Below are 144179 nucleotides of genomic sequence, written 5' to 3' on the forward strand. Positions count from 1 at the left end.
CTTAACCTCAGCAATGCAGCCCCTAACATTCCTCGTGTTGTCAATACTTACTTAAACATTTATTCCCTATTTTTTTTTCTCCCAAAGAAACCCGAAGTGGTTTACAACGAAAGAAACACATTTAAATAAAACAAGGAAAAACAACAACGACCAACTATACCTTGGACTCGACCTTGGCGCGATACTGGATACAACTGGGCAGCTTGCCCAAGGCCACAGGGCATGAGCTATGAGCTAAAAGCCAAGAGCCCTTTGGCTCTTACCCGTCAGTTCGCACCCAAGGGCTTGTGCCTCTGGCCACACTCAAGCTTTGTGCCTTTAAACAGGAAGGGAAAACAAAAGCTCTGCTCAGATGCTTCATCGGGCAGCAATGTCCCTCCTTTTCCTCCCTCTCTGCTCTCCCCGATTGGCTCCCAGTCTTAGATACCCAGCCTGGTCCCCCATTTGCAATGAGAGGAAGTGGCCCTTTCAGGAGGGCTGATGGTTTTGCAGTAAAGCATGATTAGGATTGCCAACCTCCAGGTACTAGATGGAGATCTCCTGCTATTACAACTGATCTCCGGCCGATAGTGTTAGTCCTTAAGATGCTACTGGACTCTTGCTCTTTTCTGCTGGTATTTACAGACTAACACAGCTACCCATCATGATATTATATTAACATAAGTTAAATACAGACTAGGGATGCTGCACATTTCTCTGCAAACGTGTTCGATGGTTCAGCTTACTGGGTTCGAAGGCAGCAATCAGATCAGAGCTAATCGCCCACTCTGTTCATGCTGAACGGCTGTGTATGCCTGCCAAACCAGTTTGCAAAGGGTTTTCCCCAAAGCTGCGCATATCTATTCAAACTGTTCCGTGGTGTCACTAAGTACTACTTAGATGAACACCAAAGAGCGGGAATTTGTGTGTGTGAAAACACAGCATTTATTGATGACGGATTCGTGAGTGATCGAATTGTCAAATTAAACAATTGCTTGCTGAGCTGAGCAGTTATGCAGCCAGGATGCCGGGGAGGGGGGTAGCAGAACTGAACTGGGCTGTGTGAGAAAGAGCATGGGCCAAAAGACAATGGCGCTGTAAGCATGGAACACAGTGAAACGCCCTTCTGAACACCCACAAACAGACCGATGAACTATCAAGCTGCTGGCCAAAAACTCCGGTCTTCATTCATAAGCTGAACCAGTGAGTGTTTGTGTATCCCTAATACTGACACGTCTTTGATTTGCATGATTACTGCCATATACAGAAGCAGCAGCAGCAGCAGCAGCAGCAGCAGCAGCAGAACAGTTGGTTTTTATATGGCGACTTTATCATTTAAGGATGAATCAAACTGGCTTACAATCACCTTCCCCTCCCCTCCCCACAACAGACACCCTGTGAGGTAGATGGGGCTGAGAGCTCTAAGAGCTGTGACTAGCCCAAGGTCACCCAGCTGGCTTCATGTGGAGGAGTGGGGAAAACAACCTGGTTCACCAGATGAGCCTCCGCCGCTCATGTGGCGCAGTGGGGAATCAAACCCGGTTCTCCAGGTCAGAGTCCACCACTCCAAACCACTGCTCCTAACCACTACACCACGCTGGCTCTCAGTGTGGTAGTCCCGCTGTAGCATGGATGCAGCAAGGATGGGGAGGGATGAGGAACAACAGGGTCGCTGGTGCTTGTGGTCCGTGGGGGGCATTGTATGTGCAAATGAAGGGCTTCCATTTGCCGGCGAAACCTTCACTCACATGTGCCTCAAGAGAGCCCCCCCCCCCATAAAGTACTCAGCGGTGTTACCATCTTGAAGCCTTGCAAACTTCCTTCGCAATAAACAGGGGATATTTTTTTTTTTTTGCATTCCGGATGAAAGGAATGTAATTTTAAAAACCGAGGCACCATGGGGTGGGAAGCTATAGTGATACAGCTTACTGAGGCGTAAAGAGCTCAGCCTTGGCAGGGCGGGAGCCTGCACTTGGCAGATGGCGTGTCCTTGTTCGGAAATAGAATTGGAGGTTTATGCTGCGGTTGTAAATAAATAGGCCCTCCTAAATAGTGCTGTGAAAAAAGGAGCAAAAATGTTATTACACAGAATGAATAAGAATATGGAAATGGGATGATAACATCTCTTTTTATGTGTACATACACATGCAGAGCGGAGAATCTGGCCACTGCTGAGCTCAGAGAGAGGGACTCCTTGGTATAGAGGCACTGTAGGGTTTCTTGGTTGCATTGTGTGTGTGTGTGTGTGCGCGTGTGTGTGTGAGTGAGTGCTGGAAGAACATTTGCCTTTCATATTATACCCCTTCTTCTGCAGGCCTAGCATAGTAGTTAAGTAGAGTTGCCAGGTCCCTCTTTGCCACCAGCGGGAGATTTTTTGGGGGGAGCCTTAGGAGGGCGGGGTTTGGGGAGGGGAGGGACTTCAATGCCATAGAGTTCAATTGCCAAAGCGGCCATTTTTCTCCAGGTGATCTGATCTCTATTGGCTGGAAATCAGTTGAATTAGCAGGAGATCTCCTGCTACAACCTGGCAGTTGGCAACCCTATAGTTAAGGGCCAAATGGACACACGGCATCTGAATTCAGTGCTTGGAAATCTTGTTGGGAATTCTGGCCCAAAACAGCAGCGTGTGGGTAGAATGTGGATCAGGGCCTGGGACTGGGGAATGAGGGGTTAAATTAGGGTTGCCAACCTCCAGGTACTAGCTGGAAAGCTCCTGCTATTACAACTGATCTCCAGCCGATAGAGATCAGTTCACCTGGAGAAAATGGCTGCTTCAGCAATTGGACTCTATGGCATTGAAGTGCCTCCCCTCCAGTGGTAAAGAAGGACCTGACAATCCTAGGTTAAATCTCCCTCCACCCCATCTTTTGCACTGAAAGTGACCCCTCTCTATGTTGCTTCAAACTCTGCCAGGGTACCTTGTGCTTATGTTTTTCCGCGATTGGGAAGAAAGCAGTCAAGGAGAGCCTTTTTTAAATATTTGGAAATGGTGGAAAAGTAAGGTAGCCCACTTCCAGGCTGGACATCTCTTGCTATTACAATTGTTCTCCAGCCGATAAGAGATCAGTTCACCTGGAGAAAATGGCCTCTTTGGCAATTGGACTCTGTGGCATTGAAGTCCCTCCCCTCCCCAAACCCCGCCCTCCTCAGACTCTGCCCCAAAAATCTCCGGGTATTTCCCAACCCATGGAAACCCTATGGAGAAGGGAAGAGTTAACTCCCTTTCCTAGTGCTGTTTCCCAGTCCAGAGCGACTGCGGTTGCCCATTACCTGGTGAGAATGTTCTGTCTCTTTAATTGAGGCTTAGCAGTGGAAAATGGCATCAAGTCACAGATGACAGGCGACCCCATAAAGTTTTCAAGGCATGAGATGTTCAGAGGTGGTTTGCCATTGCTTGCCTCCGTGTGGGCTGAGAGAGTTCTGAGAGAACTGTGACTGGTCACCCAGCAGGCTTCATGTGGAGGAGTGGGGAATCAAACCCGGCTCTCCAGATTACAGTCCACTGTTTTTAACCACTCCACCATGCTGGCTCCCTAACTGAGAGTTACTGGGATATTATTTACCAGTGCGGTTGCCAACCTGCAGGTACTAGCTGGAGATCGCTTGATATTACAACTGATCTCCAGCCAATAGAGATCAGTTCCCCTGGAGAAAATGGCCGCTTTGGCAATTGGACTCTATGGCATTGAAGTCCCTCCCCTCCCCAAACCTCGCCCTCCTCAGGCTCGACCCCAGAAACCTCCCACCGATGGCGAAGAGAGACCTGGCAACCCTATTTACCAGGTGATGTTATTTAGCTTGATGCCATGAAAAACTTCAATTGTCCATGTTCACACATGAAGCTTCTGTTAAGGGAATGGAACATTTTTTTCTCCAGCTTGTTGGCAAGCCTGATAGCGACACTTTTACTGCTCCTGTGTAGGGCCAAAGGACATCTCTGGATTGGGTTTCCAGTCACTGAACTCCAGCATCCTTTGTAGCTTAATTGGAAGACAACAACCTCTGGGACAGGAAGTCCCAGGTTCAAGTCTCATCCCAGAAAGTGCTGAAGCCACAACCGGCAGACGGAAGTTGAATGTAAAATGCCAGATGCACTTAAGCGTTGTTCCTCAGGGGATGTTTAAAAAAAAAAAAAAAAACAGGTACACGGTCATTATGTAAAGAGATACAGCTCTTCTGTTTCACCAGAAGGGAAAGTTAAATGTGTCTGTTTTGAAAATTCCCCCGAGGAAGAATCTCGAAACATGTGGAATTTTAAATTAAGCTTCTAACTCTTTTTTGTTTTTTTTTTTGGTTTTGCTTCTGGCTTTTCCCCTGGGGTTTGATATGCCCCCCCTTTCAGTTCAAACCTCATCTAGCTCACAAAGGGAAATTCCTGGAGCTTCAAGCCCTCCCCCCATTTGAACATGATAATATTGTCCTGCCTTGCGGGGCAACTGGGAAGATTGATCTTTGTGCGTGTTTCCACATGGTTTTTGGTTAACCTGCTAACTCGGCTCTCCCTGAGCATAGGCTTTAGCCTGCCTACTACCAATATTATTATTATTATTTTTAAAAAAAATCTTGCCAGGTGTGATGGATTTCTTGCTTGGCTGATAACAGAACTGCTGCTAATGTGGAGGAGTATTCCATTTCACAAGAGAACAGGCATGCACCGAACCAGTAAAAATGGGAACACCTGGAAGAATGCATCGGGTATTGAATAGAGGTGCCACTGAATATTTCACCTAAAGAAAAACAAACAAACAAACACACAAAAAGTGACCTATTTCTTTCTTTATTATTCAAAACATTTTTATGCCCCCATTCCACCCAAATAGGGTCCCCCAAGGCGGCCAACATCAAAACTTTAAAACCGCCCAACATTAAAACATCTGAAACATTAAAAGAGCATTTAAAACAAAGTATATATACATATGTATTCAGCAGCCTGAATAACCTAGACTATCCCAAGTTGGTTAGAGTTTGGAAGCTAAGCTGGGTCAACCATGGGTAGTTGGATGGGAGACCCCTGGATAGGGTTACCAGGTCCCTCTTTGCCACCAGCGGGAGGTTTTTGGGGCGGAGCCTGAGGAGGGCAGGGTTTTGGGAGGGGAGGGACTTAAATGCCGTAGAGTCCAATTGCCAGAGCAGCCATTTTCTCCAGGTGAACTCATCTCTATCAGCTGGAGATCAGTTGTAATAACAGGAAATCTCCTGCCATTACCTAGAGGTTACTGTACAAAGAGGCAGCACGTGGCTCAAAATAATAAACATCAATATCAAAAAACAACAATTGTGTTTGTCTTACTGTCAAATGTATTGAAAATAGACCACCAAAACAAATGAAAAGTGTGTCAAAAACACACACACACAATAGCCTCGCAGGGCTTAAGGCAGTGCCAATAGGCTGAGAATATAGGAAAGCCGAATAGCTAAACAAAAATAAAGCCTCCCGGGCTGAATATAAACCAAAAAAGATATGGTTATAAGCAATACACAACAATAGTGGTGGTTGTAAGCAATACACAACAATGGTGGTATTACAATCACAATAGTAACAAAACAAAACAACAATGCGGTCCAAGGTGGGTCCATCGCAAAGATGCGTTTCGAATCTTCTTCAGTTTGCCGACCCTGAGGATTTAAAGGGACCATGCCTTTCTTAGGAAACAGACATTTCATGCAATGTTATGAAACAACACTATTAACAACAATGTTTATCTAAGCAATTTTAAGAAATTAAAGGCTTTAAAGGCTTACCAACCACTTTTAGAGAAGGAATTAGAACTTAGTAGAATAGTTCATCACATGTATAACCTGCAATACAATATTGCCATTTAAGAATGAAAAATAAATGGGAAGAAGCTATCTTAAAAATTTATAAGAATGGTGGATGTTAAAAAGGGAAGAAAGGTAATACATCTTACCCCATCTGATACTACAAGATGTTAAGGTTTTTTCAGGAAAATTTTCAATCCGGCCTCGGCCTTTGCTGCTTGTGGAGTGATAGAGAAAGAACAATTCCTAAAGTATCCACAGCTGAGGCTTGAGATAAGGATGTTAAAACCTAGTTAAAGGGACAGCTGCTTACAAAAACCACCTATATATGGTGCAGTTTGAAAAAGAACATCTTTTTCCTCCAACCTCTCCCTTTCATATTTATGTAGTTTTTTACCATAGATATGTTGATGATTTATATCTAATATGCAAATCTCAGGAATAATTTCATTTCATTCTTGAAACTCCTTAGCACTCAAAGGAAACTTATATACTACTAAACCAACTATATATAAATGAATTTACATAAACAAGGCATTACTGCATGCCTGCACCAACATCATCAATAAGGCATTAATAATGTGCATACAAAAACACAGTTGGTAACACACAACGTCACACACAGACCATTGCACCTGATGATTGCTGTGTAAAGAGTCCCCTGTTCAAAGACTCTCCTGAGTCACAACTCCTGAGTAGTTCGAGTAAGAGAAAGAGAATGACATACTATAATACGGAGCCTTCGTGCTGCTAGTGTCTTCTCAACTACCTGGAGGTTGGCAACCCAAACCCTGGGTTGCTATGCAGAGGAAAGCAATAGCAATCCACCTCTGCCTTGAAAACCCCAAGAGGAGTTGCCATGAGTGAGTTATGACTTGGCAGTGCTTAATTATTAATTATTATACATAAAATATTTAAACAATTCAATCAAACGTACACACAAACATACAAAACAGAACAACCAAGGAGGAGGGCCAGAAACAGTTATTAGGGGTACACCAAAAAAAAAAAAAAGTCTTCACCTGCTTATGGAAGACAATGATAAAAAGAGGCAGATGTATTTCCCTGGGGAAGGAGTTCCAAAGGTAGGGGTTGGTTTCTGTTTGGGACATATGAGAGATTCAAAACAGAGAAAATGAAGTATTTCTTCACACAACGCCTAGTTAAATTGTGGACCTCCCTGCCCCAGGATGTGGTGATGGCTGCTAACTTGGAAGACATTAAGAGGGGAGTGGACATGTTCATGGAGAGCAGGGCTATTCATGGCTACTAGTCAAAATGAATACTAGTCATGATGCATACCTGTTCTCTCCAGGATCAGAGGAGCATGCCTATTCTATTAGGTGCCGTGGAACACAGGCAGGATAATGCTGCTGCAGTCGTCTTGTTTGTGGGCTTCCTAGAGACACCTGGTTTGGCCACTGTGTGAACAGACTGCTGGACTTGATGGACCTTGGTCTGATCCAGCAGGGCCTTTCTTATGTTCTTATATACCTGACAATTTAAAAGAGATGATTCAGTCACCACAGGATTTTACCTAAAAGCTAAATTGAAGGGAATTTGGACGTTCTTTGAATGTTATGTTTGTGACTTTATTTTGTGAATGGCCAAAGGAGTTTTGGTAAGGTAAGTCTCGAAGGTCAGGGACTGAGTGGGACTGCTTATGGCTGCTTTTGGTACTTCTGAAGCAGAAGAAGTTGACCTGATGGGGAGACAAAAGTGAAGAGATGGACGAGAGGGCATTAGAAGGATGCACCATGCTAGTGCGGAATGCCATAGAGTCCCATGAGTCATTACACGTGTTTCTTTACATTATGATCTTAGCAGTGGTTTCGATGGCCGTGACTCTTTGTGTACCATCTCATTTAGATGGACATTTTTAAAGGTTGTACCCTTCTCCCAAAGGATCATCTCTGACTCACCTTACGAAGACTGGAGAAAAGGCCCCGGTTTTATATATAATTAAAATGAAGGTCTTGTGAACTTAAGGACATTGTAGCACCTAGAAAACGTATGGATCCAGTGTGGTGTAGTGGCTAAGAGCGGTGGACTCTCCTGACCTCTGGAGAACCGGGTTTCATTCCCCACTCCTCCACATGAGTGGTGGAGGCTAATCGGGTGAACTGGATTTATTTTCCCTCTCCTACACACGAAGCCAGCAGGGTGACCTTGGGCAAGTCACACTCGGCCCCACCTATCTCACAGGGTGTCTGTTGCGGGGAGGGGAAGGGAAGGCGATTGTAGGCTGGTTTGATTCTCCTTAAAAAAGGTAGAGAAAGTTGGCATATAAAAACCAACTCTTCTTCTTCTTCTTCTTATCTTAATTTTAATTCTAATTCTTCGTTGATTGCCTTAGCATTTTGCCTTTCTTCTTCTCTGCAACCAATTCAGCAATACCTGCCTAAACTGATCTGCTTGGTTGGATGGTCATGGCTTCAAAAAACGACATCGCCCAGCTTGGGGGTGATTTGCAGAAGAGGTGCTAATTGGACACAGCATGGGAGGCAGACTGCAGATGGTTGGAACCATCCTTAATAGAGAGATTCTGCGCTGACTCTATGCGCCATAAAGGAAAGAAATGAGAACATTTGAGAGGCTGGAGACAGATGGCTGTTTACCAGAATGGGTATGACATCAGTGCTCATGGCATACACCCACATTTATTTCAACTCAGTACTGCCTCTCTGGTCAAACAGAGTGGAGGTTTTCAAAATAATGCACCCCATCCTGCTGCTCCATAAAAGTCCAGCTGGATCAGACCAAAGGTCAATCAGTTGATAATTATGTTTCCCACAAGGGCCAAAATAGGGGCACCAGGCCTGGCCAGGCAACCAGGGGGAAACCAGGTGAAGTGAGGATATGGGGGATGGCCATCATTTACAGTGTGACGTCACTTCTGAGATTTTCCTGGTAGTGACTTCAGTCCTCTCTAGGAATCACCATAGAGTTTCCAGTCACTCCTAGAGAGCCATGAGGTCGCTTCCAGGTTTCAGGATTCCCTGGAAGTGAAACCATGCCATCGCTGCTGGAGTGTTAATGAACAAAAATTCTTTCTCCTGCCAGCTGTTGGAGTGCTGGTGGGCAAAGCCTGCTGGGGGCAGGAGATCTCCTGCTGGTAATGGTCACAAGCAACCCTAGGCTCCAGAAGGTCCATTAGCCAGGACTAGATCCAGTTGCTGCCAAAGGATGTACTGATGGCCTCAAGCACAGATGGCTTAAAAGGGGGATTAGATACATTCATGGAAGAAAGGAAGATAGGGGAGGGGCTGTGGCTCAGTGGTAGAGCCTTTGCTTGGCATGTAGAAGGTCCCAGGTTCAATCCCCGGCATCTCCAGTTAAAGGGACTAGGAAAGTAGGTGATGTGAAAAACCTCTGCCTGAGACCCTGGAGAGCTGCTGCCAGTCAGAGTAGACAATACTGACTTTGATGGCCCAAGGGTCTTATTCAGTATAAGGCAGCTTCATGTGTTCATGTGAGCAGCTACAAGCCATGATAACTAAAGGGAATTTCCATGGATAATGCCCCTCTCATCCCACCATCAATGGTATGAAAAACTTGTCCCCCCATACCACTTTGTGCTGCTTTCCAAAGGCATTGCATGAAAAGATATGGTTTGAAACAGGCATTTACTACATACATGAACCAACCACTTGGGGCTATTCCTCTGATAACCGTTGGGAACTGAGAATGAAAAGTGGGTGTGTTGTAAACATGATCTGGAATCCAGCTATGCTAACCACTATACCACCAATACACATGCTCTTTTTGTGATTGCATCATGTTATACTTTGTGAGATGCCTCAAGCAGACCCCTAGAGAGGCAGCATACACAATGACCTCTTTTATACTGTTTTAAAGAATGGCATAAACCACCCTGGGGTTTGGAGCCATAGCAAAAAATGCCTTATGGAATAAATAAACCTGGAGTGATATAAAGCCACTATGGTGGGCCCGCCTTTACACCTTGTAATAAAGTTTCCTGAGAGGTGGATATTGTTGACTGTGACCTTTCTCCCTTTTGAGAGCCAGTGGGGTGTAGTGGTTAAGAGCAGTGGTTTGGAGCGGTGGACTCTGATCTGGAGAACCGGGTTTGATTCCCCACTCCTTCACATGAACGGCGGACGCTCTGGTGAACTGGATTTATTTCCCCGCTCCTCCACATGAAGCTAGCTGGGTGATCATGGGCGGTGGACTGTAATCTGGAGAACCGGGTTTGATTCCTCACTCCTTCACATGGGCAGTGGATTCTAATCTGATGAACCTAATCTGGTGAACTGGGTTGGTTTCCCCTATCCTCCACATGAAGCCAGCTGGGTGACCTTGGGCTAGACATAGCTCTTTAGAGCTCTCTCAGCCCCACCTACCTCACAGGGTGTCTGTTGTGGGGAGGGGAAGGTGATTATAAGCTTGTTTGAGTCTCCCTTATTTGGTAGAGAAAGTCGGCAAATAAAAACCAACTCCTACTCCTCTCTTTGCTCAGCAATTTCCCCAATGGTCTGGGGACTGAGCGCCCTGCATTACCCATTGATGTGTAGACAATATTAAGAATTCAGATTTGTGCCTTTTGATTCCAGCCTCTTTCCCTCAGTGAGCAAACTCCAAAGGGCCAGGAGCTTCCGTCAGATGCATTGTGTGAGGTAGGTGGGCAGATGAAGGGAGACAACGGCACAACGTGCATGGGGTAGAGGAAGACGTTAAAGGACAGAGAGAGCTGATCCCCTTTCTAGTTCTCTTCAGGAAGGGTGTTTCATGTGCGCACCTGCTGTGGCTGGTCCTCTTTGTTTTGCAAAGTCTGCACCAAGGAGAACTGGGAAGAAAGTTTCCTTCGAGCGGGCAAGCCACTGATGTCTGTGGAAACAGAGGAAGAGGAGGTTTTCTTTTTATGGAGGGAAAAAACGGCGTGTGTGTGTTTTTATATTATGTACAGTGTTTTTTCCCCAGGAGGAGATAGTGATCTTTCCTGAGGCCATAAAGACAGGCGATATGTCTACACGGGGGCCTGTAAAATCTCACACGAGGGGCTCTGGAGGATTCTGCTAGGCGTACCATCTGAGAGCAGATTTACACCTTCGTGGTTGTCTCCTTTTAGATGTGATGGAGTCAGCTCGAGTTGTCCGACGTGCTAGGCAGGCATTCGGTTCTCAGGAGGGACGCTTTTGCAAGCTTGCTGATTCAATTTGGCTTGTACGTTTTGATTTTGCTCGCACTCAGAGGTTTTCTTTTCATACCGTTTTCTGTTCTTTCTGCTGAATTGTTCCCGCAAGGAAATGTTGGCATTCTTTTCAGTGTTATTTGTGCATCAGTTACATATAGATGGCATAAACTTACTGTAGATTGCAGTAAGCGAAACAAACAAAAATAATGACACAATTGAGGTAGACCACAACCAATGGCAAGATATGGAATTAAAAAGGTAATATCAAGTAGCTTGGGGCCAAAGGGTTGGCTCTTGAGGCCTTCTGGAAAGAAGAAGAAGAAGAGTTGGTTTTTATATGCTGACTTTCTCTACCACTTAAGGAAGAATCAAACCAGCTTACAATCACCTTCTCTTCCCCTCCCCACAACAGATACCTTGTGATGTAGGTGAGGCTGAGAGAGCTGTAAGAGAGCTGTGACTAGCCCAAGGTCACCCAGATGGCTTCATGTGGAGGAGTAGGGCATCGAACCCCATTCTCCAGATTACAGTGTTCTTAACCACTACACCATGCTGGCTCCTTTAAGAGGGGAGGGGGAGTTGTTTTTTGGGGGTGCTCTTTTATTTCGGTTTTTACTGAAAACGTTTTTCATTAAACTATTGCTGTAAGCCTTCTTGAACCACAAGGAAAGGCGGGATATAAATGTTTTAATAAATAAATGGATGAATAATTCCCCAACACCAAAGGAGAGGATGTCTCTGAAGAGGAGTCTGGGACTTCCTCCCCTTTCCGTATAAGTAGGGTTGCCAGCCTCCAGGTAGTATTCAAAAATCACAGATGTAGGCTAATGATTCACTTATATCAATATTTATAAATATAATTTCCTCAGATTGCACTATTGCTTCATAGCACCTTTTCAATCAACAAAATTAAATGTACAGTTTTATATATACAACAAGGCAAAATTAATAAAAAATCAAATTCAACAGAAATTAGCAATTGACTTGTGGTGTCTTTCTTTCATGAATTATGCATATATTGTCCATAAATGTCCTTGAGTCCAGTTGGGTAGAACAGGATTCCGGTATCTTTGCCTGTTTCAATATTTCTTCAGCTACCCTGAAGGACATATATTTATGACGTCTGGATCCTCTCTCAGAACGTCCCTTGTATCCTCAGCATTTGTTTGTAATATCAGAATGCTGGTCTGTTGATAAATTATTTAAATAGAACTATAAATTAACATTCTAAGCATTGCAATATTAATTATTTTACACATATATAATATAATTACAATTATACTTACAATCATAAATGAATTTTCATACACAGTGACTTGTGTGGTGTCAACCTGACAAGAATCCTTTCTTGTTTCCAGTCAATTAATTCCATACAGGCAGTATACTTAAATGCTTACTGCATTACTCATTAGGATCGATCCCAGGTGCAGGTGTTAATTTACAAGAAGGAGGTAAGATCATTGGCCATATTTAACCCCTTAGGGGATATGCAGTGAAAGAGTTGCACAAAGCGTGCTTCCTGCTGACTTAAAATTCGTTCTATGTTAGATCTCTGGAACTTCTTAGGTGTTGCTTGCCAAACTGCAAAGAACTGAAAGTCACTATCTGTATGTTTGCACTTCAACCAATGCTCCACTAGGGGCGCTTCTAATATTTGATTTTTTATTCTGGACCTGTGCTCCCCAATTCTTAATTTAAGGGGGCGTGTGGTTTTTCCAACATAAATTAATTTGCACATACAAATGACTAAATAAATAACATTTGCAGAGGAGCAATTTGTAAATTGACGCAGTACGTATGTGAAGCCAGTGTCTTCCCTTGTGAAACTCTTTACTGGGAGGGAGAACCGGCAGACTGCGCATGATCCACAGCGATGATGTCCAACAGCCCCTGTGGTGGGAGGTGCTACATTGAGATCTGTATGTATTAGTGCATCTCTTAAAGAGCCCGTTCTTTTAAAACCAATCAAGGGTGGTATTGCACATCCTGCAATGCTCTGTACTATGTGCCAGTGTTTATAAATGATTCGTTTTATCTTAGTTGCCAAATGTGTAAATTGTAAAGAAGCTGTTAAATTCTGTTTATCACGTTTCTTGCAAGTAAAAAGAGTAGACCTATCTATCCCATCAGCTCGAAGGCGTGCACTATTGATGATATGTGGTGGATAACCTCTGCTCAAAAGGATGTCTTCCAATTCTGATGCTGCTTTTATATAGTCCTCTGTGCGTGTTGCATTCCTTTTTAACCTTAAAAACTGGCCATAAGGTAAATTGTTCCTCATAAAGGAGGGGTGATGAGACTTATAATGTAACAGAGCTCCCTTATCTGTGGGCTTTTTATAGGGAGCTACCCAAAGCTTTCCCACTGAGTCAACATTAACAATTACATCAAGAAATGGTAGACTGTCATGATCCGTCTGAAAATCAAACTGAATATGCTCATTGTATTGGTTAAGCTGTTCCAAAAACACATTACAATTCTCTTGATTGTCAAATAACACGATCAGATCATCCACAAAACGGCGAAAGAATAGAACATGTTTTTTAAATACCTCATTACAAAAAATAAACCTCTTTTCAAAAGAAATCATAAAGATATTTGCCACCGATGGAGCCGCTGCTGACCCCATCGCTACTCCCTTGATCTGCTGATACATCTCTTCACCAAACCTAAAATAATTGTTCTCCAGGAGTAGGTCCAGCAGATCCATTAAATAATGGGTCGGAGGTGTTTGGTCTGCTCTACTCACGAGTAGTCTTTCTATAATTTCACGGGTCTCTTCTAAGGGAACATTAGTATAAAGAGCCCTTACATCCATGGTGGCTATTATTATATTAGGCATATTAGGAAGATTTTCAATATCCTTAATAAAATGCGTGGAATCCAAAATATAAGATGGTGTATCTGTAGAAAATTTATGCAAATGACTTTCCAAATATTTGGAGATGTGGTCAAGTGGTCCATTTATGCCCGAAACTATGGGGCGTCCTGGAGGGGGTATTCTCCCTTTATGTATCTTAGGCAAAACATAGAATATAGGAATTCTAACAAACTTATTATATAGAAAATCAGCTTCTTTCTTTGTTATATAGTCCAATGAGAGACCTTCAAAAATTACAGTTTTGATACGATTCAATACTATGGAAGTAGGATCACCTCGCAATTTTTTATAGAACTCTTCATTACTAAGTTGCCTATGACATTCTGAATCATAATCCGTTTTCCTAAGCAGGACAATAGCCCCGCCCTTGTCGGCTTGTTTGATAATTAGATTGGGAATTTTTTTCAGCTTGTTAATAATTTCCCTTTCTTCTTTAGTAATGTTCTGCTGATATGGAATCTTCTTCTGTTCTATTCTTTCTACATCCTTTAGTACTAATTCTTGAAATGTAGATATCAAATGGTTTTGCACTGGAGGTATGAAAGTTGATTTTATTCTAAAGCCTGTGGGTTGTGGGGTGCTCTGCTTAAAAAAATCCCTTAATTTAAGCTGTCTAACCAATTTAAAGATATCAATGCGGGTCTGCATAGCAGAATATTTAGGAGTGGGAGTGAAACCTAAACCTTAATTTAAAACTCGAAGTTCCTCATTAGTTGGAGTATAGTCTGAAAGATTTACAACTAAGTTTTCCGTCCTCTGCGGGGCCGCCTTGGATAATAGCCTCCGCGGGCGTAATTGTCTACTCACAGCAGCAGCAGCCCTCCAGGGTCTTAGGTCTTTCACATCACCTACCTGCCTAGTCCCTTTAACCGGAGATGCCAGGGATTGAACCTGGGACCTTCTGCATGCCAGGCAGATGCTGTACCACTGAGCCACGCCCCCTCCAGGGGTCCGTTCTCAGAGTGGCCAACTAGGTGCTTCTAGAAAGCCTTCCAAGTTGGCAGCCATCACCACATAAGAACATAAGAAAAGCCATGCTGGATCAGACCAAGGCCCATCAAGTCCAGAAGTCTGTTCACACAGTGGCCAACCAAATGCCTCTAGGAAGCCCCACAAACTAGATGACTGCAGCAGCACCATCCTGCCTGTGTTCCACGGCACCTAATATAATAGGCATGCTCCTCTGATCCTAGAGGGAACAGGTATGCATCATGACTAGTATCCATTTTTACTAGTAGCCATTAATAGCCCTCTCCTCCATGAACATGTCCACTCCCCTATTAAAGTCCTCCCTGTGCATCGTTCAGAAGCTGCTCTTCACAGTCCAGCAAATGCACACAAGATGCCGTTTCTGAGTCAGCAGATACTGGGGAGACCAGAGACAGCTGGTGGTCTGGATGCTGCTCATAGGCCACTAGGTGGCCATCCTTCTTGACCTAAAGAACATCTTAATAAGGAGAGCACGATGCCTTTAACGCTTCTGCTGTGAATTATTTGCCCCAGTCTTGTCTGGAGCCACAGAAACATTATTAAAACGTCATCTTTTCATTGACTTCTATCGATGCTGTCTTTGTAATTATTATCTCTAGGAGGAGTGGTTAAAACACCGAGGGCTGTTTCGCTTGGAAAGAAAGTGGTTAAAGGGAGGCATGATAGAGGTGTATAAAATTACGCATGACGTGGAGAGAGTGGGCAGGGAAAAGCTCTTCTCCCTCTCTCATAATACTAGAAGGCAGGGTCATTTGCTGAAGCTGGAGGGTGAGAGATTCAAAACAGATTAAAGGAAGTATTTCTTCACACAGCACAAAGTTAAATTGTGGAACTCCCTGCCCCAGATGTGGTGATGGCTGCCAACTTGGAAGGCTTGAAGAGGGGAGTGGGCATGTTCATGGAGGAGAGGGCTATCCATGGCTACTAGTAAAAATGGCTACTAGTCATGATACATACCTATTCTCTCCAGGATCAGAGGAGCGTGCCTATAATATTAGGTGCTTTGGGACACAGGCAGGACGATGCTGCTGCAGTCGTCTTGTATGAACAGACTGCTGGGCTTGATGGCCCTTGGTCTGATCCAGCATGGCCCTTCTTATGTTCTTATCCAACTAATTTGACACCTTTAATACTCTGGATAATAATTACCAAGTGGGCACCTACATAAGGAGGGGAGCAACAAATATGGATGAAGTTTGGGCTCTTCTTCTGCATGACAGCCATGCAGTGCATGAATACAAGGGCTTTTTTTTTTTTTGCTCAAAAAATAAATAAATATTAAAAAGACCAACAAAAGTCAGCCAAGCAACTAAATCCATTGTTCATCTTCCTGACAATCCATCTTGGAACATAAATACTTTGGGTGAGTAATACTTTCGCGGAGCGACGGGGCTTGGCCATCACTCATTCATGAATGCCACACAGGCTGCCGTCCTGGCTTTCCGCAAGAGGTGGCGGAGGCAACTTGTGTGAAATGGAGAAATCTCATTTGGCAAATCTATTTTGGCAGGGCGATGCAGCACAAAGTTGCAGGAGTGTGTTCCAAAGCTGCCGGGAGGAAAGCAGCTTAAAAGTTTGGCTCTTTGTTCCATTATGGCATGGCTGACCTAAACTCCCCCATCAACTGCCTCGCAAGGCAAGACATGGGCCACCAACAACCGGCCTAAAGGTGTGTGCGTGTGCATGTTAAGTGCTGTCAAGTCGCTTCCACCTCATGGCAACCCTATTAGGGTTGCCAGGTCCCTCTTCCCCACCAGCGGGAGGTTTTTGGGGTGGAGCCTGAGGAGGGCGGGATTTGAGGAGGGGAGGGACTTCAATGCCATAGAGTCCAGGTGCAAAAGCGGCCATTTTCTCCAGGGGAACTGATCTCTTCTCCAGGTGAACTGATCAGTGCTAGAGTAAAGTGTCACATAGTGTAGGGCTGCCAGGTCCCTCTTCACCACCGGCGGGAGGTTTGGGGGACAGAGCCTGAGGAAGGAGGGGTTTGGGGAGGGGAGGGAGTTCAATGCCATACAGTCCAATGGCCAAAGCGACCATTTTTTCCAGGTGAACTGATCTCTATCGGCTGGAGATTAGTTGTAATAGCAGGAGCTCTCCAGCTAGTACCTGGCAGTTGGCAACCCTATATATTGAGCCTATCATCTCACGTTAAAATTAGGCATTGCCACTGATGTGTCCTATGGAGGTCTGCTCATGAATGGAAGTCGGCAGCCTTATCAGCTGTCTTGCCCTGCTTGGGGAGGTTTCTTTTACTATCTCCTCTCTTCCGGTCATGCAAGTGATTGGGAGGGAGCCCTCTGTGATGGAGGACGGCCCTTGATCCTTTTCACCGGGCTCAAGCTGGTCCTCCCTTTGAAGGCTTCGAGTCCAGCTGACCCCCCTGTGAAAGATCTCTGCATTAACGCTCACGCTCTCCTTTTGGCTTTTGTTTGGAACGTCTCTCTCCTGCTTGACAAAGTCCATACGTGGGCCAAAAAGGATGAAAGATATTTGGATAAGGCCGAACACCAGGATGTCCTTCACGTTTCCCACCTTGCAGTTTGAGGAAAGTCCATCCTTGGCAATTTGGTGCACTGAAAAGCAGCATGAGAAGGGATGAAAGAGCTGAGAAATGTCCCCCTCTCTCTCACAGCTGAAATGTTTCATTCTTCTAACTCCCATGCATTGTAGGCTTGGAAGTGCAGGGTTATGCATGAGCCAGAGTTCCAGGTTGTGAGGGGCCTTGGGCTTGCCAATAGGGTTGCCAAATGCCCGGTGGTGGCGGGTAAAATCCCACCAATCCACTGGGCTTCCTGCCCACCAGCTGAGGGTTGGCGGGCACCGTGTGCACGCGCGCACGCACAACGAGCCAGGAGGCTGAAGTTGGTTCCTTATTCCCAGTTTGTTCCCTATTCCCAGTTCCTTATTCAGATTTTTTAGTTCCTGAATGATTTTGAGGACATTTCAAAAGCTCTGCACCCCAACATATGGATTGGACCACCACATATCATACACCCCCACATTCAGGGAACTGTGTCCTTCGAGATGGCACTTGCTGGGTCCTGGTCCAAAGTCCGGTTCTTGTGCCAGCGGCTCCCAAGTGGGGTGCCCCCAGGACCAAGGAACATGCAGACACTGCACCCCAAAATAATCTTTGGACCACCCCAAATGACACATCCCCACACTCCAGAGACTGTCCCCTCCAAGAAGACATACAGCGGTGCCCGGTCCAAACACCGGTTCTGGTGCCATTGGCTTCTTTTTGGGTCCCCCCCGAAACCTGTATTGCAAAGAGGTTTTGAATAAGGACCAGGACCCAGCATGTAATTGATTGTAAGTGATTGAATTACAACCTAGTTACATGAAGTCATGGCTCAGTGGTAGAGCATCTGCTTGGCATGCAGAAGGTCCCAGGTTCAATCCCCGGCATCTCCAGTTAAAGGGACAAGGCAAGTAGGTGATGTGAAAGACCTCTGTCTGAGACCCTGGAGAGCCGCTGCCGGTCAGAGTAGACAATACTGACTTTGATGGACCAAGGATCTGATTCAGTATAAGGCAGATTCATGTGTTCATGTGTTCAAGTCATCTGAAGGAAAGATGCAGTATGTACCACGTATAGAGTTTAAATGGACATTGTAACACTGGGAAGACACTAAAAAGAACTGATGAAGAATTGAAGAATCAAAACGGCCGTCTGGCTTAATGATTCATCGGAGTTGAGGTCGGATGACCTACTGATCTCCGTGTGGAAAGAAATTTATATTTCATAAATATGTCTTAAGTACATTGGCCAGGAAAACGGGACTGGATAAAATTTACATTTAAGTATTCAAAACAAGCATATGAGAAATTGTGATATTATACTTACCTTACACTGTGATCCTTGCAATATTTACGCAGATGCCTGCATGCAACTAGGTTGTAATTACAACTAGGTTGTAATTCAGTTACTAGAATTACAGTTGTTAGTCATATTGATGGATAAATGACTACATTTTGAAATTATTTGTGCTGAACCAATTTTTGTGTGGCTGCTGTGTCGGCTTCCCCCAACCTCCAGGGGGTGGCTGGAGATCTCCCGCTATTAGAACTGATCTCCAGGCGACAGAGATCAGTTCCCCTGGAGAAAATGGCTGCTTTGGCCATTGGACTCTATGGCATTGAAGTCCCTGTCCCTCCCCAAATCCCACCCTTCTCAGGCTCTGCCCCCCAAAATCTCCAGGTATTTCCTAACCTGGAGCTGGCAACCCTACTCTGGGCAGATAAGGCTGCCAGCTCTGGGTTGAGGAATTCCTGGAGATTTTGAGAGGTGGACCTTGGGGAGGGCAGGGTTTGGGGAGAGAAAGGACCTCATCAGAGTATAATGCTATATAATCCACCTCCAAAGCAGCCATTTTTGCCAAGGGAACTGATTAGTTGTAATACCAGGAGATCTCCAGGACCCAACTGGAGCAGATGGGGCCCAGAGGCCCCATCTGCCCACCACCAGTCCCCACTCATACCTTTTCACCCCCGACCTGTGTACCCCTTCCTTCTCCCCCCACCGCCCATGCTCAGTTGCCCCCACCACCTGCCCACCCCCAAAAGCAGCGCTATTGCCATGGTCACCAGCAGCATCACCACTGCGCATGACTTGCTTTCCTCCAAATGACGCTGGCTAACTGGGAGCATGGACTGGCCCAAGGTCACCCAGCAGGCTTCATATGGAGGAGTGGGGACTCGAACCCTTTTCTCCAGATTAGAGTCTGCTGCTCTTAACCACTACACCACATTGGCTCTCAGTGTATATCCTGAAGGAAATGGAGTTTTTCTTAAGAATGATCCTGAGTCTGATTAAGGACTAAACAAAGTGAGTTTATTCAGAAACCACAAACTTGGTAAACGACTGAGAGACGGGCTTATTTCTAACTAGGGTCCATAAGTAACAGGGTAACATGCGGCCTGTTACTCCTCTCTTTCACTGTAACAAGACAGGAAGAGGAGGAGGAAGGATCACAACCTTTCTATCTATCTAACTCTCACACTTGCTGACCCCTGCTGATCTTCCTTTCTTTAATCAATCTTTGTGCACTAGACATTGTATTTCCAACATATCCTACCACTCCCACAAACAGAAAATGGAGGTTCCTGCACTCCTCTCAGTTCCTTCAGCCCCTTCAGGCCCTAGAAAGGTTAGTCCCAGGGTTGCAGGACCCATGTAGAGGAAGAGCAACATGGGTTGGCGAGGCTGGAAAAATGAAGGGAAAGAGGTGAAATCACAGCTCTTTCCTTTTTTGTAAGGTTAGACCCACGGAGAAAAAGTGGATTTCATCTTGTCCTCCTTCTCTCCTGCCCACTGACTTGTGTGGCTAGGGTTGCCAGCTCCAAGTTGGGTAATACAGCTATCTCCAGCTAACAGAGATCAGTTCACCTGGAGAAAATGTCCGCTTTGGCAATTGGACTCTATGGCATTGAAGTCCATCCCCTCTTTAAACCCCACCCTCCTCAGGCCCCACCCCCAAAATCTCCAGGTATTTCCCAAGCCGGAGCTGGCAACCCTCTCTGGACTGACAAGCAGGCCTGGTATAATTATTTGAAGCCAGGCCTTCTGCCCTTCCTAGAAGGGTTGCCAGGTCCCTTTTTGGTGGGAGGTTTTTGGGGTGGAGACTGAGGAGGGTGGGGTTTGGGGAGGGGAGGACTTCAATGCCATAGAGTCCAATGGCCAAAGTGGCCATTTTCTCCCAGGGAACTGATCTCTGTCGCCTGGAGATCAGTCGTAATAGCTGGAGATCTCCAGCCACCACCCAGAGGGTGGAAGCCCTACATGTGGCTATTCCTCTCTGTGGATCTTGTAACCCCAGATATGATCTTTCTTGGGGCTGGAACCAGCTGCAGGGATGGAAAGGAACGTGGGGAAACCTCTCTGCCAGGGCCTACCATGGTGTCTGATCTAACCCACTTTCCCTCGGTGGAGCTCAAAGAAATCGTTGGCTGTTGTTTCTAATAGAATCTCATTACAGCGGGGCTCTCGAGCAATCGTACTGAAGTCAGCCAAGTCTACACCGGAGTTACTGATTTGAATACTGCGGACCATGTGTTTGTTTGCCAGGCCTTTATCGGAGAGAAAATGATCAAAGCATCTCTGCGTTGGGAGGGAGCGATATTTTTTTGTCACCTGCAAAGAACCGACTGTTCTTTTGTTGTCAAAAGCTACCTGGGTGTCTTGTCCCCCTCTCTGAAGATGCTTACAAACATTTGCACAACGTCAGAAATAATTAGACAATAATGGTTACCGGGAATCCCGGTAGAAATATTGCCTGCAAAGTACAGATCAAAGAACCCCTGTTCCCATCATGTACGCTTGAGTAAATTTGCTTTGAAAGGAAAGATACCAGCGTGAATAATATTTTCAAAAACTAAAAAAACAAACAAAAAAACCCCACAGCTTTCTCGGGTGATAGAAAATAGTTCATTCTAGATCATATCACCAAAAAGGTGGGAAAAAATGTATGCATTTTTAGCACATTTTCTCCCCTGCTGTTCTTTCAAGAAGCCCGGCTTGCTGGGAATGGGTCCCTCTTCGCCCTGGCAGGAGGTTTGGGGGGCAGAGCCTGAGGAGGGCGGGGTTTGGGGACAGGAGGGACTTCAATGCCATAGAGTCCAATTGCCAAAGCAGCCATTTTCTCCAGGTGAACTGATCTCTATCGGCTGGAGGCCAGTTGTAATAGCAGGAGATCTCCAGCTAGTACTTGGAGGTTTGCAACCCTATGTGTGTGTGTGTGTGTGTGTGTGTGTTAAGTGCTGTTAAGTCGCTTCCGACTCATGGTGACCCTATATAGTATACCCTCCACAAACCCTGCCCTCCTCAGGCTTCACCCCAAAATCTCCAGGTATTTCCCAACCCAGAGCTAGCAATCCTATTTTGGGATCAAATGTGAACTATGAATACTGTGGCCTGAGGTTATAATGCCATAGAATCCACCTTCTAAAGCAGCCATTTTCTCCAGGTGAACTGATATCTATTGCCTGGAGATCAGTTGTAATAGCGGGAGATCTCCAGCTGCCACCTGGAGATTGGCAACTCTATCCCTAAACTATCAATTCTTTGATTTTGCTGTGAAACTCAAGTACATTAATAAACTAAGCACCGTCAGCAAGAAGTTGACCTCTTTGTCCAGTAAAATACAAACCTCCCGGATTTCATTGGTTGAAAACTTGTGCATAGATAAGCATACATAAGTCGTGCTGATCCCAACTGGGGAAAAAAGCTGTGTAAATCCTGCAGATTTGCATAAACTTATTTTACATGGTATGTTTTGCATACCATTTTCAAAAGATTTTTGAACTTCTTGTCAAGGAACTGAGGGATGGAAGGAAAGTATATACGTATATACTGCAGAACTGGAATGGAGGCTATGTATACAGTCTTCAGTTTCTATACTTCCTCTCCGCGGTCACTGGAAGCCACACGCAAATCTGTTTCCATGCCAATCTAACAGGAACTGCCTCTTTCAAAATCTTTAGCCTAAATCATGAGGACTGGAACTTTGTCTTAAAAATGAAAGAGCCACGTGCTGCCTTCTCCAACAGTACCTGGAGGTTGGCAACCCTATGGTGGTGGGGGGGGGATGCTCTAGCACAATCTTCCCAAAACTCTATGGTTTCATTGGGCCAGTCACAGTTCTCCCACCTTAACTGTCAAGCCCAGACTCAGCCCCCGCTGCTCACCTTCCAGCACGACGCATGAGCAGACAATGCTTTTTTAAAAAAACTAGGGGCCATTTATGCAGGGGAGGTTTTGCCTTGTATTTGCCGGTCTCTAGATGCACATTTTCCCTATCCAGATTCTCAAAACTCAAAAATAACCCCCCATGCATTTTTAATTTTCAGATTTTTCTCCAGACCCATGGGTTCCCCCACGTTCGTAGAAACTTCTGTTAGGTGTAATTGTGCCCCCTATCTGCAGATTTATCTATCTGCAGATAGGGGGCACACATAGGAATTAAATATAGAGATAGAATATAAGATAGGAGGAGTGCTGGGGCAGACCAGGTCTAGTTGGCATTTTTAACCTCTTCAGCATCAGGCATACCATGGAATCTGTGGAAGATTATGCTGGCAGCAACCTTGGTATAGCTTTAAAATTCCCAGTATAACACACATACAGAGGAAAAAATGCTCCCCCAATGACTCCCACCACATCCACAAGCCCTAGCACAGCTTTGGCTGAAGACTTAGTTGGTATCCTATCCTCTCAGGGCTGCCAAGCCCCCAGTCATTCAGTTACTAGCTCTATGAATCACCAGCAACACTATGGAAGGTTGACTCTATGGCATCATACCACATTGAAGTCCCTCCCCTCCCCAAACCCCATCCTCCTCAGGCTCCACCCCCCAAAAAATATATCAGTATTTCACAACCCATGGCTGGCAACCCTAGCCCAGGTCAAGTCGCCTCCTTTCTACTTCCTGTATTTCTTTACACAACTCATAGTTAAATTGGGGAACTTCCTGCCCCAAGATGTGGTGATGGCTGCCAAGCTGGAAGGCTTGAAGAGGGGAGTAGACATGTTCATGGAAGAGATGGGTATCCATGGCTACTAGTCAAAATGAATTCTAGTCATGATACATACCTATTTTCTGCAGTATCAGTGGAGCATGCCTATTATATTAGGTGCTGTGGAACACAGGCAGGATGGTGCTGCTGCAGTCGTCTTGTTTGTGGGCTTCCTAGAGGCACCTGGTTGGCCACTGTGGGAACAGACTGCTGGACTCGATGGACCTTGGTCTGATCCAGCGTGGCCTTTCTTATGTTCTTATGCTCTTATGTTTCCTGTCCTATGATACCAATCTCCTGACAGTCAATGCTTCCAATGCTGTTACAGGCACTAATACACCTAAGAACAGAGCACCCTTGCTGGCAGCACACTACTTGAGTGGTTGATCTGATCTAGCCAGGCAAATCTCAAACTACCAGTTCCTGAATACTTTTAAACAGAAAGGAATGTCTCTACATTATAGTTTCTACCACTACCCTTACTTCTGCTGGCAGCTCACTGCAGAGTTTTTCAGCTAAAAATAACTTGGAATAGGCAGCTGCAGAAAATTCACTGCCAGGAAAAATGGGGTTTGTGCTAGGGCTGCCAGCCCAGTTGGGCAGGAGGAGGGGGAGTCTTGACAACTGGTTTTGTGTTAGGGCCACAATGTCATTTCCAGTGTGAACGAGAACATGACATCACTGTGTCAGGACGACACTCTAGGATTCATTTGAAACACTAAGGTTTTATGGGGTTGCCAACCTCCAGGTACTAGCTGGACGCCTCTATGGCATTGAAGTCCCTCCCCTCCCCAAACCCCGCCCCCTCCTCAGGCTCTGCCCCCAAAATCTCCCATTGGTGGTGAGAGGGACCTGGGCAACCCTAGTTATGGAGGGTGTTTTCAGAATTGAGAATATTCCCTTCCTGGCTGTTTTTCCTGTTGTGTTGCCAGCCTCCTGGTGGGGGCTGGAGATCTCCCAGAATTACAACTGATCTCCAGAGAACACAAATAGCTTATTATTTATTTATTCAAACATTTATTCACTTCTCCTGGAGAAAATGGCTGCTTTAGAAGATGGGCTGCATGGCATTTTACTTCCTCCGTAAAGTCCACTCTCCCAGGTTCCACCCTCAAATATTCAAGTATTTCTGAACCCAGAGTTGGTAACCCTATTTTCCTGCCTCTCAGAAATGGGAGCTAGAAATCTTTGCCCCTCCAAACAAGGATTCTGAGATGACCATCAAGGGCAGGCATGCTAGTCAGACCCATGCTGAGGATTGTGAACCTCACAGTAGCCTAGGGTTGGCAGGTCCCTCTTTGCCACCGGCAAAAGATTTTTGGGGTGGAGTTTGAGGAGGGCAGGGTTTGGGGAGGGGCTTAAATGCCTTACAGTCCAATTGCCAAAGTTTTCTCCAGGGGAACTGATCTCTTTCGCCTGGAGATCAGTTGTAATAGCGGGAGATCTCCAGCTACTACCTGGAGGTTGGCAACCCTACAGTAGCCCCTTGGACTCTCCTCCTCAGCTCTAAGCTGCCTACAGTGCCAATCTGTATCCCCCCATTTTTTTTGGGGGGGGGGATAAATTAAACACCTTCCCAGCCTTGTTAGGCTTCCAGTTTAAATAACATCATCCTAAGGGACTTCGGCTCTGTCAATCTTTCAAGGCATTGGCAAACTAGACCTGTAATATTTGCAGAGTTTTATTAACAGTCACTCTCATAGACCATAAACCTCTTATTAATTCTCATGCAATAACTGCTTAGTAAAACCCAGCCTGGCAAATCATATTGGAGGTGATTAATTCCGTGAGCAAGAGGGCTTAAATATACCAGAATAAATCTATAAATTTATTGCAGGCTGATCTTGGAACATCCCTTTAATGAAGGTATTAAGTAAATACGTATCATACACAGCAAATGATTTTAAAAAGAGTGCCCTTTTAGTTTGGGCTCAGCTGAATGCTCTCCAGTAGGGTTGTCAAGCAGTGTCTGGCAACCGGTGGGAAGGCTATAGGCAAGGATATGGCGGGACCACAATGCCAGCTGTGGCATCATGCCACTTCTGGTAATAAACCTGAAGCAACGCAGGTACCTTTAGGAATCTCCAGAAAATTCTCCGGCAATTCCTAGATCTACACTATGTTACTTGTTGTTGTTGTTTTTAACTGGAGTTCATGTGATGTCTCAGCATTGCAAGTTTTTACACTTTTTTCCCATAAGGGTGCCAGCTCCATGTTGGGAAATGCCTGGAGATTTTGGGGGTAGAGTCTGAGGAGGGTGAGGTTTGGAGAGGGGAGAGACTTCAATGCCATAGCTGCCATTTACAATTGCCAAAGTGGCCATTTTCTCCAGGGGAACTGATTTCTATCACCTGGAGATCAGCTGTAATAGCGGGAAATCTCCAGCCACCACCTGGAGGTTGGCAACACTAGTTGCCAAGCCCTTGCTGGCAATCATCTGGCTGGTGGGAGACATACTGACAGCAGCAGGAGGCCTAGCCCTGTGTGGCAGTGATGTTGTGATATGGCAACGTCACTTCCGGTGTGTACCGGAAGTGACATCACTGTGTCATGTGTACGGTGGGTTGCTCTGGTATTTGGACGGGGAAGACAGAGGTAGTTTGGAGGAAGACACCTCTGGCATCTAGGCTCACCACTTTTATGGAGGGGGCAGGGTCATCTTAAGTTCAAGGTCATCTGCTACACTTAGCTATAATGGACAGTTAATTTCAGATACCTTATACCCGTCTGAGAACCCTGATTGACAGGGAGTTCAAAAAGACTTCTACTGTTGACCTGGGAGAGTGGCAGTTGAGAGTGGCAGTTAGAGTGGCAGATGGAGAAGAGCGTGGGATTGAGGAGGATCCTGTGATAGGAACATGAAACCAGTAGTCCTTCCCTGAGGGAAATAGCTCCAAGGAAAAGGAGGCGATCCCTATCAAGTATTAAAGAAGGAAAATTGGGACCAGTGTGTATGTTCTTGCCACCACAGACTTTACAAACTTTGTATCAAAGAATTATTCCAGTTTATCTAAACAGGGACAGCAAATGATCTCTCTCAACAATTACAAACACCTGTCGGTAGAACAAAACAGCTACATTCTAGTGACAAACTATCTACTATATATAGTTATTTGAAGTTTCCCTCATTCCTGTGCCTTTTCACCTGCCAAGTTTAAACCTGAAACCTCCCTGACAGTCTGACGTGACCATTTCCGCATAAGAGAAAAATAAAACAGTTTATGTGTTGAGAATTCAAATCAGCCTCTCGTGTGCCATATTGGGACATATACTAATGAAGGGTTTTTGAGTTCCTCAGCTTCTTAGGCTGGGTCAGAATACAAGTATATATATTTCATACATCTGGGGGGGACTTTTTTTTTTTTAGTGAAGTCATCTTATATTCAGGCTTGTCTTTCTTTCGAGTAAATGCGGTATTTGCTTCTCATTGCACATTCTAAGTTTTACGTGGTTCTTGAGTTCTATGGTCAATAAATATTCTCGCAGCGCAACACAGAAGTGCTCACAGCTGTGCTGTTCCTGCTGCACAAAAATTATGATGTCATTGTTGCAGGGAATAAGGGATAATTTGAACCAGAAAATGAGCAACAAAACTGCCACTAATGCTGCTGTGAAGAGGCTTCCAGTGAGGAGATGCTACTGCCTAAATTGCAGATATGGGGAAGGGGGGTGAGAGGTTCATGAATGGGTGTCATGAACATGCTTTCTGTCGGCAGTAGCCTTTCCTGGAAAAATCCACAATAAATGTTCCCCTGAAAGTCTCCGAAAAGAGGGGAACAAATATCTGCAAAATGAACCTCCAATTCCCTGTTCCAATTTGGCCTCAGCCCTTAATCTGCTTTAATTTGCTTAAGAATTAAACCCACTTAAAGAATTATGTCTGGCTTATTCGTATGACAAACCCCTGTACCTGTCAAGCAGTAGGCAAACTTTTAAAGAGGATCCGTTTATAACCCTCCCCCCCAGAAGACAAAACACCATGAGAACAGGCAAGGAATTAAATTTCTGTAAAATTTTCTTTCTTTGACAGAAGCGAGACAGGAGGGCTTTTCAGATGTTCTAGTCGTGCATACCGGGAGCCTGTCAACCACGTTTAAACAGGAGCAAATGATATGTGGGAAAATTCTCCTGGTTCGCACAGTTGCCATGTTGAACATAGAGAGGCAATTATAGGGTTGCCAGGTCCTCCCTGGCCACCAGAGGGGGATGAGGAGTAGGGTGGCTGGCTCCAGGTTAGGAAACTCCTGAAGATTTGGGGATGGAGTCTAGGGAGGAGAGGGATGTCAGCGGGGTTCAATGCCATAGAGTCCACCCTACAAAGCATCCCTGTTTTCTGGGGGAACTGATCTCTGTAGTCTGGACATGAGCTGTAATTCCAGGGGATCCCCAGGCCCCACTTGGAGGCTGGCATCCCTAGGCAATGAGCACGTTTACCATCGTCATACAACCTTAGCTTGTGGGAATATAAAACTTGAAAAATCAGTTGGTGTGCACTGAAGCTGTATGAGCATGACAAGTACATGCATGGCCCCTGTTCGTACAATATGGTGAGCTAATGTATTGGGAGGTAATGTATCACAGGTAATGCATGGTCCCATTATGTGGTGATTGGTAGCATTCTGATATACATGACTGGAATGTGTAAAAAGCCCTGCCATTAGTAACCTAGGGGCATGATCTAAACACGTTAAGGACTTCTGCATCTCAAAAGAGAGCCAGGGGGGTGTAGTGGTTAAAGTGTTGGGCTAGGATCTGGGAGACTCAAGTTCAAATCTCCGCTCTGCCCTGGAAGCTTGCTGGGTGACCTTGGGCCAGTCACACGCTCTCAGTCCAACCTACCTCGCAGGGTTTTTGTGAGCATAAATCAGAGGGGAGGAGAACGATGTAAGGTGCTTCAGGTCTCCATTAGGGAGAAAGGGGGATATAAATAATCAAATAACCAAAACAAGCAAGAAGGAAAGGCATTTAATGAGTAAAGATTTAAGAACATAAGAACATAAGTGGCTTTAAGGTGCTACTGGACTCTTGCTCTTTTCTACTACTATAAGAACATAAGAAAACCCATGCTAGATCAGGCCAAGGCCCATCAAGTCCAGCAGTCTGTTCACACAGTGGCCAACTAGGTGCCTCTAGGAAGCCCACAAACTAGACCGCTGCAGCAGCAGCATCTTGCCTGTGTTCCACAGCACCTAATATAATAGGCATGCTCCTCTGATCCTGGAGAGAATAGGTATGCAATAAGTATTTGGCAAAGGGCTCTAGGAAGAGTTGAGTATAGTAGGCTTCCCCCACTTAAACCCATATGGATTAAAAATGACAGGTTCCTTGAATGACCTCTCAATCTTCTTTTTTCATTTTAAAAAAGCGGGTGTGTGGGGTAGGGTTGCCAGGTCCCTCTTTGCCACCGGTGGGAGATTTAAGGGGCAGAGCCTGAGGAGGGCAGGGTTTGGGGAGGGGAGGGACTTCAATGCCATAGAGTCCAATTGCCAAAGTGGCCATTTTCTCCAGGTGAACTGATCTCTATCGGCTGGAGATCAGTTGTAATAGCAGGAGATCTCCAGCTAGTACCTGGAGATTGGCAACCATATATGTGCCCCTCGTAACAAATGAGGTCGATGCCCCTGGCTTATGCTATTTACATTTGGGTTTTTTTTCAAAGTTTTGAAAAAAACTTTTTTAGCTGCCTTGAACCAGATTTTCCTACTCTGTTTGTGACAGAGGCTAATTTCAGTGTTGCATGGGTTATTTATTTTTGTACTAGAATCATTGTGGTCCATTGGTGTGTGTTATATTGTGTGCCTGCATACACAGGGTATCTTAACAGTCTGGGCACAGCTAATCTTTCAGTGACACTGAGTTTGTGCTCATGCTTAACAAAGTGTCTTTTTGAGTCAGCTCAAGGTCCGTCTAATATTTGCAGAATTCCAACAGGTTCTACATGGTCCACTGAAGCATGGTAAGTGGTCCGTCTCCCCACCCCTGAACTACAATGCAAATGAAATTATGTTCGAAGCTACTTTTGTTGTAGTTTCTTTCCCCAAAGAATTCAGGGTGTTGTAGTTTTGCAAAGGTTCTGAATGGTCATTTATGCACGGGAGTTTTATCTGAGGTTCGTTGCTTACTGTACCCACACCTTCCTGTTGGGAATCTATACACCAGCAGCCTCCAAGCTCATATCAAGTCCCCACCCTTTTAAATGCTGCTTTGTAAGTGGCTTACTTTGTAGTGATTACTGTGAGAGAAATCCCCCCCAAGCCCAACTGCCAAATAAAAAAGCATTTTAAGAAGAAGGGAAAAAATGGAGCAATCTGAAAGGGGGGGAATCCAAACCTCGCTTTTAAAAAGCCTTTCTTCTGCTCAGAAAGAGCTCAGAGGAAGCAGGAAGCATTTGAATTCCTGCCTCTTTACATGCTGCTTTGTAATTGGTTGCATGCTTTTTGTGATAGAAACCAAGCTTGGGTGTCCCGTGCTTAGCCTTAAGCATGGGGATTTCACCTGGGCTGAGCTCAGGGGAGAGGGAAGAATCAGGTTAACAGAGGGACAGGAAGTCCCGGGATTTGTGATGGCTGCGCAGTCATCTCTAATGGAGGGAAAACTCATGCATAACTCCAAGGAACAACCAAGACAAACCAGGGGCGAACATAAGTGAAAGTACTCATGCATAAGTGACCAATGTTGGCCTTTTTGAAAATGTTAACGGACAGGTCTTCTTGGATGGGAACTATTTTTGTTGCTGTTTTCAAGTTGCAGCAGACTTATGGTGACCCTGAAGGGTTTTCAAGGCAAGAGACATTCAGAGGTGGTTTGCCATTGCCTGCCTCTGCATAGCAACCCTGGTATTCCTTGTTGGTCTCCCATCCAAATAATAACTAGGGCTGACCCTGCTTAGCTTCTGAGTTCTGACAAGACCAAGCTAGTCTAGGCTATCCAGGTCAGGGCACTGTTCAAATTAAATATCTGGTAATCAGCTGCCCTGCAATGTCCCCCACCCCCAATCTGATTTCTAAAGCAACTACCTTGCTCTGCAGTGGTCTTAAAAGCATGTAAATCTGTTTAGAATTGTGCTATCGGAAAAGTCTCTTTGTCCAGACCAAGTTGTTAGCCAAAATGCTCGGTTATGAATATTTATATGGGGAAATTAGCAAGTCAATAACCGGTAAGGGGCATAACCTCGGGATCTAACCCCCACCAAAGATTGCTAAGCAAACTTCATAGTCACGGGATAAGAGGACAAGTCCTCTTATGGATTGAGAGCTGGCTGAAAAATAGGAAGCAGAGAGTAGGAATCAATGGTCAGTTCTCACAATGGCGGGATGTGAGCAGTGGGGTGCCTCAGGGATCTGTTCTGGGACCAGTGCTTTTCAACCTGTTCATCAATGACCTGGAGTTGGGGTTAAACAGTGAAGTGGCCAAGTTTGCAGATGACACCAAATTATTTAGGGTGGTTAAAACAAAATCGGACTGTGAAAAGCTCCTGAAGGATCTCTGCATACTGGAAGAATGGGCATTAAAATGGCAAATGAGATTCAACGTAAGTGTAAAGTGATGCATATTGGGGCAAAAAATCCCAACTTCACATATACACTGATGGGATCTGTGCTGGCAGCGACAGACCAAGAAAGGGATCTTGGGGTGGTAGTGGATAGCTCAATGAAGATGTCAACCCAGTGTGCGGCTGCTGTAAAAAAGGCAAATTCCATGCTGGCTATAATTAGACGAATAGAGAATAAAACTGCTGATATCATACTGCCCTTGTACAACTCTATGGTGAGACCACACTTGGAATACTGTGTACACTTGGAATACTGTGTACAGTTCTGGTCACCACACCTAAAAAAGGATATTACAGAGCTTGAGAAGGTGCAGAAAAGAGCAACCAAAATGATTAAGGGACTAGAGCAACTTGTTAGCCAAAATGCCCGGTTATGAATTGTTATATGGGGGAATTAGCGAATCAATAACCGACAATGGGCATAACTTAATCTGGGATGCAACCTTTATCTACCAGAGTCCATACCATGACCAGTAAAGAGGCAGAAGCAATGGAATTAGGTTAAAAGGAATTTACTCAGATTATATGTTCACACATAACATACAAAACAACACATACACATCACACAACATACAGAGTCTAGGAATCGGTTAAGACGCTTAGGGCTGTTTAGCTTGGAAAGAAGGTGGTTGAGGGAAGACATGATAGAGGTCTATAAAATTATGCATGGTTTGGAGAGAGTGGACAGGGAGACACTTTTCTCCCTCTCTTATAATACTAGCATGCGGGGTCATCTGCTGAAGCTGGAGGATGAGAGATTCAAAACAGATAAAAGGAAGTATTTTTTCACACAACGCATAGTTAAATTGTGGAACTCCCTGCCCCAGGAAGTGGTGATGGCTGCCAGCTTGGAGGGCTTTAAGAGGGGAGTGGACATATTCATGGAGGAAAGGGGTATTCATGGCTGTTAGTTAGAATGGATACTGGTCATGCTGCATACCTATTCTCTCTCGTATCAGAGGAGCATGCCTATTATTTTGGGTGCAGTGGAACACAGGCAGGATGGTGCTGCTGCACTCGTCTTGTTAGTGGCTTCCTAGAGGCAGCTGGTTGGCCACTGTGTGAACAGACTGCTGGACTTGATGGGCCTTGGTCTGATACAGCAGGGCCTTTCTTATGTTCTTATGTTGATGGGTTTATTGAGTTTGACACAAAGGCGTGAATAGCTGCGTCTGGGGGTGAGTCACTTCCTAGTTGCCTGAGGTGCGGTCTCTTTGGTGCTGATACCTCGGGGCTTCCGATGGATCGTTAGTCATGCAGATTGGAGGGGAGCTGGCTACCTGTCTAATTGTTCCTTGCAAACTGGCATCTGCTGGAAACTAGGACGGGATTGCAGGAAAATGGATTCCCTCTGGTTCATTTCGGAGGGGTCGTCCTGCCCGCGGATCCTTGGTGCCGGTCTCGCAGGATGATGCATGCGTCCTTCCCTTTACGTCTAGGGCTTGCTGCATGTCTGGAACGGTGGCGACGCGTGTTGTTGTGGTGGCCAGGCAACATAGTTCACGAGAGGGCCCCTGCCAGGCTTCAAAGTCACTATAGGACATAAAGAACTATCAAGCTACGAAACTAATCTGAAGACATTCAGCTGTTGCTGCTTGGTCAACCTCGATAATGTTCTTTGAAAATTTACAAGCAACCCCTCTTCCAGCCTTTGGAAGGGCTGCTGCTCAGATAAAGGCTACCATGTTTGTTTTTCAAACGAGGAATGTTTAGTAGCGTCTCCCGTTGCTGTCCTCTTGCGAACAATTAGCAGATGTAGGATTTAATGGAAGTATTACATCATCTTTTATGAGCGCATCAACTTATTTGCAATTAAGTTTAGATTGTCTAATAAAATCCGGTGACATTTTAGCCTGTAAGTTTATGTCCCAGTAAAAGGCTTTGAATGCTATTTCCATAAGAATTCATGTGGCATCCACAGATAAATCTTTTTTTGCTTCTGTCTAGACAGGTGGATGCATGGAAAGGAAGGCTAGTTAAAGGGCGAAGAGTGAACACAAGGGGCAGGATTTTTCAGTGGTGTCTTAGGTCATGCATCCATCTCTCTCTCTCTCTCTCTCTCTCTCTTGTGAATACGGTGGGTTACAAGAGACAAAGAACTTCAAAAATGGTGTTGCAGGATCCAGCACTGGCAGCAGAGGGTAGGACTCGCAATAATGGGTTTAAATTGCAGGCAGAAAGGTACCAGCTGGATATTGGGAATTTTTTCCCCCCGTAAGAGTTGTTTGATAGTGGAATCAGCTACCTAGGGAGGTGGTGAGCTCCCCCTCACTGGCAGTCTTTAAGTAGAGGCTAGACAAGCACTTGTCAGGGATGCTCTAGGTTGATCCTGCATTAAGTGGGTGGTTGGACTAGATGGCCTGTATGGCCCCTTCCAACTCTTATGAGTCTAGGATTCTACTACCCATTCGTTTTCATATCTAGGGAGTTCAGTTGTTCCTCTACTCACCTTTGGCTGTTACATAGAACCTTTGGTTCATATACTGTGGAATGTTTGCCCACTGCCCCTCTATCAGTTGAAAACCTAATGATTAGGAGATTGCACAGCATCCTAAGTGCCAATTTACAAAGAGTTGTGTGTGCCAGCAAAAATCGCACAACTTTCCCAGCAATGCACTTGCCAGGGCTGCAGTTCGGCAAAGGTCGAGTGTTTTTCCAGAGATCCTCACCAAGGGACAAAACAGATGTGACGATAAGAGATTTGTGATGGATTTCCTCAACATTTCTGAAAGGTTAATTGCAGCTTCACAGGGAGCCAATTGGCACAGGCTAGAAGCAATTTAACTCTTTGGCTCCTACACTTAAAAAAATTGAAATCCCCACCGCTTTCTGTTGTTAGCGTTGGAAAGGAAAGGATAAAGTTGGGTAAAGAAGAAGAAGAGTTGGCTTTTATATGCCAACTTTCTCCACTTCTTAAGGAAGACTCAAACCAGCTTACAATTGCCTTCCCTTCCCCTCCCCACAACCAACACCTTGTGAGGTAAGTGGGGTTGAGAGAGCTCTAAAGAGCTGTGACTAGCCCAAGGTCACCCAGCTGGCTTCATGTGGAGGAGTGGGAAAACCAACCCGGTTCACCAGATTAGCCTCCGCTGCTCATGTGGAGGAGTGCGGAATCAAACCCGGTTCTCCAGATCAGAGTCCACCGCTCCTAACCACCATTCTTAACCACTACACCAGGCTGGTGTCTTTTCCTACTCATGATGCACATACTCTAAAAAAGGCAGCCATCTATTTAAAAAGTTTGTAGAGGAAGATATGTTCTTTGCTCCTTCGCTGGAGGTTTTAAAGCAGCGGCTAGATAGCCATTTGTCAGCAATACTTATTTTATGACCTTAGGCAGTTCATGAGAGGGAGGGCATCTTGGCCATCGGGGTCACTGAGGGTGTGTGGGGGAGGTAGTTGTGAATTTCCTGCATTGTGCAGGGGGTTGGACTAGATGACCCTGGTGGTCCCTTCCAACTCTCTGATTCCATGATTCTACTTTGTGAAGATATCTTTTCTAAAATCAAAAGGTTCCACACCTTCTGATGCCACTAACTAATGGAAGGTAAGCCTCATATCCCTCCCTGAGCTGGGGTAACGCACCCAACATGCTTACCACTCAACATAAATAGAACCAGAGGCCCTGACAAATGTTTCTCCTGATTCTATCAATCTTTTATGTTCTTCAGCTTCTGATTCAATTTTTTTCACTCACACATGGAAAGAAGCAGCTGAAAGGGCATAAAGAGACAACTCTGCCCAGACTTCTGCTGGTGTTCGTATTTTGGCCAGGAGGGAGGCAGGTCAGATTTTACTGACAACGACTTACATTTACCCCTGGGAAAGATTAAGTCCTCTAAAACATTTTTGGTTCCACATGAATGTTCTCAGGTGTCTGGACCAAGAAGCATCCCTTCCTCAATGCTTCAAATTTCACTTCAGGTGAAAATTTCAATGGTATCTTTATTCATTCCAGGTGCTCTTATTTTTCAACGGGTTCACTGCATTTCTGTTCTGTTGTGAAATGGAATAGATTAGCAGCTGTTCTGTAATAAGCCAAGCACAAAATCTATCACATCTGGTAAGAATTTGGGTTTAAAAAACCCCCATAATGGTAGCAGACCAGCAAAAGCCACTTACTCATGATGAGGAAGAGCCAAGTTAGCAGCCCAACCAAACTCATGTGGGCATAGGGTCAAAAATAAATGGATGTTAATAATCCTAACAATGGTTCTTATTTATATAGTGCTATCCCGAAGTAGGGTTGCCAACCTTCAGGTAGAGGCTGGAGATTCCCCGGCATTACAACTTATCTCCACATTACATTAATCACTTATTTATTTATGATATTAATTTAAAACTTTTATTCCACTTCTCCTGGAGAAAATGGCTGCTTTGGAAGGTGGACTGCATGGCATGATACCCTACTGAGGTCCCTCCCCTTCTAAACACCACTATTATGCTGCAGGCAGAGAACAAGGGCCAGAGGCTCAAAGCAAAGTCTGGGAAGCAGTCCAAGGTCATACATGATTCAGGTAGAGACCAAGATACCAATACAGAAGGGCAGTTCAAGGCGTGAGTCAGGGTCAGTCCAAGAAGTCAGGATACCAGGAATCTGAAATATATCAGGGAGCCAAGGCCGATATACAGAGAGATTGGTGACAAGTTGCTTGCACAACAGCCAAGCCTGCTTGATGACTTAAGTAGGCCTGGGGGGAACCAGCTGTTGCTTGTTATCCTGTCTCAGCATTCCTTGCCTGGTGAAGCTCATCAATCTTATAACTGTGAGCAGGGAGTGCTCCGTGCTGGGCCTGCAATGTAGCATTCCTTCGCTCATGTAGCTGTGCCCTGAGTCTCCTGCACCTCTGCCCCAGTGGTTTTGGGGGGCTCTCTGGTGGCACCACCTGTGGCTGGACCTCTGACCCAGGTGAGTCTCCTATGCTGGGTGGCTGCAGACACAGAGAGGACCCATCTGCCTGAGGCTGCTCTGCCTGCTGCTGCTACTGGAGGAGGGCTAACATTATCCCAATTTCCAAAAAATGGAGGTGGGGTTTGGGGAGGGGAGGGACCTCAGTGGTGTATAATACCACAGAGCCTGCCCTCCAAAACAGCCATCTTCTCGAAGAAGAATTGATCTCTGTTGTCTGGAGATCAGTTGTAATATTGGGAGATATCCAGGCACCACCTGGAGCTTGGCAACCTAAGTAGGCCAGTATTACCATGATCACATGCCAGATGGTTAAAGCTCAAGGGGTTTCACTCTGGGAGTTTATGGCTAAAGTGAGATTTGAACTGAAGGAGAGGGAAAACATGCCCTGCTCCAGGGAAGAAGCCAGAAGCAAAGCAAAAAACTACAGTTTGAAGCATAATTTAAAATCCCACATGTTATGCGAGTCTTCTACAAGGGAATTTTTGAAAACAGACACATTCAACTTTTCCTTCTGGTGAAACAGAAGAGCTGTATCATGTACCTGCAAAAGCAGTCCCCTGCGCTTAAGATTGTTCTGCTGGGCTTCTGTGGATTGCCCTTGATTCTAAAAATACAACAACAACAAAAACCTACTGAGATGCTCTAGTTTGACATTGGTTCTGTTGGGCTTGCAGTGCCAAGGCCCTGGGCTCAGCTGGACTTCTCTGTTACATATTGGTCCTGTCAGCCTTGCAAAAGGGCCCTCCCGCTTGATTTTATTCTGCTGGGATTCTCTGGTTTGACATTGGTTCTCTTGGGCTTGCTGCATTGGCTTGTGGTGCTGCTGAGATTTCTGGGCTCTGCTTTGGTTCTGTTGGGGTTGTGTTGGTTCTTGGCATGGGAGGCATTGACACTTCTTTGCTTTTGCCCTGGGAAAGAAAAGACTGCCCCCATTGGAAACAATGGAGGAGGGATGGGGGCACCTTCTTTGGTAACCCATAGAATTGGACCCCATGGCCCAATCTTCTTGAAACTTGGTGGTTCTTCTGTCGACAGGCACCAGCATCTGTGCTGCAAATTTGGTGCCTCTAACTTAAAAACAGCCCCCTCGACAACTTCCTCACAGACTATAATGGAGCCAAATAAATTTGGATATGCAAATAAAACCCGAATTTGAATGTGTTCGTGTTAAGTGCTGTCAGGTTGCTTGCGAGTCATGGTGACCCTATAAATCAATGTCTCTCAAAACCTCTTATTGTTAACAGCCTTGCTCAGGTCTTGTAAACTGAGGGCTGTGGGTTCCTTTATTCATGCCATAATATCCCCTATTACAATGTATAGGTGTGAAAGCTGGACAATGAAGAAAGCTGAAGAAGTAGAAGAGTTGGTTTTTATATGGCGATTTTCTCTACCGTTTAAGGAGAATCAAACCGGCTTGCAATCTCCTTCCCTTCCTCTCCTCACAACAGATGCCTTGTGAGCTGGGTGAGGCTGAGGGAGCTCTAAGAGAACCATGACTGGCCCAAGGTCACCCAGCTTGCTTCATGTGGAGGAGTGGGGAAACCAACCCGGTTCACCAGATTAGCATCCACCTCTAATGTGGAGGAGTGGGGAATCAGACATGGTTCTCCAGATTACAGTCCACCGCTCCTAACCACTGCACCATGCTGACAGGATCAGGATAGAAACATAAGAAAGTGTATGTTAATAATATGTCTATAACCAATTAGGACAGATTTCCAAATTGGTTATAGCCCTATTATTAACATACATTTTCTGATGTTTCTATCCCTGGGTTCCAGGCCAGATTGGCCAGGGATCCTGGAGGATGGTTTTTTTTTGGGGGGGGGGATCTTCAGGGTGTAGAGTAGGGGTCACTGGGGGTGTGGGGGGCAGGTAGTTGTGAATTTTCTGCATTGTACAGGGGGTTGGACTAGATGACCCTGGTGGTCCCTTCCAACTCTATGATTCTATGACAGGAAGAAAGTAGATTCCTTTGAAATGTGGTGTAGGAGGAGAGACTTACGAGTACCTTGGATGGCCAAAAAGACAAATCAGTGGGTTGTAGATGAAATCAAGCCTGAAATGTCCCTAGAAGCTAAAATGACTAAACTGAGGCTGACATACTTTGGTATGTCATACTTTGGTATGTCTCATGAGAAGAAAAGACTCACTGGAAAATATACCAGTGTTGGAATTCGGGGATATTGAGAGTAGCGATATTTTTCAGCTCCAATATACCCGAAACCTAAAAAATACCGATTTTTTTGATGCGCACCCATGATCCTAACAGCTCAATGGCCTGTGTTCAAAGAGTCACGGAGCAAATGCTAAGCTTTCTAGATCTCCGGCGCCACAATCGGTGTTGTGTCTGGAGCGAGGCCTTTTAAAATCCTGACTGCCCTTCTGTTGCGAGTCGTGTCTGTTTATTTCTTGGCGTGCTTTTTTTCTGCTCCTTGAAAATCCTCCCACTCTTGCTTCAAAGGCCAGGTAAAGGCTAAAATCTTAACACTTATTTACATGCCTTCAAAAAGAAGAGAGAGAGTGAGTCCTGGAAAGGCTGATAGACACGGCTGGCTTGAAGCCAGAGCTGAGGCAGAGGAAATCTTTCTCTTCCCTGTTTAAAACTAAAAGTGACGTTCCAGCGGAGAATTCATCTTCAAAAGAGGCCCTTTGCCTTTTTTTTTTATGAAAAGGGAGAGCAAAATGCACTTTAAAGTACCATCTTGAGAGAAGTTCAAACATTCCGAATTTTATAACACCCAGCCTAGATTAACTGGCATTAACAAAATAGTGTGAAATCTTGCAGGGCTGAGTTTTGTTTTTCCCTCTGTAAAACCTCAGTGATTCTGGGCTCCAAACTATCTTAAGCTTAAAATATGTCATATTTTTATTCTTCGCCCGATGCAGCAAGCAGTGCAATAGAATAGTGTTGCTTAGGCCAAACCAGACATGGTGGAAGCAGTCATTGGCATGTCTGCCTCATTCACACATAAAGCATGGGCCTCAATAGTCAATGGAGCATGTGACAGAGGGGTACATATTCCTGTTACTCATCACGTTGTGGCAAAACGTGTGTGTGTTAAGTGCCATCAAGTCGCTTCTGACTCATGGCAACCCTATGAATCAATGTCCTCCAAAACGTCCTATCTTTAACAGCCTTGCACAGGTCTTGCAAATTGAGGGCTGTGGCTTCCTTTATTGAGTCAATCCATCTCTTGTTGGGTCTTCCTCTTTTCCTGCTTCCTTCAACTTTTCCTAGTATATTGTCGAAGGCTTTCACGGTCAGAGTTCATCGGTTCTTATAGGTTATCCGGGCTGTGTGACCGTGGTCTTGGTATTTTCTTTCCTGATGTTTCGCCAGCAGCTGTGGCAGGCATCTTCAGAGGAGTAACACTAAAGGACAGTGTTTCCTAGTATAATTGTCTTTTCCAGTGTCTCGTGTCTTCTCACAATGTGCTAGATACCCAAGGTTGGGTAGAAAGAAAATATTTTATATCTGTCTGTCTGTCTGTCTGTCTGTCTGTCTGTCTGTCTGTCTGTCTATCTGTGTATCTATCTGTCTGTGTATCTATCTGTCTGTGTATCTATCTGTCTGTGTATCTATCTGTCTGTGTATCTATCTGTCTGTGTATCTATCTGTCTGTGTATCTATCTATCTGTGTATCTATCTATCTGTGTATCTATCTATCTGTGTATCTATCTATCTGTGTATCTATCTATCTGTGTATCTATCTATCTGTGTATCTGTGTATCTATCTGTGTATCTGTGTATCTATCTATCTATCTATCTGTGTATATACGTATGTATGTATATAAAATATATATTTTTAGAAGCGCTATGTAAAGGTTAAAAATATTTAAAAACATTAAAATAGCACAATGGCATTTCCTACGGTTGATAACTGTAACCACAAACCAAACGCGTTTTGGACTATTGGGCCTTCATCAGTGGTTAATTAAAACATCTGTCAAACCTGCACACATTTACAGAAATAAATAAATACATATACAAACAGTTCATACCCAACCAGGCCTGCTCTACTAGGTTGATACCTGCACACATAGTATATGAGAGACATATACTAACCAGTATTACAACTAGAACCAATCTGACCAGATGTTTGAGTAACTGGTAATAGATTTTACAACCTATACACATGCCTGGTTGGGTTTGAACTGTTTGTATATGTATTTATTTCTATAAACGTGTGCAGGCTTAACAGGTGTTTTAATTAACCACTGATGAAGGCCCAATAGGCCGAAATGAGTTTGGTATGTGTTTACAGAGATCAACCCTAGGAAATGCCATTGTGCTATTTTAATGTTTTAAAATATTTTTAACCTTTACATATCGCTTCTAATAAATTATATTATATATATATATATATTCTTTCTACCCAACCTTGGGTAACCAGCTTCTGTTTACAGGTTGGGTTTTATTCCCCTCTTTTTTCCTTCCACTTCTCATAATGTGACCAAAGTACGACAGCCTCAGTGGCGAAATGGCATATACTTTTGCTTGAGGTCAGACTGGGCAAGCTCCTGGAGAAAGTGGAGCTTATGGAGTTTTCCCTAAGGTGGATGCTTAGCTGAGGCCCTGTGTGCTGTGACTCAAATGAAAAAGAAGGTGCTTTCAAACATGCCAAATAATGCACTTTCAATCCACTTTCAATGCAAGAAGAAGAGTTGGTTTTTATATGCCGACTTTCGCTACCTACTTCTTAAAGAAGAATCAAACAGGCTTACAATCACCTTCCCTTCCCCTCCCAACAACAGACACCCTGTGAGGTAGATGGGGCTGAGAGAGTGTGACTAGCCTAAAGTCACCTAGCTGGCTTCATGGGGAGGAGTGGGGACTCAAACCTGGTTCTCCAGATCAGAGTCCACTGCTCCAAACCACCGCTTTTAGCTACTACACCACGTTGCCTCTCCAAGTTTGAGCAGTATGGACTGATAATCTCACTTGCTTGGGGGAATTTAGTGCATTTTTATCCCAGATTTCCTCCAAGCAGCTCAGGGCTGGATCCATGGCCTTCCCCTTTTCCATTTTATTCTCACAACAAACCTGCAAGGAAGGTTGGGCTGAGAGAGAATGACTAGCTCAGGACTATCCCAACTGTCCAACTAGGATAGTACATTGGATCTCTGGAATGCATAGCTCTGTACATGTTTTCCAGTGAATGCACATAAGTTGGGATGGAACTTATCTTCCCTTAGAATGTCTGGAAAGGATCTCTCTATGGAAGACAGATACACCCTCATTCGCATGCACACAATGAAAAATATGGCGTCGTTGAAATTTAAGATTTAGGATAAACATGGCTACTCAGTGCGGTTAGGATTACAGCCTGAATCTTTTTGCTTGCTTTGTTTTGATTTGTGCAGATGTGACATAAATACTACGTTGGATCTGACCCAGTTCATTTCTTCAGGTATTATTTTTTTTAGTTTAAAAATATGCCACCTTTCTACCTTAAAGGAACAGCATGGTGGCCAAAGAATAGAATATCAATGACAATGCAACAAATCTTGCATATATAACACCAACATGTATTGAATGAGCACAACCCTGCACCAGTTGTGCCAATACGTAAGCCCTAAACTGAGAAATAAACACGCCAACAAGCATGTCAAAAGGACAAACAGTAGAAGGTTATATACATATCTTCAACCAATAATGAATAAGCAAACTTCGATAGTGCGAAGAAACAAGGAACAATGTCCAAGAAAGGACACAAAAGAATGAATGTCCAGTCACAGACACAAAAGAGTAAGGCCAGCTTCTCAATCCCTTTCGAGCCGTAAGCTTTCTTCATCAGTTGCTTTGAGAGGTGAAATCGACACGCATAGTGTCTACGTGTTCTGATGGTGAAGTGAATTCCCATATAGGATATTTAGCACTTAATGCCACAAGCCATTTTAACAGAGGTACTTCTAGTAGCCCTTCTGCCAGCCACTGACTAAAGTGTATATTCTCGTGTGTGTGTGTGTTAAGTGCCATCAAGTTGCTTCCGACTCATGGTAACCCTATGAATGAAAGTCCTCCAAAATGTCCTATCTTTTTTTATATTCTCATAAAACCATACAAAAAACCATACAAAGTTCACATTACCCACCAAAACAACAATAAAGGCTTCATTACATAAAACTAGACTGCCAGAAACACACAATAACAACACTCCCACAAAGTTAAGCACCAAAGGCTTGGGTAAACGGGATACGCTTTGCGTGTTGTGGTGGTTAAGAGCGGTGGTTTGGAGTGGTGGACTCTGATCTGGAGAACCAGGTTTGATTCCCAGCAGGGGAGGCTAATCTGGTGAACTGGATTTGTTTTCCCAAAGCAGCCATTTTCTTCAGGTGAACTGATCTCTATCGGCTGTAGATCAGTTGTAATAGCAGGAGATCTCCAGCTACTACCTGGAGGTTGGCAACCCTAAAAGGACAGTATAAATGGCCTACAAATAAAGTAAACAAATACACGATAAATTTACAAAATATAATGGGAAGAAAATGTTCACAGGTGTCGCAGAAGCTTGATTTCTCTGATTCAATGCATTTCGAGCATGCAGCTCTTTCTCAGTAGCTCTTATTTTTTACACTATTTATAGAAGGAATGGGGCTATCATCACCTGTTTTCAGAATGCAAAGGAAGACAATACTTTCCACATGAAAGGAATATCACAAGTAAAATGCTCTTGAGAAAGAGCATGATGCTCGAAATGCATTCAACCACGGAAAATAAATCAAGGGGGAACGGGCATATCGGAATCAAGTACTTCTGGCTTCAAGCACTTCTGCCCTAGATCATCTTAGCAGAAATAATAACAGAATGGTGATATCGTTTTGCTGGCACATAGATGACTAGTGGAAGTCCTGATTAATACTGAGCTCTTGGAAAGAAGAACTTGCGAATGGTTGGAATGACTTGCAAGGCTGACCGGCAACATTTTGTAAGGATTGCGTAAGAGCATTCTTCTGCCTCTTGTTTCTTTTGCCATAGAAACCAGTTGTTTGAAGCAGGATGCTCATGATCATTTATTTACACACGCTCTGCCCAGGAGAAGCCACTTGCAGGTGTTTAGTATGCAATCCAGATTTCGCCAAGTGATTGTCAGTAAGCTCCGTTTTGCAGCCGCATTAGGCATATGGCAAAACGTTTAGTGTGTCAAAAGCTATGCAGTGTTCACCAGAACACTGTAATTTCATAATGAAGTACTTAGCCTACTCAGGGACGATCTATTAGTGGCACGTCAGTAACTACACCGTCCTAGGTAGCTATATGCAGGTCGCTAGTGAAGCGGGTCATGCTGTTCAGATGACAGGCTCTTAGAATGTATCACTTACTGAGAAGTGAAGGTATCTTATTCAGCCAATCATCGAGTAAGCAGGACTCAACAACTTTACTTACTTTTAAAAAGCAAGTCTTTTTATTGAAATACTTCTAGTAAAATATGTATAAATGCAGATTATCAAGTCTTTAACACTTCTATAAAAACTCTTGTAAAAATACAATGTACGTATGTACAATGTATGCAGTAAAAGCAAGCAAGTCTTACATACTATTCAGTTTCAAAATCCAACTTTTAAAATATAACAGTCAAATTATTCTGATTCAGTTCAAAGTATCTAATTCACAAAGTCTAGAGTAAAGTATTTAAGCCATACATACCATTCAGCCTTTTCTGAGAGCCTTTTGGAAGGTTCTAAATCTCTGGGCTAACTGTAGCTGTATTTATACTGTTTCTAGACTCATTAGGAGAAAAGAGAGATTCTTTTTACCCCACCTTAAGACAGCTTTTTCATCCAACAGGAGGAATACTTGTTATACCTTTTATTCCCTCTATCAGATATCATGAGCAGTGCAGTACTGTTTTAATAGCAGCTGCTCATCTCCCTATGACCATATATGGGCTTCCTTTCCTTTCAGTCTATTTTGCTTAAAGTATAAACAATCATTTCTGAGTTTCATGATCACATTATATACTTAATTTTTATACCATCCTCTTCATTAGGACAATACGCATTAAATGAGACTACTTAGAAATCTGTAGCACAATATTTAATTATATAACTCATAAAACACAATTATTGCTTACATTGTCACTTTGTGACCATCTGTTAGTAACAAATAGCCTTGAGCAAGGTTACAGAAAGCAAGAAAGCATATTATTCATATCCTTGATAGGACTGCTGGAATCTTTAATGCCTTTAGTTATAAAAAGCAAAGTTTAAGCTATTAATACACTCTTAGTACATTCAGTAGACTTTGAGGAGGGCAAAGCTGTTTTGCCTTCAAGATTCAGCTGGCAGCTGACATTTAACATTTAGCAGATAGTGAAAGTTAGTTAGCTCTGGAAGAGCTGACCTTGAGAGAATTCTGTCAGCCTGTTCTAAGGACATTTGCTTTTCACAGGCTTTTCATTACACAAACCTCTATAGTTTTATAGTTCAGATTGCATGATATGTTCAAGCTTTACATGGAATTAATTCTGCACATGCTCACAAAATACCATAATTATGTCAGAGACCGTGACACTAGCTGCCCCTCACCTCATCCCATGAAACAGAAAAAGCCTCTAGAGGGCCTTTCAACATGTTCGTTTTTTTTTTTTTGTTTGTTTGTTGCCATCAAGTCACAGGTGACATGATGACTCTGTAGGGTTTTCAAGGCAAGGAACATTCAGAGGTGGTTTGCCATTTCCTGCTTCAGCCTCATGACTCTGGACTTCCTTGGTGGTCTCCCTTCCAAATACAAGCCAGGGCTGATCCTGCTAAGCTTCTGAGATCTGACAAGATCTGCCTCGCCTGGGGCTATCTAGGTCAGGGCTTCTTGTGTGTATATAAAGTGCCATAAAGTCGCAGCTGACTTATGGCAACCCAGTAGGGTTTTCAAGGCAATGGGCATTCAGAGTTGGTTTGCCATTGCCTGCCTCTGCGTAACAATCCTGGTATTCCTTGGTGGTTGCCCATCCAAATACTAACCAGGGTCGACCCTGCTTAGCTTCTGAGATCTGACAAGATCTGCCTCGCCTGGGCCATCCAGGTTGGGTTACGTGACAACAAATTGCTACGAAATGGACCAGTCTTGGCTCTATAATGAACATGCTTGTATGTCTAAGTGCACCTATGTCTCCTTGGAAACATAGCCCTGATCCTGCTTCAGTAATGGACTAGTCACTCATAGCATCTTTGATCTGAGAATAGTCAGGATCATTCACATCAACAGATACATTCACTGGACAGTTCGATAAGGCTCAAGATGAACACATGATACTGACACATTGAATCGCACCATTGGCCTATCAAGGTCATTGTGGTCTGTTCTTACTGGCAGGAGCTGTCCAAGGTATCGGATGAAGGTCTTTCAGTCTTTCATATGGTCTGTTATCTTATCCTTTCATCTGGACATTACCGGGGTTGAACTTCGGACTTTCATCCAGCATGGTGAAGTGCCAGCATGAGCCAGCATGTAGCGCCAGCATGAGCTACCGTGGTGTAGTGGTTAAGAGTGGTGGTTTGGAGCAGTGGAGTCTGATCTGGAGAACCGGGTTTGATTCCCCACTCCTCCACATGAGCAGCAGAGGCTAATTTGGTGAACTGGATTTGTTTCCCCACTCCTACACACGTAGCCAGCTGGTGACCTTGGGCTAGTCACACTGTCTCAGCCCCACCTACCTCACAGGATGTCTGTTGTGGGGTGGGGAAGGGAAGGTGATTGTAAGCCAGTTTGATTCTCCCTTAAGTGGTAGAGAAAGTCAGCATATAAAAACCAGCTGCTCCTCCTCCTTCCAAAGCAGGTGCTCTATCACTGAACCAAGGTCCTATCCCATCTCAGAGAATATGCAGTTGGGAAACCAGGCAGGCACCTGGACTGAGTGTGTTCATGGAAGACTGCTTCTTTCCTTTACTGGATTCAGGGGCAATGTGTGAAGTTGTTAGACATTATAGAATCCCAACATTCTCCATTACATTGAAACACCATAGCCCAGTCCCTGCTCCACAGGCTATATTTAATCCCTTGTGTGATTAAAAGAAAACCCAAGTTTAAAGCAAGTTGAATAATAATAATAAGAACATGCCATGAAGTCACAACCGACGCCAATCCTGGGGTTTTCCAGGCAAGATAGCAGCAGAGGGGGCTTGCCATTGCCTTCCTCTGCATAGCAACCCTGCTTTTCCTTGGTGGTCTCCCATCAGAGTACTAACCATGGCTGACTCTGCTTAGCTTCCCATGCTCTGACAGGCTATCCATCTGGGCTATCCAGGCTGCTATGAATAAGGTAAAGGTCCCCTGTGCAAGCACCGGGTCATTCCTGACCCATGGGGTGACGTCACATCCTAATGTTTACAAGGCAGACTTTGTTTATGGGGTGGTTTGCCAGTGCCTTCCCCAGTCATCTTCCCTTTACCCCCAGCAAGCTGGGTACTAATTTTACCGACCTTGGAAAGATGGAAGGCTGAGTCAACCTTGAGCCGGCTACCTGAACCCGACTCCCGTCGGGATCGAACTCAGGTCGTGAGCAGAGCTTTTGACTGCAATACTGCAGCTTACCACCCTGTACCACGGGGCTCTTCTGCCATAGACTATAATGGACCCAATTTTTTTCAGTAAACCCGGAAATAAAGCTGAAATACATATGTACCGGTAAGGGTATTTGGCTTATTCCAGTTTTATAAAAAAACAAACAAACCCCAAGCCCAATAAACCCAAACCCAAAATTTACCAATTTTTTTTTTTTTGCACAACCCTACCGTTTACATTTAGAGCAGGTTCTGTGCTGTGCTTGTCATAATTACAATAACAATTTGAGGTAGTTTATCTCTATTATTTCTAGATTAGCGGCACTGTATGGAGGCCAAGACCTGTTTTGTATACTACTACAGAGTCACTCCCCTCATTGTCCTGTTTCACGGCACACCCCAGTCATCTTCCCTTTACCCCCAGGCAAGTTGCTCCTCCTAAATGTCCTTTTCCAGACAGATCACAAATGCTAAATTGGTAAGGAACTCCAAACCACATTCTAGCTGCTCTCCTTCTTAAGGTAGTTTCCTTTGTAGAGTGGCTGTCACCTCATGGAAAAGAGTGTGCCACCATTTCTAGAGGCTCTTAGGAGGCACATTTTGTTTATAAAGGCTTTTAATGGGTTTAAACAACTCACATGTTCTTGGGGAGGAAGTTAATGATGTTTTACTGTATTTTTGGTCTTGAAATTGTAAGCTGGCTTGAGCCACAAGAGAAAGGCAGAGTATAAATATTTCAGTACATACATAAAAAATAAATATATAGGTAGGAACAGAGATTCTAGACAAGGTGAACCGGCATCAGTTCAGAAAGAGGGGTCATGGCTCAGTGGTAGAATATCTGCTTGGCTTGCAGAAGGTCCCAGGTTCAATCCCCGGCATTTCCAATTTAAAGGATCAGGTGATGTGAAAGACCTCCTTTAGGGAACCTGGAGAACAGCTGCCAGTCTGAGTAGACAATACCGACTTTGATGGATTAATGGTCTGATTCAGTATAAGGTAGCTTTACGTGTCCACAGTCATGAGGATGGGAGCTGGAAAAGATCTATGAATAAAAAGGCAGCTTTGAAGTGGAACAGGGATTGGACAGGATGTCAAGGCCAGAGGTCAGGGCTCAGAGCAGAAGAAAACAAACCAAGAGGAGATCAAGGGTCCCGAGAAGGGAAGAGAAGGAGCCGGAAGTGAAGTGAGGGGGCTTGAGGAGGTTTCAAGCCCTTTTCAGACATTCTTCAAGTACACACACATGAAGCTGCCTTATACTGAATCAGACCCTTGGTCCATCAAAGTCAGTATTGTCTACTCTGACCAGCAGCGGCGCTCCAGGGTCTCAGGCAGAGAAAGTTCTTTCACATCACCTACTTGCGTAGTCCCTTTAACTGGAGATGCCGGGGATTGAACCTGGGACCTTCTGCATGCCAAGCAGATGCTCTACCACTGAGCCACGGCCCCTCCCCTATAGTGTAGTATCTGTGTGTGTATATGTGGGGAGGGGGAGTGAGATCATGGTGGCAAGCTCCACCATTGAGATGTGGAAAGAGAAGGTTCCTGATCATGTGTTCATCTATCTATCCATCTATCCATCTATCCATCTATCCATCTATCCATCTATCCATCTATCCATCCATCTATCCAATCATTTCCACTTACTACCCCACTATCCCCGGTCAAGAACCGGGCTCAGAGCGGCTTACAAGAATATAGATATCCTATTAAATCAGTAAAAGCATTAAAACAACATTTAAAATAGCCCTATAAGAATCATGTAAAACATTATCCTAGTTTACCTAAGGCACCTCTGGAGTGTAAAACACAAAACTTCAACTAGGTGAGCAGATGGAATAAGTCCCAGATTGAACAGGGAAATATATAACCCGGGGGGGGGGGAGTTAGGGAGGCCAGCGTTTCTGTATATAGGGAACCATACCTGGCCTCAACCATAGGGCCGGTGGAATAGCTCGGTTTTACAGGCCCTGCGGAACTATTTGAAGTCCCGCAGGACCCTGGTCTCACTAGAGAGGCTATTCCACCAGGCAGGGGTTAGGGCAGAAAAAGCCCTGGTCCTGGTCGCCAGCCAGACACTCCTTGGGCTGGGGACCACCAAAAGGTTGGTATTAGCTGAACGGAGAGTCCTCCGGGGAATATACCATAAGCTCAATGCAAACATTCTAATGATCAGGTTGGAGACAGAGCTTGCCACTGCAAACCCTCTATAAACACATGCTCATTTCAGTCTCAGGAAACATCTGAAAATAGCTTCAGAGGAGTTCCCATGTCTGTTTCTCCAACCTCCAGGTAATAGCTGGAGATCTCCTGGTATTACAACTGATCTCCAGCCAATAAAGATCAGTTCACCTGCAGAAAATGGCCGCTTTGGCAATTGGACTCTGTGGCATAAAAGTCCCTCCCCTCTTCAAACCCCGCCCTCTTCAGGCTCCGTCCCAAAACCTTTCGCCGGTGGCAACCCTATTCTCCAGGCAGCTCCAATGACTGGTTCCAGTTGAGAAGAAAGTGTGCAAAATGAGAGGAGCAAAATTCAGAAGCCATCTTGATGAAAGCAGAAAATCTGGCTACATGTAACACGTAGGACTTAGCAGTGTGTCGTTTATGCACATTCCGTGTCTGCATTTAGGGAAAATAGCCTCCACTTCGCTCTTTGCTTATCCTGAGTCCTTTTGTCTTACACCGTCTTTCCAAGCAGGGGCATTTTTTTCATAGAGGATGGTGGCGAGGTGCAAATTCTACTCTCGGTGCTACCATGGAGCCCCGAAGCACCTGCCAGCATGTTGAGGGTTAAGCACATGTTTGCCGGCTTTTAAGAAGAGAGCAATTAGGGATGAGATTGATGTAATTTCTTTCCCATGCTAAATTTAATACAACAGGAGCGGCGTGTTTTATCTCCTTTCTTTAAGAGGACATCTCGCTGGTTGGGGAACGTGGAGACGTTTAGCCTTCTATCTCGGCTGTTATCCCTGGAGTGCCGTGTTAAGCCTTTGAAGGGGCCTTTTCTTCTTTCAGGCATCAGGAAAGTGATATCCCATCGATTTGTCTAAACACGAGGACCGCCGCACTGCTTCAGACGCTGCACACTTAAAAGCGGAGGTGTTTGCAGGAAGAAAGAGGATCCAATTAAAGGTGTCATGAAGTTAATGAAAATAACAGAGCGATGTTGATTGCGGCACTTTCTGATACTTTCAAACTGCCCATTAGTGGAGCTCATAAAGCACTCATCAGAGCCTTGGTGCCGAAATTCACCTACACATCCTTCCAATTTACTTGGGCTAATTTCATGATTTAATGAAAATGTCTATAATCATGCACTTTATAATAAGGACGACGCGTAGTTTATTAACTCTGGGCTAAGTCAGACCCTTGATGGGCGTAATCGGACGGATCCTCTAGGCGATTCTGTTGCCCTCGCATTTATTTTGATTTGTATCCATTTGGAGAGCTTTTGAGTGGGAAGCAATATTTTAGCGAAAGCCATAAAGGCCCGAGGGGATTTTATCGCCCCTTTTCTATGTGAGGAAGGGTTTGTCTGAACTCGCTCTCGTTCCAGAAATTGGCAGTTACCGCACCACAGAGAATGACAGTTTTGATGTTTGCATAAGGATTTTCATGTCGGGTTCACTTGGTGCAGGCAAAGGAAAGTGAAAATGAGGTAGTATATGAAAAGCATACCACTTGCCGATGAATGTGAATTAAAGGATCTCTTCCAACTCATACAGAATGGCAATCCACCTTCCTAGCCTGCAGTGCCCTCCTTATAGGGATGCCAGCCTCCTGGAGGGCTCTGTGGATCCCCTGAAATTACAGCTTATCTCCAGACTTCAGGGATAAGTTGCCCTGGAGAAAATGGCTGCTTGGGAGGGTGGACTCTATGGCATTGTACCCCTCACTCTACCCCACTGAGGTCCTTGTCCTCCCCAGGCTCCATATCCCCAGGAGTTTTCTCCAGGAGTTTCTCAACCTGGATCTAGCAACCCTACCTCCCCCCTCCCAAATTCCCGCCAGTGGCTAGGGGAGGATCTGGCAACCGTACCTCCTTATCTAATAAGAATCCACAGTGGTGATTTGGCTTGAGAGCCAGCGTGGTGTAGTGTTTAAGAGTGGTGTTTTGGAGCAGTGGACTCTGATCTGGAGAACCAGGTTTGATTCCCCACTCCTCCACATGAGAGGCGGACGCTAATCTGGTGAACCGGGTTGGTTTCCCCACTCCTACGCACGAAGCCAGCTGGGTGACCTTGGGCAAGTCACAGGTTTTAGAGCTCTCTCAGCCCCACCTACCTCACAGGGTGTCTGCTGTGGGGAGGGGAAGGGAAGGTGATTGTAAGGCGGTTTGATTCTTCCTTAAGTGGTAGAGAAAGTCGGCATATAAAACCAACTCTCCTCCTGCTCCTCCTTCTCAGTTTGGTGTCTGTTGTGGGGAGAGGAAGGGAAGGAGACTGTAAGCCGGTTTGAATCTCCTTAAAAAAGGTAGAGAAAGTCGGCATATGAAAACCAACTCCTCCTCCTCCTCCTCTCCTCCTCCTCTTCTTCCTCTTCTTCTTCCTCCTGTTATTTCTGCAAGTGTGACAGTGGTCCCTTGCTAGAAGACTGCCACCATCCTTCACAGCCAGAGAGTGCAGTTTGCATTGAAGATCTGCAACATTCAAGACCTTATAGACATCCTGGAGTTTCTTCTTTAGGGCTATAAGTTCCCATACCTGTATCAGAGGCTGTGAGATGAAACCAGAGAAGAATGCAGAGGTTAGGTGTATATATGAGAGGAATGCCTGAAAAGGAAAAATCCAGCATTGGGACCCAAAAGCTAGTGAGGGTCAGAGTGGCTGCAACAATTCTGGGGAAGGAATTCTAGCATGTGTATATTAGGGACCTCTTTATACAAAGATTGTCCCTGCAAGGGAGGAGAAATTCAAGTTCTGTTCCCAGCTGTGGAACCCTGTTTTCTAATCAGATAACCCTAACCCTGTTATCTAATCCGATAACCCTCCAAATCACTACTGGTGATGGCTAATACTTGATGGTTTTATCTGGAGATGCTGGGGATTGAACCTGGGACTTTCTGCATGAAAAGCAGGCACACTTCCACTGAGCCACAACCCCTTCCCTTAATAACGCTAGCACTGCTTTTGGTGGCTGGAGATCTCCCACTATTATAACTGCCACGCAACAGAGATCTGTTCATCTGGAGAAAATGACTGTTGAAAGGTGGACTCTATGGCATTACACCCCATCGAAGTCCCTCCCCTCCCCAAACCCCTCCCTCCCAATGCAGAGCTGGCATCCCTACTTCTTCTTGTCATATGACTCCCAAGTTCACATATACACTGATGGGATCTGTGCTGGCAGCGATAGACCAAGAAAGGGATCTTGGGGTGGTAGTGGATAGCTCAATGAAGATGTCAACCCAGTGTGCGGCTGCTGTAAAAAAGGCAAATTCCATGCTGGCCATAATTAGACAAGTAATAGAGAATAAAACTGATGCTATCATACTGCCCTTGTACAAATCTATGGTGAGACCACACTTGGAATACTGTGACCAGTTCCAGTCTCCACACCTAAAAAGGATATTGCAGAGCTTGAGAAGGTGCAGAAAAGAGCAACCAAAATGATCAGGAGACTAGAGCAATTGCCCTATGAGGAGCAGTTAAAACACTTAGGGCTTTTTAGCTACCATCTCCTTGCCATGGGTTGCCAGAACCCCCAGCCACCAGCAGTGGAAAGGGGGGTAGCGTTGCAAGATCCAGGCTGGGGAACTCCTGTGCATTTGGGGATGAAGACTGGGGAGGACGGGGACCTCAGTGGGGTGGTCTGGAGATGAGCTGTAATTCCGGGGGGTCCCCTGATCCCACCTGGAGGCTAGCATCCCTAGGCTAGCACAAGCTAAGAAGATAAGAAAATGTGGATTTCAGACCACATTCCCCCCCGCCCGGTGTTCAGTATCCAAACATCTGTCCTGAATTCAGAAGATGCATAAAACCAAATTTCAGTACACAACATTTATTGTAAATGTGTGTCGTTTTCTTAAAAGCGTAAACCGCTTTAAATTATATTTAGGTGCCTTATGCTAATAGCTTTCTGGAACAGCATCTTCCTAATTTCCCGCTCTGATAAGTCCTTGTCATGCCATCTCCTGGCCATGAAATGAGTCATGTTGTGTGCCGGTATCAATGGGCATGATGTATCATAGCAACTGCTGCTAGTGTGGAAAATTCAAAGTGAGTTGGGGGAGGGGGGAGGAGAGAAGACACTTGACAAGTATTGTCGCAATTTTCTAGAAGAACTCTCAGGGAACACTCGAAGAGGTTTCTCTTTTTTCTTTTTTAAAAAAGGTAGTTAAGTACTTGCTGCTCACACAAAGATTTTCTGGTCTAAATTGTAACTTGAAAGCAAGTTGACTTCCTCTTTGCATATTGAGGAAAGCAGAGATAGAGAGATAGAGATGGCCCCCCTGGTATGTGGGATTTCAAACTAAGCCAGCATGGTGTAGTGGTTAAGAGCGGTGGTTTGGAGCTGTGGACTCTGATCTGGAGAACCGGGTTCGATCCCCCACTCCTCCACATGAGCGGCAGACGCTAATCTGGTGAACTGGATTTGTTTCCCCGCTCCTCCACACAAAGCCAGCTGGGTGACCTTGGGCTAGTCACAGCTCTGATAGAGCTCTCTCAGCCCCACCTACCTCACAGGGTGTCTGTTGTGGGGAGGGGAAGGTGATTGTAAGGCGGTTTGAGTCTCCCTTAAGTGGTAAAGTCGGCATATAAAAAACCTGTTGTTGTTGTTGTTCTTCTTCTTCCTCTTCTTCTTCTTCCTCTTCCTCTTCCTCCTCCTCCTCTTCTTCCTCCTCCTCATCCCCCTCTTCCTCCTCCTCCTCCGACACAAAATGTTTCCCTTAGCCAGGTGAGACCTTGAGACCCCTGGAATATTTCCACATGGTCAAAAGTTAGGGTTGTCAGGTCCTCCCTGGCCATTGGTGGCAGGTAGGGTGTCCAGCTCCAGGTGGAGAAACTTCTGGAGACTGGGGTTATGGAGGCTGGAGGACAGGGACCTCAGTGGGGTATGATGCCACAGAGCCCACCTTCCAGAACATCCATTTTTCTCCATGGGAACTGATCTCTGTAGTCTGGAGATGAGCTGTAATTCTGGGGGATCCCCAGGTCCCACCTGGAGGCTGGCACCCTGTCAGAAACACTGGAAAGTAAGGTGGCCGTATTTTGCTACTGTTACAAGCCTTTGTCAACAACCGGCCTGCAAAATGTCACTAAAAAGATCAAGAACTCCTCTCTCCCTCCGAGAAGACTCCTGTCCGCTCACCCGACTCTGCCCACTGCTTGCAGGCCCTGGCTGAAAGGGTTCCTCAGTCTCAGAGTTTACATTTAACCCTGTGTCTGTCACACCTCCTGTCTAGGGTTGCTAACTCTGGTTGGGAAATTCCTGGAGATTTGGGGGTGGAGCCAGAGGAGGGCAGAGTTTGGGGAGGGGAGGGACTTCAGCAGGATGTAATGCCGTACAGTCCACCCTCCAAAGCTGCCCTCTGGTTGTTCTCCCCTCCCCACAAGCCACACTGTCCTTTCTTCCCTCTACACCTCCATCTTGTTCAGTCTTCACTCTTTGCCCCCTCCCAGCAGCGCTTCTGCTTCTCCACCTTCCACTCCTATGCTGACCTCACTTTCGCTGTTGTGGAGAATTTTATTTAATTCATTTATACCCCGCCTTTCTCCCCAATACGGACCCAAAGCAGAGGTGGTCAGGAGATCAGCTGTAATTCCAGGAGATCTCCAGATCTCACCTGGAGGTTGGTAACCCTAGCAATCTCCCTCCTAGTGCTTTGTTTGCCGTCAAGTCACAGCTGACTTATGGCGGCCCTGTAGGGTTTTCAAGGCAAGAGATGTTCAGAGGTGGTATCTAGGGTTGCCAACCCCCAGTTACTAGCTGGAGATCTCCTGCTATTACAACTGATCTCCAGCCGATAGAGATCAGTTCACCTGGAGAAAATGGCCGCTTTGGCAATTGGATTCTATGGCATTGAAGCCCCTCCCAAAAAAACCCTCTTCAGACTCCACCCCAAAAACCTCCCGCCAGTGACAAAGAGGGACCTAACAACCGTAGTGGTTTCCCATTGCCTGGCTCCACATCACGACCCTGATATTCCTTGGAGGTCTCCCATCCAAATACTAGACAGGGCCAACCTTGCTTAGCTTCTGAGATGAGATGAGGCTAGCATGGCGCTATCCAAGCAGCAAGTAAAAGCCAGCCAGGATAGGTCTGTGCTTTGCTTGTCATAGGATAAATCACTTACATCACAACCTGCACCTCTTAAAGCCAGGCAGGCCTATCAGATCCGGATACATGCCACTGTTGGAACAGGGACTCGGTCAGTAGTTATGATCATTTTATTTCCTTGCTGAATTCTATTGGGATGGCTATCTCTCGCTTAAGTAGGAGTTGACCCCTTGGTCAAGCCAAATGATTCCCCCCTTATTTACTGTAGCGCAACAGTTTGCCCGTCGCTCCCACAAACACACAGCGGCGAGATTAGATTTGCCGTGTTTATACAATTAGCAATGCTCCGAAAGAGTGTGCTGTGAATGCAGATGGAAGCCAAAAGGTCTATCAGCTCACCGCTCAGAGTACATTAAGCACTTCAGATAGCGTAGTGGTGCAGACACTCTGCTTAATTTAATTATGGGAAGGCAATACTAGCTCTAAATGAGTGATTACAAACTTGCCGCAAAAGACACTGATGGGAGGGGGGAAAAAAGGAGAACCTGGTGTTATTTGTGGAGCGCTGGTGCAACGGTCCAATGTAAACACAATACTGTGTGTGTGTGTGTGTAAAGTGCCATCAAGTCGCAGCCGACTTATGGCGACCCCTTTGTTGGGGTTTTCATGGCAAGAGACTAACAGAGGTGGTTTGCCAGTGCCTTCCTCTGCACAGCAACCCTGGTATTCCTTGGTGGTCTCCCATCCAAATACTAACCAGGGCCGACCCTGGTTAGCTTCTGAGATCTGACGAGATCAGGCTAGCCTGGGCCATCCAGGTCAGGGCAAACACAATACTGGCAGGGGTGAAATTTGAACTGGCCGCTTCTGGCTCACCCTGATTTGAAGGCCTTTGCAAGAATGCCATGTGACTGCCGTCTCAGTTAAATGCTCTTATTATGTATGCTGAGAGTTGTTGGACTGTGTGTGTTAAGTAGGGTTGCCAACCTCCAGGTACTGATCAAACAAAACCTATACTGTAAGTGTGTGTGTGTTAAGTGCCGTCAACTCACTTCCGACTCATGGCGACCCTATGAATGAAAGTCCTACAAAATGTCCTATCTTTGACAGCCTTGCTCAGATCTTGCAAATTGAGGGCTGTGGCTTCCTTTATTGAGTCAGTCCATCTCTTGTTGGGTCTTCCTCTTTTCCTGCTGCCCTCAACGTTTCCTAGCATGACTGTCTTTTCCATGGAGGAAGCATCTTTCATCCAATACGCTAGATCAGACCAAAGATCCATCTAGTCCTCCATCCTGTTTCCGTTAATGACCAACCAGGTGGTCCCAAGAAGCCCCCAGACAAGCATAAAGGTGTTAGAGCTTTCTTGCTGTTTGTTTTCTAGCAGTTGGTATGTGGAAGTGAAGGCTTCCTCTCAACCTGGAGTTTCCAGGAAGCTATTAACAGTTAACAGCCATTGATAGACCAATCCTCCATGAAATTGTCTAATCCCCTTGTAAAGCCGTCTAAACCAGTGACCATCACCTCATCTCGTGGCAATGAATCCTGTAAGTGAATTATACACTACATAAAAAAAGTACTTTGTCCTGAAAAAAGCTCTTTGTCCGCCAGACATGAAAGAAGTACTTTGTCCGCCAGTCATTTTCATTAGGTGACCCTGAGCTCTAGTGTTGTGAGACAGTGGAGGGGAGAACGTTTCTCTCTCCACTTCTTTCACACTGTGTATATTTTTATATACCTCTTATAGTGTTCCCAGCTGAATCATATACGTGTGTGTGTGTGTATAAACTCAAAAGCCCAAAACTGACCTTTTTTTAGGGGAAGAAACTCTACTTCCTTGGTCACTTTGGAGGCCCCTATAGCCACTTTTTCTGATTCTATGATTTCTTTTTTTGAGATTGGGGTACCAACACAGTGCATAATATTCCAAACAGAGCCACAGCCCTAGATTTATATACATATATTATGATTGTGGGAGTCCGGGAAGGGGGAGTATGGGGGCACTGTCATGTGACTGCATCACGTCACTTCCTGGAAAACCTGGAAGTGATGTCACACCTCTCTAAAAATTGCCGGAAACTCTATGACAAAACCATAGAGTTTCTGGTGAAATCTATAGAGATGTGAACTCACTTCCAGTTTTTTTCCTGGAAGTAATGTAATACCATTGCCTGACAGCAATTTAATTTCTTTTCTCCTGCCATCTGCTGGTGGACAATGGGAACTGGGGGTGGGATATTTCCCATCCCCAGAGGGCATATGGCAACCCTAATTGTGATCTCGGTAGCTTTACTTTTAAACCTTTCCCCAGTGTTCCCTATGTACGTATGTATGTGCTGTCAAGCTGCAACTGACTTATTGGTGACCCCAGAAAGGGGCTTTCAAGGCAAGTGAGAAGCAGAGGGGGTTGGCCATTGCCTTCCTCTGCAGAGTCTTCCTTGGTGGTCTCCCATCCAAGTACCAACCCTGCTTAGCTTCGGTAATCTGAGGAGATCAGGCTATTCCATACCCTTCCACATCTCCTCAGTACTCCCAACCATGGAATTATAATTTTTGCTGTTGCAACGCACTGCCTGAAAAATTAAACTGAGTTATCCATCTTTTTTAAAAAATAATTTTAAATTCTAGAATCAAACACAACATACTTACACAGCATACATACAATATATCAAATCTTCCTAAAGGAGCCGTCTATTACCTATCTTCTGTATCTACTAAGGTAATAAAAATATCCAACACAAGAGATCCTGTTGTATAAGATTTTTCAGGCCCTTTATGCTGTTTTATAAACTATAGCATTACTTATTTCACTAATCTCCCACATCTAATCTCCCACTTTTTAAAGTATTCAACTTTTCCCCTTAACAGCACATTTTATATAACTACTGCAAAATTATTTGTTTATACTTTATAACCCTATAGCGTAAGCATGAAATTAATCAAAGTGAAGATAACGAAATCCTGTTACTTAAACATATATGTGTTCTAACCACAATATTCTAATTTAATCCCTTTCTAATTGTTCTGCTACAAAATATTGCTGAGTTATCCATCTTGATCCCAAGTTTTTTTTTACTCCTATTTAGTCAAACTGACAGTTCAGACCCCTCAGTATAACTGTAAAGTTAGTGCATCTCTCCCCGCTTCCCTCCCTCGGCAAATCCATGCTTTCCATGCTTTCCAATGGGTAAGATGTGAATGGTGGCCCTGGTAGGCCCTGAGCCACACTGTTCTCTTCTATTGCATTGCTTGTTATGTATGGCAAAGAACAGAGCATGTGTTAAGGTTATGACTGTCTTGAGCCCAGGATCACTGGGGTTTTAAAGAAAAAAGAATAACTCAGCCTTGGAAGATTTCACACAGTTTTATTAATGCTGGTTAATCTTGCCAAAGTTATTCCATTCTGAATGTTTGAACATTTCTCAAGGCAGTTCTTTAAAGTATTTTCTCCCCCCTTTTCATTGAAAAAAAATTGAGGACCTCTTTCGAAGATGAATTTTTTGCTGCCTGATATAGGCCAGTGAGAAGGAAGCAAGCTGAACTGGTGATGGGGGCATCGCCAGATCTCATGCAGGTCCTTGGGGAACCCCACTGCTCACTTCTGTCCATCAGGAAAACTGCCCATCATTCCTGCTTCTCACCACCTCACCAGAGGGAGCCCTGCATTTGAAGGCTTCCAATCAACTGCATATCTCACTCATACCTTACGGTCACAAATAGGACAAGCAACATCCTCCTAGAAAAAAAGATTCTGTTTACTTCTCTATTATATTCATTTTGGTCTCTCTGTGTTAAGTGATGTAAAGTCGCTTCCGACTTATGGCGACCCTATGAATCAATGTCCTCCAAAATGTCCCATCTTTAACAGCCTTGTTCAGCTCTTGCAAATTAAGGGCTGTGGCTTCTTCGACTGAGTCAATCCACCTCATGTTGGCTCTCTCTCTCTTTTACTGCTGCTTTCAACTTTTCCTGGCATTATTTCTTTTCCAGTGACTCTTATCTTCTTCTCATAATGTTACCAAAGTATGATAGCCTCAGTTTAGTCATTTTAACTTCTAGGGAGAAGTCAGGGTTGATTTGATCTAGTACCCACTTATTTCTATTTTTGACAGTCCATGATACCTATTCATTTAGGTTTACCTCACAAGAATACAAACAAGATATTTGATTGAAACAGCATCCCATAACTAACCCACAGCAGCAGTTGGTACCAAACACCCTGAACCCCCCAAGACTTCCTGGATCCTCCTAATTTTAAACCCCTGGCAACTAGCAGAAGGGGGGCAGTGTAATATTTCTGTGATGGTGTGTGTGTGGGGGGGGGGATGTAGCTATGACTGCAATGACATCACTTCTGGGTACAATCTGAAAGTGACAACAGGTAGCTCTAGGAATATCTGGAAACTTTGTTTTACCATAGAGTTTCTGACAATTTCTAGAGCTACGCATTGTCACTTCTGGGTAGTAAACTAAAAGTGATCTGCTTGACATGCCAGTGAGTTTTTTTTTTAAATAATTAAAATTTTAAATTTATCTTCTGCCACCACTCCAAGTGATAGGCAATGGGAACCTGGGGTGGAACATACCTCACCTCAGCCAGGGGTTTGCAGCTTTACTCTAACCCCAATTCTGTGGCTCTGGCCACAGAAGGTGGCCATTTCCTAGGGCTCTAGTTTCTCCTTCCATCCAGCTCATGGTAGCTTTTGAAGCCAAACTCCCATTGACTGCTGGATTTGGTCCACCCTAGGGTTTCCAGCCTTTAGGTGGTGGCTGGAGATCTCCCGCTATTACAACTGATCTCCAGACTACAGATATAAGTTTCCCTGGAGAAAATGGCTGCTTTGGAGGGTGGACTCTATAGCATTATAGCCCGCTGAGCTCCCTCCCCTCCACACATGCTGCCCTCCCCAGGCTCCATCCCCAAACTGTCCAGGTATTTCCCAGCATGGAGTTGGCAACGCTAGGCACACTCCATTTGTAGCTTCAATCTTCTGATTCTTTAATAAGAACATAAGAAAGGCCATGCTGGATCAGGTCAAGGCCCATCAAGTCCAGCAGTCTGTTCACACAATGGCCAACCAGATGCCTCTAGGAAGCCCACAAACAAGACGACTGCAGCAGCATTGTCCTGCCTGTGTTCCACAGCACCTAATAGAATAGGCATGCTCTTCTGATCATGGATAGAATAGGTATGCATCATGACTAGTATCCATGATGACCTGCTGCCAACTATTGTCTGCCAAGAACACTGTTTCTGGATTACAGAAGCCACAGCCAAACTGAACAGCCATGCTGTTAGGTTAGAGGTGGGCTTTGGTCAGCCAGCAGCCCCCTTTTTGGGTACAATAGGACTTTAAGTATACTGGAGATCTGTGTTAAGTCTCATCATTATAATCAATTAGGTTGATTATTTTCTTACTTCATAAGAACATAAGAAAAGCCATGCTGGGTCAGACCAAGGTCCATCAAGTCCAGCAAATGCAATCTCTTCACACAGTGGCCAACCAGGTGCCTCTAGGAAGCCCACAAACAAGACGACTGCAGCAGCATTGTCCCGCCTGTGTTCCACACCACCTAATATAACAGGCATGGTCCTCTGATCCTGGAGAGAATAGGTATGCATGATGACTAGTAGACATCCTTAGTGGTCTCCCATCCAAGTACTAGATATTTTTGGAGACTGTACAGGTGGGCAGGCACAAAATCATCCAGTTTTCCCCCTCCCCTTCCTTGAACAGAAGAAAGGCAATGCTGGATCAGACCAAGGCCCATCAAGTCCAGCAGTCTGTTCACACAGGGGCCAGCCAGGTGCCTCTAGGAAGCCCACAAACAAGACGACTGCAGCAGCATTATCCTGCCTATGTTCCACAGCACCTAATATTATAGGCATGCTCCTGTGATCCTGGAGAGAATAGGCATTACTGGTAGCCATGAATAGCCCTCTCCTCCATGAACATGTCCACCTCCCCCTTAAAGCCTTCAAAGTTGGCATCCATCACAACTTAGTCCCCAAACCAATACTTTTGCTGCAAGTACATCTTCTACTGTGGCTTTTCTGAACTTTCCTATGCTCTTGCAAGCCATGTGAGTAAAAAAAAAAAAAAGAATTTACAACATATATGGCTAGACCTTGCATAAAATCTTTCTTTGTCTCCAAGCAGAAAAAAAAATCTCCCTCAAACCTTACACCTTTTACTTTCATTACATTAATCAAATTCCTGTGGGAAAAATATTATGGGATATTATTTATTTATTTCCTGAAATGGAAATATTACTGTGTACACCACAGAAATCTGAGACCATCCAAGAAAGCTGAATAAGCAAGATTATTCTAGGGCATTTCCAAACAGATTGTTCCGCGGGAGCTGGCTGGAAAATTAATTTATTTGATTAATTTATTTAGAGCCTGCTTGTCAAGGAAACTGTAAGATAGACAATCCCTTTATGGCTGTGTAGAATAATTGAGCGTATCCCAATTTGAAATGCTCATAAGAGGCTTAAGGAATCAATTTTCCCATACTATTATTGTTACTCCAAGGGGACACTTTAATTAACACCACTTGAAATAATTTGAGACAAAAGGTGAGAAAGATCAATTCTCAAAGATGCAAGGATGGCACAAACTTTTGGGAGCTTTGGGTTTCTTCCAAAAATGAGTCCAAAGCATCAGTTTTTTTTTTTTAAAGTCTTTGCTTGCTTCTGAATAGAAAGGCAATTTAGCCGAGCAATAGGAGGTAACTGTTTGGTTCATGCGTACGCAAAACCATGGTTCTGTTTAATGCAGAAACCAGGATTCAGCTCACAGATAATCACGCAAATCCCAGTTTGCCTCAATGAACGCTGCATTAAATTCCTTCCCTTTGCTGACTGGGAGAACACCACCAGAGAACAAGTCAGGATGTCTGCATTCGGACATCACAAGAAACTAGGGTTGCCAGGTCCCTCTTTGCCACCGGTGGGAGGTTTTTGAGGTGGAGCCTGAGGAGGGTGGGGTTTGGGGAGGGGAGGGACTTCAATGCCATAGAGTCCTATTGGCAAAGCGGCCATTTTCTCCAGGGGAACTGATCTCTATCGGCTGGAGATCAGTTGTAATAGCAGGAGGTCTCCAGCTAGTACCTGGAGGTTTGCAACTCTACAAGAAACCATAGTGCAAACTAACCAAGGTTAATCAACCAACTTCAGATCCTGGTTTGGTTAGGGTTGCCAACCTCCAGGGACTAGCTGGAGATCTCCTGCTATTACAACTGATCTCCAGCTGATAGAGATCACTTCCCCTGGAGAAAAGGGCCGCTTTGGCAATTGGACATTTGGCATTGAAAATGGCATTGAAGCCCCTCCCCTCCCCAAACCCCGCCCTCCTCAGGATTTTTGTGTGTGTATTTGTATAATAACCTGTGAGATGCTCTGAATTTGAATGTGAACTACTCCTATGCAAATCTTCTTTAAATTGTCCATGGCAGGGGAGTAAGTTTGCCCTCACCTCTCACCCAAGTTTAATTTCTCATGCTAGCCTTGCCCAAGTCAATGAATAAGTTCTGTCTTTAAATCTTAATTCTTGGAAAAGTAGTGGTAAATTGAATGTGAACACCATTTGTCGGTTAACACCTAATGGCTTGAAATAATTTATCATACAAGCATTTCCTGGAAAACAAAAAAGCTAGCCGAGTACAAGCAACTTAGAAAATGTTCCTTGTTTATCTAATAAACTACCCAGGGGCCGACGAGAACATTAGCATCGTGCAGACTTTCTGACTTATTCATCATCAGTATTTATTATTAAAACCTTATCTGTTTCAACGTAGTGAATAGCTGCCTTGGGACACGGTGCTCCTAGCTACAACAACAATATAAAAGTTTATGAGATTTGCATAATATCCTACAAAGGGTATTAGTCTGGAACAATATGAATCCCCCGGATCAATCATGTGGCCCCTTTTGGTGTTTAATGTTGGTAAATATTTAAATAACCAAGCTTATATAATTATGAAGATGCCTCTTCTTTAAACCACACAAGGATGTAAGTGTGTTGTAAATCACATATAGAACATGATATTATTTCTTCTTAATTCTTTTTTTAAAAAATGTCATATGAATAGGGAGGTTGTTAAGAGACCCCTGTTACATTAGCTGAGTAGTTTCTGGCCTGTCTGTTTGGTCAAGATAGATCAGATTTAGCCACTGAGCAGCTGTATCCAGTTCTCTTGGCTATTGTACTTGGTTCCCAGTGGACTTAGCACATTTTATAAGATGTGGTTATTATGCTGATGTATTTGCTAAATCATTTTAAAATCAATTAAATCATTAAATCAATGTTTTTTTTTGTATTGAGCCCTTAAGGCAGCTGATGAAACATTTAAAGTCACCAAAGTATGTGTGTTTGTCTATGTGTGTGTATAAAGTGCCATCAAGTTGCAGCCGACTTACGGCAACCCAGTAGGGGTTTCAAGGCAAGAGATGTTCAGAGGTGGTTGGCCATTGCCTTCCTCTGCATGGCGACCCTGGTATTCCTTGTTGGTCTCCCATCCAAGTACTAAACAGTGTCGACCCTACTTAGCTTCCAAGATCTGACGGGATCAGGCCAGCCTAGGCCATCCAGGTCAGGGCAAAGTCACTAATACAATACATGATAAAACACATTCAATTATTTTGGTGCCGCAGCCAAATAGGCCTTTGTTACCATCCACCCTCCATAGGGTTTAGGGTTGCCAACCTCCAGTTATTCAAGAGTAGTGCAGTCACTATGGCTTCTAAAAAAATAAATTATCACAAATGACACACCAATGTGTAAGCAAAATTAATTAATATGTATTGTTCATAGACTGCCTCAGCAGCATGATGAAAATCATACAAATAAACAGCAATGCCCAATATGTTATATGCACATATGGCAGGGAGATGTATCATACATCAAATTATAATCAACAACAACAATAATCAACAACAAGACAGGATATATATGCCCTGCCGAAGCAAGCAACCTGCAAAAGAAAAGAAACCTTTAAAAAATATTTTTTATGGGACTGTTATACCCTCCAACTGAGGAAATTTATTTTGAAACAGGGCATATTCCGGAATCCTGTCTTGTTGTTGATGATTATTATTTGATGTATGATACATCTCCCTGCCATATGTGCATATAACATATTAGGCATTGCTGTTTATTTGTATGATTTTCATCATGCTGCTGAGGCAGTCTATGAACAATACATATTAATTAATTTTGCTTACACATTGGTGTGTCATTGGTGATAATTTAATTTTTTAGAAGCCATAGTGACTGCACTACTCTTGAATAATTGCAGTCCAAGTGTATATTTTTTAAACCTCCAGTTAATAGCTGGAGATCTTCTGCTATTACAACTGATCTCCAGCTGATAGAGATCAGTTCCCCTGGAGAAAATGGCTGCTTTGGCAATTGGAGTCAATGGTATTGAGGTCCCTTCCCTCCCCAAACCCCGCCCTCCTCAGGCTCTGCCCCCAAAACCTCCCGCTGGTGGCAAAGAGGGACCTGGCAACCCTACCACTATTACAACTGATTTCCAGCTATTAAAACTGATCTCCAGCCGATAGAGGTCAGTTCCCCTGGCGAAAATGGCCGCTTTGGCAATTGGACTGTATGGCATTGAAGTTCCTCCTCTCCCCAAACCCCGCCCTCCTCAGGCTCCATCCCAAAAATCTCCCGCCGGTGGCAAAGGGGGACCTGGCAACCCTATGGGGAGAAGCTTAGCTTCAAGACGGAGATTTCTCAGTGCTCTTGTTGAACTACAATTCCCAGGAATCTCTGGAGGAAACCATGACAGTTTAACCAGTTAAAGCCAATATACATTTCTAGATACGCTCCTTGAATGTTAAGGCATGTGATTATTAAATTGCTTTCTCCAGTCACCCTTTTCCTGAGAAATGAGCAACACTTTCGTGAGCACTGTTTTCTTATCTTACTGAAACGCTTTTAAGTTCCCTCAAAATCCCCTCAATGATTTGCTTGAACAGGACCCTCCAAGTTCACCTCAAATTTCACTCCGGGCAAAATCTGGCTCTAAAATGGTTATTGAGTTTTAAACACTTCCTTTTAAAGTAGCCTGGGATAAATCCCCCTGAAGTAAATAGAATATCTCACCCTTGAAGAGTGATTATGCTTCTTTCACTCTTGAGAGAGGCCTTTATAATTCATCCATACCTGAGGCACTTATGAGTTATGGGGTCCTTCATACTCCTGAAAGAAACTTAATGCTTGCCCTTCATGGATGAGGTCTCCTATATATATTTAAATTGTAAAATTAAAGTTTGCAGGTTTGGAAAGAAGCATTTCTCCCGTATATATGAAATGTAAATGCATCCAGAGGAATTTCTCACTTCTTCTTTTGAATGGTGTGTCAATAGATGTTAGGGGGAATACATGACAATGTAAAATATCGCTGCTATGCCAGGCACAAGATCCATTGTATTCTATGTGAGACAAAAAGCCCGAGAAAGAGAAATTGCCTTTTCCAATGATCATTCTTCCATTGAGCGTCCCGTTGTCACTCTCTTTGGAATGCCTCCATATTTTCTCATTTTTATGAGCTGATGTGACTTTAATAGGAACTGAGGGATTACGTGCAAAAATGTCAGCATCATGCTGATGGTTATGGAAAAGACCGGGCCAAGCATTACAATGGGGTTGCTCTGATAAACGGCTTGTAGCAGGCTGGGGAAGAAAGAATAGATGTTTCCGGTAAATTCTGAGGAATGTAAACAAACATACGTAGAGAAATTTTACTAATCTTTTTAGAACACTTTTGGATCCCCTCAGAATTCCCCCAGAGGTCCATCAGATGAGGAACCCCCCCTAATTTTACTTTACTATAAATCAGGGGTAGGTAGGGTTTCCAACCTCCAGCTGGAGATCTCCTGCTATTACAACTGATCTCCAGCTGATAGAGATCAGTTCACCTGGAGAAAATGGGCACTTTGGCAATTGGACTCTATGGCATAGAAGTCCTTTCCCTCCACAAACCCCGCCCTTTTCAGGCACTGCCCCCAGAATCTCCAGGTGTTTCCCAACCCGGAGCTGGCAACCCTAGGGGTAGGGTTTCAGACCTCCAGGTAGGGCCTGGAGTTCTGAAATTCCAGCTGATCTCCAGACCACAACGTTCTGTTCCTCTGGAAAAAAAATGGCAGTTTTGGAAGGTGGACCCTATGTAGGGTTGCCATCTCCGAGTTGGGAAATATCTGGAGATTTGGGGGGCATAAGAACATAAGAAAACATAAGAAAAGCCCTGCTGGATCAGATCAAGGCCCATCAAGTCCAGCAGTCTGTTCACACAGTGGCCAACCAGGTGCCTCTAGGAAGCCCCCAAGCAAGACGACTGCAGCAGCACCATCCTGCCTGTTTTCCACAGCACCTAAGATAATAGGCATGCTCCTCTGATCCTGGAGATAATAGGCATGCATCGTGACTAGTATCCATTTTAACTAGTAACCATGAATACCCCTTTCCTTCATGAACCTGTCCATTCCCCTCTTAAAGCCTTCCAAGTTGGCAGCCATCACCACATTTTGGGTTAGGGAGTTTCACAATTTAACTATGCGTTGTGTGAAGAAATACTTCCTTATATCAGTTTTGAATCTCTCACTCTCCAGCTTCAGCAGATGACCCCGTGTTCTAGTATTATGGGAGAGGGAGAAAAACTTCTCCCTGTCCACTCAGGCAGAGCCTGAGTATGGTGGGGTTTGGAGAGGGAAAGGACTTCAATTCCATAGAGTCCAATTGCCAAAGCAGCCATTTTCTCCAGGTTAACTGATCTCCATCGGATGGAGATCAGTTGTTATAGCAGGAGATCTCCAGCCACCACCTGGAGGCAACCCTATCCCTATGACATCACATCCCTGCTGAGCTCCCTCCCTTCCTCTAACTCCACCCTCTGTACTAGGGTTGCCAACCTCCATGTGGGGGCTGGAGATCTCTCAAAATTCCAGCTGATATCCAGGTTGACAAAATCCTCCCCTTTTAGGCCTCAGGAAAACTAAGTCTATTAAGGAATATCTAATTAAAACAGACTTATACCAACCACATGAACATCTCAATATCCGTGGCCATCACAAATGTGGATCATGTTCCATGTGCCCTTATAGTCTTCCTATCAAACAGGTTAGTTCCACTTCTTCTAGATTTTCTTACAATTTAAATCAGTTCACTAATTGTGGCTCGCAATTAAATAAATGGTGATTTATTTGGTCATCTGCCCGTGAAAATTGATGTACATCGGGTGTGCATCTAGACCCCTCAGACTCAGAATTGGGGAGCATTGGGCTAGGATCTGTGCTAGAAATCCGAGGCTCCGCTTGTACAACATTACATCTCTCAGGGCCATTCAGATACAGATCTTTTATTTTTTGCACTTTGGCAGTTTAAACCCCGACCTTTTCAGCAACAGGATATAAAAAAGATATTGATGCAGCAAGAAATGCACTTCATTTTTGCCTTTCAGACCCTAACACCTTCAGGACTGAATAATGACTTTGATCTTTCCTGCTTCGTTTAATTTAGGTTAAGTTTTCGATGCTGTCTCTTTAAAACTAACTCTTAGCCCACACACCAGCCTTAGCAGGGCTTTCCTCGTTTCCATCTCTGATTGGCTGTAATGACTTTTTAGCCCCGTCATAGCGGTTGTATGTTACTACCGCTGGAGAGAGAGCCTACGTGCTCATGCATATCCCCTTGGGAATATAAGATGCATATTTAGGTGAGTTTAGCATTAATTTGCTATCTGCATTTATTCAGGTTTAATTTCCGACAGATTCCTTTACTCGCAAAGTTGTAAATGGAAAGATTCTATGTTGTAAATTATTTTTGTTTATTGCAGCCACAAGGCGATTTACCAGCAGCATACAGTACAATATGCCATGGAATGCTTATAAAACATTGAAATGAGCTGACGAAGCCACCGTGAAATGTGATGTGACTGGTCTCATATCCTCTTTCTTTCCTACTCTTTTGGATATTCTCCGAGGTCTTCGGTGCCCCCGTTCAACACGAATTTTTGTGCTTTTCAATATTGCTGCGGACCTGGGCTGGTTCGCCATCGGGTGCCGCTTCAACTTTTTGAGGCTTTTGCCCATGGACTTGAGTTGCACTGGTACTTTATTACCTGTTTTGTTACCATTTGATATTCCATTGTTATGAATGCAATACTTTGGTTGTTCTTTTGGTTTCAATAGGGCATGAATTTAATGCTCAGTAAATATCGTTGAATGCTTGTAAATAATTCAGTGCTTGTATATTTTTTGCACTGTGTTCTTTGTGGAGCCTTCATGCTGCCAATTTCCTAAGGTTACCTATTTCAGCACAGATTGTTTGTTTTGCTTAGTACCTGGAGGTTGGCAACCCTAGTCATAGAGGATAACTCAACCTGAAAGTGTCAACCTGGTATGCTGCAGATGTGGAAAAGGCAAACGTGAACACAATCTCAGCCTAACCTCCCTCCCATTGTTGTGAGGATAAAATGGAGGAGAGAAGAATGCTGTAAGCCATCGATGGGCGAAAACGCATGGTCGCTTTAGCCTCCTTTATTCCCTGTTTCAGCCAGGATTCAGCCAGGAGCAAACGCACATTTGGCGAAATACATGAGTTCAATCCTGGCTGAGTCCTGGCTGAAACAGGGAATGAAGGAGGCTAAAGCGACCATGCGTTTTCGCCTATATATATATGTGTGTGTGTGTGTGTGTGTGTGTGTGTGTATATATATATATTTGCCTGTTTGCCCTCTGACAAAGAAATGACCAGTCCATAATTTTAATGGTAGGTCTATTGTAGCTGTGAGAGACAGAATAACAACAGGAAAAACCCCAGAAACCCAGAAGACAAAAGTCAGAGATTGATGTGCATTATAATGAGTGAAATAAATATTTGATCCCTTTGCAAAAGATGACTTAGTACTTGGTGGCAAAACCCTTGTTGGCAATTACAGAGGTCAGACGTTTCTTGTAGGTGGCCACCAGGTTTGCACACATCTCAGGAGGTATTTTGTCCTGCTCCTCTTTGCAGATCCTCTCCAAGTCAGTAAGATTTCGAGGCTGATGTGTAGCTACTCGAACCTTCAGCTCCCTCCACAGATTTTCAATGGGATTAAGGTCTGGAGACTGGCTAGGCCATTCCAGGACCTTAATGTGCTTCTTCTTGAGCCACTCCTTTGTTGCCTTGGCCGTGTGTTTTGGGTCATTGTCATGCTGGAATACCCATCCTCGACCCATTTTCAATGCCCTGGCTGAGGGAAGGAGGTGCTCACCCAAGATTTGACGATACATGGTCCCATCCATCGTCCCTTCGATGCGGTGAAGGTGTCCTGTCCCCTTAGCAGAAAAACACCCCCAAAGCATAATATGTCCCCCTCCATGTTGGATGGTGGGGATTGTGTTCTTGGGGTCGTAGTAGGCAGAATTCCTCCTCCTCCAAACACGGTGAGTTGAGTTGATGCCAAAGAGCTCGATTTTGGTCTCATCTGACCACAACACTTTCACCCAGTTCTCCTCTGGGTCATTCAGATGTGCATTGGCAAACTGCAGACGGGCCTGTACATGTGCTGTCTTGAGCAAGGGGACCTTGCGGGCTCTGCAAGATCTCAGTCCTTCACGGCGTAGTGTGTTACCAACTGTTTTCATGGTGACTATGGTCCCAGCTGCCCTGAGATCATTGACAAGTTCCCCCTGTGTAGTTCTGGGCTGCTTCATCACTGTTCTCATGATCATTGCAACTCCACGAGATGAGATCTGATCTTGCATGGAGCCCCAGACCGAGGGAGGTTAACAGTTAGGGTTAGGGTTGTCACCTTCTCACCAAGCTGCTTGGCAATAGTCTTGTAGCCCAGTCCAGCCTTGTGCAGGTCTACAATCTTGTCCCTGACATCCTTGGACAGCTCTTTGGTCTTGGTCATGGTGGCTAGTTTGGAATCTGATGGATTGATTGCTTCAGTCGACAGCAGAACCCTAACCCTAATCTGGCTGGTTGATAGGGGATCAAATACTTATTTCACTCATTATAATGAACATCAGTCTCTGACTTTTGTCTTCTGGGTTTCTGGGGTTTTTCCTGTTGTTATTCTGTCTCTCACAGCTACAATAAACCTACCATTAAAATTATGGACTGGTCATTTCTTTGTCAGAGGGCAAACGGGCAAATTTAGCAGGGGATCAAATACTTTTTTCCCTCACTGTATGTACGTATGTATGTATATGTCTTCATTGGTGAGAAAGGTGGGGTATAAATGAAGTAAATAAATCACTACCTAGCCTGTACTGCTTCTCAGGATCAGAGAAGTCATAAAGCCTCCCTTTACAAACTTACTTTGAAGGGAAGCAGAATAATTTTTTTATGTTCCTTTGCATTTTAATAATCAGCATGTATGTACTTAAACAACAACAACAACAACCATGGATCCGTAATGGGAAGAGAGAGCTTGAAAGAAAAATTAGTATACTGAAAATGAATGGTATTGAGTAAGCTATTCCACTTTGATAATTGCACAGGGATTGCCCAGAGCTGCTTACACTTATCATATGGCAAGGCTGTGTTAAATTTGCCCCTGCCTTTATTGAAGCATTGTTTTAGCAGCTGCCCACCATTGGTCGATTATTTATTTCATCCGCTGCCCGTGATTTTGTAAAAGAAAACTCACTCTTTATCTGATGCCAAAGTTTTGATAGCTGTTATCTGACCTGATCCTTTTTCAGAAAGCTTTCCACATGTTGCTGGCAAATAAATAAATAAAATATTGCCTCTAGGGTTTCTTGGCCTCCTGTTTTTGTTTGTGTGTTTGTTTGTTTTGGTGGTTGTTTCAAAGTGGTCCACTGCCTTAGGGGCTTCAGCTCTGAGGTAGTGTTAAAAAAAAGTCTAAATAAATTAATAAAGAATATTATGGTCTTTACAACAATTATTCCTTCCAGCATCTCCCCCATCTCCCCATCATATCGCTCCTATGTCCATTCCTAGGCTTTCCCCATTGCTTTTGGCTTGTTGGTCTTCTGAGGTGGTCCATTAGTTATCGATTTTGATGGTTTATCAGAAGGGTCCTCAAGACCATCTTTCTTGCCACGTGGGCTGCCTCTTGAGGGCCATATGATCTAAGAGGCCATTCCTGAAGGGGGGCAAAGCTCCTTTGGAACCGGCATGACCCCATGCTGGTGTAGGTGCCACCTTGGCACCTATGCCACAACGGGGGCAAAAACACCAGCATCTGGGCACCACGGGCCCCCGCCATCAGTGCCGCCATTCCAGCAGGGCTTTCCCAGAGGGAAATGCTCATGCAGGCGTAGGGGGCATTTAGGGTTGTCAGGTCCCTCTTGACTACCGGTGGGAGGGTTTTGGGGCAAAGCCTGAGGAGTGCGGGGTTTGGAGAGGGGAGGGACTTCAATGCCATAGAGTCCAATGGCCAAAGCGGCCGTTTTCTCCAGGGAAACTGATCTCTATCGGCTGGAGATCAGTTGTAATAGCAGGAGATTTTCACCTAGTACCTGGAAGTTGGCAACCCTACCTGGAGAAAATAGCTGCTTTGGCCATTGGACTCTATGGCATTGAAGTCCCTCCTCTTCCCAAACCCCGCCCTCCTCAGGCTCCACCCCAAAAACCTCTGGCCAGTGGCAAATAAGGACCTGGCAACTCTAGTGAGAATCTTAGAGGTAAGCCCCCTGAAAAGCCAATAAGGAAAGTGTACAGTTCTGCTTTATATGGTTATGATGGTCTTAATTCTATTGCTTGACCTGCTGGTCGTGGCTATGAGAGGCCTTGGGCTAATGGAAAAGGCAAGGTCTAAATATTTTAAAGAAATAACTAAAAAATGTGAATAAGTTTTAATTTTTCATGCTAATGAAGGCTCGGTTGGGCAATTACCTAGTGTTTTTTAGCAGCTTGATCACTGATGTTTAGCAACAAGCTTATCACTAATGAGAAAATATGAGGTTAGTCTGACAGGCAACATACAATCATCTCCTGGATAGGTCTAATCCCCCAAATGAAGTTTTGGTTTTCTTAAAAGGCAAGCTGGAATTCCAAACTGGCCATACCTTAGTGACCATGGTGGGGAGGGACTTCAATGCCATAGAGTCCAATTGCCAAAGCATCCATTTTCTCCAGGGGAACCAATCTCTTTGGTGGGAGACCAGTTGTAATAGCAGGAGATCTCCAGCTAGTACCTGGATGTTGGCAACCCTATTGACAAACCCTGTTTTGTCATTATATTTTGGTGATCCGTAAGGGCAGATTGCGCTATGTGGGGTTCTCTTGATAGGCATGGTCACCCTTTTGTGTGAAAAAGGCAACATGTATTTTCCAGCTTCATTATTCGTGCTCAGAAACCCAGATTTTTTAGGCTGGAAAATGCCAACATTACCCTGTTCGCACAAATTGGCATCCGCACCTATCAGGAGGATTGCCAGTAATTTTCTGATTATATGAGGTTGGAGCACTAGAGCTGTAATAACTGGACAGGGCTTTAATGGAGTTGATGTAGCAGTGTCATGATTTGAATAAACTGGTGATTCAAACACTAGCCGCATTTCCTTGGAAGTAAGTGAGCTCTGATGAGCATAGCTTCAGGCAACTTTCTTGGGCTAATTGTACTAAAACATTCTCAGTGATGGCTGAAGAAAAGTAGTGATGCAGAATCTCAGTATGAGGACAACTGTACTATCCTTTTTTAGTGTGGAAATAATTTGTGTCATCTCCTATGAATGCAAAGCCACAAATTTAACCGATATGGTTAATCCTAATGTAGCTGGTGGAACTCTCTGTCGGAGGAGGCACAGGCCATAAAAGATCTGGCTCAGTTTTGCCAGGCCTGCAAGATGGTGTTGTCCCACCAGAGAACCAATGGGTTGAAATTAAATCAAAAGAGTTTCCATCTAGACATTAGGAAGAATTTTCTAACAGTTAGAGTGGTTCCTCAGTGGAACAGGCTTCCTCGGGAGGTGGTAAGCCCTCCTTCCCTGGAGGTTTTTTAAGCAGAGGCTAGATGGCCATCTGTCAGCAATGCTGATTCTATGACCTTAGGCAGATGATGAGAGGGAGGGCATCTTGGCCACCTTCTGGGCTTGGAATAGGGGTCACTGGGTGTGTGTGTGTGGGGGAGGTAGTTGTGAATTTCCTGAATTGTGCAGGGGGTTGATGACCCTGGTGGTCTCTTCCACCTCTATGATTCTATTATTCTAGTATTCTATAGTTAAGGTTGTCAATCTCCAGGTGGTAATGTATGACAGTATATACTGACAGACTGCAGACAGTGAGCAGATGGAAACAATCTACTTGACAGCTTATTGACCGCTGTGGTCACATGACTAACAGGTGTAGTCAGAACATACCTGGGCAAGTAGGACATGACGACTCAGCAGCTGCTAGTTGATTGGTTAATAGACTAGGCAGAATTGTATATAACTGTGCAAAGACTGTATGAATTCTCTCAGCTACAATCTAAGATGTCTGGCGGAGCACTTTGTCAGAGTATGCCAAAATTTGCCTGTATGTATTTATTTCACCAGTAAATAAATGTAAATAGCACTTATACAAACTGTGCTGACTCTGCTGTCCTCACTTGAGCCTGGGGTGCCAGCCAACCTAAACTACAGATGCCATCAATGTATACACTAGTTAGCCTGCTGTATGGTGTGTTGATTACAAATAAACCAGTACAGTTGCCAAACAAAAACAGGTATGGTAAATATGCTCTATTGTTTGTTACTCACACATAACATAACAAAGTTATACATCTTGTTACAGATTACAAATTTCAGATTACGAGTGCAGCGTAATGAATCTCCTAAGGATAGGAGAATAGAATTGGAGACATTTATATGCAATGCATTTTTTTCTCCATAATGTGGCGATCAAGAACAACGTGGTACCTCCAGGTGGTAGCTGGAGATCTCCCTCTATCACAACCGATCTCCAGGCAACAGAGATCAGTTCACCTGGAAACAGTGTTGCCAGATGGATGGTATTGGTGGGGAATTGCCTTCCAATCCACCCAGCCATTCTGGAGCGGTGGCCGTTTTCTTGCTTATGCGATGACGGCACTTCCAGTTTTACTTCCAGAAGCGCCACATCGCCACGGCTGCTTTAACACTCAGACTCCAAAACTATTAATGGGCTAGGACTTTATAAAGTGATTCAGTGCCCATTGGATCTTGCCTGAGCTGCAAGGCAATGCTGCCAAATCCAGCCATAGAAATGTGGCTTGTGAGGAAAGTGGGTCACATGAATACATAATGTTGCTCTGTACTGAACCAGAATGGGCCATCTCACCCAGTACAGTCTATTTCAATTGGCAGGCTTTCGCGATGCTATTACTGAAAATTAAAACTATATGTTGCAAGGATTCTGACATCATCACCCCAATCCACTCATCATTGGCTGTTCTATTTCTATCTGTCTAGTACTGCTCATACAGCTATAGCCTTGAGCAGACAATAAAGGAATAAAAATGTCTAACTTAGTGTTATTCTTTTGGTATTTAATTATTGCCCTTATAAATTTTGTCGCAGACAGAGTAACAGAATCATTTGTATCTGATAGTAACCACGTCACCTGTGCCTTCGTATTGCCAGATGACTCGTTGACCATTTCCATATTTTTAAATAAAGGAGCAATTAAACTAGTCCTCTGGTCATTAAATATGGGACACTCCATGATCATATGTTCGATAGTTTCAACTTTGTTGAATGCGAGCACCTACATATTCTATTTGAGTATGGCACTTTTTTTTTATGTCTCTCCTCCAAAACCGCCGAAGGAAGGGCATTCATTCTTGCCAAAGTAAAAGCTCTTCTGAGCTTTGGTATTGACAGGCGATAGAAATAATTCGGCAGTTGATCACCATTGGCTGTTGCTGCCGGCTGAGTCAGGAAGACTCCCAATAAGATAATAAGGTCACACCACCAGTAAGTGATTCCCACACATTATAGGGGAAAACACAACAAATGAATGCTGAAATGTTATGCCTATGTGTAGTTGCACCTTCAGACCTTTGTAACTGGAAGAGCCAGGATTTGAACCTAGGACCTTATGCATGCAGGGCTCATGCTGTACCGCTGAGAGATGACCCTTAAAAGAGGCTAAGCACCCTTCCTTAATTAATTGAGCTGCATGGCGTGCCGCTGAATCCAGCAACAGAACAGTGACAATGAAACCATTTTGATAATGTAATAATGAGTCTTGAAGCTGAGATAGGGTTTGAGAGCAACTTTGAAAATTAAGTGCGGGGAAAAAGGACTTCCAAGCCATCTAATGGAAACCTCCTGAAACATTCTTTTGATTTCTTAAAGGTGCCGCCTTTGTTAACCCACATCATACATTCTTCTCTCTGTGGCGCACAATCGTTGCTTTCTGGAGCGAAGCTCTCTGACCTGTGGGTAGGCTTCAAGGATTTGAAGTGTGATATTAAGAACCTCGCACTAATGTCAATTAGCTGGTATGGGGATTTTATGTAAATCTTTATGATTTTTTTGCCTAATTGAAAACAAGCCTGACTTTCATTCCGCTCCTGATGAGTTTCAAATGAATCTCAGTTCAATTTCTTTACCATTATGTTATGAGATGGAGAGTTTTATGGTTTATTATTATTTTTTAGCCTACAAAGCTAATGAGATAGTACGTGCAGATTTCACAGGGGAAAATGGTGTGTATGTATTAACACCAGATGGTAGAGTTGCCCTCCTTCTCCCTTTACAAGATAACAGGCAGGTATCTTGTATTCATGTCATTTGGCACTTTGCATTTGTTATGCTCGGACAGAAAAAGAAACAAGGAGATAGCTGGGCAAACCGATGGAGGGTAGGTCCCCCAAGACAGCTAAGTGGGTGTCGCCCAATTTACCTATAGATGGTGCCAACTTGGCCATGTTTGTCAACAGAAGTGTTCCCAAACCTTCGCCTTCATGGAAATTCAAAGTGAATTGGGAGAGTTCTGCCAAGGTGAAACATCTGTAAGGATGTTGTTGATAGAAGATGAGGCATATCTGCCACGGCAGTGCTGATGGTGGTGTTTTGCCAGAGGCTCTTTTTGCCTGAGGCACGGGTCCTTTATGGGATTTGGACAGTCAAGAAAATTCAAGGAGGCAAGATATCTTTGTAACATGCCATGTGGTTCAATTAAAGAAAAGAAACAGCCCATAAGATAATCAAAGACAGGAATCTCTCATATCTCTAAGCCAGCATGTAGTGATTAAGAGCTGTGGTTTGGAGTGGTGGACTCTAATCTGGAGAACCTGGTTTGATTCCCCACTCCTCCACATGAGTGGCGGACGCTGATCTGGTGAACTGGGTGGATGGCCTTGGCCTAGTTACAGTTCTTAGAGCTCTCTCAGCCCCACCTACCTCACAAGGTGTCTGTTGCAGGGAGGGGAAGAGAAAATGATTGCAAGCCAGTTTGATTCTTCCTTAAGTGGTAGAGAAAGTCAGCATACAAAAACCAACTCTCCTCCTCCTCATATCTCTCTTAGTCGCTGGGGGCTTTCTAAAACAATGGCCATACCTCCTGAGCCTGGCTCCATATCAACTTCTGGTATCTGATGCAGCCCCCTTACTATCACTTCATCTTCCTTTTTTATACTCACCTTCTCCTGTTAAGTGCTGCTTCCCAAGGACTGGTGACACCTGGTACTCGTATGAGTCATGCTGGCTTGGGGCTAATGCCTTCGCCTGGAGCTCTTAACCCTTTCGTAGAAAGCCTGAGTGGCTAAAAGAGGCAGTATTCCTGTAGCTATGCCTAGTACCTGGCTGCCAACCTGCTTTGAGCCCAGAATAGAGGTCACCTGACCACAGTGTCTCTGATCCTCCTGGAGGCTTCTTCTGCATTGACAATACAGGTGGAAGGAAAAATCTATCAACGCCATAGTTGAAGTCCTAGGAGACTCAGGCTGTTGGGGCGCTTTGAGGAATGCTCTAGAGATCCCTCTTCTTGGATCTCCAGTTGCTGCCTTTGCTACAGCTGCCATCAGCAAGAAAAAAGCCGGTGGGAAAAGAAGAGTTGGTTTTTATACCCCAATTTGCTCTACCTTTAAGGAGTCTCAAACTGGCTTACAACTGCCTTCCCTTCCTCTCCTCACAACAGACACCTTGGGAGGTAGGTGGGGCTGAGAGAGTTCGGAGAGAGCTGTGACTGGCCCAAGGTCACCCAGCAGGCTTCAAGGGTAGGAGTAGGGAAACCAACCTGATTTACCAGATTAGAGTTCGCCGCTCGTGTGGAGGAGTGCGGAATCAAACCCGGTTCACCAGATTAGAGTCCACTGCTCTTAACCACTATACCACGCTGGCTCTCTGATACTGAATCAGACCATTGGTCCATCAGGTATTGTCTACTCAGACTACCACTGACACTCCAGGATTTCAGGCAGAGGTCTTTCACATCACCTACTACCCAGTCCATTTAACTGGAGATGCTGGGGATTGAACCTGGGACCCAGTTCTCCAGAATAGAGTCCACTGCTCTTAATCACTGCTTAACCACTATGCCATGGCTGAGGTGGGAGAAATGATGCTCAGATCAGAATGTAGCCAAGTAGTAACAGCTAGGCAGGATCCTAGGCCAAACTCCCCCCCCCCTCATTTTTGGCAGCAACACTAATCTTAAATAGGGTTGCACCTCCAGTTTGGAGAATTCCTGGAGATTTGGGGATGGACCCTGGTGAAGGGGTTTGGGGAGAGGAAGGAGCTGAATGGGTATGTGATATCCTGGAATCCACCCACCAAAGCTGCCATTTTCTCCAAGGAAACTGATCTTTGTCATTGGGAGGTCCAGATATAATTCTGGGAGTAGTTCCCAACCCACCTGGGGGTTGGCCACTCAAATATGAAAGAGCTCACTCTGCATAATGCAGTAGAGCAGCTCTTTGCTTCCCCACGGCCCTCTTCCATACCCCTTGGAGAAAAACAAACGTCTCTTTTCGGCACACTTCTAAGGTGCTAATACTTCTGAGTCTCCTTTGCCAGCAGTGAGAAAAGGTTAACTAGAGTCACAGCAAATTAGTTTGGCCATCTAAAACTCTTCCAGTTGCCTTAACCTTCGAGCGCAGCTTCCCATAAATTTTAATGTTAACTGGAACAATTCGGAGGCCAAGGCAGGAGGCGACGGGAGGGGAGGAAGCAAAAGGGTAAGGATGAAATGATTTAATATGAGAAGGTAGGAGAAAAGAAGATCTACTTGACCCGTTATGGCAGCCTGAAATAAAACAGCTGAAAGCTTTGTAAATTACCAGCAGGCAAAGTTAGTTGATCAGATTGATTCTTCTCCCTTTTTGATCACAATAATAATAAACCATTGATTAATCAATAATTGGCTGAGTCTGGGCCAGATTCTTCCAACGAGGGGCTGTGGCTTAGTGGTAGAGCATCTTCTTGACATGCAGAGGGTCCCAGGTTCAATCCCCAGCATCTCCAGTTAAATGGATTGGGTAGTAGGTGATGTGAAAGACTACTGATTCAATATTAGAGAGCCAGCGTGGAGTAGTGGTTAACAGCAGTGGATTCTAATATGGAGAACCAGGTTTGATTCCCCACTCCTCCACATGAGTGGCAGACTCTAATCTGATGAACTGGTCTGGTTTCCCCACTCCTCCACATGAAGCCATCTGGGTAGGGTTGCCAACTGCCAGGTAGTAGCAGGAGATCTCCTGCTAATTCAACTGATCTCCAGCCGATAGAGATCAGATCTCCTGGAGAAAAATGGCCGCTTTGGCAATTGAACTCTATGGCATTGAAGTCCCTCCCCTCCCCAAACCCCACCCTCTTCAGGCTCCGCCCCCAAATCTCCCACCAGTTGAGAAGAGGGACCTGGCAACGCTACACCTGGGTGACCTTGGGCCAGTCACAGTTCTTTCTGAACTCTCTCAGCCCCACCTACCTCACAAGGTGTCTGTTGTGGGGAGAGGAAGGGAAGGTGGATTGTAAACCTGTTTGATTCTCCTGAAAAAGGTAGAGAAAGTCGGTATATAAGAAACAACTCTTCTTCCTCTTCCTCCTCCTCCTCTTCAGCTTCATGTGTGTTTAAGATGGGAAAAAACCTAGCAAAAATTCTATGGTACACTAACACTTAACTGCTGTATCATTAACTTTCCCATCATGCCTATACAATGCCTTTCTTTTCCCCCCACAAGCCCTAGAGCACAGTCAGAAGGATGATATTTGTGTTTAAAGGGCCCCTTCTTTTCTTTCGAAAGTACTTCTTTACAGCCAATAGGAGGGAGATTTTCTGTTCTAGCCAGCAGGACTCCAATAGGAGATCTCTACCATATCAACAGGGAGGGAAAGACAAAGCCCTGAGATTCTACCGATATCTTTTCTTTGTAATATTTAAAGAAGCTTCACAGGGATATATGTGAGATAAACCTTCTTTTGTGCTGTAGCATGAATTCTGTGACCAAGTTGAATTCTAGTGATGATTAGATGTGAGTTTAAATGGTTTGCACCTTTTCAGTATAACTGTTCAGAGGGTCAAAAAGCACCTCTTGATTTATGGTGATTTACCTCCCCCCCTTCTCCTTGTGTGAAAACAGTTGCCTGTTCACTGATTTTGCTTTCATTTGCTCTACTCTCGATTGCCCTCACTTGCCATTAGTAAAATCTGATTGGCCAGGAAATACTGTGAAGTAGGTGCTCCCAGACTAAGTGGAATCTGGAAGAAAGTTACAGTAGCCATGGGGGAAAATATCTTGAAGAAATAGCAGTTGTGGAGACAATAGTGCTAAACAAGGTTGGAAAAGAACAGTATTTCTTTATTTCAATATTTCAAAGATCAAAGTTTCACTCTAAGAGTGTGGGTAAAATGTGCACCTCACTAAAACGGCTATTTTATACCTGACAAGATCAGAGAACGGTTACCGTAGTATTGTTCTACTCAGGATGTACACATGAACACACGAAGCTGCCTTCTACTGAATCAGACCCTTGGTTCATCAAAGTCAGTATCGTCTACTCAGACCGGCGGCGGCTCTTCAGGGTCTCCAGCAGAGGTCTTTCACATCACCTACTTGCCTAGTCCCTTTAACTGGAGATGCCGGGGATTGAACCTGGGACATTCTGCATATCAAGCAGATGCTCTACCACTGAGCCGCAGCCCCTCCTCTAAATGTAAAACATTTAATTAATTGATTCTTTTTTATGTTGTTATTCTCCTGCAAAGAAGGGCTCAAAGCAATTTACAAAGCTAAAAACAAGCAGTGTAAAATTATAATGCAGCAATAAGACAAGAAGAGACTGTATACTATTCTATAATCTCTTCCAGCCAAATATTTCACATCTGCGGGTGGAGACCAGTGCTGTATAATAGCCAAAGTATCAGACTGGCACCTTGGGAGATCCAGATTCAAATCCCTGCTAATCCGTGAAATTTACTGGAGTGACCTTGGGCAAGTCACCCTCTCTCAGATCAACCTACCTCACAGGGCTGTTGTGAGAACAGCTGAGATCCCTATCCGGCACTCCTTGAAAAAAAGGCAGGATGAAATGGGCAAATAAGTCAATAAAGTAGTCTTTAGGGAGACTCAATGTGAAAACTTTGAAGAAGAGTTGTTTTTTATATGCCAACTTTCTCTACCGCTTAAGATAGACTCAAACTGGCTTACAATTGCCTTTCCTCCCCCTCCCTACAACAGACACCCTGTGAGGTAGGTGGGGCTGAGAGAGCTGTGACTAGCCCAAGGTCACCCAGCTGGCTTCATGTGTAGGAGCGGGGGAATAAATCCAGTTCACCAGATTAGCCTCCGACGCTCATGTGGAGGGGTGGGGAATCAACCCCGGTTCTCCAGATCAGAGTCCACCGCTCCAAACCACTGCTCTTAACCACTAGACCATGCTGGCTCTCTGGGTCTGGGACCCCCAAAATCAGCACTGGAATTGCAACATGGTTTGAGATTTCAGCCTTTCCCCCTTATCCTGAGCTCTGTCTGCTCCCTATTCATCGGAAAGACAGGTGAGATTTTGCAGCCAGCGAGGCTGATTGACTGGTAGAAACAAAAGCCCCTGGGAAGAAAGCACGGAGCTGCCCTAGAATCCTTCAGCCTTCACCTAAACAATGCACCTTGTGTTTAAATGAGCATTATTTATTGTAATTTATGGAAATCTCACAGAGATGTTCCTGGTGCAGTTGAAAAGCTTGAAATTGTATTCATCGGAGAGTACTTAATTGTGTGGCATTAAAGCGCCGAGTTTCAGAACCATTTTCCCTCTAAGTTTAAAATTAACACCTGTTGAGGCTTTTGTCTTCTGATGGAAGGAACCGGAGAGGTGCGATGCTCCAGGAAGGCACTTTGTGACACTGGAAAGCTAAGTACTTAGCAGCTGCAAAACAGTATGCATATCAGGATCACGGACTTTTCATAAAATAAATGATGTTTTTGTGTGTATGCATAGCATATATGTTAACAGCCACTCTGTGCTTTATTCCTTATATCCATGCAAAACATGATATATATAATTCCTAAATACAATGCTTAAAAAAATACCCCTCCATTTTGAAACCAAAGGCAAGCATGAAAACCGGTATGAAAAAGACAGAACGTTGCACAACCTGGCACAGAACAGGATTCAGAAGAAAAAGGAGAAGAGTTGGTTTTTATATGCCGACTTTCTCAACCACTTAAGCAAGAAACAAACAGGCTTACAACCACATCGCGCAGCTGCTTTAGCACTCAGACACTCCCCAAATTTGGGGGGTGAGTGCTAAAGCAAATTTGGGGGTTTGCATGTTAAATCCACTGCAGCGATGCGGCGCTTCCGATGGTAAAACCGGAAGTGACGTTAGTGCATGCGTGTGACAGTACACACATGTGGCCGCCCCAGCCCCGCCCCAAAACTTCCCGCCGATCAAGAGGAGGGACCTGGCAACCCCACACATGAAACTGCCTCATACTGAATCAGACCAGAAGTCTAGCAAGTTCAGTATTTTTAACTATGGCTGGCAGTTAGGGTTGCCAACCTCCAGGTACTACCAGAAGAACAAGGCTCTGTGCTGTGTAGTATAGGAAAGACGGCAACAGCACAAATTTTCAATGCAATTACATATATTGAGTGCAAAAGGTGTACAGTGGCTACATAAATGACAAACAATACATAAAATACAAAAGACAAGAAGATTCACTTAATAAAGGTAAGTACTAAACGTTGTTACTATCACTGATCTATCAAATTTCTTTTACAGAGTTCAAGCTTCCAGGTAAGTGCAGTAGTCCCAAAGTATATTGAAGACAATTCAACAACTAGAAACAGCTGGAAAGAAGATGAAGATGGACGTATTGTCTAGATCGTTGTCCACGTTTTGCCAAAGCTTCATCAGCTGATCACTTTCTATATACAATAAAAATTATTATAATATAAAAATATATAAGTTGCATTTTTATCAATTATATATATATATATATATATATATATATATATATATATATATATATATATATATATATATATATATATATATATATATATATATATATATATATATTGCAATATCAAACCTGGAAACAAGGAGTTATACCACCGAGATTGCCATAAAAATGTTTGCTATAAATGAGCCTTACCTCAATAAGAATTCTTATACATATACATAACCATAATAGGTACAATTCCAACTGCCCAAGGGCTTAGTGATGAGTCGATGTAAAGACGTATGAGTCAGTATGGTTAGTATGGAAAATATATTACGAAAACCAGGTGGGAATGATGTACAAGTTCAAGCAAACAGGCAGGTACAATAAGGGATCAGGTAAAAATATCTATCTGTAGAAAACATGAAAAGTCCAACTCCATATTTGATTCATGGAAAAAAAGGGGGGAAGGATTTAACATGGAATAACTTAATATAATAGTCTCTATTTGCAATAATACCTTATGAACATAACGTTAATCATGGGGTATGATGGAATGTGTATAAATTATTGCAAAAATGAAATGGGGATGATGTAAAAGTTCTAGCAAGCAGCAAAGTAAATTAAGGGATCGGTTATAATAACCAATCTATCGAAAACATGAAAAGTCAAGCTCTGCATTTAATCCTGTAGCGAAAAGGGTCCAGAATAAAAATATAAATTTGGTCTCCATTTGCAATAATACCTTTTGTACATTTTGTTGGCCATAGGATCTACCCCAATATTGCCAGAGAACACAATAGAGCATATCATTTTCAGAAGGGCTCTTTTCTAAAAAGTGAGAAGTTAATGGCTCTTCCAAATTCCGGTCGCGTAACCTAGATCTGAATTCGCAGATACGTGTTCTCACTGTTCTCACGGTACTTCCAATGTAAATTAATTGGCATTTGCAAATTATACAGTAAACCACCTATCTGGATGCACAATTGGAAAAAATGATTCAAAGAAAATTTGAAGCCTGTAGTAGTGGAGATTAATTCTTTAGCCGGTAAGCACAAGCTGTTTCTAGTTGTTTAATTGTCTTCATTATACTTTGGGACTATTGCACATACCTTGAAGCTTGAACTCTGTAAAAGAAATTTGATAGATCAGTGATAGTAACAATGTTTAGTACTTACCTTTATTAAGTGAATCTTCTTGTCTTTTGTATTTTATGTATTGTTTGTCATTTATGTAGCCACTGTACACCTTTTGCACTCAATATATGCAATTGCATTGAAAATTTGTGCTGTTTCCGTCTTTCCTAACCTCCAGGTACTAGCTGGAGATCTCCTGCTATTACAACTGACCTCCAGCTGATAGAGATCAGTTCACCTGGAGAAAATGGCCACTGTGGCAATTGGACTCTATGACATTAAAGTTCCTCCCCTCCCCAAACCCTGCCCTCCTCAGGCTCTGCCCCCAAAACATCCTGTTGGTGGCAAAGAAGGACCTAGCAAAACCACTGGCAGTCGATTTCCGGTATCTTAAACCAGGGATCTTTCACATCACCTTCTAATTGACACTTTTAACTGGAAATGCCCTTGAGGCTTGCTTTCTTTAGGTGCCTGTAAAAAAAAAGCCATTAATTTTTTTGCCTAAGCTTTTTTTAAATGGTCTCTTTCTTGCTTGAAGATTAGGGCTTCCTGCTGTAGTGTGCTACCTGCTGCCCTTTGTCCCCCACCCCAGTAGGGAAACAGCATCAAGCAATGCCATGATGTCTTTCTCATCAAAAACTTGGAAATGAGGTCACTGCATCATACAGTGCCACAATGCTCTAGGAACCCAAAACTTTGTGGTTTTTATTACAGTGATCTACTGAATTCCTAGAGTGTCACACAATGCAGTGTCATCACTTCTGGGTTTTCAACCAGAAATAACATCGAGGCACCACACAGTGCAGTTCATATCAGTATCCACTCCCCGGACTCCAACTAGGGCCCTTTTTAGGCCCCTCATTGTTTGTTCTATGCTACTTTTAATGGCTTTCTTGGTCTTTTTGTTTTTTTGTACTGTTTTAGTTGCGAGCCACTTCAAGCAGGTCTCCGGAGAGGTAGCATATACATTTTCAAACTGAAGGAATGAATAAATTCCCAGATTCCAGAACAGGTTGCTGAAAAATTGCCTGAAGTAAAATTGAAACTAAAATTTGCCTGAGTGGGTTTTAACCAAGATGGCTAACAATTTAAAGCCTATCATAATAAAACAATTTTAAAAAATTAAAACTGAAAGTAAAATACATATTTAAAAACACAGTCCCAGCAATTAAAACATAGGGCGGGAGGAAGAGATCATTGAGGGAACGCCTGACAAAGCAAAAAACTCTTCACCTGCTGGACAGAAGGAGGGTTTCCAGGTCCCTCTGGCCACCAGCTGGGGATTGTGGGGGTAAGGTTGCCAGTAGGGTTGCCAACCTCCAGGGTACTAGCTGCAGATCTCCTGCTATTACAACTGATCTCCAGCCGATAGAGATCAGTTCACTGGGAGAAAATGGCCATGTTGGTAATTGGACTCTATGGCACTGAAGTCCTTCCCCTCCCCAAACCCCGCCCTCCTCAGGCTCCACCCCAGAAACCTCCCACCAGTGGTGAAGAGGAACCTGGCAACCCTAGCTGCCAGATCCAGGCTGGGAAACTTCTGAAGATTTGGGGATGGAGGCTCGGGAGGACAAAGACCTCAGTGGGATACAATGCCATAGAGTCCACCCCCAAAAGTATCCATTTTCTCTAGGGGAACTGTAGACTGTCTGTAGACTGGAGATAAGGTGTAATTCCAGGGGATCCCCAGGTCCGCCCTGGAGACTGACACCCCTAGGCAGAGAAAGCAATGGTAGAAGGGAGTTCTACAATTCTGGTTCCATTACCAAGTGCCCTGTGCCTCTGCCATTACTTCTTTATTTATGTGGTCTATGATCCTTCTGTGAGGAGCCCCATGGTGCAGAGTGGTAAGCTGCAGTACTGCAGTCAAAAGCTCTGCTCACGACCTGAGTTCGATCCCAACGGAAGTTGGTTTCAGGTAGCCGGCTCAAGGTTGACTCAGCCTTCCATCCTTCCGAGGTCGGTAAAATGAGTACCCAGCTTGCTGGGGGTAAAGGGAAGATGACTGGGGAAGGCACTGGCAAACCACCCCGTAAACAAAGTCTGCCTAGAAAACGGCGGGATGTGACATCACCCCATGGGTCAGGAATGACCAGGTGCTTGCACAGGGGACCTTTACCCTTTTTTTTTTTTAATGATCCTTCTTCTGTTCTGTCTTCTCTGTTGAAAATTAGTTTTGGGCAGGGACCTGCTTTTTTGCTGGTAATTGCCATGCATTTTTGATAGCTCTCTATGTTGGTACATCCACATGAAAGCTCAAAAAAGGGTCAGGTAACATCAACAAAATCGCATGGACTGCCACAGCCAACTAGATGAAACTATTACTGTAGTGAGGGGTTGAATAATAGAACCATAGATTTGGAAGGGACCTCAAGGGTCATCTAGTCCAACTCCCCGCACAATACAGGAAATTAACAACTACCTCCCCCCCAACCCCCCAGTGACCCATACTCCATGCCTAGAAGATGGGAAACAACACTCCAGGTTCCCTGGCCAATCTGGCCTGGAGGAAAATTGCTTCCTCGCTCCAAAGTGGTGACCAGTATTACGCTAGGAATGTAAGAAAGGGCCATGAGAGCCAAGCACTGACACAACCTTTCCTGCCCTCCCCCTCATGATCTGCGTAAGTTCACAGAATCTGCATTGCTGACAGATGACCATCTAGCCTCAGCTTAAAAACCTCCAAAGGAGGAGAGCCCACCCCCTCCCGAGGAAGCCTGTTGCACCGAGGAACTGCTCTGTCAGAAAGTTCTTCCTAACGTTTAACTGAAAACTGTTTTGATTTAATTTCAACCCGTTGGTTCCAGTCTGACTTTCTGGGGCAACAGAAAACAACTCTGCACCATCCTCCATATGGCAGCCCTTGTATATGACAGCCGGTGAGATGAAGAAGAGAAAGGAAAATGGTACCTCTCCCTCTCTGGAGCTCTTGCAATGAGCGATCCAAACTTGCCAAAAATGGGAGGTGCTTTTTTCATCAGTCACACTGATGCATAGGATGCAAGTCAAGTACTTTTATCTCAGCAGAGAAATTGTTACAGGCATCCTGCCTCAGTGTTAGCTCATTAGTTGGAAGGGGCCTGGAGACCAAGTCTTATGAGGAAAGGCTGAGGGAGTTGGGAACGTTTAGCCTGGAGAAGAGGAGGTTGAGGGGGGACATGATAACTCTCTTGAAGTATTTGAAGGGCTGTCACTTGGAGGAGGCCAGGGAGTTGTTCCTTTGGCAGCAGAGGATGGGACTCATAATACTGGGTTTAAATTGTGGGTGAAAAGGTACCTGCTGAATATTAGGAAGTTTTTTTTACAGTAAGAGTTGATCAACAGTGGAATCAGCTGCCTAAGGAGGTGGTGAGCTCCCCCTCACTGGCAGTCTTTAAGCAGAGGCTGGACAAGCCCTTGTCAGGGATGCTCTAGGCTGATCCTGCATGAAGCAGGAGGGTTGGGATGGATGGCCTGTATGGCCCTTCCGACTCTATGATTCTATGAAAAAAGCCTATTAGAGTGATAAAATTGTATCAGAAAATCCATAGCTCTGGGTATCAAATGACATAAATATTTAGTTAGACATATACCTTCAGAACACTTTCAACTGCCATTAATTATTGGGTATCTGTGCCTTTATAGACATATTTAGGGAAAACAAAAAATGTGAACATCTCCACCGAAGAGTCAGAGGCATAGATCTGACAGTCCGACAGCAGTCCTGATGGTTTAACGGTCTCTGCACTTGAAAAATAATCCCAGACTTCCCTTTCTCCTTCATCCATGGCTGCATCCTGCAACGTTCTGAAAGATTTGGCCTGAACACTGTTCTCGCTGATTGAAGACAGCTAAAGGCCAGGAAAGCTTGCAAGGAATAAGAACGTTTGGTCTCGGAAATAAGCCTACCACTGTCTGATCATATGCTGTTTTTGCTTTTCAAGGAACCCAATTGCTTTACGTTGTGATGAAGACAGAAATTTAGAGCAGTGGTGCCAATTTGGAAGTGCTCTCATTTTGTTCTGGTCCAACATACCTTTTCTATCTAAAGTCAAGTCCCATTAGGGTTGCCAGGTCCCTCTTCGCCACCGGCGGGAGGTTTTTGGGGTGGAGCCTGAGGAGGGTGGGGTTAGGGGAGGGGAGGGACTTCAATGCCATAAGTCCAGTTGCCAAAGCAGCCATTATCTCAAGGTGAACTGATCTCTATTGGCTGGAGATTAGTTGTAATAGAAGGGGATCTCCAGCTAGTACCTGGAGGTTGGCAACCTTAAGTCCCATGAAAACAAACAAACAAAACTCTATAAGTTTGATCAGATGTTAAGGAGGAGGAAAATAAGCAGGAATGATTTTAAAAACCATTATACAATATTTCAATTAAGGGATACCAGAGGATTTTTTTATAATAGGGTCTTCCAATTTGGATATTTGTAATAACCTAGCTGTTATAGAAAGTAGTTAACATATGGCACTTCTTAGAAGGTTTGATATACTGTATGAATGGTTCTATGTATGAGTATGTATGCATTGTAATTTGTCTTTGTAATTTTTTTCTTTTTTTTGTTAATTAATCAAAATATTTAAAAAAACCTCTACAAGTTTGCAGGAGAAGATAGCCATGGACAGCACTGATTGGCTAGCACCCAAATTCACAGATGTATATACAAGCAAATTGTTTACTGGCATACTCTATATCTAGGGAAGCCAGCAGGCTCATTCTTTGGCTAAGCTCCCCCGCCCAGTGACTTCTTTCTTCTTATATCTGTCTTCACTCTTCAAAAGAAGCCTGTGAAACTAAACAAAGTTGTTCTTTGCACCAGGGATTTCAGAAATGTCTCATTAAAGAGATGAAGAGGATTGCTGGAAGAATGACAAACTCACTGTGGCTCTCTTTGTTTTTGATTTTTTGATGACGAGGTATAACACATAGTTGAATGGTGGAACTCCCTGTCCCAGGATGTGGTGATGACTGCCAACTTGGAAGGCTTTAAGAGGGGAGTGGACATGTTCATGGAAGAGAGGGCTATCCATGGCTACTAGTCAAAATGGATACTAGTCACGATGCATACCTATTTTTTCCAGGATCAGAGGAGCGATAATGCTGCTGCAGTTGTCTTGTTTGTGGGCTTCCTAGAGGCACCTGGTTGGCCACTGTGTGAACAGACTGCTGGACTTGATGGACCTTGGTCTGATCCACCATGGTCTTTCTTATGTTCTTATGAGGTAGCATGGGAGGAACAGGGAAAAGCCAACTGATGCCAGATACTGAGAGGCTAAGGACAGTAAATGTCCAAAGTGGCAGAAAAACCGAGGACTAGCTCTCATGTTAAGTGGGAGGAAGGAGCAGCTCTTTCATTACTGGGTAAAAGGTGTTTCTGGAAGGAGATGGTCTAATTTCATGTGCCTGTCATGCCTTTTGGAACTATGAACCAGCACAGGGCCATGGGGGCTTCTATGTTAAAGATACTTTATTAAGAAACTAATGAACAAATGGTTCCTAACACTTTCTGGTTTGAGTCCTTTAATTTGGAAGCTCACCCTGGTGGTGTGTGCAGATTACTAATTTCCTGATGCTGTCTGGGGATGCAATGGTGGTCTCTCTCCATGGCAAGACATATGCTAAACATAATTTGGGGGTGTTTGAGAAGATATCACATTGTGATTCTGCTACCAATTGCTCAGATCTCTCCAGGGAGATCCTCCATTTGGTCTGAAAATGATGATGCCCAGGATGTTAGTCCTGATGAAATTTGAGACATTTGTTAAAACTTTCTTCTGAGATAACTTTGGTGGCTATCGGAGACTCATTTATGATGAATGTGGCACATTGTTTGGGACCTGATCTTCTGCGCTTTCGGTACTGCATTGCTATTCACCCAGGCTTTGGTGTTAGAAGAAGAGTTGGTTTTCATACCCCGCTTTCCTCCATCATACGGTGTCTCAAACCGGTTTACAATCACCTTCCATTCTGCCCCTCCAACGGGCACCTTGTGAGGTAGGCAGGGGTTGAGAGAGTTCTAAGAGAACTGTGACTAGCCCAAAGTCACCCACCAGACTTCATGTGGAAGAATGGGTAATCAAACCCAGTTCCCCAGATTATATGCCACCACTCATGTGGAGGAGCGGGGAATGCAATCCAGCTCTCCAGATTAGAGTCTGCTGCTCTTAACCACTACACCACATTGCCTCTCCATAGGTATGTGTTTTAATTTTCTTCACCCTAACTTTCTCTGTGGTGTGTTTTTAGTCCAAGCCTAAAGCTACTTTTGCTGCTATATGACTGCTGTTTAGTTTTACCTCTTTATTCTGTTTTTTTAAAAATTAATATCTGAGCTCCCTCAAGAACCTGCTTGAGAATCAGCATAGGAACCTTAAATCAATGAACTGGTCACTCAAATACATTGTTAGATGCTGCTTCCCCATCTCCATGTATAATACTAAGACTCAGCAGTGTAGATGAACTTTCCTGGCCTCAGATCACAAGATTCACATTACTGTGAAGTGAATCAAACCAGCTTACAATCTCCTTCCCTTCCTCTCCCCACAACAAGACACCTTGTAAGGTAGGTGAGGCTGAGAGAGCTTGAAGAGAACTGTGACCCGCCCAAGGTCACCCAGCTGGCTTCATGTGGAGGAGTGGGGAAACCAGCCCGGTTCACCCAATTAGAGTCCGTCTGCTCATGTGGAGAGCAGGGAATCAAACCCGGTTCAACAGATTAGAGTCCACCGCTCTTAACAACTCTACCACACTGGCTCTCTCAATGCAGTCATGATGCAGGCATGAGAGTAATCCCTGTTGTTCTGTCACATCCCTCCTTTTTTATTTTGCTCCTCATCTCCTGTGCTTCCTTCCATTCAACAAATATATTTGTCTGGAAATTAGTGACTTCCTCCTTCCATCAGCTCAACAGGCAGCTACAGAATGATGGATCATGACCGCATGGGTATAATGTAAAATGGTGAAGTTCGACAACCCGGTGCAAGGCCTACAGAGCTCAAGAATGGTCAGGAAGCAAAAATGTCTCTGCTTCCCGTTTTTACTTCCTCAAGTCCACCTCCCCTCAAAAATGTTTCAAACATCCACATTTCTGACCTTTGCAAAATAAATGTAGGCAACTGGCCCGAGAGCCATTACTCTTGGCGGGGATTTTTCGCTAGGTGGTTCACAGCCCGAATCTTTGGTCTGATCCCACAAGACGGTTCTTACACTGTTCCCTGCAATGAACTGCTCAGTGAAAGTAGTTTGTCACAGCCTATAGATGGCAATGTTGCCTTTCTTTACTCACTGGCTGGAGGACAATACAGGAGTTTTTAATTGAAAAAGATTAAACTATGCAGCACAAATAGCATTCGAGCATTTGTTCCCCTGATGCTAGTGTAACCCTCCGGATCAAATCTCCCACCCCTTTCTTCCTGCTGAACCTAGATAACTTTGTTGATCTTCTTTAATTCAGAAGTGGAGGGGAGGAGAGAGAAGTGGAGAGATTTCATTTGACTGTGTAATGAAAATGTTGGGGATTTTACCCTTTGAATGGAAGTCATCAGTACCTTGGAGTAATTGGGCTCAAGTAAGTTTAATTTCTCTATGACTAATTCACTTTGAAAGAGGAATTTTAACGCTAAGGCTTTCATCAAGACCCTTCAGCTGATCTTAAGGGTCTTGAAAAACCTCGAGCATTTTCATTTATTTGTAAAACCTACCATGAAGATACGTACAGGCAAATCATTTATCAAAGGTGGAGCTAAAATAGACACCTCCTCCCCAGTCGGGTATCCATGGGAAAAGAAAGCAAAAATGATAATATGCATAGTTAGCTTTCCTTTCAGGCTAGCTGACATTCTTTTCTGGGATTCTTGATTTTTGAGACAAGGAAAGCAACAAGCTGGGTACCCAAGGTTGGGTGGGAAAAAAATGATAATAGGAAAATATATTTTATTTTAAGGTGCTATATAGAAGAAGAGTTGGTTTTTATATGCCGACTTTCTCTACCACTTAAGGCAGAATCAAACTGGCTTACAATCACCTTCCTTTCCCCTCCTCACAATAGACACCCTGTGAGGTAGGTGGGGCTGAGAGAGCTGAAATTTGCCCAAGGTCACCCAGCTGGCATCGTGTGTAGGAATGGGGAAACAAATCCAGTTCACCAGATTAGCATCCGCCGCTCATGTGGAGGAGTGGGGAATCAAACCCAGTTCTCCAGATCAGAGTCCACCTCTCCAAACCACCACTCTTAACCACTACACCGCTCTTAACCACTACACCAAGGATTAAAAACATTAAAAATGGTAAAACATGGCACAATAGCATCTTATAAGGTTGATATACCTATACCACACGCCAGACGTGTTTCAGCCAGCAAGCCTTCATCAGTGGTCAAATTAAACCCATATAATGCATACACAAATATTAACAAATACCTGAACATGTACAGGCAACCATATACCAGCCCAGGCTTGTGTGTACGGTGTTAAATGTATTTCAAATTATAAGGACCTCTAGTTGGAGTGCCTGCAAGTTGGTCATATACTGGGCTGTATTGGTCTCCCATACAGAATGGTCATTTAGGCATGGGCACTTGGACTCACGTTCGGCCCTGGTCTGACTCGGTTGTACTTTGGAGCTCTGCACAAGTTCTCTGTCCACTAGAAATGACTTCACTGCCAGCCCTCGCAATGTCCGGGCCTTCCCATTCCTCTGTTAATCTGACTTTTCCCTCTAACCTGAGCTCAGCCCAGCTAAAATCTCCATGCAGATGGCAAAACCGAAAGATTGGCTTCTCTCACAGCCAATCACGAAGCAACATGTAAAGAGGTGGAGATTCAAATACTTCCTGCTTCCTCGGAGCTCTTTCTGAGCAAAAGAAAAGAGTTTTAAAATGGAGGTTTAAAATGGCAAATGTTCTATGACAGATACGTTTAATTAAATATATCTAAGTACCAAGACTGTATGTTAGACAGAAACGAGAGCTGAATAGTTACTTATCAATAGTTGACTATTATATGATTATTATTAACAAGGTTGATAGAAGCATGAATAAATAATACTCTCGAAGATATTATAGTTTACAGGCAAGGATCAGTGACGAATGTATATGAACTAGGGTAGAGAAGAAATAATTGGAAGGTTGACTTTTGTTTATTTATATATGAGATTTAGGCTGGGGATGTGAATATAACAGTGGGTTGCATTGGGCACCGACATGAATTGAATTGTTTTACTTTTGCTATTTCCTCATTCCCTCTTTCCCTTCTGTATCCCTCAACATTTAATAAAATTCAATAAACTCCAGAAAAAATAAATAAAAATAAAATAAAATGGAGGTTTGGATTTCTTCCCCCCTTTCTTTCAATTGCTTTGTTTTTTGTTCTTAAAATGCTTTTTTATGCAGCAACTGGGTTTTTTTGGGGGGGGGATCTTCTCTCACAGTGAGCATTGCAATTACAAAGCAGCGTTTAAAGGGGCGGGACTCGATTTGAGCTTGGAGGCTGCTGGTGCAGAGATTCCCAACAGGAAAGTGTGGGTCCACCCAGCAACGGACCTCAGGCAAAACTCCCATGCATAAATGACCAATGTGTATGCAAGTATCAACCTGGTAAAGACGAGGAAAGCAGCATACATCCCTGAGAGATGGATGATAATGGGCAGGGTGGACCCTTTCATTCCCTGAATGGTAGCATATCAGGGAATCTTCCACGAGTTGCTGTGAACTCCTTGAAGCAAGAGCAGAGGGTAAGTAATGACAATGATGCAAAGAAATTATCTGCCCCGGCATCTGGAATCAATTTTATACCTTTCAGAGTTTCACAGATGAAAATAGGGACATGCTCATAATACCTCATCAAGGATCATTGTCCAGGCCTTCTCCCGTCTCTCCAGTTTTTACGAACTGCTGACGCTGCTGTTCCATCTGCTGCAAGCTGCATTCATTCACTCTCCAACAGCCTTTCCTCCACTGAATTAAAAGCCAAGAAAGCGCTAGCTCTTTTGTTACGCTAGAACAACCTAATCATTTGGCAATAGGTTATTAGCGGTTTAAAATATACCTGAGCAGGCACAAATTGTGGATACGCACTGTGTACTGCATGGTACCTAGGGCTTCCAGGTCCTCCCTCTCCACCGGTGGGAGGTTTTTGGGGTGGAGCCTGAGGAGGGTGGGGTTTGTGGAGGGGAGGGACTTTAATGCTGTAGAGTAATTGCCAAAGTGGCCATTTTCTCCAGGTGATCTGATCTCTATTGGCTGGAGATCAGTTGTAATAGCAGAAGATCTGCAGCTATTACCTGGAGGCTGGCAACCCTAATGGTACATAAGTGTTCTGGCTCTAGCAGGTAGAGGCAGTGGTTTGGATTTTCTTCCCCCCTCCGATGGAATGCACTTCTGCCAGTGGAAGAGGGAGGAAAGCAATTTTGACCAATTTCCCTGTCCCACAGCAGATGCCTACTTTACTTCACACTTGTGTGTGTGTTAAGAGCTTCTGACTGCGACCCTATGAATCAATGTCCTCCAAAGCATCCTATCTTTGACCGCCTTGCTCAGATCTTGCAAATTGAGGACTGTGGCTTCCTTTATTGAATCAATCCATCTCTTGTTGGGTCTTCCTCTTTTTCTGCTGCCCTCAACTGTTCTTAGCATGACTCTTTTCCAGTGACTCATCTCATAATGTGACCAAAGTACGATAGCCTCAGTTTAGTATTTTTATCTTCTAGGGTCAATTCAGGCTTCATTTGATCTAGAACCCACTGATTTGTTTTTTCCGCAGACCACAGTATTCACAACACTCTCCTCCAACACCACATTTCAAAGGAATCTACTTTCTTCCTATCAGCTTTCTTCAATGTCCAGCTTTCACAACGATGCAGAGTAATAGGGAATACGATGGCATGAATTAACTTGATCTTGGTCGCCAAGGACGCAACCTTACAACTTCAGAATCTTTTCTAGCTCCTTCATGGCTGCCCTTCCCAGTCTCAATCTCCTTCTGACTGCTTGGCTGCAGTCTCCCTTAATCATGCTAGGGACCTATAAATTTTTTTTAGACCCACCAAGATCTCTGGTCCAACCAGTTTCACATATTTAAACCCAGGGGGAAAAATCCTACCAAACGTGCTTGGAAAGTGGGGGGGGGGACTTATCTGTGTTGCAGCAGGTAACATAGGCTTTACTTTTTTCTGTGAAAATACTATAAATTGTAGACAGGTTTACTAAATTCCCAGGATTTACAGGGCAATCCTATGATTTCAGTGGGCTTAGATTGGAGTAATTCTGCATCTGCACTGTCAATCTGTTGAAAAGTAGGCTGTTCTCTGTTAGAATGTGCAATGTTGTGTCAATATTTGTGTTGCCGAGTTGGAACAACTAGAAACATTTGGATTGGGTGCTTGGCAGACATCAGGAATGAGATCAGGATGCCAACAGGGGCTGGTAAAGGCAGTTATTCAGTGTTAGAGAATCTGCTTTGCTTGCTAAAGGCCCCAGTTTCAACCCCTGGCATCTCCAGTTAAAAGGATCAAACAGAAGGTGATGTGAAAGACCACTGCCGGAGACCCTGGAGAGCCATTCCAAATCAGGGCAGTCAATACTGACCTTGATAGTCCAATGATCTGATTCAGTATAAGGCAATTTCATATTCTGCCGTGATGCCATCATTTATTAATAGTCAAAAAGGGCAAGAGTCCAGTAGCACCTTAAAGACTAACAAAAATATTTTCTGGTAGGGTATGAGCTTTCGTGAGCCACAGCTCACTTCTTCAGATACAGCTAGAATGTGAATCCATCGGTCTTTAAGTAGAGGAACAGTATGTAAATGTGAATAGCAGGCTTGATGGGATTAGGTGTGTTCTTCCTTTCAGCTTTCTTCATTGTCCAACTTTCACACTCATACATAGTAATAAGGAGTACTGTGGCATGGATTAACTTGAGTTTGGTTGCCTGTGAACACATCCTTATACTTAAGAATATTTTCTAGATTCTTCATGGCTGCCCTTCCCAGTCTCAATCTCCTTCTGATTTCTTGGTTGCAGTCTCCCTTTGACTGAAGATGGAGCCAAGGAATAGAAAGTCTTGGAACAATTTCAATTTCCTCATTTTCATCTTTAAAGTTGTGTAATTCCCCTGTAGTCATTACTTTTGTCTTCTTGATGTTTAGCTGCAGTCCTGCTTTGGCACTTTCTGCTTTATAGGAAGGAGAAAATACATATGCTACAAATAAATATTTATTCGAAGGTGGCATTGTATCAATTACATCGCCTGTACAGTTCTCAGCTCTGTGCAAAATTAAGTGGTAGTGGAACACTTGTGAATATCCGCGTGATGATAATAAAACAAACAATATTTTTCAAGAATTCCCTTTTTTTTTAAATTCAGAAGGGTCAGAAGGCTCAGTGACCTTTTTGGGTAATCTGAGATCAAAACCAAGGCAGCAATAGCCATTTCGGTTCATACCTAGACTAGGCTGTAAAAGAGCAATAGAAATGAAAAATAATATGAAGGTACATATTTTTATTTTCCCTTTCTCTGCAAAGACTGTCCCCCCTCTCTAAAAATGTGATTTAATGGGGCATTTCGGAGAGCAACCGCATCAGTTCTCGATGTATTTATGGCGTTTATGGGCAATCAGCAAGAATAGGAAAGCGGCAATATTAGATTGTCAAGCCAGCTCCATCTTTTCTACTGTGCAGCAAGTCAACACGATCAATGGCAGCAGCTACTAATTTGACATTTTCAGTGGGAAATGGTTTCTCTGGGTCTGGGGTACAGGAGAGATAATGATATGTTTGCACCCTCTCCAGAGACTATGATGTGGTCATCTGGTGTTTGCTTGATATACAAACCTAACCCCAACCTTATTGGACTATTTTAACCTTATAGCTCATTCCCTCTCCAAGAACAACCCCCCCACTATATCTCAAAATAATATTTACGTTCATTTCAAAGCATCCATAGGCTAGTTCCTTAGAATTCAAGCAGACTTATCAAATTACTCTCTAAATATTGCCTTGTATCTTGAAGAGGTTAGAGATTAATGTCCAGGCTTGTATGGTTAGAGAGAGATTCAAAAGATGGCTGTAGACTTTCAACCATGCTTATTTTAATTAACCAAACTTTTAAGCCCATAAACTGTGGATATGATACAGTTTCAAATGAATGAAGTAAATGTTATGCAGGTTATATCTAAAGTGGAGCCATATGTGGGGAGGGGGGTAAATATTTTGCAAAACAACTTTGCACCCTATCAACTATGCCTCCCTTTTTGATGATTGGTCAGGAGCATATCAATAGGGAAATAAATATTAATTCCCCTCTTAATACTCAGACGCACACCTCCTATATTTGTTCCTCTCTTGCAAGAAAAAAAAGCTTCCCCAGAGAATGTTTTACTTTGTATTATCCTCATTTGCATCAGCGATGATGCAGTCAGAACGTATTAATCATGCGACAGCTTCGTGTTTTCTAAGGATGGAAGACAGCAACTGTTGTAGAAGAGCAAAGGGTACCAGTGTAGCAGCCAATCAGAAATTCTAGTAGAGGTGAACAGGAATTAAAGGGATAAATATTTGACGATGGTCTGGAAGCCATTTTGGCTCCCTTGAAAATGGCTTTTACGCTAAAACTACATCTCAGCAAATATTCGGCGCAGCCCTATGCATACATTTTGGAATGCACAATTAACTATGCCAAAGTTCTGAAATGCTGTGGCCAGTCGTGTGATATGTGCAAAGACTGATGCTGACAAATGTTGTATAAAGAAGTGTATAATGCTTCACTCATAAGTGAGGACACGATTAACTATAATCTCTCAGTGCGAGAAGGCAGCATCAAGACCACTTCACTGTTGTTTATAGGCCCGTAGAATATGTCTTATGACACAAGAGGGAAACTACGTCTCAAATCAAATCTTCAAATGTTGCATACTGACCTGTCATCGACACAAGTGATTCAAGCCACTTGATTCCACACACAGTGTTGTTGTTGTTTTTGGATGCAGGCCCTACTGAATCCCATGAAACATGATCCCTCTTGCAAATATATAGAATTGCAACCTGAAGTTTAGAAAATGTGCACAAAATGCTTTAAAAATATTGTTAGTTTGCCTAAGAAAATCATTTAAATCTTCTGGAACTTCCTGTGTGTGTCTTGCCTGCAAAAGACCCTTCAAAGGGGCCTTAAAGAAAGAGAAGGGACATTTTAAGTGTCTCATTAAGGGATCTGACTCATTTGTCATAATTTTCAAACTCAGGTGGCTCTTACAGGGACGTTTCCATGCATTTTAAATGCAAGACATAGAGAAACTCCATTAGAAAGATTCAAAACCCCTCTGAGACATTTTTCAAATCTTTTCTAAAATTGTGTCTAAATTCACAGCACCTAGCGCCACATAAGGCACTTCATTAATAACAGTAATAAGAAACTGTGGGAGTTGTTGCAAATACCCTAGGGTAAAACCAATGTGCCACCATTCTTATTAGATGCAGTGCAACCCCGCCCCCCGCCAATTATTCTCCAGACTTGCTCTACAATCAGGATTTTATAACATGCCTTATAGGAAGAAGCTTGAGAAAGCGGATCCCTTCTTGAGTAAACTGTTGAGAAGAAAAAAAGGATGACGCTTATAAGTAATATTACTTTATCATAAAAATTCTTATTACCTAGCAAAACACTCAAAAACCACCTCAAATATATCAGAGCCAGGGGCTTAGAGGGGTTATCAACGCTATTTTTACTGAGTCCTAAGACTTCGTGGTACCCATTGAAACCGAATCTTGCAAAAACCTTACAAAAGGTGGTTATTCCAACCATGCAGGTGTCGACATGTGGTACAGTTTGTATTCACCTAGATTCAGTTCAGATGATATATTGAATATGCTTAGGTGGGACATGGGGGTTTCTCCTGTGATTCTATCATCCCACAAAAACTCTTTTGATTTAATTTTGACCCGTTGGTTCTCGTCCGACCTTCTGGGGCAACAGAAAACAACTCCGCATCATTCTCTATAGGGCAGCTCTTCAAGTACTTGAAGATGGTTATCATATCACCTCTACAGTTAAAAAGATCAAGTAGTAGGTGATTGCAGGCCCTCAACCTGAGATCCTGGAGACCTGCTGCCAGTCTGAGTACACAGGAGCACATGAAGCTGTCTTTTACTGAATCAGACGCTTGGTCCATCAAAGTCAGTATTGTCTACTCAGACCAGCAGCGGCTCTCCAGGGTCTCAGGCAGAGGACTTTCACATCACCTACTTACCTAGTCCCTTTAACTGGAGATGCTGGAGATTGAACCTGGGACTTACTGCATGCCAGGCAGAGGCTCTGAGTAGACAGCAGCTTCATGTGTTCATGCTGAAGTAGACGTCAGCAAGAAAAGAGTAAGACCCAAAATGAGATGGATTGAATCAATCAAGGAAGCCATGGCTCTCAGTTTGCAGGACCTGAGCAAGGCTGCTAACAACAGGACATTTTAGAGGTCATTAAAACATGGGGTCACCGTAAGTCAGAAGCAACTTGACGGTACTTAACACACTCATGTTAATGTGCTGCGCTGTAGGGCTTTAAAAAAAACAAATTCAGGGAAATTCGGGGTCGGGTTTAATTGGCCTTTTCCCCCCTGGGAAAACCCGAATGCCGAATTCCCCTATACCGGTAACGGTGGGAATTCGGCTTTAAATTCGGTATTTCAGAAAAATTCAGCCATTTAAACCCATTAAACCCATTTTGTGTCTTTCCGTGGCTCCTGGGGGGGGCATTTTTGGAGGTAGAGTTACCAGATTTTCAGGGTAGCTTGAAGGGAGTCTCCTTGCAGGAACCCCCACGTTTTGTGAAGATTGGGTCAGGGGTTGCAAAGTTATGGGATCTGGAAGGGGTCGCCCCTCTTTCTCCATAGGAATGCATTAAAAACCATTTGTATTGGTTTTAATGGAGGAAGGGGCCCTTCATGCCAGCGTCAGGGCTGTAAGTGGCCCCATTGCTGGCGGGGAGGGCCGGGTGCCAGTCTCCGGGCACTGCCATGGCAGCGCCACTCGGGGATGCTGAAGAGGCCTTCTGCCGGCGTCCCACCCCGCTGGCATTCTGGGGTGTGTTCCAGTGTCCCCAGGGCCTTTCCAGGGCATTCCTCCTGTCACCTTTCGCCCTGTAACACTAGTACCAAGAATGGTGGTGCTGCGCCTGGTTTTTAGCAGGCTCAGCCTCGCTATTCTCTGGGGGCCAAAAGCCCCATTTAAACTTTAAAAACCCTGCAAAAGTCTTTTTAAAGGTTTTTGGTGGCTGGGAAACCGGTTTGGAGGTGGTGAGGTGGCGCTTCCTCTATGCCGTCCCCGGCCGCCAGAGGCTCAGGAATGCACTGTTACATGCCTAGCCCTTAAAATCAGAAAAGCAGTCATATATCAATAAACACCATTTTTCCTCTACTTGAATCATCTTCATGGCTGCTGATTTTTCTGGATCTGTAGACATTTCTGTGTGCCTGTTGCCACACAGCCTTCTGGGAGTCGTACTTTTCCACTACACAGTGTCATTTAATTACCTGACCCAATCATGATCCTGGGGGAAAATCCATTTAGCCAGCTGGATAGGTGGCAAAGCGGCCATAAGGCAATTTAAATGAAATGCCACCACGGCTACCGTGCAGCTGCAAACTTGCTTGGCACGGTGCTCAAGCATGGTGGCAAATGGCAAAGGCCAGATAAGCCCGTTCAAGCCAGTTATGAGTGAACATGGCTAACAAAACAGTGCGTTTGCCTCTCCAAAGAAAGCTGCTGCAATGTTCTTGGCCTAGCTAGTCTTAACTAGTTCTAAAATCAAAAGATATTGTTCTTTACATGATCACTGCAGTTGTCAGTGAAACAGGAATTGAAATATGCGAAGTTTTGGCAACAAATATGCCAAAAATTCCACTTTTCGCCATTCAATGCCAAATTTGAAGCTGCTATAATCTTTAGAGTATTTTGAAGTTTTCTCCTTACACAAACAAAAATGACAACAAGGTGTGGGGTTTAAGAAATATTAAAAACCCCTCACAGTTATTGGTAGCCGAAGAAAAAAATTGTGAGGGTTCAAAAGGGAAGAAGGACCCTCACATGGAGAGTTTGGGAAGTATTCCAGCATTTGCAGAACCTCTCAAGAACGTTCAACCTGCAAATTTGTAGGGGAGAATTTGGGGGAGCAAATTCACTTCACTGAATACAGACAACGGCTATCACCATAGCAACTTCACTAATCATTTTCTCTCATCTTGTCATCCAATTTCATCTTACTGCCTCTTAGCCAACAAAAGGATGCCGCTGTGGCGGCTTTGGGCCAAAACTCTCGAGTCTGCATGTCATCACAGTACTTCGGTCTCTTCCGAGCAGGAGCAGCGCCGAGTTGTTAAGGTGCTGAAATCAAGCACAATTCAGTACAGACATGCATTTCCATAGCAACTAATGATTTTCTAAAGTAGCCAAAGGGATCTTTTCCTGTACAAGAAGGAAGGAAGGAAGGAAGGAAGGAAGGAAGGAAGGAAGGAAGGAAGGAAGGAAGGAAGGAAGGAAGGAAGGAAGGAAGGAAGGAAGGAAGGAAGGAAGGAAGGAAGGAAGGAAAGAAAGATACAAGAGCATAGATGAAAACTTTGAGAGCAATCATGTCCCCCCTCAACCTCCTCTTCTCCAGATTAAACATTCCCACGTCCCTCAGCCTTTCCTCACAGGGCTTGGTCTCCATCCTCATCGCTCTCCTCTGCACCTGCTCCATTCTGTCCACATCCTTTTTGAAGTGACACCCCCCAGAACTGTACACGGTGCTCCAGGTGTGGCCTGACCAATGTGGTGGAAAGAGGGACTATGACATCTTGCTATTTTGATATTTTTGCCCCTGTTGACAACACTCCCAAAACAGCATTAGACTTTTTTTTTTGGCCACTGCATCACACTGACGCTTCTACAAAATGAAGATTCACTTCCACATAGAAAAATGTGCCTCTCACTTTTTCTCTCAGGTCTCTTGAAGGTTCTGGTCAGATCACTGATCATTTTTATCCAGGCTTTGGGGGGATCTCTCTGTGAGCTGCTTTCCATGGCCATCCTTTGCTCCGATAAGCCTGCCTCCTCAGAACTACGGTTGTCTTACATATTTAAACTGACTGAAATAATTATTCCCCACAGTTTTTTTCTCCGAGGGCCCCATTTTTGGCAGATTCACATATTTAATTGCCAACTCTAGTTGTTGAAATTCCTGGAGATTTGGGGGTGGAACCTGGGGAGGGACCTCAGCGGGGGTGTGATGCCATAGAGTCCACCATCCAAAGCAGCCATTCTCAGCTCAGATGTAACCACTGGAAGTATGTTCCTCTCAGCTTGGGGTGCCTCCCTGCTTGGGGTGGTGGGAGTTTTTGAATCACTAGGAAAACACCTCAGTAAGGAACCCGAGGTGTGCGTATCCCTAAGTTGCCACCATGTTTTGTCTACAGTAAATCTGTACCTTTCAGCTCAGGTAAAATATCTAACGAATTTTGAGGTAAGCAAAACGAGTTCCAATTTTCAGTCATGAAACCCTTCGTTTCAATCATTTCAGTCATACAAAATGGGAGCTTCGACTTGTGGCAAATGAGTCAGATGACCTAGAACAGGGGTGGGGAACCTCAGGCCCGGGGGCCATAAAAGGCCCGCAAAATCATTTGGTCTGGCCCTTCATGGGTCCTGGCAGATCTCTAGCTCAGAAGGATGCTGCTCTGCCTGAATCTCTTGGGCCCAGCTGGGGACAGCAGAGCTCAAAAGCGAGTCGCTTTTGTGGCAGACACTCAGAGCCGTCTCCGGTCATGCCTCTTGGCTAAATGTTTGACCAAATATAGCAGGCTAATTTTTAAGTTGATAATTTTGTATGGCCTGCGAATGATGTTATAAATATCCAAATGGCCCTTGGCAGAAAAAAGGTTCCCCACCCCTGACCTAGAAGCTGTAAGCATACTGTTGAAGTATGAAGAGGAAGAAAACTGGCTATTGCCTGCACCCGACGGAACTATTTGATCTTAGTTAAAGACAGGAATCTTACTAAAATTTGTCACATTGACAGCAAAGGTCAGAGGAGTTTTTTTGTTTTCGTTTTTGTGGTGGCGGGGAATTGTTCTCCGAGCACCATCTCCAAAACCAGTGGCTTGACATCCTTATATCTGGACACAGTGGAAGGAGTTCTCTTTGGGCTTCAAATTTATTAATCACATAATCTTTTGCCACAGCTATTTCTGATGGCGTTTCCATGGAGTTACTACTGCTCGCCCTGGAGTTATTGGAGAGAACCATGGGTGTTTTGTAATAGCATGGTAAACAGAAGTAATGGAAAGTCTACATGACTCAAAGGTTCAGCTTTAGAGTGGTGTGGAACCAGCCACAGAATGATAGTAATAAAAGAATGTATATAGCCGGTTATATGGAATGCTTAGAAAGTCTCTATTTTCTTCACCTTCTTCATCTTTTTCACAGGTGAACATGAAAAATGCAGTGCACTGACAAGGACATCCTTGTCTCCCCTGATTGCAGTAACTCCCAAGATGCCCCTGGCCAGCAGCAGTAGGTGAGTGTTTATATTTGGTTATTGACCACTTCAGGGTAAACTACAAAAAATGTTGGAAATCTGTGTGTATCTGAAAAAAGCAGGCAAGAAGGACCCTGATATGAATTGGGGTCAAGGACCTAAGGACGTTTTTTGGTATTTTTTTTAAATAAAAACCTCTTTCTCTAAGTACCATTTTTCAACCAGAAATGTTCATCTCTGGACTGATACTTATATTATTCCTATCTCCAATTAAAAGGATCATATAGTAGATAATGTGAGAGACCTCTGTCTAGGGTTGCGAGTCCCAGGTTGGGAAATACCTGGATATTTTGGAGGTGGAGCCTCAGGAGAGTGTGGTTTGGAGAGGGGAGGGACTTTGATGTCATAGAGTCCAATTGCCAAAGTGGCCATTTTCTCCAGGTGAACTGATTTCTATCAGCTGGAGATGAGTTGTAATAGCAGGAGATCTCTAGCCACCACCTGGAAGTTGGCACCTAGGTGGTGGGTGCAACAAAGTGGCTGCTGCAGGAGGTGGAGCCAACCACAAAATGGCTGACACAGAAAGTGGGCAAGAGGCCCATCTGGCCCCACCCACTTTCTAAAACACTTGGTGGGCACCAAGAAAGGTGTTGGCGGGCACCATTGTGCCCATGGGCACCACACTGAAATTCCTAGAGATTTGGAGGTGGAACCTGAGGAGGGACCTCAGCAGGGATGTGATGCCATAGAGTCCGCCCTCCAAAGCAGCCATTTTCTCCAGAGAAACTGCTCTCTGTGTGTGTTGAGTGTTAAGTGCCGTCAAGTCGCTTCCGACTCATGGCGACCCTATGAATGAAAGTCCTCCAAAATGTCCTATCTTTGACAGCCTTGCTCAGATCTTGCAAATTGAAGGCTGTGGCTTCCTTTATTGAGTCAATCCATCTCTTGTTGGGTCTTCCTCTTTTCCTGCTGCCCTCAACTTTTCCTAGCATGACTGTCTTTTCCAGTGACTCTTGTCGTCTCATGACGTGACCAAAATACGATAGCCTCAGTTTAGTCATTTTAGCTACTAAAATGCTCTCTGTAGTCACTTCTAATTCCAGGAGTTCTCCAGGCCCCACCTGGAGGTTGGCAACCCTAGCTCACATCCATGGGCTCGTGACTTTGGCTTCACCCGAGCTTTATTCCTTGGAGAAGACAATACTGATCTGAATGGACCAATGGTCTGATTCAGTGTAAGGCAGTTTCGTGAGTTCATGTGACCCAGGATTCAAACAGCCCAGGAAAGGGCATTTCTGATCAGGGAAATGATGCCAGAGGGAAGAGATACCCCCTTCTGGCCGTGCTGTTGCCCCAGTCCCTATCACCCTCTATAGACTGTGGACCAGAGGGTTTTAAAGGGCAAATTTGGAACAGCAAAGTGGCATGCAATTGTAATTCACGGACATAGCGTGTCATTACAACACTCTTGCGCATTTGCCCTGAGTGCGTGCACATGCTTTGTTGCTTATGGCTTCATTCCATGTCATTTATTAAGGTGATAGAGAGGGGAGAAAAATACCCAGAAGTAGGAATTTTAACAGCACTAATGCCAAAGACTTAAATTCTGGAATTGCACTAAAGTGTGCTTTTGGAATGGCATATTTCTTCCTGGAACTGCTTATTTTGTGTCTGGTTGTATGTTAAAATAATCCTGCTAATGGCCATTTTGGCAGCTAAATTACATATTTATTGCTTGATTTTTACCCATCACGTCCACAGTTCTCCCCTCCTCCTGTTTCTTCTTACAACCGTGTAAATTAGGCTGAGAATGTGTGACTGCCTGGTAGGGTTGGGAGGGCTGTGGGTAGGGGTATGGAGGGGCTGCGATGCTGGCTGAGGTATTATATCACTTCTGGTTAAAAAAAAAGAAGTGACATAGGTAGCTCTAGGGATCACCAGAAATTCTTCGGCAAAACCATAGGTTTCTGGTGGTTTGTAGAGCTACCCTGTGTCCAGAATGGTGGCATGGAGTAGGGGTCACTGGGGTTGTGGGGGGAGGTGGTTGTGAATTTCCTGCATTGGGCAGGGGGTTGGACTAGATGACCTGGTGGTCCCTTCCTAATCTATGATTCTATGAGATACAAAGGCCAGAGGCAGATAGTGTAATCAGGAAGCCAGTCCAAGGTCAGGCACCAAATCCGATTCCTAGGCGTAGTACCAGAGGGGCAATCCAAATCCAGAGTCAGGTTCACTTATAAGGTCAGGGTAACAGAAGTCTAGAGAAGTCCAGAGGATCACAGAAGCACACGACCGGTATAAGGGGTGGTTGTGAACAAGTTGTTCCCACACAAAGCCCTTCTCACTGCCTGCTTAAATAGGCCCAGCTGTTGCTCATTAAGCTGTTCAGGCATTCCAAGCCCGGTGGAGCACATCAGTCTTCATTATGGCTGATGGCTAGGAAATCTATTGCTTCATTGTCGGTCTTGTATTGCCACTCTGAGCCTTTGACACCTCTGCTCCAAAGTCTTTGGTGATCCGTTCGGTGGTGATCTGTCCGGTGATGCTGGCTGTGCCTGGACCTCAGGCACAACTGAATCCCCTGAGTCAGAAGGCTGTGAACGTGGTGAGGTCTCTTCTGCTTGTAGCGGCTCCTCTGTCCTCACCCTGCTTTCTGCCTCTATCTCTGCTTCATCTGACGATGTCTCAGTGGACTGACCTACAACACCCTAGATGTGACAGAGGGTGGCTCTAGGAATTGCTGGAAACCCCATGGCAAAACCATAGAATTTCTGATGGTTCCTAGCGTTACCCTTTGTCACTTCTAGTTTTTTACTGGAAGTGACGTGATGCTGCAGCATTGCCATTAAAACACACACACACACACACACACACACTTTCTTTCTACTTGTTGCCTGGATTTTCAATGTCACATGCAGGTTGGCCACAGGTTTGGTTCACATCTGTAGACATATCCTTTAATATCTTTACACTTGCTGACAACCCTTTCTGATTGGCAGCTAAATATGTCATGCTTGAAATGGACTGTGTATGGGTGATCCCCCTCTAGATATGCAATATGGCCAAATATGAAATCTAAAACTCCACTGCCTCCCCCTCCCCCAAAAAATGTCACACAGAGAGCTAAATTTATGCATAGAACTGGACTTCCTGTTATCTTCTACAAATACTCAATCCATCTAAAGTGGGGGGGGGGGATTGATCATAGACTCTTGAAACGTTCCTGTAAAGAACAGCAGCTGTATAAGTTGCTGGGCATGAGTTACAGCCATAAATAATTCTGACAAGCAAACAAGCTACAACAAAATGAATTGCGCCTGATAGAGGGTGTCAGTTTGCTGGGTAGTCCACAATCTTTTATGGTCAAAAGAGAATGATAGAACTATTTTTGAGAAAAGAAAAGACGGAGGGGGGGGAGAGGGAGAGAGAGAGACACACACACACACAATACAGTTTGCGTTTAAGGACAGGTATATTAATACAAGTTTGTGGTAGACTAGTTTGATTGCCAGCTCCCAGAATCCCATTCACCTTTTACTGCTTTCTAGCAGTATTTGTGATATAAGTTCAGGAAATAAATTGGCCAGGGTTTTGGATTCTGAGAATGAGTTCTTCCCATCCCCAGTTTATCCTTTAATTTGGGGACATTCTGAAACTAATAAACGATTGTTGGTGGTCGTGTTGATCCCTGAAGGAAAAACATCCCAGAATACATTTTGTAATATTTTGGTTGGTCCAAATAAAAAACCTAATATATTATTAGTTTTTTTTTGGTGGGGGTCTGACCATAATGTTTTACAGTAGGGATCAGTAGCTGACAGTGCCAAAACTGAATCTGCCCCTCCTAAAGTGTAATCCTAAACAGAGTCACAATGGGATTAAAAGGGTGTAAATCTCTTTAGGGCGGCCTAAAAATCCAATAAACAGCAGCAACAACAAAATAATGTCAAAGGACTCTTTGTGGCTTGGCAGGTGCAAATAATTGTTACAGCTAGGGATGCTCAAACACGCAGTGGCTCCTTTCATACCCTATGAACTGGGACCTTAACCAGCGTGGTGTAGCAGTTAAGAGTGGTGGACTCTAATCTGGAGAACTGGGTTTGATTCCCCACTCCTTCACATGAGTGGTGGACTCTAATCTGGTGAACTGGATTGGTTTCCCCACTCCTACACACAAAGCCAGCTGGGTGACCTTGGGCTAGTCACGGTTCTCTCCGAACTCTCTCAGCCCCACCTTCCTCACAAGGTGTCTCTTGTGGTGAGAGGAAGGGAAGGAGAATGTAAGCCACTTTGATTCTCCTTAAAAGGTAGAGAAAGTTGGCATATCAAAACCAGCTCCTCTTCCTCCTCCTCCTCCTCCTCTTCTTCTTTGACCAATTTGTGGCTTTGGCTGGTTGTTCTACCATATTCCTTCCTAACAATACAGTGCAGTGTATCAGCTTTTTTGCGCATGCAGTTACTCACATGGCCTGATGGAGTTCTACTCCCCCCTCCTTTGCTGCACCACTGCTCCACTTGACAGATGATTAACAGCTCATTCCAGAAAGGAATGCCTGCGCCGGGCTTAGGAGGCAACCCAGCGGCATTGCCTCCTAAAGAGGTTTTGGCACTGCCGAAACCTCCACCCGGCGCAAAAGACCCGTGCAACTCTCATAGCAAAAAGCTGGCGTATCGTTGTAAAAAGAAAAAGGGGTGTTCCCAAGCCAAAAGGGCTCAGGAGGCCGACTAACGTCGGCCCTGCCCCCTGGCCGGCGCCATTATGCCCTGGGAACGCCTCCCGGGCCGCTGGAATGCCTCCTGGCTCACCGCTGTGGCCTGTGCTGGTGGCCAGAGGCCGGCGGGAGGAAGCGGTGGCTGGGGACCGGCGCCCGGACCTGCACGCTGGTGCTGGGGCCATTCATGCCGGCGTGCGCCTTCTGGGCGCCGGCGGTGTGGGCCCATGCGCCGGCAGAGGCCTTAGTCGGCCTCCTATGGGCTTTCAGCCCAATTCTCAGGAATGGGCCCTTATTTAAATAGATGATTCAATCTGTCATAAATCATATTGTATATGATGGTAGTTGTGAATTTCCTGTATTGTGTAGATGGTTGGACTAGATGACCCTAAAGGTACCTTCCCACTCTATATTTCTATGATTCTATGTACCTCTGTCATAAATCAATGCTAAAAAAAAATAAACTACCATTCAGTGTTCATCAAGAGTTCTGAGTGACATAATGGCTGACAATCTGTTTGAACAGGTAGCGTTTTGGTGCGTGTGCAGTTTTTTTTTGGGGGGGGGGTGTCCAATGCAAACCTAGTTAGTGGCATTCAGGAAATTCAGTGCCAAACCAAACAGGTGTGGTGACGTAATGTCTTATTGTCACAGATGAACAAGGTAAGTTAAGCTGTTGAACATGCTGAGCAAGGTGTTTGTGTATGCTGAAAGAAATGAGGTTGGCCTAAACCCTCCTAAGAAGTTCAGGAGAGGTAAGATTTGAACCCGAGACTGTATGTCTCAAAAGTCAGGTTCTTAGTTGCTTTACTACCTAACCATCCAGGGGTGTACAAAGTAGCATACAAAGGCAACACGACAAGAAAGACCCACACCCCCATGCCACAGATTACCCAAATAAGGCACAAACTCTCAAAACTGTTAGCCATTGCAGCTCCTAATTGGCTCAGTGGCTCAATGGTAGACAAGGTTGCCAGGTCCCGCTTCGCCACCAGCGGGAGGTTTTTGGGGCGAAGCCTGAGGAAGGTGGGGTTTAGGGAGGAGAGGGACTTCAATGCCATAGAGTCCAATTGCCAAAGCAGCCATTTTTAGGTGAACTTATCTCTGTCGGCTGGAGATCAGTTGTAATAGCAGGAGATCTCCAGCTAGTACCTGGAGGTGGGCAACCCTAATGGTAGAGCATCTGCTTTGTGAACAGAAGGTCTTAGGTTCTATCCCTGGGATCTTACGTTAAAAGGACCTGATACGAGGTGATGTGAGATACCTTGACCTGTACAGTACCATAGAGTTTCCAGATATTCCTAGAGCTACCACTGTTGCTTACGGGTTTTCTCTGGAAGTGGTGTCATCATGTTCACAACACCAGTGAGTTTTATTTTCCCCCACTGCCTCTTGGGCAATGGGAGCTTGTAGTGGTGGATCCTCTCCAACCTGACTGGAGGCTTGGCAGCTATATTGACCTTTGACACTAGAGAGCTGCCACTCACAAAGGGCCGACAATCTCGACATCAATGCACTGGTGGTGCAATGCCCTAGAAGGCAGCTTCGTATGTATTTTTTAGAATGCATATAAATATGTCCGTTAATAAACTGCATTGTAGTGAATGAGGCAGTTGTGGGAACCTCTGAGTTTGACCAATGCAGCTCTCAACAGGCAAGAAGAAGAAGAAGAAGAAGAAGAAGAAGAAGAAGAAGAAGAAGAAGAAGAAGAAGAAGAAGAGTTGGTTTTTATAGCTGGTTTTTATATGCCAACTTTCTCTACCACTTAATGGACAATCAAACTGGCTAACATCACCTTCCCTTCCCCTCTCCCCACAACAGACCCCGCATGGTAGGTGGGTAGGGTTGCCAGGGCCCTCTTCACCACCAGCATGAGGTTTTTGGGGCAGAGCCTGAGGAGAGTGGGGTTTGGGGAGGGGAGGGACTTCAATGCCATAGAGTCCAATTGCCAAAACAGCCATTTTGTCCAGGGGGACTGATCTCTATCGGTTGGAGATCAGTTGTAATAGCAGGTGATCTCCAGCTAGTACCTGGAGGTTGGCAACCCTATAGGTGGGGCTGAGAGAGCTCTAATACAGCTGTGACTAGCCCAAGGTCACCCAGTTGGCTTCATGAGTAGAAGTGGGGAAACCAACCTAGTTCACCAGATTAGCGTCTGCTGCTCATGTGGAGGAGTGGGGAATCAAACCTGTTTCTCCAGATCAGCCTCCACCACTCCAAACCACCGTTCTTAACCACTACACCATGCTAGCTCTCAACAGGGCTGCGTATATCATGGAGAACTGTGTGTATTTAAAGACTGACCAGCCACAGTAACACAAAGCCAGGCTTGGGGCCATTGGGATATAGTCCCTGCTTTTATACATAACTGTGTTTGAACCTGACAACAAAGAATATGCAAGATGAAAGAGCATGTCTCAGCGTTAAAGCTAATAAAGAACTTTCCTCTGGCTATAAATGGCAGGACTTCGGCTAAGTAATCTTACTGTGCAGCGCGCTGAGTCTGAGGCCAAAGCATGCTCTGAATTTGGAAGTAGATGTGGCAGAAGCGCCCTCATAAAACTGTGTGAGTATCCATGGGAGCCATTAAAAACACAGCTTTGTCCCCGCTGGAAAAGAGTCTTGGTGGGTTTTTTTTTTTTTTAATGAGATTAAAATTAAGTTTTGAATACCTGTGTTGTGATTTCGGTACAAGTTAACGTTTCGGCATAGGATCGTCGGCTGCATCTCAAGCATTACAGGAAAGCACGGGATGTCTATGGCACTAAGAAGTGTCTGGGTTTCGTTGTGCCTATTTTTTTTTTAACACTGCAGAGTACATCTTAGAAAGAGATGGGAAAAGCTGAATGCATAGGGTTGCCAGCTCTGGGTTGGGAAATACCAGGAGAATTTGGGGGTGGAGCCTGTGGAAGGCAGGGTTTGGGGGAGGGGAGTGACTTCAATGGGGTACAATGCCATCGAGTCCAAATTCCAAAGCGGCCTTTTTCTCCAGGGGATCTGATCTCTGTCGCCTGGAGATCAGCTGGTGGCTGTTGAAAAAACCGTAGCGCTGATGACTAAATGGATACAACAATAAAAACTACATATATACAGTAATATCATAAAGCAATTGTATCCCAATGTATTACACACTATGAATAACAATATGTATATACATATACATGTTGACTATTTATATAATTTCACAAAGATTTTTTAATATACATATTGTTATTCATAGTGTGTAGTTGTAGGTGCAATTGCTTTATGATATTACTGTTATGTACGGTATGCAGTTTTGATTGTTGTACCCATTTAGTCATCTGTGCCACTATTTTTTCTACCACCTGGAAGCTGGCAACCCTATGAATGCAAGACCAAAGATGCATAGCCCAAATTAGGCAGTCGATCCATGTTCTACCAGATGCGTAATTTGAGTTGCAAAAAGTAGTTGCGGGGTGTGTGTTTTATATGGATCGGGGCCATGGTGCCGGAGAAAGGTGTGTTATAGGGCTTAGCATGTCAGAATGGCATAAGGTTCAAATCTTCTCTCCGCCTTCAAGTTCAGCGAGTGACCTTTGGCCAGTCTCTCTCTCTCTCTCTCTCTCTCTCTCTCTCTCTCTCTCTCTCTCTCTCTCTCTCTCTCTCTCTCTCTCTCTCTCTCTCTCTCTCTCTCTCTCACACACACACACACACACACACACACACACACACACACACCAGCCTACCTCACGGGCTTGTTGTAAGGATAAAATCAGAGGATGGAGAACCTTGTCTGTTATCCTGAGTTACTTAGAAGAAGGGCAGGATAAAAGCATGACAGCTATATAGAAGAGTGGATTTAACTCTTCAATACCACAGTATTTCCCTGGTTCTCCTGGGAAGAAATAAAAAAGACAGATATCCATACTGTGCCTGGCTTTTTTTTCTCCTTGGGATTAAAGCTATTTTCACACAGGTGGCCATTTTTCATTGGGCACGTAGAGCCTCTACCCGGTGCTAAATGGAGCCTCCGTGTTCAAAGGTAATATGCCATTGTGGTGTTGTGGTTAAGAGCAGTGGACTCTAATCTAGAGAACCGGGTTCGATTCCCCACTACACTTGAAGCCTGCTGGGTGACCCTGGGCCAGTCACAGTTCTCTCAGAACTCTCTCAGCCCCACCTGCCTCACAAGGTGCCTGTTGTAGGGGGAGGGGAGGGAAGGCGATGGTAAGCTGCTTTAAGACTCCTTACAGTAGAGAAAAGCAGGGTATAAAAACCAACTCTTCTTATCTGCACAATAAGAGCTGGGATCCAATTAGGATTGGAAATACATGGAGATTTTAGGGGTGGAGCCTGAGGAGGGCAGGGTTTGGGGAGGGGAGGGACTTCAACGGGGTATAATGCCATAGAGTCCCCCTTCCAAAGTGCCATTTCCTCCAGGTGAACTGATCTCTATTGCCTGGAGATCAGTTGTAATCCCAGGAGATCTTCAGCCTCCACCTGGAGGTTGGCAACCTAGGTCCAATAACAGAGGATATTATTATGCGTGTGGCACAATGCCGGCTCTTTCGGGTTTACCCTAGAAGTGCCGGCATTGTGTGGGATGCTTTAGCAATTTCCTCCAAAAACCCGATGGTTTCCATAGAGCACCCCCCACAATGCTGGCACTTCTGGGATAAACCTAACATGCGTGCAGATCACTTCCCCTCTTCCTGCTTCCACCCGCTGACCAGCTGAAGGGCAGTTGGCAACCCTAACTGTACCCAACTGCCTACCGCTGTAGCCTTACACGTCTCCCAAGGACTCCAAAGGGGCTTCCTGGAGAATAACGCTCTGTGTCTCTTTTCTGAATCTGGGTTTTTTGTTCCTGCCTTGCAGAGAATTAACATCTGCCGTCGTGCACAGATTCTGGAAGCGAGAGCAAGTCGCACAGAGGAAAGCTTTGGCACGGCTTCCTCCCTTTCCCATCCACATGAGGGAATTCTTGGAAGCCTCCAGTTCTGTGCTGCGGGGAGGGCATGTTAGCTAATTAATGGTGATATTTAGAAATGTGGCGCATGTTTGCATTTTTCTCTAAGGGAGGCTAATATGGCAGCATGTAGGTAAGTACCAAACAGGCACGCTAATCATAGGAAGCTTCTGTCTCAGGAATCTGGAAGTGCTGAAGATTATATTGCCCTGCTGAGAGAAAAAAAATCCTTTTTATTAAAGAAGGGTGGGGGAAGGAAAGTTCCCTCGACTGCCTAAACTTCTGAAGCAAACTCTGTTCAATTGCTTCCCTTTCCCACCCTATCTTTATAGCCTACAAATTATACCTGGAGAAAAATAAACAGAAATGAATGTTAGAACATGGCCTTGATATGGGATGGTTTGTGGGATGCACGGTGGAATAATTCCCCCTCCCCCGTCTTTCATGTAGAACCAGATATGATCTCTCTCTTTCTCTCTCTCTTTCTAGACTTCCTTCTTCTTGGTTGTTGGATCAGAATGCTATAGTTACAAATAGGGTTGCCAACCTCCAGGTACTAGCTGGAGATCTCCTGCTATTACAACTGATGTCCAGCCAATAGAGATCAGTTCACCAAGAGGGACCTGGCAACCCTAGTTACAAAGGTATAAGCTACTCTATTGTAAGATGGGGACTGTAAGACATAGATGTTCTGCCAGGCCTATGGTTGAGGGTAGCGATGGTATTTACATCAATTGGCCTTCCCTGCTGGACCCCTCTAGAGGATTGTGCTCCCTGCTGCTGGCAGTTTGAGTGCAAAAGCAGCCTTGGTGATAGGGCGCTTCCGGAAGTAAAACCTAGGGTTGCCAGGTCCCTCTTCGCAACCGGTGGGAGGTTTTTGGGGTGGAGCCTAAGGAGGGCGGGGTTTGGGGAGGGGAGGGACTTCAATGCCATAGAGTCGTATTGCCAAAGCTACTCATGGCGACCCTATGAATCAATGTCCTCCAAAATGTCGTATCTTTGACAGCCTTGCTCAGATCTTGCAAATTGAGGGTTGTGGCTTCTTTTAATGAGTCAATCCATCTCGTGTTGGGTTTTCCTCTTTTTCTGCTGCCCTCAACGTTTCTACTGACTCTTGTCTTCTCAAAAAACCTCCTGCCAGTACTGAAGAGGGACCTGGCAACCCTAAAGAACACTGAGCCCATGGTCGTCCTGACTGGGGTTTGGGTGCATTTCCCCCAATTGCATTGATGGCTTGGAGGTGGTTCTCATTCATTATAGGCTGGGACGCCTGAGCCATTTCTGCATTAGTCTGATTAGCAAATGCTTTGTTTGCTCATATTGTGATAAGGCAAGAAATAGAGGCAGAAACTTTCGTATCCTTGTCCAGCTCCTCCAGCCCATGCCTGGCTCCTTCCAACATAGGAAAAGGGTTGCTTGTGTTTTCTGTAATGGAGGAATTTAAGGGCCTTGTTGTCTGTCTGTGTTTGCAGTTTGTCAGGGAGGATCCCTTGGGTGAGGGCTAAAAGACTTGACGGTTCATTCCAGCTGGATGGGAAACCAAGAAGTTACCATTGAGAGTGTGGTTCCTACTGGACTCAGTGAAATTGTCACATGTTTTCAATAGGGTTGCCAACTTCCAGGTAGTGGCTGAAGATCTGCTATTATAAGTGATTTCCAGCTGATAGAGATCAGTCCACCTGTAGAAAATGGCTGCTTTGGCAATTGGACTCTAAGGCATTGAAGTACCTCCCCTCCCCAAACCCCACCCTCCTCAGGCTCTGCCCCAAAAACCTCCCACCAGTGGCGAAGAGGGACATGGCAACCCTAGTTTTCAATAATATGAAACAAATTCCAACCAAACTTTAAATGGAAAACATGTTTTCATACCTGCCTCTTTCTTTCCATTCCCTCTTTTGAAAATACAGATGAGGCAGTGAGGCAGTGGAGCTGGGTTTTGTCTATGGTGTCCCCCTAAGCTGGGCATTTGCTCACCCATGATAGGTAACCCCCTGCCCTTGTCCCCAATTCCCTGCCCTTGAGAAACTCAGAGTGGGAGAAAAATGGCCCCCATAGTGATGCTCTAGGAATGTCCCCTTGTCTTTATGGTCTTTACAATAGAGATTAGGGGAAATTCCTAGAGTGTCACCCAGAAGTGGAATCACATCCTTCCCAAACCCCACCCACCCTAGGCACAGCCCTCAAAATCTCCTGGCATTTGCTCAGGCAGTGCTGGCAAATCTATAACTCTCACACTATGCATTTCTTCAGGAGCACCTTCTTTCCCATTGTCAGCTTTTTGGCTGATGGGTGAAATGTGGATTTTTTGGGGAGGGCATTTCCTATAGGCTGAGTTCATGTTCAGCTAAACCATGTTCAGCTTTTGTTTATGGTTTTAATCAACTGGCAAGGTTTGTTACCTGGCTGTTTTACTAGCGTATTGCTTCTATATAGCATTTGTATATTACTTTTATGACTGATGGTTTGGAGAGGGTTTATTTTTCTAAATTCTATTCTGCTTCAGGTGCCATTTATAGCAGCTAAAATGTCTGGGTAAAATACATAATAAATACACTTGTACTGGCTGCTCCGGCTAAAATTAGGCATAAAATGACACCAAAGAACCGATAACTAGAGACAAGAAACATTGTGCTGTCCAGTGCCTGTTGTCTGTACAACAGTAATCTCTATGAGTTAGCTAGGGTTGCCAGGTCCCTCTTCGCCACTGGCAGGAGGTTTTTGGGGGCAGAGCCTGAGGGAGGGGTTTGGGGAGGGGAAAGGATTTCAATGTCATAGAGTCCAATTGCCAAAGTGGCCATTTTCTCCAGGTGAACTGATCTCTGTCGGCTGGAGATCAGTTGTAATGGCAGGAGATCTCCAACTAGTACCTGGAAGTTGGCAACCTTAGGCTTATCGTATATTGTAGAACTTTTTCATAGTGTATGCCATGGTCAAAGTGGGGATTGCATCAGCTTGGAAACGAAGGGAAGGGTCGACTTCAGAATTCCAACTGGGATTCTTTTCCGACCAGCCCTTAACTTGAAATATCCTTGACTTATACAGGCAAGAACGGACCTTCTGCTGCAATGCACGATGTTCAAAATCTCTCCCAAATAACAAATCCCACTGCACAGGCCATGACTCACCTTTAGACAGCTGCCTGCCCCAAATGTGATCAAAAGTATTAGTGAAATTTCCAGCACTGTTCTTTGAGCTGTGTTATTATCCCAAGCTCACAGCCACCAGAGAAGATAACTGCTAGACTCTTTTCTTTCCAGGACACATTTTTTCCTAACAGGTAAGGATTAATGTTTTATATTTTGTTCTTCACTAGACGTGGGAAAATAAGATACAGCAAGAGAATAGGGAATTGTGTGTCAGGAAGTATACAAACAAGCAACACTCCCCAACTTGCGGTTCCCCCTCCAAACTAGGTCTGTGATAGAAAAGGAACAGAATCTATTCAGGAACATTGAATTCTCGAGAAGGGGGAAATAATTACATCGCTAAGAGTCCTGTTCATAGCACACATTGGAACAAACAAGTCTATGGGGAACAGAGGGCAGTCCAAGAGGGAGACTATAGCATGGTGGAACAGTATCTGCCTTGCATACAGAAAGTCTCAGCTTCAGGTTTTTAATATCTTCTGTTAAAGGATCTCAAATAGGTGTTGCAAAAAAAAAAAAAAAAAATCACCAGAGAGTATTTAGCTTGGAAAGAAGGCGGTTAAGGGGAGACATGATAGAGGTCTATAAAATTATGCATGGAATGGGGAAAGAGGACAGGGAGAAGCTTTTCTCCCTCTCACATAATGCTAGAACACAATGTCATCTGCTGAAGCTGGAGGGTGACAGATTCAAAACAGATCAAAGGAAGTATTTCTTCACACAACACTTGTGGAACTCCCTGCCCCAGGATGTGGTAATGGGTGCCAACTTGGAAGGGTTTTAAGAGGCAAGTGGACATGTTCATGGAGGAGAGGGCAATTCATGGCTACTAGTAAAAATGAATACTAGTCATGATACAGACGTATTCTCTCCAGGATCAGAGGAGTGTGCCTATTATATTAAGTGCTGTGAAACACAGGCAGGATGCTGCTGCAGTTGTCTTGTTTGTGGGCTTCCTAGAGGCACCTGGTTGGCCACTGCTGGACTTGATGGGCCTTGGTCTGATCCAGCATGGCCTTTCTTATGTTCTAAGAGCCACAGCCAGTTAGCTATGGATGTTTGGCAGGGAAACATACTTTTTTCAACAACTGTGATAGCTTGTGAATCAAACTTCAGACCTTCTCGTAATGCTACTATCCAATTCGAAAAGCATGCTGAACAGCTTTGTGGAGGCACTGTACCTGATGGCCCTACATTTCATTCAGCCTTGAAATGCACAATTTTTTTTAAAAAACTGACTCCCCACTCATGAGTGAAGAAGTTGGTTTTATACCCCACTTTTCACTACTATAAGGAGTCTCAAAGTCATTTACAATCACCTTCCCTTCCTCTCCCCACAACAGACACCTTGTGAGGTAGGTGGGGCTGAGAGAGTTCTGAGAGAACTGTGACTGGCCCAAGGACATCCACCAGGCTTCATGTGGAGGAGTGAGGAATCAAACCTGGTTCTCCAGATTAGAGTCCGCCACTCACGTGGAGGAGTGGGGAATCAAACCCAGTTCTCCAGATTAGAATCTGCTGCTCTTAGCCACTATGCTATTCTGGCAGAATGGGAGCAGAGACAGCAGGTGCTAGAGCATACCTAGCTAGACTAACTAATACTGAGTTAGATGGGCCCAGTGCCTGATGCACTGCAAGGCCTGTTCATATATTTATACCTGTTTACTCCCTTAGATATATACAGTGCAATTGTAAATTGAGTGATAGCCTTCTAACCCTATTGAAGGTATTGGGTTTAGAAGGGTGCAAAACCATTTAGGATTACAATGCCAGAGCCAGTGTTCCTGCTTTGTATATTATGTTGATTTCTTTCACCATTATTATATTTCTCTTTGCTTCATGGTCGGACTGGACTTCCCTGACCTAGATGGTCAAGGCTAGCCCAATCTCATCAGATTAAAGAAGCTAAGCAGGGTCAACCCTGGTTAGTACTTGGATGGGAGCCACCAAGGAAGACTGGGGTTGCTATGCAGAGGCAGGTCAATGGCAAACCACCTCTGATCATGGGGTCATCATAAGTCAGCTGCAACGTGATGGCACTTTACACACAGAAGACCAGCCTTGTTAGCAGAACTCATGAACTCATGAAGCTGCCTTGTACTGGATCAAAACCTTGGTCCATCACAGTCAGTCTTGTCTACACAGACCGGCAGCAGCTCTCCAGGGTCTCAGGCTGAGGTCTTTCACATCACCTACTTGCCTGAGCCTTTTAACTGGAGATGCCGGGGATTGAACCCGGGACCTTCTGCATGTCAAGCAGATGCTCCACCACTGAGCCCCAGCCCCTCCCCATGATGAGGGAGATGAAGGAGATTAGCCCAATACAAGCAGTGGTGGTAGAAAGTGCTGTCAAGTTGCAGCCAGTTTATGGAGACCCTGTAGGGTTTTCAAGGCAAAAAACTAACAGAGGTTGTTTGTCACTGCTTGCCTTGGATTTCCTTAGTGGTCTTCCATCCAAGTACTAACCAGGGCTGACCCTGCTTAGTTTCTGAGATCTGATGAGAGTGGGCTAGCCTGGGCCATCCAAGTCAGGGCCCAGTACAAGGGCCTGTCTTCAATAATTAACAGCAGAAGTCATCAGAAAGCCTCCTTGAGCGGGAGATCGGCAATTCCTTCTCCAGGTGGTGGTTTAATTTCCCTGGAACTTCAATGAAACCACATAGGAAGTCCCTGTTGTTTGAAGGGACTTCTTAACTCTTTGAATATGTTGTTGAAGTACATTGAGTGTGCATATATATTCTCAATAAGGATGCTAGGTGGGTGGGCACCCTGGGAAGCATTAGAGACGAAATTATTTTTGTGTGATACTGATGGTAACAGAGCACTGGTTTGCAGCTGAGTGATTCGCTGGGAGAGATATAAATGGAGAATGATTGGAGCTGAAATTTTACTGCCAAGTTATTTATCTTTGTGATTACTTTGCAAGCTTTTGGCGCTGTTTGTTAGCTACAACACACAGAGTGAATTTTATATACTGTTCAAGAAAGGGACCATACTCTTTCCCCCCGTGGTACATGCAAGAAAGGAAAGGAAGCTGTTACACACAAGGGAAATGTTGACAATTTTACAGCCTTACAGGGGAATCATATGGCTGCCTGTGTACCACCAGGGTCTGTTGGCTGTGATCCATATAGCCACAGATTGGCATGCACATAAAGAAGTAGTTGGTGGCTTCTGTGAGGGATAATGAATTAAACACATCCTTCATACATTACGATGCTTTGTGTTTTGCCCTTTTATCCTTCCACTGTAATGTAAACAGGATGAACTCCTGTTCATGTGTGAATGGGGTTTGGGGTTTTGGTGGGCTGCAAACTGAGTATGGAAGACCTTTACTCTTCTTCTATAGATCAATGTAAAGAACAAGTGGCCAAATTGATCGATGCTAGAGATAAGATTTTCACTCATATAGATGCTCAGAGGACATGTTCTCCACTTGCCCTGGGCCTTTTATCTAAGGGTAATCTTCCTTCCTTTCTGGATTCTCTGATTAGTCCAAAGTTATGCCCTTTTTCAATGGTTTTGCTGGGCTGTATGCTAAAGATCCCTTTTTTAGACCGGCTGTGTCCCTGCCCTCTTCAGTCAGTGGACTCCTTGGTAGGGCTGTTGATTCGGTTCGGCCCGAACTGAAAATCAGCCGAATTTCCCTTGATTCGGTGGTTTTTAGTTCGGGACGAACCGAACTCAAAAATGGCAGGCAACCAGGGAGCCGAATTCAGCGAGTTCGGGAGTTCACGAATAAATCCGGCCAATTCGGGGCCGTCAGTAAGCAGCATAACCTTCAGTAAGCAGCATTCTCCTCCCCCGGCCAATCGGTGGCCAAGCTGGGTCTTCTTCTAGCCAATCAGTCAGGATTGAGTACTGGAGGAATCAGCTGATGTGCGGCCCCGCCGGGGAAAGAGAGAGAGAGGGAAATCCTTGTGTGTATGTGTGGGGGTGCTTGTGCACATTTGCTCCTTTCCGTGGCTGCAGGGGGCGCATTTTTGGGGTACAGACCCCAAACATTCAGGGGATATTCAGACAAGCCTTCTTAAGAGACCACCCAAGTTTTGTAAACATTGGGTCAGGGAGTCCCGAGATATGGGCTCCACCCCTTTTTCTTCTCCCCCCTTTTCCATTTCCGTGGCTGCAGGGGGCGCTTTTTTGGGGGTGCAGCCCCCAAACTTTTATCATAGCTTCAGACAATCCTTCTTAAGAGACCACCCAAGTTTTGTAAAGATGGGTTCAGTGGGGGCAGAAATATCGGCTCCCCCCTTTTCTCTTTCCGTGGCTGCAGGGGGTGCATTTTTCGGTGTGCCGACCCCAAACTATCAGCGGAGCTTCAGACAAGGCTTCTTAAGAGACCACCCAAGTTTTGTAAACATTGGGTCAGGGCCCCCCGAGATATGGGCTTTCCCCTTTTCCCTATTGGGATGAATGGATCATCCTCGAGAGATGCATACATATGGATCTCATATTGGATACAAATGGAATCATATTGGATTACCCAGTCTCCCAGCCCCTCCTGATGGAACAGAAGACAGCCACAGTAAGACCCCTTTGGGGGCTTTAATCTGTAATTTTTCTTTTCTGTGTGTGTGTGTGTGGGGGGGGGAAAGCAGAGTCTGTGTGTGTGTGGGGAGGGAGCAGTTTCTGTGGGTGGCTGGGGTGTGTGTTCCCCCTGGGGTGTGTGTTCCCCCTGGGGTGTGTGTTCTGCCTGGGGTGTGTGTTCTCCCTCCAGTCTCTCTCTCCCTGGTTTGAGGGGGGGCTTCATTTTTATGTCTTCAGGTTTTCCCTCATTCATAAGATCAGTTAGGTTATTTTGATGCTTGCTCAAAACTGGTTTTCAAATGGTGACTTAAAGAATGCATCTGCCTGGTCCCAAGTCCAATGCAAAAGGAGAAATTCCACCCCCTCCTGCTCATTATGCATAGCTAGCTGCCTCTGTCCCTTTCCATGGTTTGCAAACTCCCAGGTGCAGGTGTTGCTTTGCACTGTTTCAAAGGTGTTGCATTGCGTGCTTGTGTTGCTTTGCAGTTGTATTGTTCTGCAAAATTCTTCACACCTGCCCCACCCTTTGCATGTTTGCAAAGGTGTTGCTTTGCAGTTGTGTTGCTTTGCAAAGTGCCCTGCCCTTGCTCTCATCAGCTGTTTGTCGGGGCTGGGAGCTTTGTGCGTGGGCGGCAAGCTCTGCTCAGAGATGCACATTAAGGGTGGGGGGACCCCTTTCGGGGCCCATATCTCAGCCCCCCTGACCCAATCTTTACAAAACTTGGGGGGTCTGGCAAGAAGGGTCCTTTGAAGCTCCTCTGAAAGTTTGGGACCTCTACCCCCAAAAATGCCCCCCCAGAGCCGCAGAAAGGTGCTGTTGTGTTTTTAATGGCTTTATTCAGCCGAATTTTTTCCCAAACTTTGAATTCCCGCCGAATTACACAGACCCGAAGTGGGGGAGTTCGGACTTCAGCATATCCCGAATCTAAATGGGCCGAATTCAGCCGAATCCGAACTATACCGAATTTTTTTTAATTCAACAGCCCTACTCCTTGGTACATATCCTTTTGCATTGTCCTTACGTATACCAACTTAGGCTAAAATGGATTATAGCATGTTTTAACAGATGATCCACATCTTCTTGAGCAAATTTGGAGCAAAAGTTTCTCTTAAGAGGACTCTGAGGGGAATTTTTCACGGAGATTTGCTGCTGTTTCGACGCTGATTTGCGTCGGAGTCAAATTTTGGTTAATCATTGCAGATCCGGCTTTTCCCTGATAGAGGTATAAAAACCGCGTTATGTCAGCGGCAAACCAAACCACTTCTGAGCCATACTTTCCAGTAGAAGCGTGTTTTGTTGCTCGGATGCCCATGAAAAAATGTTTGCTTCTGTTCCGCTGACCCTCCCCGTGATGTCTCCTTTCTCCTCCCCCAAGAACTGTGATTGGCTGGGGGAGTTTCGCGCTCGGACAAGAATACCGCCCCTTTTGCTGCCTGCCTGCCTGCCTAGAGTCCTGGCACTTCTCTCCCTCCGTCCAGGAGGCTGGCGGGCGGGCAGGCGGCACGCCTTCCCCGCCCCTCGCCCGGGATGGGCCTTGGAGCTGGGCCCACACTTCTAAGCCCAAGGGGACGTCGGACGGACAGCTCCAGGGGGAGACCGGCGGGGCCACGCCATGTGCTCCTCGCGCGCTGGGGGTGGTGGTGGTGGCAGCTCGGTCTAGGGCAGCTGGACCCGTGGGGGGATGTTCAAGGGAAGGGGCTGTTGGCCCCTCTACCCCAGCAGGGAGGGGGAACTTTTGAGAATTCGGATGGGAAAAATGTGCATCCTGAGAGCGGAAAACCCAAGGCAAAACTCCCTCCCATCACGCTTCTGAAGAGGGGCGGCCAGCCTGCTCTGGGTCTCCCTCCTCTCTCTCGATGCACTATGGCCGGATCATGGCCAGCGCGCAAGCCAGGGGCCTTCTTTCCTCTCCCCCCCCCGCCATTCCCACTTTCAGCTAAACACTTCTCTGGGCACATGGATGGAATTCCGCCCCCCCCCCCAATCCTGTCTATCATTAAAGGGCAATGAGTTCCACACCTATAGAAAATAGAGGGAAGCTTTGAGGAAAGCGCTGCCTTGCCCCCCCCCCCCCAATTTGGAATCTGACTGTTCCAAAAGCAGAACAGAACGAGGGTGGAAGAAAAATGGAGGAGACCAGAGGGACTGGTGCTTGTTTTTTGCGCTGGGGCTGGTGAACCGCATGAGGTATTCTGCTGGGCGGAGTTGGGGCGGAGATGGGGGCAGGCATAAACAATGAGCCTGTTGGAAGGGGAGGCCTCCTGCAAAAGGGACAGACCAAACCGTTGTCAAATACAGCGTGCTTTGTTCCCATAAGAAACCAAAACTACATTGAGATTGACAGGGATAAATCGGGGCCATGAAAAAAACATTTAAATCATGGTGTGTTTTTTTAGTCCATGGCAAAACAGAAGCAAAATCTACCGTGAAAAATGCCCCTGACCCTCAGCATACTTATTTTGTTGCTAATTTTTGGAGGCTGCAGAGAAGAGACAAAGGGAGGTGTTTTTAGAGATGGGTCTTATTTAAGTTTTATGGTTTTATTGTTCAAGACCTTGGTCTAAGAACAGGGAGAAAGAAAGAGAATAAAAGAAAGCAAACTGAGTATGAGTAGCCAGTGTGAAGTGGCAGCAAAGAGGGCAAATTCGATCTTAGGGTATATCAACAGATGCATGGTGTCTAGGACAAGAGATGTGATAGTACCACTGTACACCACACTAGTTAGACTCCATTTGGAGTTCTGGAGGCCTTTTTATAGGAAGGACATATACACTTTAGAGTGGGTGCAGAGGAAAGCAATGAGGGTGATTGGGGTTTAGAGACTAAGCCTTACGAGAAAAGACTACGGGAACAGGGAGTATTCAGCCTGCAGAAGAGGAGGTTAAGGGGGGATATGATTACTCTTTTTAATATTTGAAGGGCTGTCATTTAGAGGAGGGTGGGGTGCGATTTCACTTGGTAGTGGAGGATAGGACTTGTAATAATAGGTTATAGGTGGGAAGATATCAGTGGAATATTAAGAAAAAAATTCAAACAACCCTACATTTCAAGAGTGGCCTTTTATGCATGGGTTGTTTCCAATGCAATCACACCCCGACTACTTTGGGGCTTCGTTTTCTGGATGCTGTTTCTGGCAACATCCAGAAAACGCGGGTTAAATGCGATGAGAATGTTTCCATTTCTTTTCTTAAGAAGCCAGGTCAAGCTGTCTGAGAAATAGATTTCACTTTCCTCCTCTTGCAAGCAGTCTAGCCCGCTTTCTATAGGAGTAAATGGGACTCTAAATATTAGGAAGTATTCCAAACATCTGGCATGATAAAATTCGGATTTGGCATTATTCATAACTATTTGGAATTATTCAGTGCTTCTCAATATTTCCAAATCTGAATGGCTCATCACTAGTAGAATCCAGAGGTGGTGTACTAGACAATACCCCTTCAGTATACCAGTGAGGAATCCCATTTTTAAAAAATACTTCCCTAAATAAAATTCTTGTAACTGAAACATCTAGCATGGCAAACTAGATTGAAATGTCTTTCCCTGCTGCCTTAATGCAAATTAAGAAATCAAAAGCCATGCAAAGATCAACTGTATGTATATTTTGTAGCCTGGGCCATCATGTAGCATAATATTATGTCTATTAAATATTTTTCCCTCTAAACAATAACTGTAGAAGTGTAACAGATAAAACCAATTTCCTTGATTTAATGGACCTAGAATAAAAGTGATCATAAACACAAGCGTGGCTAACTTTATGGAGAAGAGAATATTGAAAGGGGACAATTTTGTCAAAATTAATAAGAAAAGAGCCTTTCCCCATCAACTATTTTATTGGCGAAGGTACCATTTGAAATTATGCAACCCTGATATTCATATTCTCTTTGGCACCGGATGCTACTTACATGAAAACAACTGAGATGAAAAGAAGCAAGTCCTGAAATTGATTATTATTATTATTGGAAACGTGGATGGACTCCACTTTGTTCCGATAGACGTTAATGAATTGCAGACGCTGTCTCGGGATTAAGCTTGCTGCCCATTGATTTGCACATCCAATTTACCAGCGTGATTCATTTTCTTTGCCTGTGTTTGCACAAACTGCGGAAGTGCCATGCTAAATTTGATATTTAGCGGCAAAGCACTGTTGCAAAAAAAAAAAAAAAAAAAAAATAGTGGGGCTTAGCATAGCCAAAGTATAATTTGCCCTGATATCACCTATAGTTGTGAATAATGCAGTATGAAATGCAAGGAGCTGAAGTTAACTGTGAATGCATAGGAGGTTTTCATGGAGTAAAGTTTAGAGAAAATGCTGGTGCTGATTCTAGAAGCAGGTCATTGGTCATGAAAAAGACATACTTGACAGTGAAGGGAATGGTCTTGTTCTGCATTTTAATATTGTGTTAGCATATGTATGATTGGCTAGTAACTGTATGAGGACTGGACGAGGTACTTTTTCCTGAGTAAGGGCAGTTACTTGAAGACTTCATGTGGAGTTCGAGTGCCAGAAGTTTACATATATTATATTATATGTGTGTGTGTGTGTGTCTTGGAGGAAAGAAAGTGTGTGTGTGTGTGTGTGTGTGTGTGTGTGTGTGTGTGTAGCTGACAAACCAGACTTTCAGGGCTGTAGCTTGAACATTTGGTATGAGAAGCAGTGATGTCTGGGAATGGCTGTGGTAGTCATGGGAACTAAAGAAAGCTAAGGGTGACAGTGGAGTTGTCAGGACAGGAAAAAGAGTGGGATGCTGGAAATGGGATCAAGGCCGACACCACTGGAGAAGCTGAGTTTTCAGTGAGGCTGAATTCCCACAGGCTGCCTAGAGCACTTGGAACCCCTTCACACACATTTATTTATTTGTGTTATTTATAATCTGCCTTTCTCACCGAGACTCAAGGCAGATTACACCATGGAAGTCTGTTTCAGGGGGTAGCCGTGTCGGTCTGCAGCAGAACAGCTAGAACTGAGTCCAGTAGCACCTTAGAGCCAGCGGGGTGTAGTGGCTAAGAGCGGTGGACTCCAACCCCAGAGTACCAGGTTCGATTCCCCGCTCCTCCACATGAAGCAATGGCAAACCACCTCCTAACATCTCTTGCCTTGAAAACCCTACATGGTCACCATAAGTCAGCTGTGTCTTGACTGTACTTTCTACCACCAGAACCTTAGAGACCAACAAGATTTTCCAAGATTTTCAGGGTATACGTTTTCGAGAGTCAAAGCTCACTTCATCCCTTTGTATCTGACAACGGGGGCTTTGACTCTTTGTGAAGCTCCTGGGGGGCATTTGTTGAGGTAGAGCCCCCAAATTTGCAGCATAGCTGCAAGAGACTCTCCTTCCCTGAACCCCCAAGTTTGGTTAAGATTGGGTCCGGGGGTTTAGTTTTATAGGGTCTGGAAGGGGTCACCCCCATCCTCCTCCATAGAGAAGAAATAGAGAAGTGGCCGCGGTCAGATTCTCTATTGCAAACTTTGCTATGCTTCTCTATGGAGGAGCCCGGCAAACTTTCCCACCATTGAAAGCGATGGCCCATTGCTTTCAATGGTGGGAAAGTTTGCCGGGCCTGTTCCTTTTAGCTGGAGATGCTGGGGATTGAACCTGGGACCTTTTGCAAGCCAAGCAGATACTCTGCCACAGAGCTACAGCCACAGAGAAATAGCTCCCTCATTCATCCTTCTTCTTGTACCCTTGCTGGAAATTCTGGTAATCTGTCTGCAATTCTCATATAAATGAGAACATTTTGTGTATGTGTGTGTGTGTATGTGGGGGGGGGGAGCAGAACACATTCTGCACGTTGTATATGTGAAGATAAAAATATCCTTTCAGCCACATTTTATCAGTCACCGCTTTAAGCCGACAAAAGCCAAAATCACTCCATTTCAGGCACATCCCAATTTAACAAGAAACCCGTTTTCTTTTAGGAGCAGGAAGGTTTATACATCCAATTCTTCAGGGCGACTGGACCATTTCTCTTCTCACTAGTACTGCATGCAGATGTGCAGGAAAAAAATAATTTTGGTAATGGATTGTCCTGACATTAAAAGGGGCCAAATAATTTCCCCTTTAAGGGCAGGTAGCAGAACAAAAGGAGCTTGCAGGAATCTGGGGATGTTGATTTAAAGCAAACCTGAAGAATTCCAAGGCCAGAGATTTTAGATCCTAATTGAGTAGTTTTAGGCCATGTCCTGCTTAAAGCTTCACAAGAAGGAAAGGAATGATTAGGAAAGCAGGGCTGTCAGATGCCAGGTAATGGGGGGCAATTGCCCGCCAATGAAGGCGGCTGCCTGCCACCCCTCAGCTGGCTGGTGGGGGAAGTAGGCCAGCTGAAGGGGGGTGATTAATGTCACTTCAGGGTTTACCCCAAAAGTGGTGGGGACTCTATGGAAACCATAGAGTTTTTGGAGGAATGTGCTAGAGCATCCCCGTCACTTCCGGGTTTACCCAGGAAAGATGTTATTGCACCAATCACCCCCCCCCCACAGCCCCACCACAACAAAGCTGCTGATGGCAAGGGGGGAACTGGCAACCCTATAGGAAAGTGATCCCCAATGTGGAGTCAGTGTTGGTGCTATGATGCGGAGACAGTGTTGGTGCTATGATGCCCACTTGCACTGATGTGTTTCCTGCTGCCTGCTTGTTGCTTGAATCTTGGGGATAAAATCCAAGGGCACCTGAAAGGAACAGAATAAAGCAACAATAGGCTTTATATTTATTTATTTATTTAAAACATTTTCATGCCGCCTTTCCATCCCATCAGGGTCCCCACGGCGGCTCACATGAAACATCAAAACAATTAAAAACACAATTAAAATGATAAAATAATTTAATAAAAATACATAAACCAGCAACACTAGAACCAGAATTGCTTTTGGGGGTATGCCAAATGAAACAATTGTCAGGTCTGAGTTCACCTAGCAGTTCTCAAAAACCAGACGTCCAGGCAGGTATCCTAAGAAGCAGGTTTATTAAGGAAAGTCTACAGTGAGGAGCAGCAACTGAAGTTAGCTATTCATGGACTTCAATGGAGGGAAAGGGACAGGGCAGCACGTATTAACAGATATCAAACAGTACGTTGGTTGCCAGGACGATTCCCTGGTTCCCAGGAAGGTTTACAGTTACAGTTCACAGTTATCATACTTTCAGCAATCTCAGCAGACAAAACAATATCGAAGCACCACAAGCCAGAGTCCTTGGAATGCCACCTGCGCGCAGGGCATGACTTCCATGCCAGTGCCTGACAACAATAGAGATCAGGGGAAATTCCTAGAGTATCACTTAGAAGTGATGTCACATCCTGCCCAAACTCTTCTCTCCCCAGGCATCGGCCTTAAAATCTGACATTTGCTAAGGCAGTGCTGGCAACCTTACCGACAACTGTTTTATCTGAAAGAATATCATTCTTGGAAGTCGTTAAGGAAAATAATTCAACCAAAATAAGGTTTACAGTTATTGGCATGTTAAAATTTTTTTGGTAGTCTTCCCACTGCATTCTTTGGGGCCAGGCTAACCTGTTCATATCCTGTCTTGAATTATGGTATCTAGCCATTCCTTTTGCGTGATGAAAGCCAACTCTAGAAGGAAGATGAGACAGAAAATAATTTTTCCCTCTTTCCAAGTTCTGTAATGCATTAAAGGAAAAGGAATTAAGTCCTGACAAAGAAGCTTCTGCAGGATATAAATCTCCCAAGATTTGGCCTCTGCTGCACTTTCTTCCTCAATCAGAGCTAAGTTTAGAATAATTTATGCCAATTTAAAAGCATCTTCAATAAATAAGGAAGAAATGAATTCAAGCAGGGTAGGGACCTTCATATCTAGTGCCAAGTTGTATTTTTTTTAAAAAAATGGTTCATCGCTCGCCTTTGCAGTCTCCTTTCTATTCATCAAATGTGCCATTCAGTCAGGCAAGTTAGCCATGAAATAAAAGAGATGGGTGACTTGGTGACCATACTGAATTGCTCAAATCCAAGACAGGCTCTCGCACAGTGCAAAGCCGAGAAAGACAAAGAAACTGGGAGAGAATCAGCATCACTATGATGGACAAGAGGCTGCCCTGCCACTGCAAGATGAACCAGCTAACCAGCTGTTTTGCTCCTGAGCCTATGGGGTTCTGCTAGAGCATCTAATCACCTTCCAGAGGGAAGATGGAATGCTGGAGACAAGCACAGCAAGAGGGATGCCAGCCTCCAGGTAGGACCTGGGGATCCCCCGGAATTACGACTCATCTCAACTGAGATCAGTTCCCCTGAATAAACTGGATGCTTTGGAGGGTTGACTCTATGGCATTGTACGCCACTGGGGTCCCTGTCCTCCCCAGGCACAACCCCAAATCTCCTGCTGGTGGCCGTGGGTAGAGTTGCCAGCTCCTGGTTGGGAAATACCTGGAGATTTTTTGGGGGGAAGCCTGAGGAGGGTAGGTTTGGGGAGGGGTGGGACTTCAATGCTATAGACTCCAATTGCCAAAGCGGCCATATCTCTCTGTCGACTGGAGATAGGGTTGACAGATCCCTTTGCTCCACTGGCGGGAACTTTGCGGGGCATAGCTAGGGGCACATGGCAAGTGTACATGCATGACCCAATGTCATTTCTGGGTTTACCTGGAAGTGACATGGACTCTCTAGCAATCTCCGCCAAAACTCTAGGTTTTGATGAGGTTGCTAGAGCGTCTGTGGTGCTTCTAGGTAAACCCAGAAGTGACGCCAGCACAACGTGTGGGTCGCACACACAAACATCGCGTGCCTGCCCCTGGCTGTCTTTTGCCTGCTGACCAACAGCTGATCGGCAGGCAGCTGGGTGGATTGGCAGGCTTTTGCCTGCCCCCACTGGGCAATTGTCAAGCCTAGCTGGAAATCAGTTGTAATAGTGGGGGATCTCCAGCTAGTACCTGGAGGTTGGCAACCCTAGCCAGGGGGGACCTGGCAACCCTAACAGCGGCACTCACTTTGGGTCTGCCTTAGCAAGCAGACAAAGGGTAACTCTGCCCGATAGGGTGGAGGAGTGGTTTGACTCTACCTTCGGGAGAAGACAGAGTACCCATTTCTGAGGCCTGTCTCTGGTGATGAGCAGACCTGTTGGCCACCTCTGGGCCACTTCCTTACTGCCAATCATCTGGGCAGAGGGTGGACTTATTGGCAGCAAAGGGAGGCATAGGACAGAGTTGCATTCTGTTCTGGCTAGGGTTGCCAACTTCAGGGTGGTGGCTGGAGATCTCCTGCTATTACAACTGATCTCCAGGCAACAAGAGGTCAATTCCCCTGGAGAAAATGGCTGCTTTGGAAGGTGGACTGTATGGCATTATACCCCATTGAAGTCCCTCCCCTCCCAAAACCCCACTCTCCTTAGGCTCTTCCCCTAAAATCTCCAGATATTTCCCAACCCGGAGCGGGAAACCCTAGTTCTGGCTCATAACAGAAGTGATGTGATTGTGATGTCGGCGATGCAGAATGCTCCAGTATTTGCACAAAAACTCTAGGTCAAAAATGACTTCTATCATAGAGGGACCAGAAACTCTATGGTTTTACCATAGAATTTCTGGAGATTCCTAGAGCTACCCATTGTCCCTTCTAGGTTGTACCTGTGAAGCAGGTCAGTGCCTTTTGGTTGACTGTGCTCTTAGAATTGACCCCTTCCTGAGAAGTGGTATGTTATCTTATTCAGTTAGTCACCTACTAAGTAGGACTCAACTACTTTACTCACTTAAAAAAGTAAGTCTTTTTATTGATGTGCTCCAATGAGATTATGTGTATATGCAAGTATTACAAAGTCTTAAAATTCAGTAACAGTGTATACAGTAAAGCAAGCAAGTTCTACATACTATTCAGTTTTAAAATCCAATACTTAAAATATAACAGTCTGATTTAGTTCAAAGTATCTAATTCACACACTAGAATAATATATAAGTAAAGACCATCTTCTGAGACCCTCAGTTCAAAGACTTAGAGAGGTCTGAAGTTCTAGCCGTTTCCCTGCCCATATTTATACTGTTTCAGTCACCTTGAAAAGGGGCTGTCTTGGCAAAGTCATGTAAGCTGGAGCAGGGGGCTTTCCACCGCACATGCTCTGTTGCTTCACTACAGACTACCATATAAGGACTTCCACTTCCAGGAGGCTAAGCATACTATTTCATAAACAGTCAGTTTTGAGTTTTGTTATACTCTATATAACTAATTTTGCCATCATTCTCATCTCCAGAAAAATACGTTAAGATTGAACCTATTCATTAATTTCTGCCAATATGTCTTCATGTTAAAATCTTAAAATACAATATATTGTTTACATCATTACATCTTAGACAGCATATTATGCCCTTGGAGCATAGAGTGTGGAGAGCATTTCTGCACTTGAAGTCATTGAAAAGGCAGGAAGTGCTGCGAACACTCTGCTCTGTTGTCTTTAAAAATGCAGGAAGTGCTGAGAGCATGTTGCTCTGTAGCCATTGAAAAGGCTGGGAAAGGTCATTGAAAAAGGCAGAAAGTTCTGAGAGCAAATCTGCACTAACACTGAAATCTTTGACAGAGTAATTCAGAAACATAAGCCTCTGGCCAAGAATATCCAGGCTCTTTTTCCTTTTAAAAGGATAATGAAGCCTCTGCTGTGTAGTTTGTAGTTTGTATGAGTAGTTTGGTTTTACATTGAATACTTCTGCATATGTACAATACTAATACCACAGTTCATATGTTCTAATATGTCACAGCCTGCAACACCTGGAAGTGATGGGGTAATGTTGGCAACATTGTTGTTGGCAACCCCTATGTTCCCTCCGCCCCACCCCCTCGCTTGGCCAGGCAACCCTACAACAGGTTGAATGAGTGCACTTCTCAATGATCTGACATTCTGGAGATGGGCCATAAGCCCTTATTTTTAATTAATTTATAAACATTATAAATCATACCATGTCCCCCCACCTAAAAAGTGTGCAATAAATAAAAAGAAGACAAAAGTAACATTGCATTAAGGCAGAAAAAAACAACAACTTAAACAATACCATCTAGATAAATAATAATAATAATAAGAGTTGGTTTTTATATGCCGACTTTCTCTACCTCTTCAGGCTGACTCAAACTGGCTTACAATCACCTTCTCCTCCCCTCCCCACAACAGACAACCTGTGAGGTAGGTGGGGCTGAGAGAGTGTGACTAGCCCAAGGTCACCCAGCTGGCTTCATGTGTAGGAGTGGGGAAACAAATCCAGTTCACCAGATTATCCTCTACCGCTCACGGGGAGGAGTGGGGAATCAAACCTGGTTCTCCAGATCAGACTCAACCACTCCAAACCACCGCTCTTAACCACTACACCACAACAGACAGATAACAACAACAGCAGTGAGAAAGCATCTTAAATCCCAGTCCACAGTAACAAAATCTTATCTGCTGCAATGGTGTGAAAGATACCGAGAATTTTTTTTAAAAGCATGAGTATATTAAAACTGAAGGAAAAGATCTCAAGAGAATACTTAAGCAGCTTTGGGGAGATCATTTAGCTCCAAATGACTGTGATATGATCTGTTTCATGAATACAATACAGAATGTTTTCTCTCCGGAGTCGTGAGGTTGGATGTGTGCAGTGGGAGGCTGAGGAAATGGTAAGTTGTGTGTTTGTACTGGACCTAGCAAAAGAGTGCATGAGGTCTATTCTGCTACGCTCACATTAATGATAACCATAGACTGCCCACAAAGATAGGCCTTCCTGCCTGTCAGGTTGTAAAGCTAGCTCGCTTCTCTGCAAAGAATGCCAGTATCCCCCAAACCTCAACCTGTTGCGCAGTTCTATAACCCAAGTCCAATTGAACATATGAAGCTGCCTTATACTGAATCAGACCCTTGGTCCATCAAAGTCAGTATTGTCTACTGAGACCGGCAGCGGCTCTCCAGGGTCTCAGGCAGAGAGGTCTTTCACATCATCTACTTGCCTAGTACCTTTAACCGGAGATGCCAGGGATTGAACCTGGGACCTTCTGCAAGCCAAGCAGATGCTCTACCACTGACCCACAGCCCATCCCCAATTAACTTCCTGCCATGGGGCTAGGGTTGCCAGCTCTGGGTTGGGAAATACCTGAAGATTTTGGGGGTACAGCCTGAGGAGGGTGGTCTTTGGAGAGGGGAGGGACTCCAGTGGGGTGTAATGCCATAAAATCCACCTTCCAATGCAGCCATTTTCTCCAGGTGAACTCATCTTATTTGTGGGCTTCCTAGAGGCACCTGGTTGGCCACTGTGTGAACAGACTGCTGGGCTTGATGGGCCTTGGTCTGATCCAGCATGGCTTTTCTTATGTTCATAGAATCATTGAGTTGGAAGGGACCACCAGGGTCATCTAGTCCAACCCCCTGCACAACGCAAGAAATACACAGCTACCTCCCCACCACCACCACACCCCAGTGACCCCTACTCCATGCCCAGAAGATGGCCAAGATGCCCTCCCTCTCATGATCTGCCTACGGTCATAGAATCAGCATTGCTGACAGATGGCCATCTAGCCTCTGCTTAAAAACCTCCAGGGAAGGAGCTCTTACCACCTCCCGAGGAAGCCTGTTGTTCTTATGTTCTTCTTATCTCAGTCACCTGGTGACCAGTTGAAATCCCAAGAGATCTCCAGCCACTACCTGAAGGTTGGCAAATAGCAAGCTTAGCATTAAGGAATTTAAATGCTGGTGCACAATAATAACAAATTTGAGAGCATTTATGCATGTGCAGAGTTTCTTTTCACCATTACTGAATCAACATTATTAGTTCTCATTATGTCCATATTTTAACATTGGAGAGGGCTGACATATATATTCCCTCCATTATCCCAAAAGTAAAGTGGGCATTTTAATTACCAATTTGCAAAAGAGATAAGAAGTTTAATTTAAATCCGGATGTGAATTTCCTGTTCTGAGAAACAGTAGGTGAATAATGAGCATTAATTAATTCAATTAGGTTTACCATGACTAAAAAGGATGCTTCCGTAAATATGTTTTATTTGGAATTTGTGTTTGATTTCATTTGAAAAGATCTGCTACGACTGAGGGATTTGGTTTGGGTGTGTACTTTGCTCAGCTCGTCCACTGAAGTTAAGTATTGCAATAAGTGAAAACGTCTTACAATTCAATATCATGCTTAAGTTTTATCCTTTTTTTGTTCAAATACCTCTGTGTTCAGGGGGAAAAAGTGCCATACTGCACTGTTTAATAAAGGAGAGGTGTTTTAGCCTGTTGCAAATTTAAACACATTTTTGAAAGTTTAATATTTAACATGGAATGAATGTTAAGCAAATTAATTTTTTACCCTTAGTCCTGTTAGAAGAGTGTTTGAAAATGTAACCTCTGTGCATGAAATGAAGATTGTGAGATGGAATAATAGAGCAAATTGACATGACCTTTTTTTTTGCATACACAATTTCTTTAATATGAGATTATTTTGGCATGGTAAACTGATCCATAATGAATCTGAAACTCACTTCTGAGCGTATATGACCATCATGAGCTCAATTGGACTCTATGGCATTGAAGCCTCTCTTACTCAAACCCCTCCCTTCTCACTCTCCACCCCAAAAATCTCCAGGGGTTTCCCAACCCGGAGCTGGCAACCCTAATCACTATAGATAGGGTTGCCAGGTCCCTCTTTGCCATCGGCGGGATATTTTTGGGGTCAGAGCCTGAGGAGGGCAGGGTTTGGGGAGGGGAGGAATTTCAATGCCATAGAATCCAATTGCCAAAGTGACCATTTTCTCCAGGGGAACTGATCTCTATCGGCTGGAGATAAGTTGTAATAGCAGGAGATCTCCATCAAATACTTGCCAGTTGGCAACCCTGGCTATATAGGCATTTTTAAAATCCTGCTCCTCAATTTCTTTATGGCAGCAGACTTGAGCTGGTGGCGGGGGGGATATAGTGAGGTGAGTCTGCCTCCATTTTGTTCATGCCCTCCTCCTCCACATTAACACTGATACCAGCCTTTGTCTCTATTTGCATCAATAAGGTTGCCAGACCGAGCCTGGCAACCAGCAGGAGGGCTGTGGAGTGGGGTGCTATGTTGGCAACATCTGTGATGCCACTATGTCACTTCTAGGTGTAACCCAAAAGTGACAAAGGGTAGCTCTAGGAATTGCTGGAAATTCTATGGTTTACCATAGAGTTTCCGGCAATTCCTAGAGCTTTTCTTTGTCACTTTTGGGTACGTCCATCAGCGACATTGCTTCCCCCCCCTCTTGCTACCAGCACTCTAAGCAGTGGCAGGCAATGGAGCGTGGGGATACTGGCAAGCCTAATCATGCAATTGAATGTTAGCGTATTGGTTTCTTAGCTTGCCGTACTAGGAAGTGATGGAATTCAGCCTTGGAAGTTTCATTTTACAGTTCCTGATCAGTTTCTTCTGGAGATCTGAATGGAGTCTACTCATGTACTACTCTACATAGGGTTCCCAACTAGGGTTGCCAGGTCCCCCTTCTCCACTGGCAGGAGCTTTTGGGGGGCAGGGTTGGGGGCAGCAATCCCTCATGCACGGACATGTGCAATGCGATGACGTCATTTCTGGATTTACCCCGAAATCGTCGGCATTGCATGGGACGCTCTAGAATGCTCCCCAAAAAACTCTATGGAAACCATAGAGTATTTTGGAGAGCATGCTAGAGCATCCCCATCATGATTCTGACACTTCCTGGGTAAACCTGAAAGTGACATCATGGCGTCACATGCGGTTGCGTGCATGTGGGATCCCCGCTGCAAGCAGCCTGATTAATTGGATATTTTTTTGGGTGTGTGTGTATTAGAGTTTGGTGAGGATATGATGTCACTTCTATAGGATTTTCTATAGAATTCTATAGGAATTTCTATAGGAATTTCCCCCATTCTCTATGGTAAAGACCACTGAGACTTGGAGAGATTTCTCGAGCATCACTATCGAGATGTGGCAGCAGACTTGAGCTGTGGGGGGTTGGTGGGTGGAGAATTCCCTGGCAGGCTGTGGGAAATTGATCAGGATCTGCCTTTTTGCAGACTGATGTGTTAATATATGCTCACTGAGTATGTGAGGGGCTTGTATAGCTCCTTTCTCCACTGCTTTTTTTTAGCATATCCACAAACTTTGTCACATTAAAAAAAAATCCTTGTTGTAACCCCATATCCTTTTCTCACATTCTCACTTTACGGTTGGAACTACACTGTAAATTAAATTTGCAGCAGCAACTAAGAATGGCAACTGGATGTTTAACCCCCCCCCCCCCGGGCTTCAGTAACATTTTCAACAATGTACTCATGTCCTGGTGGCATGGTGCTATGCATTTTCCAACGCCCTTGCCATATCATTGGCTGCTAGTATTGGCTTACTTTTAACTGGACCTGTAGTTGCAGCCTAGCTGAAGCTTCTCCCCCTTAGCCATCTTTTCCAACTGCCTTTTTAGGTAATGCCAAAGCTCTTCACCAGACCATGACATCACAAGGAGAATCGCACTCTCCTGGGTCCTAGTTTTCCTCCTTCACATCCTGGTGAGGGTTAGAATTGGGCCCCTGGCACCTTAGCCATTGGCAAAGTGTGCCACATTGTCCAGTGATCACTGTGTCCTGTGGGCCACTTTATCGATAAGTGATCCATGGTGGTGGTGGAGAGTGTCATTAAGTCACAGCCGACTTATGGCGACCCCATAGGGTTATCACGGCAAGACACGTTCAGAGGTGGTTTGCCATGGCCTATCTCTGCGTGGGCTGAGAGAGTCCTGAGAGAACTGTGACTGGCCCAAGGTCACCCAGCAGGCTTCATGTGGAGGAGTGGGGAATCAAACCCGGTTCACCAAATTAGAGTTGGCCACTCATGTGGAGGAGTGGGGAATAAAACCTGGTTCTCCAGATTAGAGTCCACCACTCTTAACCACTACACCATGCTGGCTCTTTGTGATCCCAAGTCAGTATGATAACTGGAAAAATGGTTGTGCGTTTTTTAAAAAGTTTATTTCCTTAGTTGGGAAAACAGGTTTGAATCCCCACCCGCCATGAAAACTTGCTGGGTGATTTGGGTTGTGCATATCGATAAACCCAAACCGAAAATAAACCTGAAATTAGCCGTTTCAGTAATATTCAGTTTTTGATTTTACCAAACACCAAAACCTGGTGTTTCTTGGGAATTGCCGAGTAGGCAATTCCCAAGAAAGGCAAATAATTATTCGGCTTTTCCAGGTTTGGCTATTTGCCTTTGCTCAGATGCACGGCTCTGTGCTTTCTCTGAGCATTTTTTTTTTTACTGGTTTTGTTAGGGCCCCATAGTTGGGGCCCTTTTGAGGTCAGGATCGTGTAATCGGAGCCAACTTGGTCTGACCAACCATTCAGTGGGTTGATCTGGATCAAGCATAAGGTTTTTTTTGTTTTTTTTAAAGTTGAGGCTCACCAAGTTCCTCCAACTAAAAAGAACTGGCTTCAACAGCTGCTCACACCACCAAGCTTCCCACGCAGATGAGCAATCTCCTTCAGACAGCCCCCGCAGTCGAGGCTTCAGCTGGCTCCGATATCACCACCACCCCCTGAAAACCTGCTATCAAACTGAAGGTCGCCCCAAGTAGAGGCTTCGTTTCCCCGCACTGTGACCATCTCTTGAAATCAGATTTTTGATCACCTTAATAAAGGACTGCTCACAGGATGTCATTTGCCACCAAAAGAAACTTTTTCTTTTTCTTTTTATTTATTTTTATAATTGGAGGGTACAGGAAGGGAAAAGGGGAAGGGGTAAGTGTTATCATTATAAAAACAATACAGTATTATAAGATGGTTTTTAAATAAAACATAATTACAGAATATCTTTAGTTTATTATACTTACATCAGGCTGATTTATAGTATTTTAAGAATTCATATTCTACTTGGCAGTTAATTGAGATAAAAAATATAATTCAGAATTTATTATAACGTTTAAGCATATTACGTATAAATTAGCTGCATTTCATGTAAGTATAAAAAGACACCCACTTCTCCTCAAATTGCTCAGTGGATTCACTGAGTTTAGGATTTAATTCAAAAGTCATTTTAGCCATGGTTGCATATTCCAGAAGTTTTTCTTTCCAGTCATCAATTTCAGGTATGTGGATTTGTTTCCAGGTTCTTGCTAAAATTGTTCTAGCAGCTGTTGTAGCATATTTGAAAACGTCATGCGATTTCGAAGGTAAACTTGACGGCACTATACTGAGTAAATAAAATTTTGGATCAAATGTAAACTTCGTATCTAACATCATCTGTAGTTCTCGATGAATTCTTTTCCAATATAGTTGTAGTTTTGAGCACGTCCACCAAACATGAAAGTAAGAGCCGTCTGACTCTTGACATTTCCAACATGCACCTTTTTTCCCTGGAGTTGTCATATGGGATAGCATATTAGGAGTCAGATACCATCTGTAAAAAGGCCTTTTCTGTGCCTTATTTTTCCTGCATTTATGCCGTTTTCCTCATTTTGGAAGCTAATTGGCATGGACCTTATTCTACACATCCCTGATACGAAGGGAGCCCCCATACTTTGAGGTCCCAGCCTGCCAATCGATTCTTTCTGCCAGTCCTCAGCAATACTGAACTTCTGAACCTGAAAACCGATCTACAGCTCGGCTTGCAAATGCCTGTAGGATGGGGGCGACCCCTTTGCGGGCCCATAAAATTGGACCCCTCTCCCAAAGTTCACCAAATTTGCAGCGTGACTGCAAGGGACTGAAGGGCCCCCACAGGAGCTTTAAAAAAAATCCCTATAGACTATAATGGACCTGAATTTTTTGGTAAACCCAGTAATAAATCGAATACCGATATTTAGCGGCTTATTCCAGAAAAAAAAACAAACCATTACCAGAAAAAATCAGGCCCAATAAACCTGAAAACGAAATGTAGCGAATTTTTGTTTTACACCCTATGGGTGACATAGGGCCAGTCACACACTCTCAGCCTTCACCCTGGCAAGTATTTGGGTGGGAGACATCCTAAGGAATATCAGGGCTGTGATGCGGAGGCAGACAACGGCAAACCACCTCTGAACATCTCTTGCCTTGAAAACCTTACAAGGTCTCTGTAAGTCAGTTGTGATTTGACGGCAAGACACACAGGCACACAGGGAAAACAGTGCTGTGTTCCATAGACCAGTTACTCCTGGTGGGATTCCCCTTTTGTTCTAAGCTAGGTCGTTGGTTTTTCCTTGACACAAACGTACCGGAGCCTCTTAAGCTTATTTTATATCTGTGCCATCCTTGCCAGCTGGTCTTCCTTCCCCTTCCCTCTGTCTTTTGATGCAGACTTATCATTTATTGATTAAATGGCTTAATTTTTAATTGGACTTTCTTCGTTTTGAAGCTGCTTCTGCTGCAGAACCAGCTCCCTAGTGAAACATTCCCCCATCACTGCTCTGACCTGAGCTCGTGAAAAAGATTTTTCCCCCTTTAGTTTTGTCTTGTTCTTTGGGCCAGACCAGAGGTTTAATCTAGAGGGAGTTGCCCTCCGGGCAGCAAAGTTCACTGCCGATATTAAAATATGTTCTTGTACTTTCTTCTGAATAGACCTGATACCCTCCTTACTTTTAGCCTCCTCAGACAAACATTCTCATAATGGAATCAAGAGTCTCAAACAAAGTGGGTCATATTTTAATTGTGTTGGCTCATTTGGAGAGACAGAGAGAGAGACAGAGACAGAGAGCGAGAGCCATCAGTAGGGTTGCCAGCTCTGGGTTGGGTTGGGAAATACCTGGAGATTTGGGGGGCAGACCCTGAGGAGGGCGGGGTTTGGGAAGGGGAGGGACTTCAGTGCCATACAGCCCAATTGCCAAAGTGGTCATTTTCTCCAGGTGAACTGATCTCTATCGGCTGGAGATCAGTTGTAATTGCAGGAGACCTCCAGCTAGTACCTGGAGGTTTAGGCACACAAAAATTAGCAAGCTGTGAATTAATTAGCAAACAAACAACAACAACAACAAAAAACAGCTTCAAACTGCAAAACAGTACAAGTTTGTATTAACAACACATAAACATGCACATGAGGAAGGCTGGGATAAGCCGAAACAGAAAGTGAACCGGACTTCTGTAGAACTGACTTATTACCTTACCTCTTAGAGAAAAAAAGATGCTCTCAAGCCCAGGATTGTAGATATTCCCTGCGGTGGCTTTAATTGTATATAGTATTTACTTGGTTGGACATTGTCCATGTTTGGTGTACCATATGTATGGTGCATGTTTATGTGTTGTTAATACAAACTTGTACTGTTTTGCAGTTTGAAGCTGTTTTTTTTTTGTTAGTACCTGGAGGTTGGCAACCGTAGCCACCAGGCTTCTCCATAGAGTTTCTGGCATTTCCTTGCATGATGTGACATCACTTCCTGTTTCCCCCAGGGTACTATGAGGGCCAGACTTTGGAGTGAAACTCTGGGGCCCTCCAGCTCTTATTCACCCTGTCTCCTAGATTCTGGGAACTGTAGTTTTTAGAAAGACTAACATTAGCTATCTGGGGGCTACAATTCCCAGAACACACTTGGGGAAGGAAATGGAAACAAAAAAAAAAAAGATGGAGGACAGCACACAGCATGTTGGCTCCTTTCAGTTGGCTCTAGTAGATTCACACTGCTCCATGTGGAAAGGACAGAAAAAAATGGGATGGGATGGAAGACGAGAAAGGTGTGGGGAATTTTTTTCATCTTGGAGACAGAGTGGAATTTGACAGCTTGTCTCATATGAAATTGAACTTTTTTTGCCATCTCTCAAATTCATGAACTCTCATGTTAAAGAGCAGGGGGATAAGACCATGAATTCCAAAGTGTAAAATTACCTCACTGCACCCCTGCTGGCAGGTAGTGAAACTGCGATCCCAGAGTGGCAAGGCAGGGATTGTGGGCTTGGATGCTGTCACCGTTGGGTCAGAAATCCCCCCTCCTTTCTGAACATGAATGAAACGAGGCTGCATTTCTTCTCCGTGACATGGCCAGGTAGTCAGATCAGAGCGTTTTGCCGCCATCCGAGTCACAATGTGATTTCTCAGTGGCTAGAATCTTTTTTTTTTTTTTAATATCACAAATAGGAAAGAGAAAGAAAGGGGAAGGGGAAAATTTGAGAAATAATATGCAATACATTCTTTTCTTTTTCTTCCATGTCGCACAAAATATATTGTAGTAGTCTCACTAATACAATAAAAACGACCTGTTACAAATGTGTGTGTGTGTTAAGTGCCGTCAAGTCGCTTCCGACTCATGGCGACCCTATGAATGAAAGCCCTCCAAAATGTCCTATCTTTGACAGCCTTGCTCAGATCTTGCAAATTGAAGGCTGTGGCTTCCTTTATTGAGTCAATCCATCTCTTGTTGGGTCATCCTCTTTTCCTACTGCCCTCAACTTTTCCTAGCATGACGGTCTTTTCCAGTGACTCTTGTCGTCTCATGGCATGACCAAAATATGATAGCCGCATTGGTTCTTGTAGGTTATCCGGGCTGTGTGACCGTGGTCTTGGTATTTTTTTTCCTGACGTTTCACCAGCAGCTGTGGCAGGCATCTTCAGAGGAGTAACACTGAAGGACAGTGTCTCTCAGTGTCAAGTGTGTAGGAAGAGTAATATATAGTCAGAAAGGGGTTGGGTTTGAGCTGAATCATTGTCCTGCAAAAAGTATCAAAGGTAATGTGCTAATCCTACACACTTGACACTGAGAGACACTGTCCTTCAGTGTTACTCCTCTGAAGATGCCTGCCACAGCTGCTGGTGAAACGTCAGGAAAGAAAATACCAAGACCACGGTCACACAGCCAGGATAACCTACAAGAACCAATGAACTCTGACCGTGAAAGCCTTCGACAATATGATAGCCGCAGTTGAGTCATTTTAGCTTCTAGGGTCAGTTCAGGCTTGATTTGATCTATAACCCACTGATTTGTTTTTTTGACAGTCCACGGAATCCGTAACACTCTCCTCCAACACCACATTTCAAAGGAATCTCTTTTCTTCCTATCAGCTTTCTTCACTGTCCAGCTTTCACAAATAGTTCCTGTTACAAATAGTATCAGATATTTTCAATGTTTCTTCTCCAGTCTTCGTTTCTTCTCTTCCTGTCTTCATTTCTTCTCTTCTTAATACACAAACTCGATTACTACCCAAATTAGATTATACAGAACATAATAACACAATGCGACCTACCTAAGCAAGTGAGTATTTACAATACAATTTGGAATATGGCTTATTGTATATATTACTATATATTTCTATAAGCTCTAATTTCTAATATATTTTAAAGATAGTAAAATCAATAATATTGGTAAAATAGCTTCCATCTGTCTTGAAATAAATCAGAAGGTTTCATGTTTATTTGATTGGTGACTTGGCCATTAAAGCTTGGCTGGAATCATTTAATAAAGAATTATATTTTAGGTCATCTAGGGTTTTTTAATATGACAATTCATAACATCTGAAAAAGAAGAACAGTTGGTTTTCATAAACCGACTTTCTCTTCCACTTAAGGGAGACTCAAACTGGCTTACAATCACCTTCCCTTCCCTTCCCCTCCCCACAACAGACACTCTGTGAGATAGGTGGGGCTGAGAGAGAGAGCTCTTAATAGAGCTGTAACTTGCCCAAGGTCACCCAGCTGGCTTCGTGTGTAGGAGTGGGGAAACAAATCCAGTTCACCAGATTAGCCTCCGCCGCTCATGTGGAGGAGTGGGGAATCAAACCCGGTTCGCCAGATCAGAATCCACCGCTCCAAACCGCCGCTCTTAACCACTACACCACACTGGCTCTGTACTGTGCCAAATATTTGCTCATGTATAATCAGCACAGTGCTAACTCCCTCCCCAAACCCCAACTGATTATATTAATAATCTTCTCTATCAAACCCAAAGGCATTTTGAAGTAGGGATGAGCTGATATGACCGCCATTTCCTTTTTAAAAAATACGTTTTCATCTAGATTGTTTTCATTGGGTTTTACTTCACCTCATTTTTGCTGCTGTCCTTGGTTTGTTAATTTTATTTTGGAGCATTCATGCACCATTTTCATGCCATGTTTATGTGATATGTGTGTGATGGATGCAAAAAGTTTCTTTAAAAAAAATCCCATAAATATTAATGGGAAAATTGGGTGTGAGGAAGAGAAGCTGGCAAAAAAAGAGAAAGAATCACAACTTGATTTCTCACAAGAGGGAAGCAAAATCGAAACAGGACTCAGAAAATCAAACTTGACAGCTGTCAACATTCAGTCTCATCCCTAGTTGAAGTCCAATAGCCTTGCATAGACTGCAGAAGACAAGCCCAGACTTTGGTGAGTTTCCTGGGGAACAAAGGAATTCCAGCAGCCAGTAAGAAGAAGAAGAGTTGGTTTTTATATGCCAACTTTCTCTCCTACTTAAGGGCGAATCAAACCAGCTTACAATCACCTTCCCTTCCCCTCCTCACAACAGACCCCCTGTGAAGTAGGTAGGCCTGAGAGAGCTCTAAGAGAGCTGTGACTAGCCCAAGGTCACCCAGCTGGCTTCCTGTGGAGGAGTGGGGAAACCAACCCAGTTCACCAGATTAGCCTCTGCCACTCATGTGGAGGAGTGGGGAATCAAACCCGGTTCTCCAGATCAGAGTCCACTGCTCCAAATCACCACTCCTAACCACTACACCATGTGTCTTTGTGTAACGCGGTATTCCTAGCTCTACATCTGTCAAGGGCGTGACCTGGATATAAGGTTGCCAGGTTCCCCCAGTGGGGGATGAGGGGCCAGTGTTGCCAGATACAAGTTGGGAAACTCCTGGAGATTTGGAGATGGAACCTGGGGGAGACAAGGGACCTCAGTGGGGCACAATGCCATAGAGTCCACTCTCCAAAGCATCCATTTTCTCCTGAGGAACTGATCTCTGTAGTCTGCTACACAAAGGCAGGCAATGGCAAACCACCTCTGTTCATCTCTTGCCTTGAAATCTCTACGGGGTTGCTATAAGTCGGCTGTAACTTGACTGCACTTTCCACCACCACATCTGTAAAGAGGAACTAAGTGGGCTCAGCAAACAGGGTTGTCCTTTCTCAAGGGATGGGCAACATTGGCCTAGGAAGGTGCTCATCATTCATCCAGCCAGGTGGGTTCCCGTTTAGATATGCTGCTGAAGTGGTGTGAGATTGGACCAGGCAGAAGCAGTGTACCTGCCAAACCACTACATATCAGTCATCCCCAAAGCTGTAGATATTTCGATTGTGGTGGACAAGTTCTAGCAGAAGGAAACTGCACACCTGTAAAAGCATTCTCCCCAACCCAGCTCTGTTCCATCCCTGATTTGTCGTAGCCTCTTTGTGTTAGCTTTCTCGCCAATAATTGTAATTCACGTTGTGATGGGATAATGCTTTCTTAAGAGTGTTGTAAATATTGCCCCCCACTGCTGCTGGCTCAACGGCAAAGAAAATTTGCTATCACCAGAAGAGGCCAATCTATTTTTACTGCCCAGAGTAAAATAAGCAAAATGATTGAAATGTCCTTAGGTGTTTTTTTTTTTTTTTTTTTTTGGTCCCTTGCTTAGAATTACTCATCGACAAGATTGCAGGTCAGTTTGCACCAGGAATGGGCAGATCTCCCAGTCGCACTTTCTTTATTCTTCTGGAATTTCTCTCTGTACTCTGTTATAATCCTCCTTGATTCTGGTTTAAGTAGGAGAACTTCCAAAGTTGTACCATGTGCCATTTCTAAGAGTGGTCATTTGCCTCCCCCACCATTTTACTAAGACACAAACGTGCACTGAGAAGGCACTGCAGAAAAGCAACTTTGCTGTAGCTGACCACATGATTATATCAAGATGCTTCTTGTACAGTGTTCTACTGGTGTGCATATGTGGTCCAGGATGCTGGTGAAACATTGCACTAAAATAATCTGATTAAACTGTACATATAAACATATCAGATTGCAAAATATTGTCGAAGGCTTTCACGGTCAGAGTTCATTGGTTCTTGTAGGTTATCTGGGCTGTGTGAACGTGGTCTTGGTATTTTCTTTCCTGACGTTTCTCCTCTGAAGATGCCTGCCACAGCTCTAGCGAAACGTCAGGAAAGAAAATACCAAGACCACGGTCACACAGCCCGGATAACCTACAAGAACCGATATCAGATTGCTTTTTTGTGGTGTTTTGCCTATGCATGCCAGTACCTGAGAGCCAGCGTGGTGTAGTAGTTAAGGGCAGTGGACTCTGATCTGGAGAACCAGGTTTGATTCCCCGCTCCTTCACATGAAGCCAGCTGGGTGATCTTGGACTAGTCAAAGTTCTGTCTGAACTCTCTCAGCCCCACCTACCTCACAAAGGGTCTGTTGAGGGGAGAGGAAGGGAAGGAGATTGTAAGAAGGTTTGATTCTCCTTAAAAGGTAGAGAAAGTCGGCATATAAAAACCAACTGTTCTTCTTCGGGAGGAACAATATTCATAAGACCTAAAGGAACTGAAACCTGTAACAAACCACATGCACACAGCTCTCTGTATAAAAATGGAAAGAAAGAAAGAAAGAAAGAAAGAAAGAAAGAAAGAAAGAAAGAAAGGAAAGAAAGAAAGAAAGAAAGAAA

The sequence above is a fragment of the Euleptes europaea genome, chromosome 2, assembly GCF_029931775.1.
Source record: "Euleptes europaea isolate rEulEur1 chromosome 2, rEulEur1.hap1, whole genome shotgun sequence".
NCBI lineage: Eukaryota > Metazoa > Chordata > Lepidosauria > Squamata > Sphaerodactylidae > Euleptes > Euleptes europaea.